At 38.6% G+C, this 144179-nt stretch overlaps 1 protein-coding gene, 1 non-coding gene and 3 pseudogenes across 3 annotated transcripts; 3 read left to right on the top strand and 2 right to left on the bottom strand.

Annotated features, from left to right (window-relative positions):
• Positions 1-33895: 33895 nt before the first annotated feature.
• ARIH1 (ariadne RBR E3 ubiquitin protein ligase 1) lies at positions 33896-135833 on the top strand. Of its 2 annotated transcripts, none has more exons than XM_075535413.1 (14): positions 33896-34560; positions 75317-75384; positions 87010-87154; positions 95047-95139; positions 95564-95619; positions 105307-105373; positions 106654-106760; positions 108914-108956; positions 109415-109486; positions 111991-112121; positions 115355-115413; positions 124366-124631; positions 131291-131403; positions 132423-135833. In XM_075535413.1, exons 1-14 carry the CDS (start codon positions 34204-34206, stop codon positions 132505-132507), a joined length of 1662 nt encoding a protein of 553 aa, XP_075391528.1. In that variant the 5' UTR covers positions 33896-34203; the 3' UTR covers positions 132508-135833. The 2 variants fall into 2 exon arrangements, with proteins under 2 accessions (XP_075391528.1, XP_075391529.1); XM_075535414.1 differs by having other exon boundaries at positions 33898-34560; positions 115355-115412; positions 124371-124631.
• Positions 89746-89899, bottom strand: LOC142431113 (U4 spliceosomal RNA; annotated as a pseudogene).
• On the top strand, positions 124644-131284 carry LOC142430350 (general transcription factor IIF subunit 2-like; annotated as a pseudogene).
• Positions 127968-129275, bottom strand: LOC142430349 (alpha-enolase pseudogene; annotated as a pseudogene).
• Positions 135834-136136: 303 nt separating the features above from the next.
• On the top strand, positions 136137-136300 carry LOC142431258 (U1 spliceosomal RNA). Its single transcript, XR_012780791.1, has one exon. It is a non-coding gene; the product is annotated as a U1 spliceosomal RNA (small nuclear RNA).
• The last annotated feature ends 7879 nt before the right edge of the window (positions 136301-144179 follow it).

The raw sequence follows: 144179 nt of genomic DNA, 5'->3' as shown, positions 1-144179 counted from the left end.
AAATCCTATCATTGTATGCTCATCTCTATGATACGATCCCTGAAGACAAATGGGTGCATAGCAAATGTGGCAAAGAAAGCTGATTGCGCCCGGCTATCAAAAGATATAGCGTCTGGGCTCTTAAAGGCTTGAAGGTAAACAAGCGGCCATCTAGCTCAAAAGCAACAAAGCCCACATGAAAGAAGCACACCACCCCTGTGATCACGAGGTGTTGAAGGGATCAGGTATCGGGCATCAAAGAAACAAAAACCTTACCATAGTGAATGAGGGGGGTGGAGTATGGAGTGGAGACCCAAAGCCCATTTGTAGGCCACTAGACATCCCTTTACAGAAGAGTCTCAGGGAGGAGACGAGCCAATCAGGGTACAATGTAGTAATGAAAAGTACAACTTTTCTCTAGTTCCTAAATGCTTCCTCCCGCACTACCCCCCTCACTGTCATGATCCGAATTCTATCTTGCAAGTCTGGCTAGAGCAGAGGATGTACACTGGTACAGATAGGAACTGGAAACACAGGGAATCCAGGGCAGATGATTCCCTTCAGGACCAGTGGTGTGAGTGGCGATACTGGGAGGGTAGAGGGAGGGTAGGTTGGAAAGGGGGAGCCAATTACAAGGATCTACATGTGACCTCCTCCCTGGGGGATGGATAACAGAAAAGTGGTTGAAGGGAGACATTGGACAGGTCAAGATATGACAAAATAATAATTTATAAATTATCAAGTGTACATGAGGGAGGGGTGAGCAATGAACGTATAAATGTGCTTTACACAATTGATGTATGTATGGATTGTGATAAGAGTTGTATGAGCCTCTAATAAAACGATTAAAACAAAACAAAAAGATTTCAGGTACGATTCTTTCTGATGGCTGGGCACCATCTGCTTTCTTCACCACACTTTACTGTAACACTCATGTCCTTCCGCGATCTCTTCATGAAGGCGAGTATTGAGTAGGGCTATGGCATAAGACTAATTGTTCTTGTGGTGCTAGAATTAAGTGGGAGCCCCAAATCTATTCATATACCACCTATGGCTTATCTATGTCTCTGGTTCACTTTAAAGGCATTTTTTAAGAGACATTATTATTTTATGATAGAAAACATTATATATCACCCCTTGGATCTTAAGATGATTCTATTGATAATATTGTTAGTTTAGCTGATGGTATAAAATTTTTTTGGTTTAGCATTTAAGACACAGTTGAAAAACAGAAATTATTCACGTAGAGACCATCTTTTCAAACTGAAATACACTAATTATTGACTTGTACAGAGTAAATGCTTACTGTTTACATAAACAATGATAGTTAGTGATAGGCAACTTTCAATAACACTCATAGAGGCAGAACCCTGCCTACTAGATCAATATATGTCATAAAAAAGCAAGGAGACCATTTGAAAAGTAAATATATGATATTCCTGGGTCACCATTCATTGGGCATCCTCAAAGCAAGTGATCTGAACCAATGTCTAATGACTACCAATTCCATATACTTTGATAAGCAGTCACCAGCTAATCATATTATGGTATTTCAGCTTTAAGTTAAAGGGATTGCATCAGTTCCTTAAATCTGCTACAGGTGAGTTTGATGTAAAGTCCAGTTCAGTTAGCTGATGATTGTTCAAGGAACAGAAGGTTTAATTGGAGTGCAGAGAAAGAAGGTGGTTGGGGTTGAAGATGGAAGATGCTAGAGACTAAGAAGGTAACAATAAATGTATCGTTGGTTCCTTATCATCTACTACTATCACTTGAGATGGTTTAATGTTGACCACTTATTTTTTGGCACGGTGACTGTGTATTCCTTCCATTGTCTTTTGATGCTTCTTGAATCATTTAATATTCTGTTCATAGAATCTTTTAATATTATAGATATAGGCTTGAGTTTTTTCTTCAATTCTTTTAGCTTGAGATTTGACTAAGGCATTCAATTTTAACTTTCCAACGCTAGGTATTTGCACACTTCACTGTAATACTTACATTCTGTGTTCTTGAGTTGTTCTCTGAAATGTCCCATTTAGCTCTTCTACTTGATCATTTTGCTCCTGATGGAAGTGAAGTTGAACAGTAGGGAGATCTTGAAATCCCATTTCCTATTAATCTATCACCTCAATGGGTGGGGTAGTATCTTCTTCATGACAGCTTGTGTGTGTGCTGCTTTTACATAGCAAAGACACAGAGAAAGCATTTGTATATAGTGGAAATTCTCTCCCTCCCAACTTTCCTTCCTTCCTTCCTTCATTTACTTTGTTTGGTATAGATGAGTCTCACAGTTTTGAAGGTCTCTATCAAGAGTCACTTCCATGTCAAAATATTCCTTTTTATTCCTTATTCTTATAATTTGTTCTATAATATTATACCCAATCATCCACAGATAGGACTAAGATTCAGAAAGTAGTGGAGGAAGGCACAATTATTACGTAATAATTCCTCAATCCTTCCAGAAGACAATTCCTAAAGTCTTTTCTCTTTTTCCATATCAAAGTCTTTCTATTTTCATGAGAACAATTTGCCTACGCCCCCAAATCAACTTCTAAAATAAAGATTTAACATATATTCTTCTGTAATATTATTGCTATGACACGGAGCAAAGGAGTAGAAATTTTGCCTCATGTAGTACTTCTTTTTGATTCTCTTAAGTATATACTTATCTTATTCATATATTCACTGTGACATTGGTCTCCAAATATATTTTAAAAAATCATTTAGACTTTTCATCAAAACTTTAGGTGATTAAAAAAATCACTTAAATAAAAAAAAAACTTTAGGTGATGTTACTTTTTAAAAAAAACCTTTTTTTCCCAAGAAATGAAAATGAAATAAAAAGACAAAGATCAAAGGACTCCTCTCCCCCCCCCCCACCCCACCCCCCCAACACACATACACTCTGAGTCAGAATGTGCCCTCTAGACTCAGGGAACTACAGTGAGACTTTATCTGTTTTGTAAAAAGGGATTGTGACCTTAGAAACAGGATGTTTAGGGAGATTTTTGGATTGAAATATTAAGGTGGGGTTAAAAATGCAGCCCTACCGTAGTGTAGATAATGTAAATCAATCGAACAACCACATAGCTAAAATACTACCAAGCAGATGCTTTGATAACAGATGCAAGGAAAGAAGGACCAGCCTCTGTAAAGGGAACCTCTGAGGAGGGGGAGAGGGGCTAGAGAGCCTTGAAACAGGATGCAGGGGAAGGACACTGGAAAAGAAGTGTGAATGTGGCAGAGAAAGACGCGGTATGTCTTCACGGGGGTAGAAAGCCTCATCTTTCTCCTGTGGACTCTAGCCTCTTGTCAAATGTTTGCCTTACCTTTTGACTTAGAACTAGCTCAGGTGACCAGACATCCCGCTTCTGGCTGGACAGTCCCGATTTTCAACAATTAGTCCCGTGTCCAGCGGAGTTTTAAAAAAGTCCCGATTTTTGGAAAGAATGCAGGACAAGCTAGGGAGCAGCGGGAGGACAGGAAGGGAATATATGGTTTTCGGCCGCCATGTGGCTATGTCGCTAGGATATGAGTTTTATATTATTTTTGTTCATTTTATTATGTTAAATTTTAACAAATAATTGTTGAGAACTGATTATTGAGAACTGCTTATCAAAGTTCACATTGTTGATCAGTTGTTAGCTTTTTTTAAATTAGGGGCTCATACAACTCTTATCACAATCCATACATATACATACATCAATTGTATAAAGCACATCCGTACATTCTTTGTCCTAATCATTTTCAAAGCATTTGCTCTCCACTTAAGCCCTCTGCATCAGGTCCTCTTCCCCCCCCCCTTCCTCCCCGCTGCCCCCTCCCTCATGAGCCCTTGATAATCCACAGATTGTTATTTTGTCATATCTTGCCCTATCCGGAGTCTCCCTTCCCCCGACCTTTTCTGCCGTCCATCTCCCAGGGAGGAGGTCACATGTGGATCCTTGTAATCAGTTCCCCCTTTCCAACCCACTCTCCCTCCACTCTCCCAGCATCGCCCCTCAAAGCCTACATGGAAGAAGCACACCAGCCTATGTGATCACAAGGTGTTGTATCAGCATCAAATAATAAAGTCATATATCATTGTGAATGAGGGGGAGTGAGGAGTGGCGACTCAATGCCCATCCGTGGACAATTGGACATACCTTCACAGAAGGGTCACAGGCAATAGATGAGCCAGTCAGGGTACTGTACAGCACCGATGAAGCACACAACTTTCTTCTACCTCTTTGATGCTTCCTTTACCCCATTATCATGATCTCAATTCTACTTTACAAATTGGATTAGACCAGAGCATGCACAGTACTACATATAAAATCCCGAAGCACAGGGAATCTAGGATAGATATACCCCTTAGGGCCCACAATGTGAGTAGAGATACCAGGAGGATTAAGGGGGAGAAAAAGGGGATTGATCACAAGGATCCACTATAACCCCCTTCTAGGGGAACAAATAACGGAAAAGTGGGTGAGGGGTGACAGAGGATGATATAAGATATTGAAAAAATAATCTATAACTTATCAAGGGTACATGAGGAAGGGCAGGGTAAGAAATGGGGAGCTGATATCAGGGGCTCAAGTGGGAAGAGAATACTTCGTACATTTGCCACCATCATTTGCAAATATGCTTGACACGCTGAATGAATGTATGGATTGTGCTAAGACATGTCAGAGCCCCCAATAAAAGTATTTTAGAAAAGGAAAGCATATACTAACTATGTGAAATATACATAGGCATATTACAAATATAAATGTATATATGTATATATAAGAGTAAATATAAAATGTATTAATATATCATAGACACATTCATTGAACAAAATATCAAATCATGAAGCCATTGTTTCTTGATACATTCTTTATCTAGGTCTATATACTTCTGAAGGTGGTGTTTCCATCTCTATAACCCTTCTTTGAATAATTCTGAACTTTTAAGATTTATACCATGTCAAAACATAATAGAAAAAAATTGGAAATCTGAAGGGACAGAATCAGGACTATAAGGAGACCCAGCAGACTGTGCGGTTTCCCAACAAAAATTTCCCAGGACTGCCCTTGCTACCCTCAAAGAATGAGCAGATAGGTGCTTTGTCATCATTGGAAATAAAATTGCTCAGCACAAATATAAATAAAATTCCTGGGCCTTTTAATGACCAACACAGTTTCCCATTTTCTTAAAACTTTTTCCTCAGAAAGCTCCATGATCATCCTATATCCTCCAAGAAAGTTGAATAGGATGCTGCCTTTGGAACCTCACATAACAGTTACCACGATCTCCTGAGCTGGCCTCTCTGCCTTGAATCTAACGGACCTGACAGATCCCCTTGGGATTGCTCTCAGTAGAACCTTTAGTGAAGGCACCCTAAGGTGTATTGCAAATAAGACAAGTGTATTCCTAAGCGTTTAAAAACAATGGGATTGCAGTAAATGGGTGCGTGCTGCAGCTGGGACCCTGGCAGCATGACTTCTTTACCTAACCTGCGTGTTTGTAGTTGCTGCTGTTATTGGGGGACGACCCTGTGTACACACAAAACATCGCCCAGTCCTGTGCCAGCTTCATAAGGATTGTGATGTTTGAACCATTGTTGCAGCCACTGTGTCAATCCATCAATCCATCTCGTTGAGGGTCTTTTTCTAACCATGAGAGGGATGATATCTTTTTCTAGAGAGTACTTTTCTTGATAACGTGTTCAAGGTATGTCATGAAGTGGAGAGCCTATTCCTTTTTTGTAGTCTGTCCTCAGTCTGGAAGCTCTGCTGAAACCTGTTCACCTTGAGTGACCTTGCTGGCTTTTGAAAGACCAGTGACAGCTTCCCACATCAGAATAATGAGTAAGTGGTGGCTGTGTATAAATACTCCCAGGTATCTATCTATACTCCCCTATGGAGTTCTGGAGGTACTGTTGGGTACGTATTGGATTGCCAAGTCAGCTGTTCAAATCTCCCCCGACCCCCAGCGACTGCGAGGGAACAAGATGAGGTCAACTATTTTCATAAAGATTTACAACCTCCGAAACCTTTTAAAGCAGTGGTTCTCAACCTGTGGGTCGTGACCCCCTTGGGGGTCAAACAACCCTTTCACAGGGGTTGCCAGATTCATACAGTAGCAGAATTACAGTTATGAAATAGCAGCAAAAATAATTTTTTGGTTGGGATGGTCACCACAACATGAGGCACTGTATGAAAAGGTCATGGGTTAGGAAGGTTGAGAACCACTGTTCTAAAGGGTCACGATGAGTTGGAATTGACCTGATGATGGAGAGGTTTCTGGTGGATATACATATAGACCTTTTTTTATTTATAAACTATTCATTATGGTTGTAAGGTTTATAAACATATATATCCATAAACTTATGAGCACTTAGTTACATACATCAATTAATGCTGATATTTTATATTGACTAACAAAATAAGTATTTCAGATCACAAAGCAAAATCTCTCTGGGTGCTATAAACAAAAGATATACAACCAAACAAAGTGATTCGGAGAGATTTCAGAAGAATGCACTACCGAGGACAGCCCTGAAAACACAGCCGTGGGGAGAGTGGCAGGTCTGCCCAGACCACACTGAGGGACAGGGAGGACAGGGAGAGGGACAGGGAGAGAGAAAGAACAGCATCTTGGCCTAGTAAGCTTCATAAGTAGGTCCCCATAAGTACAGCGCTACAGTGGACAGCACTGAAGACACAGTGCAGGAATTGTGCCCAGTTTGACCCCCACTCCCTGCCCCTTCCCACAGACACACACACCAGGGTATGACATGAAGGGAGTGCAACAGAGCAGCAAGGGGAGCAAGGCAACCAAGTCCCCAAGGAATTCTGAAAATAGACATCGGACTCAGGAGGCAGGGCTTGGCACTCCATCAGACCCAATTGGAGAACATTCATACAGATTGGCAGACAGACCTGGAACTATCCATTTTTTTTCATGTCTATCAATATAAAATAGGCAGGCGGGACAGGGGAGAGGAGGAGGTGGGGAAAATGAGGGGGGAGGGAGCCAACAGACCAGGGACAAGGGAAAAACAAGAGATCTAAAATCGATGGCAAGGAGAACATAGGATACCTGGTGGGGTTTGATCAAGTGCAATGCAGCCGTGAGGAAGTACAGAGAGCCGAATGAAGGGTGAACATGATAATGGGACAGGAGGAAAGTAGAAGGAAATAGGAGAAAGAATTGGGAGGCCAAAGACATTTTTAGAGGTATAAACATAGGTATGTACATATGTAAATATATTAATATATAATGACAGGGTTATAGGTCTGTGTACATATACTTATAGGTTAAGTATTAAGGTAGCAGTTGAACATTGGGGTGCTACTCAAATCCTCCCTCAGTGCAAGAACACTTCTTTTCTAATAACCTGGCATTCTGTGATGCTCACCGTTCTGACACCATTGCTGAAGACAAAATGGGTATATAGGCTAATGTGGTGAAGAAAGCTGATGGTCCCTGGGTATTAAAAGATATAGCATCTGAGGTCTTACAGGCTTGAAGTTAAACAAGCTGCCATCTAGCTGGGAAGCAACAAAGCTCACATGGGAGAAGCACACCAACTTGTGGGATCACGAGTTGTTGACGGGATTAGGCATCAGAAGACCCAAAACAAACAACTATTTCAGTGGGAACAAGAGGGGTCAGGATGGAGACCCAAAGTTCATCTGTAGACAACTGCCCATCCTCTCACAGAAGGATCACAAGAAAGAGATGAGCCAGCCAGGGTGCAGTATAGCTCTGACAAAACACACAACATTCCTCTAGTTCTTTAATGCTTCCTCCCCACCACTACCATGACCCCAGTTCTACCTTAAAAATTTGACAAGAAGAGCATGTACACTGCTACAGATAAGAGCTCTCAACACACAGAATCCAGGACAGATAACCACCTCAGGACCAATAATGAAAGTAGCAATTACATGAGGGTAGGGGGAAGGTAGGTGTTAAGGGGGAGAAAGGGGAAACTGATAGCAATAATTGACGTACAACCCCCACCCCGCCAGGGTGATGAAAAACAGACACATGGGTGAAGGGAGACAGTAAACAGTGTAAAATTAAAATTAAAATAGTTTATAAATTATCAAGGGTTCACAAAGGTGGAAGGGTGGGGGAGTGAGGGGAAAAAGAGGAGCTGATACCAAGGGTTCAAGTAGAAAGAACATATTTTGGAAATGGTGATGGCAACCTATGTACAAATGTGCTCAATACAATTTATGTACGGATTGTTATAAGAGTTGTAAAAGCCCCCAATAAAATGATTAAGATTTTTTTAAAAGAAAGGATAAACAAGAAACACATGGAACCTGAAATACAGGCATGTGGTCAGTGAAAATAGATCTCAAAAACAAAAGCAAATATTAAAAATGAGTGGTATATGGTTGACTGATATCATAAATGTTATTGTTGCCATCAAATCATACATTTTAACATGACTTAAATGCTATTTTTGTTATATATGCTTTACCAAAATCAAAACAAAGGTATATTAAGACGTTTTACACAAAAGAGACTTCATTGCCAGTTGAGTCCCACTAGAGTAAATGTTAAAGTTCTTCGAGCAGAAGAATCTGGATCTACATCAAGGAATGAAGAGCACCAGAACTGATGAAAAGGTAAGTAGAGACATACAATTTTTAAAGCTTTAATCGCTTTGAAATATAATTGATCATTGAAGTTCAGACACGGAGCCCTACCTCCGTGTTGGTTATGCACTGGGCTGCAATCCACAAGGTCCACAGTTCTAAACGACCAGGTGCTTCATGAGGAAGCCAATCCTTTCTGCTCCCATGAAGAGTTAGTTTTGGAAACCTACAGGCACCCCATCCTGTAGGCTTGCCATGAATTTTAATTGACTTGATGGAAGTGAATTTTGAGTTAACTTAAAACCAGGGACAATGTATTGTGAGATTTACAACATGTGAAAGTAAAATAGCCAAAGGATGGGAGAAAGAGGTGGAAGTATGTGGACGGAGGCCCGAGCCAATGGCCCGTGTGAACCAAATAGAGTGTGGACCAAATACACTGCAAATTGGTCTTATGAATTTAATATTATTGCAGGTGCACATAAAAAAGCACATATTTAACATGACTCAAATGCTAACATTAGCCTGGAATTCTATATCCAGTAAAAATTTATTTCAAAAAAGACAAAAGAAAAAAACACACTAAAGAAACCGTGCAAAAATAAGCACAAATTAGATTCATGAAGTGAAAGATGAAAATCATGCAGACCTAAATTCTCACTAAAATCATCTCTAGCTTTATTGTGACACTAAGGAAAATATAATCAAGTAGCCTGATTCTCAAGTTTGTGTGAAAAAAAAATCACTAGAAATTTTCTAAAAAAGAAGAGTGATGGAAGTTGGAGATTTGCTCCACTAATTAATAAAATCTATGGATAGATCAGAATTGAAGAACTTCTATTTCCCTGCCTGAGCTTGAGTAGACTTTTTGAACATTTAAAACAGAATCTAAACTCCATCTTCATACTCTTTTGTTTAGAAGTCATGCTATCAAGCACCTGTTTTATATTCAAAGTCTTTACCCCCAAGCTGTAAAGGATTTTGCTTATGAGATTGGTTCATCTGATCAGAAAATATTTCCTCAGACTGATGGATTAAGATAATTAGGCAATTTTAAAAAACAATATAACTTCTATATACTGACCATGCTGTCTCAGATCTTCAGAGATGGAGCCCCCCCCCCAAAATATATATATATCACTAAGAAATACCCCTCGTGCCTGAAGATAAACAAGCGGCCACCTAGCTGAGACACAACAAAACCCACATGGAAGAAGCACACCAGCCTGTCCCGACTCACTCGCTGAGGACAAAGCGGGTGCATAAGCAAATGTGGTGAACAAATCTGATGGTGCCTGGCTATCAAAAGATATAGAATCTGGGAGACACGAGAAATGGAGACAAGAGCAGTCTGATCAAGTCTCATTTATTGAGTAAACGGCTACAGCTTATATAGGCCAGGGAAAGGGAAACAAGCTGCAGGTGTTTCCCTGAGAACAATAAATAGGGGAAGCAAGTCTGCAGGTGTTTCCCTGAGAACAATGACCGCAGAAAAAACAGTTCCTGTGGAAAGTTACAGAGCTCAGGCAATAAAGATCAAGACAATGGCTGGGCCTCAGCGGACAGGCAAGGTTATGGCCGGGCCTCATGGCTCCCAACAGGTCCCCCTTTTTTATTTTGTAAAGCCAAGAGAGATCCCTTCGGGAACTGCGTCTGTCTTAGGTTGTCAGGCATCAAGAGTCATCCTTACCCGTCATTGATCAATGGAATGCTTTCATAAAATAAGAGCAAACCAATGTCTGTCTTAGGTTGGAATGTCTTGTGCCGATCTTACCCGTCATTGACTGTCCAGTTCAGCACACAAGGGCAGGGGGTCTTATCATAACTACTCGTATGAGCCACCCTGTTCGCACATCTCAAGGCGGTGGTAATGGACCTGTATAGGCTTTGCCTGGATGGCCTCAATCTGTTGCTTGATAAATGCCATGAGCTTGGTAAACACCACAGGTCCCAGTGAGAGCAAGAGTAATAGGCTAACCAAGGGGCCCAAAAGTGGTAAGAGATAGGGTAAAAGCCCGCTCAGCCAAAGAATCCAAAAGGACTAAGCTGTATGGAGAGGTAGTCCCATATTGAGAAACAGCCTTTTTAAATTCCTTTATGAGGGCGAATTTGAGCCCAACATAATTTTGGACAGGCTCCCCCTGCTCATCTATGGTCTCGGTAACTGGAAGAGCAGGAACAGGAGAGAAATCCCCCTCCTCTCTTTCTGCAGGCATTTTCTTTGTAGGGAGATGTTGCCTAGGCTGTTGAAACAGGCGGGCCATTTCCGTCCCTTTTTCTGGTTCTGACACCCTTTGACTCCCTGATCTCAATGTCTGCAGCCTGGTAATCAAAGACTGATGTAACTCTTCTAGTTTTATCTGTTCTTTAAGCTGGCTAATTTTTTCTTTAAGTTCCTCTATTATAGGAGGACCCTTGGCCCCCTCTTCATCACTTTCTAGGGAAATAATGTCAATCTCCTTCTCTGGTGGAGACTCTCTGAGATCTGTTTTAGAACTGACTTTAGTATTTCTTCCGTCTGGGCGATGGCTGCCGTTATTTGCAGACAACTCTCCTTTCTATCTATCTTTCATTAAATTCCAACAAGAAAAAGCTGTAACAGGAATTCTTTCCAGTCCAAAGATCTCATAATAATGCTCCAAAGCACTGCCAACCCTTTTCCATCTTTTTATATCAATCATCCCTTCCTGCGGAAACCAAGGACAAGTATCTTTTATAAAGTCAAAAAATGTAAATAAATCACAACTTTTAACCTTTACTCTTTGTGTCTTCAAAGCCTCTTTCAACTGTTTAACATAAATCTGATGCTGGCTTAATTCTTGTCCCATTTTCAGGCGCTTTTACTCACCTTCAGTCTCGGCGTGGCAGGCTCCCTCGGGGCCGAAGGATTTTTCTTTCACTTTTACTCAGCTGGCCTCCTTTGGTGCCTTCTTCCTCACGGTATCCCTCGTATCCGGGTCCCACGTTGAACACCAGATGTCCCGACCCGCGGGAACTTCAACGCGGACCCTGGAGGAGGGAGTGGGAACTGGGGGGACAAGAGACACGAGAAAAGGAGACAAGACAGCAGTCTGATCAAGTCTCGTTTATTGAGTAAACAGCTACAGCTTATATAGGCCAGGGAAAGGGAAACAAGCCGCAGGTGTTTCCCTGAGAACAATAAATGGGGGAAGCAAGTCTGCAGGTGTTTCCCTGAGAACAATGACCGCAGAAAAAACAGTTCCTGTGGAAAGTTACAGAGCTCAGGCAATAAAGATCAAGACAATGATCGGGCCTCATGGCTCGCAACAGGCAAGGTTATGGCTGGGCCTCATGGCTCCCGACAACATCCCCTTGCAGAAGGGCCACGGGGAGGAGATGAGCCAGTCAGGGTGCAGTGTAGCAATGATGAAACATACAGTTTTCCTCTAGTTCTTGAATGCGTCCTCCCCCTACTATCATGATCCCAATTCTACCTTACAAATCCAGCTGGACCGGAGGATGTACACTGGTACAGATAGGAAATGGAAACATGGGGAATCCAGGACAGATGAACCCCTCAGGACCATTGGTGAGAGTGGCGATACTGGGAGGGTAGAGGGAAGGTGAGGGGAAAGGGGAAACAAATTACAAGGAACTACATATAACTTCTCCCTTGGGGGACGGGACAGTGGAGAAGTGGGTGAAGGGAGACGTCAGATGGTGTAAGATATGAAAAAATATATAAATTATCAAGGGTTCATGGGGGAGCAGGGAGCAGGGAGGGAGGAGAAAAATGAGGAGCTAATACCAAGGGCTCAAGTAGAAAAAAAATGTTTTGGGAATGACAAGGGAAACAAATGTACAAAAGTGCTTGACACAATGTATGTATGCATGCATTGTGATGAGTTGTAGGAGCCCTCAATAAAATGATTTTAAAAATAAGAAAGAAGCATCCCTCTTAAATTTTAATAGCCTCCCAGATCCAGCGTTTTAAAAGCTTTGTTCAAATATAAATTTTTAATAGCACATAACAATGTTTGAGCCCTGGTCCCACACTGGGCTAAGTGTGAAGTTGTTCCGTGCCTTGCACTAGAAGTTAGATGACTGCAGATCTAGCACCAACCGTGCTCTTGTAAAGGGCAGTTTATTCCACGCAGCCTCAGTTTCTCCTTCTGAAAAAAGAAATGAAGGACTTGTAAAGTTCCTTCAAGAGTTAACTCAGCCTTTTCTACTTGTCTGGTCCTTCTGAGGAATTGAGGGTACGTTGTAAGGATTTCCATTTCCAACACTTTCCCATGGTTAAGAGAGATTATGCACTGTTTCCACAGAACAAAGTTTCACTCGAAGGGCCCTAGAGCTGTGTACTCATTGTTAAGGTAACTGAACAAATCTCTCTGAAAATACTGGTGCCAAAATGCTATAGCCACTTGCTTATACAAATGCCTCTTTGTAATGTTGCTGTTAGCTGCCTGTTGACTCATAGTGACCCTTCTGTGAAACAGAACAAAACACCGATCAGTAATGTACCATCCTCGTTATCAATCCATTGGCAAGCATACCTGCAGCTACCACCTAAAACTGATTTGTCTCTGGCTTTGGGACCAAACATTATGCCCTTTAACCAGGTGACAGAGTGTTAGGAACCACATCATACTTAGGCTAGTTTTATAAAAGCATAAGGTATTAGTGACTGTCCTAATTTCTTAGCTCTCCTATAGCAGAAATAGCACACATCAGGGGCTTTAATAGAAATTGATTTCCTCTACCTGTCCAAATGCAGAGCACCTGCTCTAGGGGAAGACTTTTTTTTTTTTTTTGAAGGCTGTGGGGGAAGTCCTGTCTCTTCTCAGTTTTTGTTCTTCTGTTTTTTGGTGATCTCCACCTATCTTCCCTGCTGGTGCTTCATTGTTTCTGTGCTGAATATGCTCTTTTGAGATTGGTTTGAGAAATGCATACACTGATTATGAACTTAACAAAGACAACTCTTCCCAAATAGGATTATTGTCACATATATAGGAGTTATCATTCCAGGGCATAATATCGGGGGACATTGTTTAATCTTTAAAAGACTTAAAAAAATAACCATTGGCTATTGCAGGAATGCTGGTGGTGCAGTGAGTTAAGCGTTGGGCTGCGAATGGAAAGTTTGGCAGTTCAAACCCACTAGCTATTCTTTAGAGAGAAAAAAAGTGGCAGCTTGTTTCTGTCAAGATTCCATTCTGTCCTGGAGGGTCGCTTGGAGTTAAAATGCCTTGATGGCAATTGCTTCCATAGCTAGAAGGACGACATTCCTTAGGGCGTTTCCTGGCTTCCACACTCGATGGCCAGTGCCTTGGCCTCCTGCTTTTCCTGCACCTGCCAACCTCTCTTTTGCCCATGCTTCCCAAAAAGAAGCCTGATACATCTTCTTAATCTCTTGCTATTTCTATCCCCACTTCAGATTTCAGCTCTTTTCTTCAGCTGCCATGGGCAGACACGAATATAAATCTCTCTCTTTCTTCCTACTTTCTCTCTAGTTTTAACTCAGGGACCATAGTTCTTGAAGCCTGTTTCTACCAATACTCTTAGGTGCAACATCGCACCATATCCCTTAGCCCAGATGCTTTAGTCTTCCATTTCTTTGCAGTTCGCCTATGGTGTGGTTTCCTAATAAGCTTCTTCCTGACTCAAGCATTCCTTCTTCATGCCATGGCCTTTCCATAAACAAATTCAACATCTTTGATCCCTTCCACATTATTTCCTTTTCAATTTATTTCTTTTCTTTTTTTTTTCTTTTCAATTTTATTTTGGTGTTGCCATCAAGAAAATATCTGGGAGGGGTGGTGTACAGACTTGGTGGGTGTGGGGGTTAAAAGGGAAATGAAGTCAAGTTGTCAAGGAAGGAAAAGAACATTTGGAAACAGATCGTGGTAGCAAGTGAACATTACTTCTTGGTGTGACGGAAGTATGGAATGAAATATGTATTAACTTCCAATTAAATGAAATAACTATCTAGCAAAACAGACACAAATGCAACATTTTCTAAACATTCACTTTACTGACATTGATGTAATTCTTCCAGTCATGGGGCCAGTCTCACCTTCTTTTTTTATGAGTTGCTTTTCCCCCAGGAACATAAACTCGTTGCTAACTATGGTTCCTAATTAATCTTTCCAGTTGTTGTTGTCACTTTGATCCCATGCAAAGTGTTTAGGAAAGAACATAATGCTTAAGGCAGACCCATATTAGTTCAACTAAACCTGTTGGTCATACTGTAGTGGCTTGGGTGTTGCTGTCACACTGGAAATGATGGCACCAGTATTTCAAGTATTAGGGGAGTTCCAGGGGACAGGTATCATCAGAGCTTCTAGTCTAAGACAGACTAGAAATAAGGACCTGGGGAAAAAAACTTTTAATGATCCAGTGAAGAACATGTCACTTTGAGTACCAAGGTGTGCCTGATCCAAGCCATGGTATTGTCCATGTCCTCGTATGCATGGCAAGTGGAATAATGCATAAGGCAGACTCAACAAGAATTGAGGCCTATCTCATAGGGCAAGGACCTACTGTTGTAGAAAAAATGAAGAAGAAAACAAATTAAGTAAGCTCTTTACCTTATTTATTGTATGCTAAAAAAACCTGTGTAATATACATACAACAGCAATAAACAGGAACCATAGTAGTGCAGTAGTCAGGTACACTTGTCCACTAACTGAAAAACTGGCGGTTTGGACCTACTGGTCACCCTGTGGGAGAAAGCTGTGACAGTCTGCTTCCTTAAGGATATATAGCCATGGAATTCCCCCGGGGAAGTTCTACTCTGTGCAACAGGGCCATTGAGAGTTGGAATTCACTTGATGACAATTAATTTGATTTAGATTACAATAAACAGGATAGGAATGGTCCCAATCCTTATATGAACCACCAACTCACAGACAGGACAGACATGAAAAGTTCTACAGTACTGTATACTACATGGACCCTAAGAAATGATTGTGGACCTACTGATTAGCTGAACACTAGAAAGCAGACATTTTGTTATTATGAAGAATAATTCAGTTTTATCCTGAGGTGAGTAGTTAAGCTTTGAATAATTAATTTATAAAGAATGCACACAGACCCTTCCAACTAGCATGATCTCAATTCTACCTTGCAAACCTGGTTAGACCAGAGGATGCACACTAGTACAGTTGGGATCTGGAAACACAGAGAATCCAGGACAGATGAACCCCTCAGGACCAACGGTGAGAGTGGCGATACCGGGAGGGAAGGAGGTGTAGAAAGGGGGAACCGATCTTCAGGATCTACATATAACCTCCTCTATGGGGGATGGGCAACAGGAAAGTGGGTGAAGGGAGACGCCGGGCAGTATAAGATAAGGTAAAATAATAATTTATAAATTATTAAGGGCTCATGAGTGAGGGGAGAACAGGGAGGGAGTGGGAGGAAAAAAAAGGAAAATGAACTGATTCCAAGAACCCAAGTCGAAGGCAAATTTTGAGAATGATGAGGGCAACGAATGTATAAGGGTGCTTTACTTAATTGATGTATGTATGGATTGTGATAAGAGTTGTATGAGCCCCAATAAAATGATTTATTAAAAAAACAAAGAAAAAAAGAATGCACACAGAGTAAAAATTAGCCTAGCTTTCATATTAAGGCTAGATTTAAGAATAAAAATTAATGTGTGAAAAGCAGTTTTCTTATTGGTACATAGTGTAGCCTATATATAAATTAATATGTAAGTAAACTTAACATTAATATGTAAGTAAAGTAATTACATATGTCAAAGGACAAATACATAACTATGTATAGAGAATGTAAGGAGAAGTTTATAGATGTAAATTATTTTTTATTCCTTCCTCCCTTCCTATCACACAGACTGTATTTTTAAAAAATCATTTTATTGGGGGTTCTTAGAGCTCTTATAACAATTCATACAGCAATTATATCAAACATATTTATACATATGTTACCATCATTATTTTGTAGATATTTACTTTCTATTGAGCCCTTAGTATCAGCTCCTCTTTTTCCCTCCCCCCATACTCTCTTGACCCCTTGATAAATTATAAATTATTATTATTTTCATATCTTACACCAACTGTTGTCTCCCTTCCCCAACAGTTTGTTCATCCCCCTGGGCGGGGGGATGCTGGTGGTCATGTGTGAATCATTGCAATAGGTTCCCTCTTCCTACCCTCTTCTTTCCTTCTTCCCCCTACCCCCCTGGTATCACTACTCCCATTCCTGTGCCAGGAGGGACCGTGTGTCGTGAACTCTTATCCCTTATCTGTACCTGTGCACATACTTTGGTCTAGCCCACAGTGAAAGGCAGGACTAGAGTCATGATAGTGGCAGGTGAGGAAGGCTCAAGGAACCAGAGGAATATTGTGTGTTTCATCGGTGCTATATTGAGCCTTGGTTGACTCATCCCTTTCTTGTGACCCTTCTATGAGGGGATGTCCCATTGTCTACAGATAGGTTTCGAGTCTTTCCTCTGAACCCTCTTGCGCTCAACAGTGTTTCTGTTGATGTTTTGTTTGTTGTGGGTCTTCTGATGCCTGTTACCCAGTCCTGGCAATACCTCATGATAACACAGGCTGGTGTTCTTCTTCCATGTGGGATTGTTGCTTCTCTGCTAGATGGCTGCTTGTTTAACTTCAAGCCTTTAGGCTCCCAGATGCTATATCTTTTGTTAGCCGGGCACCATTCGCTTTCTTTACCATATTTGCTTATGCACCCATTTTGTCTTCAGTAATTGTGCTGGGAGGGTGAGCATCACAGAATGCCAGGTTGTTAGAACAATGTGTTCTTGCATTGAGTGAGGGCATGTGCAGAGGCCCAAAGTCTGTCTACTACCTCAGTGTATTGCCTTATGAATATATGTACATAGGCTCATATCTCTATTTTTATGAATTAATGTATTTACATATGTACACACCTATACTTATACCTCTATCCATAGCTTTGCTTCCTAGATTTTTCCTCTGTTTCCTTTTACCTTCCTCCTGCCTCACCATCATGCTTGCTCATCTTCCGTCTCTTAGTAATTCCTCTCAACTAGATTGCTGTTTCTCCAACACACCCAGGATCTCTACATCCTCCTCACTGTTGATTTTAATTCCCTACTTGTTCACCTGTCTATGGTGCTGTTTGCTCACCTTTCCCTTTCCCCTCCTCCTCCTCCTCCCAAGTCCCTCTGGAACCATTGGTCCTGTTGTTGCTTTCTCCTCCAGCTTGCTTCCCATGTCTACCTTATATAAGTAGGCAAACCAACAAACAAAAACAAAAGATTGAATAAAGAGAGAAAAAAGATAATAACTAGTAAACAAATAAAGCATACATAATTCCAGGTCTGTCCACTGACCTTTGTGACTATCTCCCCACTGGTCCTGGGGGAATTCTGGGAGCTGCCCCTCCAGGCCTGAAGTCTATTTTGGGGTTCCTCAGGGGCTTTGTGGCTTTGCTTTACTCCCATTGCTGATCTGTTATATTCCCTTCTTGGTTTGCCCCACTACCAGGCTAACTCCCCGCTGTGTGTCCCCAGGACTGTCCTCTGTCTCGGTGTGCTCCAGTGAGGGGACATCATGACACACAGACTGTATTGTGAATATATTCCTCAAAGCTGCACAACTTGGCCACTCTAAGCTCAGCTACACAAGTATGTGTATACACATCTTTTTTCTTTTATGATGCTGACAATATTTTGAGTTTTATTTGTAACTCGGGAAATTTAATTTTTATTTCTTGTTGTTTATAGGTGTTATTGTTAGTTCTGATTCACAGCTACCCTATGTAAAGCAGAAGGAAATACTACCCAGTCTTTTGCTATTCTCACAATTGCTCCGATGTTTGAGTCCATTGTTACAGCTATGGTGTCAACCCAACTCTGTGAGGGTCTTCCTCTTTTTTTAAGCAGGATGTCTTTCTCCAGGAACAGGTCCCTTCTGATAGCATAGCCAATGTATGTGAGATAAAGTCTCACCATCCTTGCTTCTTTGTTCATTCTTCTGAAATCCAAGACACATTCAGTATTTTTTAAAAACATTTTATTAGGGGCTCATACAACTCTTATCACAATCCATACATATACATACATGAATTGTATAAAGCACATCTGCACATTCCCTGTCCCAATCATTCTCAAAGCATTTGCTCTCCACTTACACCCTTTGCATCGGGTCCTCTTTTTTTTTCCCCCCTCCCTCCCCGCTCCCCCCTCCCTCATGTGCCCTTGGTAATTTATACATTGTTATTTTGTCATATCTTGCCCTATCCGGAGTCAAGGATCCACATGTGACCTCCTCCCGGGGAGATGGACGGCAGAGAAGGGGGGAAAGGGAGACTCAGTATTTTTCTTTGCCAACAACATAATTCAAAGGCATCCATCCTTCATGCTTCTAGACTTATTTGCAAGCATACAGGTTATTGAAAATACCATTGTCAGGGACACCTTCATCTTCAAAGTGACATCTTTGCTTTTTAACACTTTTAAGGGATCTTCCACGGCAGGTATTCTGAAAGCAACACATTGTTTGACTTCCTAAAAGCTGTTTGCATGGACATTGTGTATCCAAGTAAAACGAAATCCCGAAATCCGTGACAACTTCAATCTTTTCTCCCTTTAAAGTGTCGTTTATTGGTTGAGTTGTGGGGTTTTATGTTGAGGTGGAATCCATATTGAAGCCTGTGGTCTTTGATCTTCATCAATAAGGATGTACCAGAGGTGTTAACTTTTAAATTAGTTAAGTCGTTTTTAAAAAGTATTTTATTTCGGTCCAATGAGACTGTAAGTTTTTACAGGAGTAGAAAGCCTCGTCTTTCTTTTAAAGAGCAACTGGTGGTTTCAAACTGCTGATCTTGAGGTGAACAGCCCAATAAGTAACCAATGACACTACCAGGGCTCCTCAATTACTTAACTAATTTTTATTTGTAATAAGCTACAGGATAGAGTAGGACTGTCCCACAGGATTGCTAATTATGGAATCAAATGGTCAGTTTTCTCCCACAGAATGGCTGGTGGGTTTGAACTGCTGACCTCCTGGTTACCAGCCAAGCACTTTAATTACTGTGCATCCAAGTCTCCTTAGGAAATTGAATTTGTAAATGATACCTCATGTTTGGTAGATAGTTCCTCAATTTTTGAAACTATAATTTGAATACCAATCTTAGATTTTGAAGGGTACAGTCCTATATCCTAGGGCATACATTCTCAATGTGGGTAATATTGACCTCAAGTGTGTAAAAAATTGGTCCTTGCGGAGTGAAATCATTTCACTTGCTTTATCTAAAAAACATAGATATATTAATATTTCATGAGGGGGTGATCAGGAAAAAATGGTCTGAAAAGGGTCTCTTAGGGGGCTGATAATGTGAAAAGAAAATTAAACACTACCCTAATGGTAAGCACAACAGCCAGCGTCTTTCATTAGACTTGTTCTTGTATCATTTTCTGTATTATAGCTTCAGAAGGACAGGAAATATAGCCTGTTTCATATTTTCAATAAAGCCTTACACAATGGTCTCTGTTCAATTGCATTCAGTAAAAGTATATTGAATTGAATATGGAACACATCTTCCCATCTTAAACACATCCTATTGTTCCATATAACTTAAATGCAACAAACAAACTTATTTCAGTAAAGCAAGCAACTTTTTATAGTCTCCCTCATAAAAAATCCCAGCAAAAACATGAACTTTTGCTTCCTTTTCTTTGATGGGCGGGTGGGGGGGAATTCTTACAAAAAGTGGGAAAATCTTTGAAGTGGCATAGCAGATGCAGCATAGGTTTTGGAGAGGAAGATGAATCAGGATTTTGATTCTAGCTCTACCACTTTACCACTTCCATGCTGTGAACTCTTTAGTTGAGTTACCTAATTAGGAAGGGGAAGAGCAGTTTAACTTAAAAAGCAAAAGTAAAAACAGGGGTAGGGGTGGGGAGGGGAAGGAATATGATAAGGGTACAGAGGACAAGGCTATAGTCTTTGATCTCATTCTGTATACACCCTGTATTTCAGACATGTTGAATCACTGGCAATGGCCCAAATCATAGGTCATGGCCCAAATAGGCCATATTCTTTCATACTTATATGTACATACGACTTCCTCCCAGATCATCATTTTTTCCCCTTCAATATTCAGCTCTGGCTCCACTTCCCCAGAAAGCTGTCTCATCCCTTTGTCTGACTCCCACACTGAATTAGTTGCCTATCTTCTTGCCCTCTTTGCATCCAGTCCAGACTTCCATTCTAGCACTTCCATTTGTTAGATGCCATCTCATCAGTTCCAACTCACAGAGACCCTACGTTCATCAGAAACAGCCATCAATTGCTGTTTGAGCCCACTGTTGAATCTATGTCACAACAAAGTACTTGGTCGGCATGTGTTTTCCTCTTGGGCACTGCAATGGTTTCCCTTATCTCTTAGATTTTGAAGGGTACAGTCCTATATCCTAGGGCATACATTCTCAATGTGGGCAATATTGACCTCAAGTGTGTACAAAATTGGTCCTTGCGGAGTGTAATCATTTCACTTGCTTTATCTAAAAAACATAGATATATTGGTCCTAAAGCTATTGACCCTTTGTAAAGCAGAAAGCATTGTCAAGTTGTTGGAAAATGCTCACCATCTAGTACCAAAACTAACGGCAAGGATTCTGACTTATCACGGCCCTCAAGGACAGGGTAGAAATTGTCCCATATAGGTTCCCAAGGCTTTAACTTGTTTGTGACTATAATTCTTTTTTTTTTAAACTTCTTCTGGCCTTGTTCCCTCCAATTTTTTATTTTGCTACCAAGTCATTCACCTAACCATAAGGAAAAATAATTTTTCAGTCAATGAAAATCTAGGTATTCCAGTATTGAATATCAAAACAAAATAATTACCCCCAAAACTGCTGTTGGTAGAGGAACAAAGAGGGGTGGTGAAGCAAAATTCCTTACCTTATGAAGATAACAGCTTAAAGAAAATGAGTCCCAAACTATAGTAGTCTGGGCAGGAATATTCAGTTTCTTTACTTTGAGGATTATATTGGTCTTTCTCTTATTCTAGCAGAGAAAATCAAAACAGAAGCTGCTGCTGGAATTAAGATGAAATTGGTTTCACCAGCAGGTGGTGGGTGGAGGTAAAGGGCAGAAAGTGCAACAAAAGGTAGCAAGGACAAAGCCTTTGGGATCCCAGTTCTCTTGTCTGGGTAATTGAAAAGGACTGAGATTCTTCTAGATTTGGCTCACCAGTGTCAGGTGCCCCACCCTATCCCACACCTCCATGAGACTATAATTCTTTACGGGGGTAGAAATCCTCAGTTTTCTTTTGGGGAGCATCTGTAGTTTTGAACTGCTGACCTTGCAGTTAGCAGCCCAACATCTGGTACAGAGATGCCTGACATTGCTGGTGAACAATTAATTTTGTCATGTTAATAAAAATATAAGCACAAAAGCATACAACAGCATTTCCCAACAACTTGACAATGCTTTCTGCTTTACAAAGGGTCATAGCTTTGGAAACAATGGACTATCCTTTGCATAGTCTAATGTTGAAAAACTGTCTGCTTTCTGTGTTCACTAATGAGCCTAACAATGGGAGTGTTTACATTAACCCAATTAAGCCTTCCAGCAAGCAGTGGATCACTGCTGGGTGTGAGGAGGTGAAAACACTAGTATTATGGTGGGGAGGGGCAATACCAAAGTGACTATAAAGTTCCTGGCTGGTGTTTTGGTAGAAACGTATTGTTTTTTTAAGTGAAATACCCTGTAGTTAGTTATAACAACAAACTTTATTTTAGTCCAGCTTACATGTATCAATATAAACTCACGACTCAAACTCTATGCTAATTTGCTTTTAAAGCTTCTAATGTATTCTAGCCAAAGCTATCATGTACTCCGCGCCAATGCTGTCTCATGTGGTTTCATCAGCATGTGCTGCAACATGTTGTTATTTCCATTGCTTCCAGTTTATTTCTAGTCATGGATTTTGTCAGCTTTTTCTGGTGTTTTAGCTCCACCATTGTCCTAGGTACTATTTGTGAATCTATATCAATACATTTTTGAGAATGAAGTTGTAATAAATGGATACAAATTTTTAAAAGGTACTTGTTCACTTACTCAATATGCAGCAACTAATAATGTAATTCAATGTAAAAGGATTTTACAGGGAAATTTTGTTGTATTTCATTTACTCTAAGAAATAATACATTATGCAATGTATAACTCTATCACATATTATTCCACCAGAAGTTATAATACTAGTTCACACCAACCCTACTGATTCCACGGACAACATGCCAGGGAGGAAAATCTTATTATTATATGCTTTAGATGAGAAACAGGCTGATGAGAGATCAAGTAACTTACCTAAGGCCACGTACTTATTTTTTTTTCTTTTCAACTTTTTATTGTGAATTAGGTGAAAGTTTGCAGAGTATATCATCAGTGTTGTTTTTTACATTTTATTAGGGGCTCATACAACTCTTATCACAATCCATACATATACATACATCAATTGTATAAAGCACATCCATACATTCCTTGCCCTAATCATTTTCAAAGCATTTGCTCTCCACTTAAGCACTTTGCATCAGGTCCTCTTTTTTTTTCTTTTTTCTGCTTCCTCCCCGCTGCCCCCTCCCTCATGAGCCCTTGATAATTTATAAATTGTTATTTTGTCATATCTTGCCCTATCTGGAGTCTCCCTTCCCCCCCTTCTCTGCAGTCCGTCTCCCAGGGAGGAGGTCACATGTGGATCCTTGTAATCAGTTCCCCCTTTCCAACCCACTCACCCTCCACTCTCCTAGTATCACCCCTCACACCCTTGGTCCTGAAGGTATCATCCACCCTGGATTCCCTGTGCCTCCAGCTCCCATATACACCAGTGTACAACCTCTGCCCTATCCAGTCCTGCAAGGTAGAATTTGGATCATGGTAGTTAGGGGGAGGAAGCATCCAGGATGTGGGCTTTATTGCTTCGGAGCTAGATGGCCGCTTGTTCACCTTCAAGCCTTTAAGACCCCAGACACTATATCTTTTGATAGCCGGGCACCATCAGCTTTCTTCACCACATTTGCTTATGCACCCGTTTGTCTTCGGCGATCGTATCTTGGAGGTGTGCAGCCAATGATATGATTTTTTGTTCTTTGATGCCTGATAACTGATCCCTTCAGGACCACATGATCACACAGGCTGGTGTGTTCTTCCATGTGGGCTTTGTTGCTTCTGAGCTAGATGGCCACTTGTTTATCTTCAAGCCTTTAAGACCCCAGTCACTATTTCTTTTGATAGCCGGGCACCATCAGCTTTCTTCACATTTACTTGTTCACCCTCTTTGGCTTCAGCAGTTGTGTCGGGAGGGTGAGCATCATAAAGTGCCAATTTAATAAAAGAAAGTATTCATGCATTGAGGGAGTGCTTGAGTAGAGGCCCAAGTTCCTTCCTCCACTTTAATACTAAACCTATAAATATAGACACATAGATCTATTTCCCCATCCTCATATATATATTTGTATGTACATGTCTTTGTCTAGACCTCTATAAATGCCCTTTGACTCCTAGCTCTTTCCTCCATCTCCCTTGACTTTCCTCCTGCCCTACTACCATGCTCCATCCCCACCTGGGTTACAGCTATACCTCTTCTTTACATAACCTTACCCTTGATCATTCCCTACCAGGCCTGCCACTCCCCCCTCACTACCATTTTGGGTCCCATGTTTTTCCCTTGTCCCTGTGTTTGTTAACACCACTTCCTTACCCCCCTTGCCTCCCCCTACCCCAAGCCCCCCCAAAACTGTAGGTCCCATTGTTTTCCTCCAGATATTTCATCCAGCCTGTCCTATTCAGACAGACCTGTGGAGGCACTAACATGCACAAAAACAAGACAGAGGAAAACAAAGCAACAGTATACAACCAGACAACAAAACAACAACAACAAACCACTGACGGAACAAAACACATCAAGAAAGAAAAAGCTTGTAGTTAGTTCAAGGATCATTTGTTGGCCCTTAGGAGTATTTTCCAGTCCAGTCTGTTGGGGCACCACGCCCTGGCCCCAAAGTCCACTTTCAGCATTCCCTGGGGACCTTGCCACTCCATTCCCTTGCTGTTCCGCTGCACTCCCCCAGTGCTTTGCCTCGGTGTGGTGGGATCAGGTCAGGTGCAATTCCCACACTGTGTCTCCGGTGCTGTCCCCTGTATCGCCCTTGGTCACTGAGGGGCATCATGTCTCATAGTGGGGCCAGCCATGTAAATTTCCATCAACTGACGATTGGATTAAAAAACTGTGGTATATACATACAATGGAGTACTACGCATCACTAAAAAGCAGTGATGAACGTATGAGGCACATAGCGGCATGGGAAGAACTGGAGGAAATCATGCTAAGCGAGGTAAGTCAGGCACAAAAGGACAAGTACGACCTGAGCCCGCTTAGGTAAGTATTAAAAAAATATATATATATGCAAAAGTAGCATAGGTGAAAAAGCTACTGTATACAAACATTTTTGGGGTGAAGACTGTGTAGTATGGCAGAGACCAGATCAAAACCAGGGATGCACATGGTAGATAATGGTGGAGGAGGTAGGGAAAGGAAAATAAATGGATGAATATAAGGAAGAAAAGGGGAGTGGGGGCATGGGGCACTAACCCACCCATGGGGAGGGTATTGTTTATATCTCCACAGGGAAAGTGGGACCAGACTTCAACCCAGTGAAGCAAGGTGTGAATGCAACATCCCGGCGTGGAGTAGGGAACTAGTGGAGAGGTCTAGGAGGCTGGCCCCAGCACCCAAAATTAAGTATATTCCTGCCCCTCCCCTGAGAAGAATTTGTTTCAAAGGACGACACTGATTCTGCAGCTCTGGGAGCTGGCCATATCTGATCAGGCCACGTACTTATTACATGGAGTTTTAGCTCTGGAGACCCAGTGCTAAGTAACATTTATGCAAGCAATTTTCCCAGTCAGCTGAAGAGCAATACTTACTCCTGCACAGCATCGCTCCCCTGGCCACCTTCACCCGCATACTCCCACTTATATTCACTCAGAAGAATCCAAGTACTCATAACTCACACCGTTTATTACGGTTTACAAACAATGTGTCTGCATACACTAGCTTTGCTTTAAACAAATATGTCAATCATTAATCATAGTATAAATCTTTGGGACTATTCCACTTTAGAAAGAGTGTAATGATTTACTTTCAAACTCTTTAAAATGGGCCACTCCATGTTTCAGCATTCGATGAGGTCAAACTTTGTGTCGACTATGTTATACTCTCTTTTCATGAAAATAAACTAAGAATAATCTTCCACAAGAAGCCACGTCTTATAAGCCTTCCATTCTGGCTTTACTGATGACAGACGTACTATATGTCCACAAGGATAAGGCCAGAAAGACAGAATTGAAAAACCGGTTCTCACCATGTTGCCAAACAACTATGAGGAGTGGCATCTGGTTCTTGGAGCTGGAAGTGGTAACTCTGCGTTTCAAATCATGGTATTGTTTCAAACAACAGGAACCAAAAAATCCAAAGCACCAAGAGAGACATAATAAAAAGAAAAAGAAATAAAAGTAAAAGAGTTTTCATTTCTAAAAGCTTTGAGGGTAGGTGGGCCTGACAGGGACGCCTTTAACTTTTTCACTCTCCAGACCCTGAAGGTAGTTTTCTGTCCGCTGCTGCAGCCTTTTACTCATTCATAACCAGGCTGTGTTATGTCACTTGTGTTCAGCCTGGCTGAATTCGACATCATGCCCATTTTGCTGTGACGTATTCGAAGCTGGGGATGGAGGGAGGTGAGCTGTACACCTGCCCTACAGAAACCCTAGGAGGAGCAGGTGGAATTCTGTGGAGGACGTGAACATCAGGCACGTTTGGACTCAATCGTCAAGGTGCTCTTGGAGACCTAGGAATAATTAACAGGTTAAAAAAAGACCAATGTTGATAGAATGTTGCCAAGATTCAACATATTTTGAAGTAAGAAGACAGAAAGTCAGCTTCAGGTTTATATTTCAGGTTTAAATGTTTAGAACTTTGTTAAGGAATGGGCAATACAGAGATGACTAAGGTTCTAGGCATGAAGGGACAAGTTTGAAATGGCTTGAAATAAAAATCCTCTTGTTGGGATTAAAGAGTGGGTGGAAAGGCTGTCCGGCGGAGGGAAGAGCAGGTACAAAGGCACAGAGGCATGAGAAAGTAGGGCACGTTACGCTTTCTCACAACATTCCAGCCAAGAGACCTCTGCCTCCTTTGAATTCCTTTAGCACATACCCCATTCCCTCGGTACATTCTTCTCGGATTGTGCTCATGGTGGTCCATTGTGTGCCAGAGAGAAAGTGGGCTCTACAGAGTTTTCAAGAGCTCATTTTTTCAGAACTAGATTGCTAAGCCTTTCTTTTAAGGCACCCTAGCCAGCCTCAAACCTCTAATCTTTTGGTTAACAGTGGAGTGAGTTAAGCATTTACATCACTCATGGACTCACTGACTGGTTGCTGCTGTGCACACTGAGTTGACTCTGACTCAGTGACCCTACAGGACAAGCTCGAACTCCCCATATGGTTTCCAAAGCTGTGATATTTACGAAAACAGACTGGCATACCTTTCTTACAGAGAAGCCGGTGGGTTCGAACAAATTACCTTAAGATTAGTAGTAAGTGCTTAACCACTGTGCGTGTTTCTTTTATGGAAAAGACACTAATAAATAAGGATCGATTGACCAAATCCATCAACTTAGGTAGTTAAGCTTCCATTGAAAGTGCTAAGATGATATTTATCAAAATAAAGTGGAACTGTATGAGTAAGAGTAACATCTGTTTATTCTCTAGTCTACTTTTAAAAATTATCTGTTTCTAAGGAGGAACAAATGTTACATACAAATCAATGTTTAAGATGCCAGTAGGGGCAGCAGTGGGCTTGACAGCAATGACTCTAGTGTAACAGATACAAAGGAAGATCTTATAACCATTACTGAGACTCGCATGTAGAGAAAATTGGACATGAACCACGGAAATTTGCATTTAAACAAGAATCTGTTACTGTTGTGAATTTTTGCAAATTACCTTTCATCTCTGAGGTTTTTTCCTTTTCTATAAAATGAAGTTAAGAATTTTAGCTTCTGGAAATAATGACTAAATTAGATAACAAATATATATTTATTGCAGAAAATAGTAGAAATTCAATTATGCTTGTTTTTAAAATTTACCTTTTTACCTATTTAGTCAAATGTATCCATAAAGTAACATAGTAAATTAAAGATATTATGAGCCAAAGACTTTCATGAATTTTCAAAATTAACAATATTTTCTTCAAAGGGTTAAGTTATTAAGACAATTTATACTCATTTTTTTTAGGAATAAAAATTGTGCTTTTTGTTGTTGTTGCATTTTGGCCAAATGCCACACATAACAATTTGTCTTGAGATTAAAGCATGAAGAACTGACACTGGTTGTATACTCGGAGCAGTGGAGGTCAATGCTACATTATGAGTAAGTACATAAAGCTTTCGTTTTCAAGTTCAAGATCAGAAATCTAACTTTTTCTCCAATGGGAGTACCTGAGTGTGTGCTACAACTATTATTTATGTCATTTGTTGAGGAGTTTAGATGGGAAACGTCTTTAATTGTAGGTATTGTGTGGCACTACCACCAAAGTGGTTTAAGGGTTTTTCTTAGAATATCTTTAGAAATGGGAAGATAACCAAAATTCCAGGATGGCTTAAGTAGACCCTACCTTCAGGTAACAGACAAACTATATTTTTGTCAGTAGGTTACTACTCCAGGGTATTTGTCTGATCTAATTGCATGATTCCTGGACTCCAGTTCTAGTTCAGCATTGTCTTAGAAAAAGAGCTATCAGTCAGGAATATGACTGGGATTCTATTTTGGTTACTAACTATCAGACCTCAAATTTTTCTATGCCTTATTATATTATTTACCACTTAGAACTGGTATAGTAAGATCTGCCTCTCAATAATGGTGCAACACTTAATTGGTGTTTGTAACAAAATTTGAGGAACGTGTTTTTAAAGAAATGCAAACTATTCATTAACATAATTTGCTTATTGCTCTTTTGGGTGCTTTTGCTAAAATATGACTTTAAATTAAACTTACATTAAAATTTAATTTTAATTTTCTTACCTCTTGCCTGGCAATACAAGGGGGCACCTAAAACGTTAAGAGAGAGAAAGAAAGAAAGAAAGCTGCATTAAAACAGTTTTTATTATTTTTTTAATTATAAAAAGCAGTTTCTTTTCATTTGTTTTTGGAGGCAATACTTTAATTTCATACATACCAAGAGTCCTGGCTGTTAACCAGAAGGTTAGCAGTTGGAACCTACCAAGTACTTGTGAAAAAAAGATGAGGCTGTTGTCCCTTATAAAGATTGACAGCCTAGGAAATGCGAGGGGCCAGTTCATCACTGTGGTACAGGTTTGCTTTGCGTCAGAATTGACTCAGTGGCAGTTGTGTTTTGGGCTCTGTAGGGCAACCAATTGTCCTACTTTTCCTGGGACCTCCTATTTGTAACACTGAAAAGTCCATGTCCCAAGAAATCCCTCAGTTATGGGCCGATTAGGATGGTGGGTCATTCTACAGCTGTCCTTACTAAAGCCTTTTCCATAGCTTACAGTTCTACTAGCTGGCAGTGTTATTTTAATGTCTTTTCACCTGAAAAGCACTTGCAATATTCTTCCTGTTGATATTTAGTTCTTAACCATGTGTCAAGATAATATTTATGAAGTTTTGCTCATGAAACACATGTATATCCATTTTAACCTTACCAGAATATGGAGATAATAAATCAAAACCAAAAAGCCAAACTCACAGCACTTGCGTCCATTCTGACTTACAATGACCCTATAGGACAAAAGAGAGCTGCCTTCTCCAGTTTCCAAAGCCGTCAGGCATCCTCAAACATGCGGCCCACTGAGGACATTTATCCCGCCCGCCAGGTGTTTTTGCTCCGTTTGTTTTTTTACTTCAAAATAAGACATGTGAAGTGTGCATAGGAATTTGTTCATAGGTTTGTTTTTTTTTTAACTACAGTCCAGCCCTTCAACGGGTGTGAGGGACAGTGAACTGGCCCCACTGAAAAAGTTTGAGGACCCCTGCTTAGATGTTCACAGAGGTAAACAGCCTCATCTTTCTCTGTGGAGCAGCTGATAGGTTTGAACAGCTGACCTTGTTGTTAGCAGTTCGATTCATAACACACTATGCCACTAGGGAACCTTTAATGAAGATAAAGGGTCCTTAACTACTGGCAGTGATTAATTTGGCACCAAGAAAGTATAACTAACTTGTCTATTCTTTTATAAGGACCTTTTCTTGTTTACAAACTTACTACTGAACTCACACCCAGCAATCATCATAACTAAGACAGCAGTAACAAGCAATTCCTTTGAGCACAAGTCATTAAAACAAAACAAAATAAACAACAACAATGTATTGCTTCATCCCTTGGCCAATTTGGGGTCAGAGAGAAGTTGTTATACTGGTTTACTTTAAACAACATCATAAACTAACCTGGATCTAACATAGCTGATAAAATATGAATGAAATAAATGGTGCTGAGAATCTAGTTATGAAAATTTATTGATGAATAAGAATTCCAGAGTGATAATTCAGAAGCACACATGACATTATTCATGATATTAATCACAAAGGAGGTCATGAAACCATGGGAAGAGTTCCTAGAAAAAGCAGATCAATTTTTCTTCCCAAGAAAATGAAGGTGACACAGACAGTGTATATGTTGGCACAATTACAATAAATCCAAATCCAATTGGCCATACATTTTCCACAAGGTTTGAGGTGACTTATTACACTTTTTAAAAATAGTTATAATTTTGTAAACACCACCGTGTTCTCGGCACTGTGTGAAGTGCTTTAAATACATGATTTCATTTGATCCTTGCAAATAGTACTACGAGAATAGGAATTATAGTTTTCTAAATTGAAGCACAGGGAGGTTGTTATTTGCTTGACTTTACAGAAACCAACTGGAGGGGCTGAGGCAAACTTAGGTATGTCCTCCCCCAAACCAAAATTCTTAACATTTATCCTATATTACTTCTCCACACTGTCACATATACCCTGGTGTAATTTTACCTCTAGCCTTAACTTTTCCCAATCTTCCAGCTTGTACAGGAGCACACGAGACTGCCTACTCAACATCTCCACATGGTTGTGGAACATACAACTCAAGTTTAATGTGCTTCAGGAAATGGCAATCATTTACCCAGCGACTCAAGCCCTAACCCTGGGAGGTCTCCTCGATCCCTCTTTCTATAGACCCTAGACACAAGACATCTGCACACCAACCTGTTGGCTCTGCATTCATATTAAATCTGAATCTGACTGCTTCTAAACATGTTCATTGCTCTAACCTCATTCAAAGGCCGTTGTCATTATTCACGTGGACTGCTCATAAGTGGTCTCTGCTTTCATAGTCCATTTCCCACAAAGGTGCCATAATTAACTTTTGAAAAACACAGATCAGATCACGGCTCTTCTGCTTAAAATCTTCGAATATTTCCCATTTCAATCATGTGAACTTACAAGAGGGTATATATACATGACCTTCCTGGAAGGCTGCTTTTTAAAAATCTGCCTTCTCTGACTTTGTACCATTACACTCTCCTTTGCTCAGCTTGCTTTGGTCATGTTAATCCTGATGGTTTCAGATTTCTGTATACAAGGGTAAGTAAAAAGTATTGTCACAAAATCACTGAAGCCCTTATTGAACAAAAGTATCAAAAATGTGAAGCAATTGTTTCTTAACATATACTCCATCTAGGTCTGGACACGTCTCTAACTTGGATTTCCCTCTCTCTAACCCTTGTCCAAATAATTCTGTGCTCAATTTATATAATTCAGTTTTGACATCTGTGAGGGATTCAAATCATGTTCCTTTTAAATGTTCTTTTGAGTTTCAGAAACAAAAAGAAGTCTGAAGGGGCAAGATCAGGCCTATAGGGTAAATGGAGTAAGGTTTCTCAAGGAAATTCTCCTAGGATAGTCCTTTCAACTCTAGAACAGGATAAAATTATTCAGTGCAATTTTTCTGATCTTTTCCATCAATGCATTTATCAAGTTCCTTTAATATCTTCTTAATAAAGCCCCTATGATTGTCCTATGTATTTAGGGGGAAAAATCTTATCAAGATGACCCCTTGGGAATTTCATATAAGTCCCCATAAAGAGAGCTGACCTCTCTGTCTTGAATTTAACTAACCCAGGACAGTAAATCCCCTCAGATGGCACTTTTGATCGAATCTTTTTAAAGGCACTTTAATGAGAGTAAGACTTAGTTGTACATGTACTCAAGAATTTTTAGGCAGCCATCCACTGATGGTTGAGACATGTTCAAACATGTTTTGTTTGGAATAAACTCTTAAAAGAAATACTTTTTACTTAGCTATGTGTAAGCTGTCTTCTTAGAGAGGACTGAAAAACCCCCTTTAGTTGGGCATTTGAGGAAACTGGTGAAAATTCTAGAGTTGCTTGGAGTAGGAGAGCAATTCGGAAAGAGTTACAATATTGCTGGGCAGCATTGAGGGCTCAGTTGTACTTAGTGATTGGGATTTTTGAAATAGAATGAGGGTGGCCATGTAAATTTCCCCAAAAGTGCTCTAGTACCAAAGGTAGGATATGGGGGCGTTGAGTTCATTCAAGAGTCTAGGGTTTTGACAAATGTAACAGAACTTTTTAGTAAAGAGAATAGGTTGGAGAAAAGGGTTGCTAGTTTCCAGTTTGCCCTGATTGTAGCAACAAGCAACAACTGCTAACTAGAAACAGAAAAGGGCCAATACCTACAAACCTGATGTTAATGGTTTAAACTGGCAAATCCTGGATTATGTATTCTATTCTAAGACAATTCTGATTATTTAAAATTTACAACATAGACAAGTTAGTAGAGGCTTCTTACATTATGAAGGATTTTTTTTCACCTTTCAAAATTATCTTCCAAATGGAACCATATAGGTTGAACGGGAAGATTTCTCAGTAAATTAGGCATCTAGATTTGAAAAGATTATCAATCTGGCCACTACTTCAAGTTATTTCAAGAGGGAGCTTTTTAATACTTTGTCTCAGTTCAGAACATTTCCCTGGCTCCCTTTTTCCTTTAAGGAGATAATAATCTATTTTTAGGATGCTTTCAAATGCTCTTACTGACATGGCCCCTATAACCTCTTCCATATTTTGCTATTTAACTCCTTGCACTCCCCCAACAATTAGCTACTTTATATCTTCTGTGCTTTTGCTTCTGTTGTCTTGTCCAGGTGGATACAATTTCCTACATTTTGTCAGACAACTCCAGATCGCCCATCAACATTCAAAAAGCACACAAACTCCACAGCCATGGAGTCCATTCCAACCCATAAAACCAAGCTCCACTGCCATCAAGTCGATTCCCACTCAAAACGACCCTAAAAGTCAGAGTAGAACTGCCTCTGAGTTCCCATGGCTGTGAATTTCGAAGGGAGCTTAAAAGCCTCATCTTTCCACCTAAGTGTGGGTTTGATCCCAAGATTTTGCAGTTAACTGCTCAACGCCTGACCCACGGAGCTACCACAGCAACCTCCACTAAAAGCAAGCACTTCGGCTGTTCCATTTGGCCTTACTAGATATTTCGGTTATTGCTCCTATTGTCTTGTATTAGAATGCATTATGTACTATGTAGTATACAATGCATATCATGAAATAACCATTTTAAAAAATGCTTTAGGTTAGCGACTAAAACAGGGCAAGTGTTTTGTGGTCTTGGTCAAGTCTCTCGGGCATAAAATGGGAACGCTGGCTCAGTCTTTTGATAAGTAAGGCCCTTTTAATTACTTTGCTCACTAATGAAAGCGCCGAGCTCAATTCAGGAAGCGACTCTTTAACATGACGTCACTCGAGGAGACTTGAACACCACCGCGGTCTGTACAAGTGTGCAAAACCAGAGAACCAAAATGAGGTTCGCTTGCCCACACTTTTGAAGCGCCGCGTCCAGGAAATGCCCATTTAGTAGCCCGGGCAACAGGAATTTTAGCTACAGAGCGGAATGCTTCCTGGAATTACCCTAGGGCAGGCGGGAAGTGCCTGGACGTCCCGGTGGGGAGGCCGCCTTCCCTACAGGATTGCGTGAGGGGGCTGGACGCTCTGGCACGCGGCACAAACAAGCACGTGGGCAGTCCAGGGGCCTCTCTCAGTGAGAGGGGCACAGCCGCTTCAACGCAGCGTGTCCCGCTCGCAGACGCGCCAGCGACCGTCCGCGAGCAGAACCGAAAAGGCGACTCCTCCGCTGGCTGACACGCTCCCCAACCCAGCAGGGCCGGCCGTGGGGTCTCCTCGGGCTCCACGCAGGGGCGGCGGGGCGGAGCGCGGTGACGTGCGGGGAGTGACGCGAGGACGCAGCGCGTACGTGGTGACGCACGCCCCTTTGTTGGCTCAGTAGCGGTAGCAGCGGCCGTGGAGGTGGCGCTGGGGACTGTTTTCTCTCGGAGGCCGGAGCGGAGCCGCGTCTGACTGAGGCGGGCAGCGAGAAGGCCCCCTCGCCCCCTCCCTCCTTCGCGCCCTCCCCGCCACCAACCGCCGCACCCGGGGAGGAGCCGCGGCCCGCGGGGCCGGAGCCAGGCCTGCGTTCGGGCAGCATCCGAAGCCGGAGCGAGAGCCGGGGCCTCGGCGTCCCCGCCCTCTCCCCTCTTCAGGACCAGCGCGAGCCGGGCCCCCGCGCGTCGCGCCATGGACTCGGACGAGGGCTACAACTACGAGTTCGACGAGGACGAGGAGTGCAGCGAGGAGGACAGCGGCGCCGAGGAGGAGGAGGACGAGGACGAGGACGAGCCAGACGATGATAACCTGGACCTGGGCGAGGTGGAGCTGGTGGAGCCCGGCCTGGGCGTCGGCGGGGAGCGGGACGGACTGCTGTGCGGGGAGACGGGCGGCGGCGGCGGCAGCGCGCTGGGGCCGGGCGGCGGCGGCGGCGGCGGCGGGCCGGGGCACGAGCAGGAGGAAGACTACCGCTACGAGGTGCTCACGGCCGAGCAGATTCTGCAACACATGGTGGAATGTATCCGGGAGGTCAACGAGGTCATCCAGGTGAGGGGGGCCGCCGCGCCGGCTGGACCAGGCCGACGCAGGGAGCGGACTCGGGCGGCCCGCGCGCCCCCCAGGGCCAGGCCTGGGCCTGGTGCGCAACCCAGCCCGTCGCCTTGCCGGCCCGGCCTCCGCCGCTGTCTCTGCGGGGAGAGTGGGTGTCGGAGGCGGCGGTTCGCGGGGGAGCCCAGAGCCGGGTGTAGGGAGGTGCTCGGGGGCGGTGCTTCCCCGCTCCTGCCATGGCGGAGGCCTCCGGCCGCCCGAGCTTTCGCTAGCGGGCTGGGATGGCCCGACCCTGGACGGGGTGCCCTTCCACTGGTCGGAGCAACGCCTGGGGCGGGGCAGAGGTGGTGGTTGGGGGGGCGGGGTGGGGTGGGGGTGGGGGACGGCGGTGGTGGAAGAAGGGACAGGAAGACTGGAGCCTCCCAGAGGGGTTACCCTAGGCTTCTGGAATGGGTTAGGGCAGGCCTAAGAGCAGCTTGGGGTACGGTCGCCCCAAGTGGGCACCGGTTAATAAAGATTGCCCCTGGAACGCCTTGGCGATCTTAAGTGCCCACTAAGAGGTGGGGGGAGGTAACGGCTTCTCGGAAGCGGTGCTGATGGGCTTTCTATTCCGACGGTGAGGCATCTGCTTACAGCTTTTTACGCGTCTGCCGTTGGTTCGGCACCTAGCGAACTGCTCCGTTCCGCAGTTGTAGCATTTGACTCGCTTGAAACTGTTGGGAGTAGGTTGCTGCAGATTGAATACTCAGCTGTGCAGTTAAAAAGAAAAAGGGGGGAAAAAGGCAAACCACAGTGTTATTTTAAAATACCGGACAAGACCCTATTGTGTGAGTTAGATGCAGTGGCTAATACTGTTTCTGGTCTCGCGTTCTGTTTCGTGCGTGGTTAAAGCTGATAACCACATTTAATCTAGCCTTTTTATGGGAGAGATTTTTTTTTTTACGCTGTAAGATATCAAACTTTGAATTTTGGGAAAAACAGTTGTGGTGAGGGATGTAGCTATAAGGTTGAAAAATAAAAGAATATTATGATTGATGCAACTTTTAAAACGCACTAGTTACATGGAACGAAACTACATGCATGGGGCACACCAAGTTACTGACTTCTCGCGTGTCACTTTTTTTAAACTTGGCCAGATTCACTCACATTAGCAGTATGTTACTGCTTGTTGAGCTTCCGTAATGAACAGATTTTACAGTGTGTTAAGGAGCAAAGTTTTCTTTTGAAAATGGAACCATTATTTGAAGATAGTGTTTCGATTAAGCGCAAATCTGACCTAGTGCTATTAGTAAACAGTGGACAATTTAAGTTTTCATATAATTAAGTACAGTTCAAGAAAGAGACTGAAGGGTTGTAGAAGGTAGTTTCATCGCGCTCTTTCTGAACCTAAAAATAGGACAGTTGTGCTTACGCCCCTAATTTGTTTTCTTTTTGTTCGAGGGAACGTCATTAAAAATCTGTAGTAAATCTTATACCTTTGAACTTGTTACCTAACTTACTGTCATTTTAGTTAACTTTTATAAACTGTAGCGGTTAAATGAGAATAATTGTGTTTGTTTTCATATAGCTAAATCTCATCCAGCTTTAAAATGTGTTGTTGTAATGACAGAAGCCAAACTTTACAAGTTCTTAATGTTAGCTTCTGGAACAAAAATGGAGCTACTGCATGTGACATCATTCTTTCTTTAGTTTTGGGAGAGCATAATTGGTGATGAAAGGAAGAACTAGAAACAATGGAAAACCTGGGAAATTTTGTTTTTCTAGTTACCTCATTTTCAAGATGCTCTGAAATAAAATTATTGAGGACATAAGTATTCTTTGTTAAAGGCTTATCATTTAGAATTTTCCTTAAAATAAGAATCGAACATATCTGGACTATCTTTTCTCCAAGTAGCATACTAATTTTATACCAGTCATTGGTTATGTTTTAGATTATTTATGCTTGAAAGTTTTAGAATTAAAAAGTTAACACACATTGGAAGAACAGATTAAGCAAGAATAAAAAATAAAGACAACTTGCTTGCCACCTGCAGATAGAAAATAGAACAGTAGTTATCTTTCTAGGCCTTTGAATAAGCTGTACATATATTTTTTAATAACAATGGAATAATACTTTATGTTTCACTAGGAAAAGGAAGGCTACAAAAATAGTTTCAAAATCAGAGGAATCCCAGAGCAACTTACTTGTGTCACTAAGTAGCAGTTTTTCAAATGCATACTGTGATTATAGCTTTAAGCTATTTTAATCTTTCTCTTATTATTGATCTTTTAATTTTCTAGTGTCCTGTTTTTATAGAAATTACTGGAAATATTCTTATAGATAAATAATTTGTTTTATTTCCTTAGGATAAATTGAATTGTTGAGTCAAAAGCAAACTCATTGCCATCAATTTGATTCTAACCCTTCAGAACAGAATAGGGGGAGATACCAAGCCTGTAAATCCTTTTTCCTTTTTAAAACAAAAATTTTATTGGCATATTATTAAAATATACAATTCATTAGTTAAATCATATTCAAAGTTGCACAATCATCACCACAATCAATTTTAGAAGGGGATTTAAACATAGAAGCAGACTGCTGCTACATTTTCCTTCTGCAGAGTAGAAGGTGGGGTTTGAATAGCTATCTTTCTGCTCTTAACAAATTGAGCCCCCAGGATTCCTGTATACATACTAGTTTCAATGATTGATCGGTCTAAAATAGTCATTTTAAAAACTGCCTTTCCTCTTTTTCCTTTTTTTTTTGGAAACTGGTGAGGTCAAACTTAACATGTTGATTGGACATTCGTATTTTTTTAAAATTTTTTTATTTTAACAATTTATTGGGGCTGATACAATTCTTTTCACAGTTCATACATATACATACATCAATTGTATAAAGCACATCTGTACAGTCTTTGCCTTAATCATTTTTTTCTCTTTTCTTCTTTTACATTTTATTAGGGACTCAAACAACTCTTACCACAATCCATACATATACATACCTCAATTGTATAAAGCACATCCATACATTCCCTGCCCCAATCATTCTCAAGGCATTTGCTCTCCACTTAAGCCCCTTGCATCAGGTCCTCTTTTCCCCCCCCCCCCTCCCCATTCCCCCCTCCCTCATATGCCCTTGGTAATTTATACATCGTTGTTTTGTCATATCTTGCCCTATCCGGAGTCTCCCTTCCCCCCTTCTCTGCTGTCCCTCTCCCAGGGAAGAGGTCACATGTGGATCTTTGTAATCAGTTCCCCCTTTCCAACCCACTCACCCTCCACTCTCCCAGCATCGTCCCTCACACCCTTGGTCCTGAAGGTATCATCCACCCTGGATTCCCTGTACCTCCAACCCTCATATGTACCAGTGTACAGCCTCTGTCCTATCCAGCCCTGCAAGGTAGAATTCGGATCATGGTAGTTGGGGGGAGGAAGCATCCAGGATCTGGGGGAAAGCTGTGTTCTTCATCGATACTACCTCACACCCTAATTAACCCATCTCCTCTCCTAAACCCCTCTATGATGGGATCTCCATTGGCCGACACTTGGGCCTTGGGTCGCCACTCTGCACTTCCTCCTTTATTTAATATGATATATATATATATATACATATATACACATACATATATACATATACACATATATACACATACATACACACACTTATATCTTTTTTTTTTTTGCATGATGCCTTATATCTGGTCCCTTGGGCACCTCGTGATCGCACTGGCCGGTGTGCTTCTTCCATGTGGGCTTATTTGCTTCTGAGCTAGATGGCCGCTTGTTCACCTTCAAGCCTTTAAGACCCCAGACACTATCTCTTTTGATAGCCGGGCACCATCAGCTTTCTTCACCACATTTGCTTATGCACCCATTTGTCTTCAGCGATCCTATCAAGGAGGTGTGCAGTCAATGATATGATTTTTTGTTCTTTGATGCCTGGTAACTGATCCCTTTGGGACCACTCGATCACACAGGCTGGTGTGTTCTTCCATGTGGACTTTGTTGCTTCTGAGCTAGATGGCCGCTTGTTTATCTTCAAGCCTTTAAGACCCCAGTCACTATCTCTTTTGATAGCCGGGCACCATCAGCTTTCTTCACCACATTTACTTGTTCACCTGGACATTCGTATTTCTCTTGTGGAATTTCATTTACTTTTTGCTCATTTTTCTACTTTATGGAATATAAGTTGATTTAAATTCAAAACACTGGCATCAAGCCGATTCTTATGTATAGAGTATAATTGTTCCATAGGGTTTTGCTGTAAAACTTTATAGAAGCAAAGCAAAACTTCATCTTTTTCCCACTGAGTGACGATGGGTTTGCACTTGAACAGTGCAGTGCTTAACCTAACACTGCTCTTATCAGTGTTCGGTAATGTTTTTTAAAATCTATTTATTATACGTACTCATAGAGGCTTTAAGGTTAGATATATTTTACTTAGTTCACTTTAGAGAATTTAAACATTAAAAAAAATTCTTCCTGATTCTTCTCAATATGCACCAGATAGATTATTTGTTACTTGGAAATACAGTTTTAGAAGAAAAAGTTCAAAATGTTAAAAGATTGCTCTGAGTCACTGGGCTTGAGATCATGGTTTTTGGGACATCGAGGTCAATTGGCATATCATATACACACAGTGTTCTAAATCCTAATGAGTAGTAACTGTGGGCTTAAAAAGCTTGTGAATATTACTCTTAAGATACAACAACTGGGCTACTGAATAGACTCTATTCCCCTCTGGAGCAAAAAAGATGAAAGGAAATTCAAGATTCAAGGAAACTACTATTCCAAAAAATTATGGTACCACATGAACTATACCCTCTGTAACTGTGAGAGCAGAAGAACTAGAGGGAACCCAGCTACCCTTCTCAACCACTCTGATCAGGACCACAGACACCCTGTAAACCTGGAACGGAAATTACTTCCCCAAATCTCCTTACAACCTAACAATAGGCATGTGAACAGCGATACCTGTGAGGAACATTTTACTCAGAACAACTAACCATACAAGACCCAAAGGGCAACATGTGCGCAAAAAAAAATTTGAGCATGCAAGAAATCTGGGGGAATGCATACAGGGAATCCAGGGAGGAAGTGGGAAGAGTTCTGTTACATTGTAAGTCCCAGCCATTAAGACATGACCTTTTCTTTTAGAATGTTTTTCAGACTTTCTTAACTCCATTTTTATAACTTGTTAAATTTAGTTGTGCTTTATTAAAATTCTTTGTGGTTACCCATTTTAACCTTTTAGGAGCCCTGTTGTCGTCATGGTTACACGGGCTGAGATCCACAAGGTCAACAGTTTGAAAACACCTACAGCTCCTCTGGAGAACAATTAAGGCTTTTTATTCTTGTAAAGAGTTATCGTCACTGGAGCAGTTCTAAATCTGTACTGTAGGGTTGTTAAGAGTCGTCGGCATCTGCTCGATGTGTAGTGAGTTTGGTTTTCTGGTTTTTATATTAACCTTTCTTTAGGCTTTTAAGATATTTGGGGATTTAAAAATACTATTAATAGAAAAGTGTTTAAAGCCCTTAACTTGTCAAAGTATATTTACTCAACTAGTATTATTGATTAAAGAAATTGATCTCTAATAGATGATCCTAAATTGATAGGCAATTCATTAAACTAACATTACACAGTTGTATAGTAGGCTATTTTGTATTTCTACATCAATGGTCAGGAAATGTTTATTGTGCATTCTTTGTGTGCCCAACACTGTGTGTGTTGAGTTTGTTCGTGCTTGAAGGTACATATTGTGATGGGGGAACAAAGGAGGAGGGTGTTCCAGAAACCCAGAATTTTCTTTTTCAAAGCTATGTATTTAATTTTTTTTTTTACAAAACAACTTTATCATCTTCAGAGTACTTTCCATTACATTTCATACATTTGTCAAATCTGCGATTCCAATCGTTTCAAATTCATCTGTTTGTGTGACTGACAGCACTTCCCTTTTAAAAAAAACAAAACACCTTTTCCAAGGAGTCAAATAGCTGTCCTTTATTGTCTCTCTTCATTCATGGAAACAAAAGAAAAGTGAGGAGGAGTAAGGTAAGGTGAGTAAGGTGCCTGGGACAAAGAGAAAGACAGTTTTTTGCCCCAAACTGACAGACTGAGATGGCTATGTGAGCAGGTGCATTGCTGTGGTGGCAAAATTAGTCCCTGTCTGCCACAATTCAACCCTTTTTCCTCGCACATTGTTGTGCAATCTTTTCAGAATCTAAATAGAAAGCTTGATTAACAGTATGACATGGTGGAACAAACTCGAAATGCGCTACTATCCCCTCTCAAAAAAAAAAAGAGCCTAGTCTTGATCTTTGATTTCACTTTATTTTGGGTGAGGTGATGAGGTGATAATGGGTTGAGCAAGGTTTGGCTTTGGGGGTCTTGAGAATAGCACTTTGTCTGGTCACCAGTCATGACCTTGGGGGGGGAAAAAGTCTGGGTTGCTTCGGAGTAGTTCTTTTCAAAGCATGTTTCTGCTCAACGCTCTTTTTCTGGTCAGTCAACCTGAGGCACAAATTTCACAGCAGCCCTTCTCAATTCCAAATCTTCCATTACAATTCACTGTACCCTGCTTCCAAGGTAGTCCAGATAATTTCCCTATCTCTTCAATGGTCCGCCCTTGGTCTTAGAGCACAAGTGCACGGAACTTGTCAATGTTTTGATTTGTTCGGGAAATTGACAGATGTCCAGAACAAGGTTTGTCATCAACTGACATTTCGCTTTTTTTTTTTTAAACAAGAAAGCCACACGTACACTTGAGTTTTTCCTATAGCGCTGTCCTTGTAAACTGTGTCCAACATCACACGGTTTCTGTAGCATTTTTTCCCCCGAGTAGGAAACAAAATTTTACAGCTGCGTGCTGTTCTCTTAAATCGGCTATCACAAAAACCGAGGTTTGAGAGAAACTGCTTTTATAAAAAATTTCTCTGTCAACAGAGAATCTTCCCAGATAACACCAGTGGGTACACTAACTCAGAGCCAGTTGCTATCTAGCATCGGCTTGCCTAGTGGAAAAATATGAAAGCCTACTCAGTGGAGCTAGTTTTTTGGGGTAACCCCTTGTAGACACGCTTGGAATCTGCTTTTACGGATTCTTAGCTTATTAAGTAAATTTGAGGTAGAGACCGAGCATCTATATATTTTTAATTGCTCCATTAATTGTTTAGTCACTCATATAGTGATAGGAGAACAGTGAGGATGGCAATAACCCTTAGGAACACCACATTTACAGTGTGTGCTATGCAAGGGCAATACGAGTATGCAAGAGGTATGTGTCTTCCGATTTTTGTCGCATTTGTTATAAAAGTGGTTGGTGAGGAGCAACCCCTAATGCCAATGGTGAAGAAATTGAAGATTTGGAGCAACTTCTGCAGTCTGGAATTAATCAGAAATACAACCAACATGCATTGATAGCTACCAGAATCCAAAATCTGAACCCAAAGAAGGATTAGTAATTGGAAAGTGGCCTCAGTGGTAGAAACGTTGTGGCAGATAATGTGATAGAATTTTGCAGTCCCAATGACCTATTCATTGGAAATACATTTTTAAAGAACGTAAATGGTGACTGTACACCTGGACCTCACCAGCTAGAATGTTCACGAATCAAATTGATTATTACATTGGTGGAAAAAGACAATGGAGAAACTCAGTATCAGGACAAGGCCCAAGGGCCAGCTGCAGAGGTGACTCACCATCAGTTGCTCTTGGGTAAATTCAAATTGAAACTGGAGAACATTAACAGCCCATCAATCTTAAGTGTATTCCTTCTGACTTAGAGATCTCATCAAAAATACTTTTGACACATTGAGCCCTAATGAAGACTAGATGAGTTGTGGGGTGATATCAAAGACATACATGAAGAAAGTATTAGGTTATTAAACAAAACAGGAAAGAGAAAAGACCACATTGAATGTCAAGAGACTCAAACTTAATTCTTGAATGTAGAAAAGGTAAAGAGAATGGAAGAAATGAGTAAGTGCAAGAACTGAACAGAAGATTTTATGGGACAGCTAAAGAAGACTATTAAAAAAAAAGTAGTATGAAATGCACAAAAACCTGAAGGTAGGAAGCCAAAAGGGGAGGATATGCTTGTCATTTCACAAGCTGAAAAACTGAAGAGAAAATTCAAGCCTGAAAATTGCAGATATTTGAAAAATTCTGTGGGCAAAATATTGAGTGATGCAGGATGCATCAAAAGAATACTATACCACAAAGAAGTGGTTCGGGCTTCCCATTTCAGGAGGTAGCGTGTGATCCGAAGTGAGCGTATTGAGGGAGGGAGTCCAAGCTGCACTGAAGGCTTTGGTGAACACACAAGGCTCAAGGAATTGACAGAATTACAGTTGAGATGTCTCAACAAACATGTAATACTGAGAGTGTTGGCCCTTGTCTGTGTCAAGAAATTTGAAAGACAGCTATTCAGTCAACCAGCTGGAAGAGACACATACTTGTGCCCATTCCAAAGAGGTGGTCTGACAGAAGGGGTGGGGGGTGCTACTGAACAGTATCATTAATGTCACCTGCAAGTAAAATTCTGGCAAAAAGTATTTTAGCAGTACATCATAGGAAACTGCCGGAAATTAAAGCTGGATTCAGAAGAGGATATGGGATAATAATATTGCTGACATCAGATGGGTTTTGTCTGAAAGTAGACAATACCGGAAAATAGCTTACCTGTGTTGTATTGGCTACAAAAGGAATTCAACTGTGGATTGTTACAAATTATGGTTGACTTTGTGGTGATTGAGAATTCTAGAACATGGGTTCATGTGGAGCTTTTACAGAGATCAAGAGGCAGAATATAGCATGGCTTAAAATCAGGAAGGGAGTGAGTCAATGTTGCATCCTCTCACCACTTTTATTCAGTCTGTATCCTGAGCAAATAATTTGAGAAACCAGACTAAAAGAAAAAGAACAAGGCTTCAGGAGGTAAAGAAAGTTCATTATCCTGCAATATGGAGATGATACAATCTTGATTTCTGTAAAAGCTAAGAAGACTTAAAGGACTTAGTGATGAAGGTCAACCACTATAGCCTTTAGTGTAGATTATACTTCAACATAAAGAAAATGGACACCCTCATAATATCAGCATGGAAGCCATAGTAGAACTCAGATGACAAATCCTGTGAGATTTACTCAGTGTATAAGACCTATTAAAAGTGTTGAAGAGTAAAGATGTCATTTGACCCCGATGCACATGACCCCACTGATGCTATTAGCAAGCAGTTGCTTCAAATGTGCGAAGTTGACACTGACTGCAACAGTGGGCTCATACATAACAATTTATAGGATGGCACGGGATTGGGCAGTGTTTTGTTCTGCTGTATAGAGTTGCTATAAATTAAAAATGACTCTACAGTACCTAGTGAAAACAGTAGTATATGAAAGCAATCCCCCCCCCCCCAAACATTTTATTGGGGGCTCTTACAGATATAACAATTCATAAATTAGTTATATCAAGTGAACTTGTACATATGTTGCCATCATAATTTTCAAAACATTGTCTTTCTACTTGAGCCCTTTGATATCAGCTCCTTTTCCTTACCCCCTTCTCTTGTGAACCCATAATAAATTATAATTTTTTTCATATCTTACATGGTCCATTCTGTGCCTTTACCCACATTTCTGTTATTCATGCCCCTGCGGGGGGTGTTACACATTCATCATTGCTATCAGTTCCCCCTTCTCTCTTTCCCCCCAAACCCTCATGGTATTGCTACTCCTGTTACTGTTTGTGAGGGGTTTATCTGTTCTGGATTCTATGTGTCGAAAGCTCTTATCTGTACCAATGGACATACTCCAGTCTAGCCAGATTTGTGAGGTAGAACTTGGGTCATGATAGTGGGAGGAATAAGCATCAAATAATTAGAGGAGTGTTGTGTGTTTTATTGGTGTTACACTGTACCATGGTGAATCATCCCTTCTGTGTGACTTGTCTATGAGAGAATGTCCCAGTTGTCTACAGATGGGCTTTGGGTCTCCATTCTGACCCTTCTCCACATTGATGTAATTGTTTTTGATCTTTGATCCCTGATCCTATTGACACCTTGTGATCACCCAGGCTGGTATTCTTCTTCCTTGTGGGTTTGGTTGCTTTCCTGCTAGATGACTGCTTATTTAACGTCAAACCTTTAAGACCCCAGATGTTATATCTTGTAATAGCTAGGTACTATCAGCTTTCTTCACCACATTTGTTTATGCACCCATTTTGTCTTCAGCTATCTTAATGCGGTTTTGTTAGGTGCCATTATGTTGGTTCTGACTCACAGGACCCTATGTACAATAGAATGAAACATTGTTTGATCCTGTGCCAACCTCAAAGTCGTTTTATGTTCGAGTCCACTATTGTAGCTACTTTGTCAGTCTTTCTTGCCAAGGTTCTTCCTCTTTACTACGTCTGTACTCTACTAAGTATGATGTCCTCCAGGGATAGCTCTCTAATGCTAACATGTCCAGAATATATGAGGGGGAAGTCTTACCTTATTGCTTCTAAGGAGCAATCTGCTTACGGTTCTTCCAAGGCTTATTTGTGTGTTCTTTTATTAGGCTGTGCTACTTAACTATACTTTTTCACCAGCATCATAATTCACAGGCATCAGTTCTTGTTCACTGTCTGGACTTTGACATGCTCCTGAGGCAATTGAAAATTCCATGGCTTGGACTGGTGCATCTTAGTCCTCAAAGTACCATCCTTTCTTTTCAACACTTTAAAGAACAGATTTATTCACTGCAGTATGTCCTTTGCTCTTTTGACTGTTGCTTCCATGAGCATTGATTGTGGATCTATGCAAGATGATACCCTTGAAAACTTCACCCTTTCTCATGTTTATCATGAGAAAGTTCATCATGATGCTGCCTATTGGTCCAATTGTGAGAATTTTGTTTTTCTCTACATTTAGTTATAATCCCTACTGAAAGCAACCCTCCTTGATGTTCACCAGCAAGTGCTTCATGTCCTCCTCATTTTCAGCAAGCAAGTTGTGTCATCTGCACATCACAAGACTCAAAATCAGTTCTAACCCTGACAATCGAATTTATGTATTAGAATCATCTCTATTTTTAAAATTTTATTAAAGTATTAAAGGTTTTTTTATTTCACTCTAGATGTTTTATTTGCTGTCTAAAATGTTTTAAAAGCCTTGTTTGCAATAAATTGAATTTTAGTGCACATGTCAGGATAGGATTGATTTAACAATAGGATATATGTGTGTTAAATTTACTCCTCTTAAACTTTTATACCAGCCTATCTCCTTGAACCATGTTTTAAATTAAGACTTGAATCGCTTGAATTAGAAACTTTGTGGATTGGGTCCAGTAGTCTGTTTTCACAAGGTTTATAGGAGATGCTGATGTGTGTCAAAGTTTTCAGACCACTGATGCAGTTGAAATTTAACAACATTCCTTATGCTTAGAGAAAGGCCACCTTATCTTCAGGATACAAGTAGCAATGACAAACTTTCCAACCAAACTAGTGATAGCTCTAGGTTAGAGTACTTAGGATTTCTCATACCACTCCCTTGCCCCCACTGGAGGTTATAAATAAAACAAGAGTGTAAAACAAGAGTTTTCTGATTAATGTTAGGAAACATACAGTCTTGGGTACTGTTAAGTGCACAAGCTTAGGACCGTATTAAATGTTAAATGGAATGCGAAAAGACTTTTCTCAAGAAGTTTATGATCTCTTTGAATTAAGATATTCAAAGCTATTAGGCCAGTAAGTAGTTCAATCAAGTGCTAAGTGCATAAACTATCCATGGAAGAGTGGTGTATGTGTGCTGTCTGGAAGATGGCTAGAATTTCAATGGCTAGCAAAGAGGAAGGCGAAGCTATTCTGAAAATTGAAGCAAAGTACAGTAAGGATGTCTGTAATAATGGTGAGAAGTTGGATATGAAGAAAGTTTGATATGTCACTAAATTCCTTTGAGTTTGACCTGTGGTAAGTATATACATCGGTGGACTTTTACCCAGTATTACCCCAAAACGTAATGACTTAAAATAAAACCTCATTTATTATCTCTCAATAATATCTGTGGGTCGTGGTCTAAATGCAACTTGGTTGTATGCATCTGACTGAGGCTCTCTCATAAGTGTGCAATTAAGATTTCAGTTAGGGCTACAGTCTCAAGGCTCACTGTTGGCAGACCTTAGATTTTCACTTGCTGGTTATTGACCGGAGGTTTTCTTGCCATTTGGGTCTTTCACTTATCCTCAAGAGGGAAGCTATCATCCTTTTATAACTTAATCTCATGGCTGATATTCTACCAGTTTTCTATATTCTCTTTGTTAAAAGTGAGTCATTAAATCTAATCTACAAGAGTGAACATCAGGATCATAAGGGTATGAAGATCAGGAAGTACTGGCCCATCGATGCTACGTACAACATTCTATGTGTCTGACTCAACAGGTGAATGACAACTATTACATACTACTTCAGTATTTATTTATCAGTGTCATGGTATTGGGAGAGTCTAAATTAGAATCTCCCAATTTGATTCTCTCAATCACAATTGTGTAGTTTTTAAAAAACTAGAAACAAGTGTTTTCTAAGTTTTGGGCAGATACAAATTATAAAAACTCTGTGGTAGACATGTCTTAGGATTTGTAAGAATTGGGCATTCATTTCTCTGGAACTTCTTTCAACTATCTTGTAAGACTCTTCCCTTTTCGAAGGAGACCATTCTTAGAACTTGCGGGTCATTCTGGACTCTTAGTTTTTTGCATTTCCTATATCCAGTTAGCCATGCCTCAAATAGTTTCATGTTGTTTCTTATACCTTCTGTTTTAGTTGTAGTCTAGGGCCTCTTTTTAGCTTCCTTTCTCTAAGCTTCCATTCTATCTGTCATACTGCTATCAAATAGAAATATAATAGTTACTGTGCTCCTAAAATATGCTCTGTTGTCCCCACATTTCCTATAAAATAATTTATTCTGGATTCCTTAACACAGATTCATGGCTTCCACATCTTTAAAAAATTCATTTTATTGGGGGTTCATACAATTCTTATCACAATCCATACATACATCCATTGTGTCAAGCACACTTGTACACTTGTTGCCATCATCACTCTCAAAACATTTTCTTTCTACTTGAGCCCTTGATAACAGCTCTTCACTTTTCCCCCCTCCCTCCTGGCTTCTGCATCTTGATGCTAGCTAATATATTTCAATTTTATTTGAAATTTTTTCCCTGATATCTCTCAGCTCTAGTTGTTCTTTAATGTGTAATGAACATTTGCTTTATTACTTTTTGCTCATGTTCATTTCTCCTATCTCCCCCCACACACCCACACACACTTAAATGTGTGTTATAACCTGACGCTGACTCTTGTTAAAATGTTGATGTTAGGAGGCATCAGATCAGCCCCAAACTAATGTCTCAACAACAAAAAGTGCTGCCGAGTCTTGGGCCATCTCGATGATTAGCTGTAAAATAGACCCTTGTGCTTCAAAGAATTTTTTTTTTTTAAGTAGATCACCAGGCCTTCCTAGTCCATTTTAGTGCGGATGCTCCTTTGAAATCTGCTCAATATTATAGCAACATGCAAGCCTTCACCTATAGAGGTGTCTGTACATCAGGTACTTTACCCCAAAATCAAACCCAAGCCTCCAGCATGGAAGGCAAGAATTCTACCATTGAATCACCATTACCTCAGGTTAAAATATTATTCTTTTCGCAAGTCTTTTCCTCATCCTTTCCCACTACATTTCCAACAAATGTTTGTATGTGTATTTTCATTAGTAAAATTGTTTTCTTAAAGAGTTATATATAATCATCACAATCAGTTCTAATGCTCCCCCCTCCACAAATATGTCTTTATCTGTGTTTTCATAGCATTTCACGTGAATATTGGTAGCCTCAGAAGGTTATAATATAGTCCCATCTTTGGTGGCATTGTTTTGTAAGTGTTGGACTGCTAACTTCAAGGTTGACAGTTCAAACCTATAGTTGCTTTTTGGGAGTCTGATGAGGCTGTCTGTTCCAGTAAAGATTTACAATCTAATAAGAACTCAATACAGTCTTTATAAGTTGGAATTGAGTACATGAGCGTGAGTTTATAGAAACCCAAACCAGACCATTGCTATTGAGTCAATTCCAACTCATAGTGCCCTTGTAAGAGTAAAACTGCTTATAAGGTTTCCAAGATTGTAAATCTTTGTGGAAGTGGATTGTCACTTGATTCTTCTTACTTGGAGCAGCTGTTGGGTTTGAACCAGTGACCTATCAGTCAGCAATGGAGCACTTAATCACTGCGACACTAGTGCCCCTTTAAAATGAGATTAGTAGTCTACAAAGCCCATCCTCCTTTGTAGAGAAACAGCAAAGGACTTCTGGAAGAATTTTAAAAATTCTAAACTCACTGCCATTGAGTCATTCTGACTCACCCCAGTTGAACAGAATAAATCTTTACAGGAGCAGAAAGCCTCATCTTCTTTGGAGCCTCCGGTGAGTTTGAATAACTCCCTCTACAGCTAGGAGCCTGCCTTGTAACCCACTGCACTATCAGGGCGTCTCTGAAAGAATCTCTCTCACTGTGATCTATAGTCAATTCCGACTTATAATAGACCCTATACAACAGGCTAGAACTGCCCCTGTGGGTTCTGAGACGGCAATTCTTTATGGAAGCAGAAAGCCTCATCTTTACCGTGGAGTGACTGTTGCCCACTGAGCCACCAGGGCTCATTCTCTGTAAGGATAGTTTTGTTAAATTGTTATGGATGCACTTTAGATAACAGTGCTTATTTAGCTAACTTTATTTATTTTTATTAAGTAGTGAGAAAATAGTCCTTAGTGAAGTTTTTAGATGAACTTAGTACTCATTTACCATTTAAATGCAAATATGAGGAAAATCTTTTAATATACTTTATCACTTCATTTCTTTTAAAGGAGGAAACAAATGGCGTAGATCTCATGACTTAAGTTATTTAATAAAAATGTATTTCTTGGGGGGGTATGTATATACATTATTTGCCAATTTGTTACTGGACTCTTAAAATGTTTCCATTTTATTGGCCCTAGAAATTTAATCATCTAGTTGTATATTATGTGTTGCATTAATATAGTCATATGTAAATCCTCAGAATATAAAACAGTATTTGAGATTTGATTTAATATTGCATTCTACTCACCTGAAAAAAACAAGAAGAAATTAAAAAACACAAGAAATGTTTTCTTAATTTACATGTAAAGCTATAAGCAAAGATCCTCTAATCTCCTTGGTAGTGAAAGCACAACATTTAAGTGGTACTGAAGAATTAAGGGTGAGAGTAAACTTCTCAAGTTTTAACGCTAGAGTTAGTATGTTTTTTTAATTTACATGGAATCATATCCACAAGAAGGGACTTTGTTTTAATCACCAAATCTTACCTGCCTGTTAAGTGGTTTCTGAACTAATTTTTCTTTTAAAAATAATACTTTATTGGGCTTTTGGTGAAGTTTGCACAGTAGGGTAGGTTAGGTTTGGTTACTTGTATTTACATTTATAGCAATGTGTTAATTTTATGTTGTATTCTGTCTGTTCCATGTGCAGAATTCTAGTTCATTGCCTTCTCTTAACTTTGCTTTTGAGTAATTGTCAAACTTTTGCTCTCATAATGAGTGTAAACAACTAAAAAGGTTTTTTGAGTACAGCATCGCTCTTTGAGGTAATCTTCATTTTGTGTGACACTGCTATTTTGTTACAAGTGATCATTGTTGGGGGTGGGAGGAGATAGGTTCAGATTTAGGTGTCTTGGGGTAGTAGTCTGAGGAGTGTCTGTTTGCTTTTCCAGTTGTTTTTTTTAAATAGTTAAAAAATCATTTTATTGAGGGCTCATACAAATCTTACCACAATCCATCCATTGTGTCAAACACGTTTGTATACTTGTTGCCACCATCATTCTCAAAACATTTGCTTTCTGCTTGAGCCCTTGGTTTCAGCTCCTCATTTTTTCCTCTCCCTCATGAATTTTTAATAGTCTTTAATAGTTCAATAGTTTGAGTTCTCCAGAGATTATTCTTAAACCTTTAAAGTAAACTAAAAGCCTGCCACTAATTCCAGAAGCCTAACATTCCATATTGAACAGCACTCAGATCTTCCCCCTTGAATTTACCTAATTCTTAGACTTCTTCTAGAAGCTTTTCTGTAAGAGACTACTAATCATGCGGAAACATTGTTATACAGAATCTAGAATAAAGAAAGCTGCTTTACTTTTCATGGATTGTTAATTAGGAAGATGATTTTGCACTGGTATTTTGGAGTTGAGACCAATACATGTCTGTTCAGGAAAGTTACATAAGGTTTAATACTACAGCTGCTCGTGTGCACCCGTACTGCTCAGTTAATGCCAGACAAGGCTAAGACTAACTTGTTCATCCCCTCATTACAGACATTGGCAAGCGTTTGCAGGAACAAGTTAATTTATATTGATGTGGCTGTATTTTTAAATGTTTTTTTAAAGTCCTAGTGGTCTAAGACTTGATAAACTTTTTTTTTTGATAAACTTTTTAATATAAACTTTTAAATATCTTTTTAGGTTTAGAACTTTTTTGGACTGTGCATATACTTGCTAGCTCAGAATTTTTAAAGTATGAAAGATAAGTAAAACTTCTTTTCCACTTGTACTTCAACTACCTATTTGCTTTCCTTGGGGTCAACTGCTATTAATGTTTTGCCGTTTAATACATGTGATTGCAGAATTTCCACCTATCTCCTAGTTTTACCCTTATGAAACCCTAAATAATGGTTACAATTTTGTTTTATGAGTTTCTGCTATTACTGGACCTTTGAAAATAATACTCATTTAATTGGAAGCAGTATGTGAGTGAGTACATGACTGCTTTTACCAATCAGTATTTCATTACCTGCTACACTATTAGAGGAATACAGATAGTGTACAGCTCTTTAGGAAGGCAGGTAATAGTTGGGGGAAGGGGGATTGTGTTAGGCTGGGTGGTCTAGAGTAACAAATCTAGTGACACTCATCTGGGTATAAGAAAAGTATAATAAGAAGTAGTTTTTTGCCAAAAAGGCATCCCAGTCCAGTCCAGTCCAACCCAAATCCTTATGTCCGATGTTGCTCCTTAAATTCTTTTTCAGACTTAGGTAGCCACATCCATTGATGAAGAATGCAAGAAGATCATAGGCTGATGGGTACAGTCATGTAGATCCAAGGTCAGTGGAAACATGACAGGGCACTGGCAGCTCTCAGGGTCAAGTGCCAAAGGCCCTGTAAGGAGGAAGGCAAAGGGATAGAGAGTGGGAGGTCTCCGGCCCCCTCTCCCAACAAGGCTACACCCACCGGGAGGCATCATCAGGCTGGATTCCACTCCTGTACTTTCATACATTGACTGAAAATCATCTACCTCTCAGGGATGGAGAGTGCTTCCCAGGCTTAATAGCTTGGGAGATTGGGAGGAGAGGGTTTGGGTAAAACGATGAGCTTTGTTAGGATATGTTGTATGGAAGGTGACAATGGGACTTTCAAGTCAAGATATCCAACTACTAATAGTCTAGTATAGTCAATGGATGGTCAATAATTGAATATTTGGGGGAAGTTGGGTGATAAGAGCTGAGGCTAGATGTAGGCGGTACGATCAGCTTATCAAAGACTTTACCTGAGATAAGTTTATCTTGTTGAGATAAGTTTATCCCCTAGACCCAAGTGAAACAGTCTATATTAAAGTAATACAATTAGGCTAGTGTTTAGAATGATTACTCCATTGGCAGTATTGGGAATAAATGGAAACAGGATTGATTGAAAATAGGGATTGTAATGAGCATTACAGCAACCTAGGTAAGAAACATGGTAGGGTTTAGCAAGACTGGGATAGAGTGGTGGTGGGGAAGCTTTTTGACTATGGGGGACTTCAGAATGTTTGTGTTAAATTTCTATTTTTAATTCCATTTTCCCACAAGTTCTTTCAAACCCCTTCATATTAGGAGGTTGAATCTGTGAGAGTTGGTGAATTCCTTTAGTAGGAGGTAAAATAACATAATGGGCGAGTTTTGTGGCATCATAATCCAATTTAGTTCCAGCTTTGCCATCTACCAGCTGTGTGACTATATTAGTAACGTAACTTGAATGAGTTCAGTTTCCTTATCTGTCAAATGAGTGCTAACAGTAGTTGAAGCTTTAAGCAGCTCTTATTTAACTAGTGGGCTTAGTAGCTGCTTTTCAAGTTGTTGTTTTGGCTTGCCTGTATAATTAAAATTAAATGATGAAATTAGCCAGCTCCTGTGGCGTAGTGGGTTATACGGTGGGCTGAGATGTGCTAGGTTAAGCAGTTTGAAACCACAAGCAGCTCTATGGGATAAAGATGAGACTTATTTTTTTTACATTTAAATTCTTTTATTGGGGCTGTTACATCTCTTAACACAATCCATAAATTCATCCATTGTGTCAAGGACATTTGTACATATGTTGCCATCATTTCAAAGCATTTTCTTTCTACATGAGCCCTTTGTATTAGCTCATTTTCCTCCCTCCCTACCCCACCGTGATTCCCTCATGAACCCTTGATAAGTGAAAGATGAGACTTCTAGTCTCATGAAGAGTTAACAGTCTCAGAAACCCACAGGGTAAGTTGTGCCCTCTCCTGTAGCCCTGCCCTCTATGAGTTGGAATTGACTTTATGGCAATGATTTTTTAAATCATTTTATTGGGTGCTCATACAACTCTTATCACATCCATGCATACATCAATGTGTAAAGCACATTTGTACATTCGTTACCTTCATCATTCTCAAAACATTTGCTCTCCACTTAAGCCTCTGGCATCAGCTCCTCATTGTTCCCCCTCCTTCCCTGCTCCCCTCTCCCTCATGAACCCTTGATAATTTATAAATTGTTATTTTGTCATATCTTACACTCTCCGTTGTCTCCCTTCATTTCACCCACTTTTCTGTTGTCCGTCCCCCAGGGAGGAGGTTATATGTAGATCACTGTAATCAGTTCACCCTTTCCATCCCACCCTCCCTCCACAGTTACCTTTTTTACAGGCCTCATATTACATGATAACCATTTATGTGAAATGACCAAAAGGGGAAAGTTCATAGATACAGAAAGTCAGTTAAGTGGTTGCCAAAGGCTGGGGGGTGGTGGGTGGTGGTGGTGGGAGAGTAGGGAATGCGCAGAGACTCCTAATGGGTACAGGTTTCTTTTTAGAGTAATGACGATGTTCTAAAGTTAGATAATAAACTGAAGATATATGTGTGTGTGTGTGTGTGTGTGTGTGTGTGTGTGTATACGCTAAAGCAAAATGTGTAGAAATCAGATGGTGCTTGGCTAGCAAAAGAAATAGCATCTGAGGTCTTAAAACAAGCAGTCATTTAAGTGAGGTGTCAGCTAAATCTACACAGCAGCACACTAGCCTGTGCCTTTCAAAGGTTGTAAATAAGTCCAAGAACAGAGGAAATTGTATTAGAGACTAAATTTTGAGAACTCAATTTGCAGAAGGCTATGGATGAGAGTGAAAGCCCAAATTCCATTCGCAGAATCTCCTCATGGATTAAGCTTCCAGTAAGTCCACACTGACCTTTGACCAGGGATGTGAATAGACTTGCCTTCAGACAGAGTACACTGGAAAGCAGATTAAAGCAGAATATACCAAAAACCAAACTCACTGCTATCAAGTAAATGCTGACTCATAGTGAACCTGTAGAAATGGTGGACTGCTCCTGTATACTTTGCAGTTAGCAGCTCAGTGGGGAAGCACCACAGCACCAGGTCTTCAGATGCTGATGTGGTTAGGTTACAATTTAACACCTCATTATTTGTTTTCCCTTTTGACCCAGATTTTTATTATTTCTGCTTTCTTTTTGATTGATGTTTTTCTTGGTGTTTTTTTTGGTATGGTTTTGCTTATATAAAGGTAGGATTAAAATAAAGGTAGGATAGGCACGTCTATAGTAACTAGATTAATAGTTTCTTAGGGTTTCTTGAGAGGTAATGGGGAACAAAAAATAAAGTACAAGAATACAAGAGTACAAGAATAAAGAAAATGCTCTGAAATTTATTTATGGACATAAAACTTAAAAAATTAGATAGTAGCTGGTGAGTATATAGCTCTGAATATAGTCAAAATAATTGAACTATATACACTTTAAAGGGGGTTGATTATGTGGTTGTATGAATTAATTTATAGAAATAAATAATAGACTAATTTCAGATTTGCCCATTGCTCAGTAGTATCATTTATAAGTTACTCTTCTTTTCATCTAGGATTCAGTAAAGGATTGTGAATAATTATGTCTTTTATCTGCTCATAGTTTTGAGGAATATATGGGAAGTTTCTTTCTCAAGCTTGCTTAAACATGTATCTGATTCAGCTCGATTTTCAATAGATACAAGCTTTTAGGAAAGACAGAAAATTTGGTATTTGGGGAAGACATACATTTAGAATAATGTTTCATAAAGAAGTTTATCAAAGTACAGAATATATGTTGGAGAGCATTTTGAGACAATCAGGTTTTTTGGGAAAACTTTATGAAACGTCTTGAAGTATGAATACTTGTTGGAATGGACTTGCAGTTTGGAAAACCTAGCTTTAAAAAATGCTCTTAGATGGTTTTCTTTTAAGCCCCCAAAAGGCACTGCCACTGAGTTGCTTCTGAGACACTAGCTCTGCTGCAGCAGAAAGCCTCCTCTTCCTCCCATGGAGGGGTTTGCATCTCTAACAGTGCTGTGAGCAGCCCACTGTCTACCACATAGTACCTCCAGGTCGCCTTTCAGGATCGACAAATTGCCTTACCTTAGATGGAGCGGCAAATGTTAAAATGTTGAAAATGATTTTTATTTAGTGATTCCAACTATTATTACACAGACCTTGACATTACAGGAGAAAATTTTGGGATATAGTAATTGTCATTTTAATTTTGATGGAGAAAGCCTCTGATTCATATTCTTGTATACTAAAGAGCAGCCTGTATTTGTTGTAACTGGTATGGTTACCAATGTAAATGTCTGTTGAATTAGTAACTTTTTGTTGCTTTTAAAAATACTGGTTTATTTTTTCTGTTGAAATAGTACTGTTTTCTCAAAACAAAGAAAAATATGAATAAAAACCATTTTATTTAGGGGGTGGGAAATGAGCTGATACCAAGGGCTCAAGTAGAAGGAAAATGATCATGACAACATGTACAAATGTGCTTGACACAGTGGATGGATGGATGGATTGTGATAAGACTTGTAAGAGCCTCCAATAAAATAATTAAAAACAAAACCAAAACTACCCAGTTTATTTGGAGAATGCGTGGGAGGACTGCAGACATCAAGCTTAGGTATTTTACTACAAAATAGAGGTAGACTTATTTTCTTTTGGTTCCCTTCCCCTTTATATATCTTGATTTGAATTTTTATCAAGTCTGTCTATCTGGCCTTTGCCGCTGTGGCCCATTGATCTGTCCATCTGTCTGTTACAGTGCATATTGGGTACCAGAAGTATGAATTCAGTGATGCAAAGGACAGGCGGGCTGCAGCAGCAAAGGTAGGACAGAATCATTCCAAAGACAAGTCATTAAAGGACCATGAAACACACAGCGTGTACACACATTGGCAGCAAGTACTTCTTTATCAAAGGGTACACTGTTTACCTGGTAAAGCTTAATAGACTCTTGAGACAAGACAAATTTGACGTATTCATTTGTAAAGGGCAGCTTCAATAGTACTTTTAAAACCAGAAACCTATTTGGCACTTAAGCAGTGAAGTAAATTGGCATTTGTTGTCACTATCTGTGTAAAATACTGAATTAGCAAGATTAAACGATGGCATTAATAGATGGCATTCATGGTATTGTGTTATTCATTGACTTGGTTGATTTTAGAAACGGATGAAAGCCAGGAGATGCAGAAAAGATAGATTGATTTGTCCATTTGTGTATCTTACTATGTACTTATAGTCTAAATTTTGGAATGTTTTGATGAGAATAGTCAAAACCTTCCAAATTGTTCTCTAGCTAATTTCATAAGGAAGCTTAAATAGTTCTATTTAATTATTTGTACCATTTATTGTATTGTATCCATTTACTACTTATTAAGTGATAGCAGTTATAAATAGTAATTAATTACTTCAAAAAATAAAACGATTATAATTTAAGTACTTTTATATTTGAATTTTAAGACAAATCTCAAAACAAGATTTAGGAACTTAAGAAATACAGTGCAAACATTAGAAGGAAAAGTTCATGGAAAAATGGAATTTGAAGCTCCCTCATCTCTTAAGGTAAAGTGTAGGGCTGCTTTTTAAAATTTTTATTTTATAGCAGTTGTGTTGACTGTAAAGTGAGGTGACAACTCTCACGACAACTAAATGATGTAGATATTTGCATTAGATTCTTTGATGTTATGCTTGTGAAAGAAAGGGAGGGGATTTGTTTGTCTAAATAAGTTAATACTCATACAGTGCTTTTCAAGGCTTCCCAAATGAAAAGACAAATATGTGGTGGTAAGACTTACAGTATCGTAAATGTTACTGCTTAAACTCTGTAAGGAGTTAATATTTTAATGAATTAAACTATCTTAAGCACTGTACTGTGTTGTCTCCAGTGTGGAAGCATGTATTGATGTGATGTTTCATGATACACAATAGTAGCGTATTTTGAATCTGTAGTATTAAATGAGATGTTTTGGTATGTTCTGGGTTTGCCTTTTTGTTTTAATCTTAGAATATTTTTTGGTTGTTAACTTTATACTTTCCTATTGTTTTTTAGGACTTTGCCTCAAGTGTATTTTAATTATTTCATGCTCTGTAAAATAGAGCTTAGTCTCTTACCTTTTATGGTGTGGGAATATTAAAATGAGTATTAGTCATGGAAGTCTAATTTCCTGAAAATGATCCACGCAGCACAGCATAAACCAAACTAATTCTGAATTTTGGAGACGGTGCACCTCATTCTGACTTTGGCACTGTTGGCAATTTTAAAGTCCTTCTGTTTTGTTACTTTAAAAAATGTGTTTGGGGGTGCTTGTTTAAAAAATTGGCGAGTCGATGTCTTTTGAAAAGGGATTCTTAGTAAGGAGGTACAGGTGGAGATTTTAAAATAAAATCGCAGTCATTGTTCAGAAAGATTAGTTTATGGCGATGAAGCATGGTAGTAGGGCAGGAGGAAAGTCAAGGGACATGGAGGAAAGAGCTAGGAGTCAAAGGGCATTCATGGAGGTCTAGACAAAGACATGTACATGCAAATATATATAGGAGGATGGGGAAATAGATCTATGTGTCTATATTTATAGGTCAAGTATTAAGGTGGCGGAAGGACCTTGGGCCTCTACTCAAACACTCCCTCTATGCATGAATACCTTCTTTTATTAAATTGGAACTCTATGATGCTCATTCTCCCGACACAATGGCTGGAGCCAAAGTGTGTGAACAAGTAAATGTGGTGAAGAAAGCTGATGGCGCCCGGCTATCAAAAGAGATAGTGACTGGGGTCTTAAAGGTTTGAAGATAAACAAGCGGCCATCTAGCTCAGAAGCAACAAAGTCCACATGGAAGAACACACCAGCCTGAGTGAGCGAGTGGTCCCAAAGGGATCAGTTACCAGGCATCAAAGAACAAAAAATCATATCATTGACTGCACACCTCCATGATAGGATCGCTGAAGACAAATGGGTGCATAAGCAAATGTGGTGAAGAAAGCTGATGGTGCCCGGCTATCAAAAGAGATAGTGTCTGGGGTCTTAAAGGCTTGAAGGTGAACAAGCGGCCATCTAGCTCAGAAGCAAATAAGCCCACATGGAAGAAGCACACCGGCCAGTGCGATCACGAGGTGCCCAAGGGACCAGGTATAAGGCATCATGCAAAAAAAAAAAAAGATATAAGTGTGTGTATGTATGTGTATATATGTGTATATGTATATATGTATGTATATATATGTATATATATCATATTAAATGAAGGGGGAAGTGCAGAGTGGAGACCCAAGGCCCAAGTGTCGACCAATGGAGATCCCCTCATAGAGGGGTTTAGGAGAGGAGATGGGTTAATTAGGGTGTGAGGTAGTATCGATGAAGAACACAGCTTTCCCCCGGATCCTGGATGCTTCCTCCCCCCAACTACCATGATCCGAATTCTACCTTGCAGGGCTGGATAGGACAGAGGCTGTACACTGGTGCATATGAGGGTTGGAGGTACAGGGAATCCAGGGTGGATGATACCTTCAGGACCAAGGGTGTGAGGGACGATGCTGGGAGAGTGGAGGGTGAGTGGGTTGGAAAGGGGGAACTGATTACAAGGATCCACATGTGACCTCTTCCCTGGGAGAGGGACAACAGAGAAGGGGGGAAGGGAGACTCCGGATAGGGCAAGATATGACAAAACAACGATGTATAAATTACCAAGGGCATATGAGGGAGGGGGGAAGGGGGAGGGAGGAGGGGAAAAAAAAGAGGACCTGATGCAAGGGGCTTAAGTGGAGAGCAAATGCCTTGAGAATGATTGGGGCAGGGAATGTATGGATGAGCCTTATACAATTGATGTATGTATATGTATGGATTGTGGTATGAGTTGTATGAGTCCCTAATAAAATGTAAAAGAAGAAAAGAGAAAAAAATGATTAGGGCAAAGACTGTACAGATGTGCTTTATACAATTGATGTATGTATATATATGAACTGTGAAAAGAATTGTATGAGCCCCAATAAATTGTTAAAATTAAAAAAAAAAAGATTAGTTTAGAAAGTAGTTCTTAGTCAATAAACTTTAATGTACAACTGAAATAAATTACATTTTGAAGAAAAAATGTAAGCCCTTTCCCACTTCCTGCTCCAGCTCTACTTTATTCGGGAATTTGCTAGTTTTTCCTTCAGTGTACAGTGGATTTGACAAATTTGTAGTGTTCATTTCAAGTTATCGGCTTTTTTGTTGATTCGTGTTCTGTGCCATTCGTTTCTTTTTCCTTTCTTAATGTACAGTCTAACTTAGAAGCGGGCTCGTTTCCTTTTAGAGGGATTTCCTGGATTAGAGCATGGGCTTTCACAGTAATAGCAACAGCACAGAACCATCATGTCCTGTCCTGTAAGTCTCGCGATAGCGCTTAAAACTGTAATGTGCTTCACTCTTTTCTAGCCATCATTTTGTTTCTAAATGAGTAAGCACCTCTAATACATAGATAAGAAGACGATTTATGTGCTTTTCTGGGCCTCAGTTTTCCTCTGATAGAGCTGCAGCTCCTTGTGCTAGAGCACCTAGTCATCTGCTCAGCTACAAAATAGTTTACAAGTTTAAGAAGCTTGCCCTGCTGCCACAGTGCTCCAGGATATCCTGATCTGGGCATTCTTTCACCTTTCATCTATCTTTTTCCCAGAACTTTCTTCAGTTGCTGTTTGTTGAAAATCTCTTGATTCTCGGTAAAGATTTTTATCTCCTCCCTGCAGTTTAAGAGTCAAAGCCAAACTTAACTCACTGTCATAGAGTCCATTTTGACTCATGACAATCCTATAGGGCAGGGTAGAACTGCCTGGTATATTTCCGAAACTCTTCACTAGAATAGCAAGCCTCGTCTTTAGACTTTAGGTATAGTCAGTCCATTATCCGGAATCAAAGGAAAAAAAATCATATTATTGTGTGCTCACCTCCCTGCTGTGATCACTGAAGACAAATGGGTACATAAGCAAATGTGAAGAAAGCTGATGGTGCCCGGCTATCATAAGATACAGCGCCTGGGGTCTTAAAGGCTTGAAGGTAAACAAGCGGCCATCTAGCTCAGAAGCAACAAAGCTCACATGGACGAAGCACACTAGCCTGTGCGATCACGAGGTGTCGAAGGGATCAGGTATCAGGAATTATCAGAACAAAAAAATCACATTGTGAATGTTGGTCTGTGCACTGTTATGAGCAGGATTCGGTTCCTCACCAAGAGCTTTGGTGTAGTCCAGCTTTTTACTAGACACATTGCACACTCATTAACTAAAGCTCAAGGAGTGCTTACCATCCAGCATTAGGACATAGTATTACTTGCTGCCTCATCTCATGTAAACTATATATAGTACTGAGGGTGCCATTCTTAGAGTTGACAACAAGGTGTCCCAGTTCATACACCCATTTTTGTTGTTGTAGGGCTTTCTTTTGCCCATGGTATTGTGGCAAATAGTATGTCAATTGTCCTGGGAGCTATCCATTGCTTGGTATTGACTGGAAAAAGTTCCCATTAATTTTTTAAATAATTTTTTCTTTTTTTAAAACTCATTTTATTGGTGGCTCTTACAACTCTTAAAATAAACAGTCTATACATCCATTATATCAAGTACCTTTGTACACCTTTTCACCGTTGCCATAATCATTTCCAAAACATTTTTCTTTCTAGTTGAGCCCTTGGTATCAGCTCCTCTCTTTTTTTCTTCCCTCCCTCCAACCCTGATGAACTCTTGTTAAATTATATTAATCATAATAGTCTTACACTGTCCATTGTCTCCCTTCACCCATGTTAAATGTGGATCATTGTAATCGGTTCCCCGCTGTCCCCTGACCTTCCCACTACCCTCATGGTATTGCTACTCCCATTACTGTTCCAGAGGGGTTTATTTGTCTTGGATTCTATGTGTCAGGAGCTCTTATCTACCAATGTACATACTCTGGTCTGGGTAGATTTGTAAGGTAGAACTGGGGTCATGATAGTGAGGGGAGGAAGCGTTAAAGAACTAGAGGAATGTTTCTTTGGTGCTATACTGCATCCTGGTTGGCGCATCTCTTCCTTGTGATTTTGTGAAGGGATGTCCAGTTGTCTAAAAATGGCTTTGGGTCTTCATCCTGGCTTCTCATTCCCATTGAAATGGTTGTTTTGGGTCTTCTGATGCCTGATACCCGATCCTGTCAACACTTCATCGTCACACACGCTGGTATGCTTCTTCTATGTGGGCTTTGTTGCTTCCCAGGTAGATGGCCACTTATTTAACTTCAAGCGTTTAAGATCCCAGAGGTTGTATCTTTTGATAGCCAGGCACCATCAGCTCTCTTCATCACATTTGCCTTAATACTTAAACATATAAATATATGTGCATTGACCTATATCCCTATCATTATATAAAAATATGTTTACGTATATGAGCCTGTATTTATACCTCTGTAAATGTCTTTTACCTCCTAGTTGTTCTATCTCTTTTTACTTTACTCTTGGTCTACTATCATGTTCTACATTGCACTTGATCAAGCTCCCCAGGCAATCTACATTCTCCTCACTATTGGTTTTAGGTCCCTGGTTGTTCCTTTGTCCCTGGGTTTGTTGGCGCCTCCGTACCTTTCCTCCACCTTCCCCTCTCTCATGCCCCCAACCCCAAACTGTTGGTCCCATTGTTTTCACCTCAGGATTTCCCCTGCCTATCTTATATAGACAGACGGGGTGGGGGTGTGGGAAGGAAAAGAACAGGAAACCTATCAATAGTTCCAGGTCTGTGTGTTGGCCCGTATGAATGCTTTCCTATTGAATCTGATGAGGTTCTAATCCTGGGCCCTAAGTATTTGGGGGATTCCTTACGGACGTCATTGCTTTGCTCCCTATGCTGCCCTGTTGGTGCTCCCTTTGTGTTTCGATCTGGGGGTAGGAGGGTGTGGGAGGGCTGGGACTGGAGTGTTAGGGCACAATTCCTGTACTGTGTCTCCAGTGCTGTCCCCTGTAGCACTATGGGTCAGTGTAGGGATGCTATGTCTTGTGTTGGGGCTGGCCCTATGGTCTTAACATTGGCTACTCCCAGCAGGAATGTCGTCCTGGAAGTGATCCACTCTCTCCCTTTTAATTTGCTCCTGTGTGGTTTGAACAAGCCCGTCTGTATCTTCAGTGCTGTCTTCTAGTGCATTTTTCTGAGGTGGGGTTGCACATAGCTAGGATTGTTGCCGGTGCTCCCTTTTCACTTTCTTTTTCACCTCATCTTTGAATATCACATCATATACCATCTATAGCTTTTATGTATCAGAATTCTTTTTTTGTAGTCATAGCAAGATAGCTTGATGATGAAAAGTCACAGCCATCAGAATAGAAAGTTTGCATTTCTATAGCTTATAAATATAATTTAGTGGCAGTCCCAAGTAGCAAGCTACCGCTTTATTTATTTATTTATTGTGGCTTTCACAAGCAAAATTATTTTCTCACAGTTTGTTGGTGTTGAGTTGGTTCTGACTCATGGTGACCCTAAGTGCAACAGAACAAAATACGGCCCAGTCCGGCACTATTCTTACAATTGATATGTTTGAGCCCATTGTTGCAGCCACTATGCCAATCCATCTCATTTGAGGATCTTCTTTTTCTACTGACCCTCTATTTTACTGAGCTGCTTTGTCTTTTTCTGGGGAGTGTCCTCCTGATAACATGTCCAAAGTATATGCGATTAATTCTTTCCATCCATTATTCTTAGAAACATTCTTGCTCTACTTCTGAGACAGATTTTGTTTTTCTGAAAGTTGACAGTATATTTAGTACTCTTCACCAACACCAAAATAACGTTTCAAGTCTTCTGTTGTTTTTCTTATTTATTGTCCAACTCGCACATGCATGAGATGATTGAAAATACCATGACTTTGGTCAGGCACACTTTGAGTCTTCAAAGTGACCTCCTTGTTCGTCAACACTTGAAAAGGAGGTCTTCCCTAAGTAGCAGATTTACTCAGTGCAGTATGTTTGATTTTTTTCAAGGTTTAGAAGGCCAGGAGTCCACATCTAGATTCCAGGAGAACTCTTGTTCTATTGGCTTTGGCGGAAGGTCTCTGTACTTTGGTTCCATGGTGATCTGCCATATCCATTTTACTTTTTAGCAATAAGCTAATTTGTAAGGCTAACACTTTTAGTTTCAAGGTCATTTGAAATGTATTTATACATTGGAACTGTCCAACCTGCCCATCTAATCAGAAGCCTTTTCTTAGTCTCAGTCATGGGCTCTGACTGTTACTGTTCTTGGTCTGACCCACTCTTTCTTAGATCAGACCTTTTATTTACTTTCACTTTCCTGGACCAGATCCCTAATTTTAACTCCTACGTAGCTTTTCTTAAGATTTCAGTCACCGTGGCCCTGATAATGTTCAAATTTGATTGATAGATTTGAAAGGTGGGAAATCCTACATTGGAATCTTAGTCTTATGCTAGTCTGGTTCTTATTGTGACCTTTGTGTGTATATTTCAGCTTTTTCTGTTATCCTTGGTGTGTTGAAGAGATGTGTACAAGTGTGAATCTTCTGTACATTGTCCTGGACCCTTTCAACTGCAAGACTTGTGTCCTTTTAAAGATTTGGAAATTAACTTATAATGCTTGCATAATTTTCTTACCCCTTCTCTCTCTGAAACTCTTAGTAGTTATTAAAATTGTATATAGATAACACTTAAATTTTGAAAAAAATAACAGCATAATCTTAGTATTTAAAAAAATAATAAATATAATAGCTAAGACAATTTAAAGTGCTTGATATGGAGAATTAGAAATTATTAGTGCCTAAAGCAGTGGTTCTCAACCTGTGGGTCGCGACTTTTTTGGGGGTCAAATGATCCTTTCACAGGGGTAGCCCAATTCATAACAGTAGCAAAATTACAGTTATGAAGTAGCAACAAAAATAATTTTATGGTGGGGACCACAACATGAGAAACTGTATTAAAAGTTGAGAACCACTGGTCTAACGTGTGGGAAAGAAGGCTTCTACTTTGCAATATTTACTTCTAAATATTAACATGTCAAATATAACTTTATTTTAAAGCAGTAATCTAGTCTAATTCTTCATTAAAGATACACATTTAATGATATCTTTATTCTTTCATATCCCCTTAACAAGTATATGTCGATGTATTTTTACTCCAAATAGTCATTATAAACCTTTATGAATGGGGTAAGATTTCAGTTGTCCATACTATGACTTTTCATGATTCCTAACAATTTTGAGAATAATTGGCAAAATAATATGCTGGGAATGCTTATGGCCTGTTATGGTTTTGTTATAAAACTTTATTGGAGTAATTTATGAGACTACATTTTAAACTTCAAAGAAGTCTGTGATCGCTTATTTACAGAATTTTTTTAAGTTATGAGAGACAAATTTTCCTAAGTAAAACCCTGATAACCTTTTAAATTTGGTAAGTACTTGTTTTTCAAATCTCATATGTATGTTGTATAAAGTTTATGTACCATGACTTCATAAGTAAGAAATAATCAGTGAATTTTTCCAGATTCCTACAGTAGCCCTACTTTATCTTAAACTGCTATGAGGAAAGGAAGGATATTAGTAAAAAGAGGTAGCTTGAGATAATACTCATTGGATCTGCTCATTATTAAAAAGTAGGGAAATCTTTTTCTAAGTTGCCTCCATAAGAATTGGCAACTATATATAGAATGCTGTAATAGTGGTTGTATTAGGGGAAGAAGTGGGATGTACATTAAAAGTCACTCAATTTAATTTTTTTCCAAGTCAAATGGCTAAATATTTCCAGAGTGTGCCCGGATAATTCTGTGTAGTGCTAATACCTTGAGCTTGAGAGCTGGAACCAGTATGAAACTGTGATTAGATAACTGAAAAGGTTATTTGTTGTCCTTTGTTGCCATCAAGTTGATTGTGATTCTTTTGGGGTACAACTGTGTGCTGCTTAGGGCTTGTAAGGCTATGGCCCCTCAACAGACCCTTATGCCTCTTTCCCGTGGGACTTTTGGTGGGTTCTAACTGCTAATCTTTTAGTAGTCAAGTGCATAACCATTAATATCATCCAGGGACTCCTGATAAAGTTTACAAGCTAACCATAATAATCTTTCAATTCTGAACCATCACAAAAATAGTAAGGCATCATGAGATGGTATAATATGACAGAATCCTCATTGGTAGTTTTGATTAGCTCTTTTGCATCTAGACAGCTTAGAATTAGACTTAACTACTTCTTTGGCTTTATCTTTCCTTCTTAACCTTTATACATGTAGGATTCAACCCCTTCCCCCAAAAAGGCAGGATGGGAAGACTAGCCAATTTTGGACACCACAAGCCAAGAAAATCTGGTCTTAATAGAGCTTCCTGTAATGATAAACATTTACTATGGTCATATTTGTTTCGAGATGGTTTGTCTCTTGATCAACCAGTTTCAAAATGTTAATAAACCCAGAACCAAAGTAACCCAAAACCAAACCCGTTGTCATTGAACTACTTGAATTCATAGTGAAGCTTACAGAAGATTATAGTTTCCCTTGTTGAGTTCAGAGGCTGTAAATCATTATAGGAGTAGAAAGCTTCATCCTTCTCTCAGAGTGACTGGTGGTTTTGAACCATAACAAAACAACAAAAACAAAAACAAAAAACCCTTACTGGCATCAAGTCAATTCTGACTCTTTTCTGACTTTATGGACACACTAGAACTGCCTTTGTAGGTTTCTGAATTTGTAGATAGTTATGGGAGTAGATATGTAGCCCACCCCCTCAGGGGACGGATAACAGAAATGTGGGTGAAGGGAGACAAGGGACCATGTAACACATGAAATAACAATAATATATAATTGATAAGGATTCACGAGGGTGGGAGTATGGGGGAGGGAGGGGTAAAAAGGAGCTGATATCAAGGGCTCAAGTACAAAGAAATGTTTTGGAAATATAGTGGCAATGTTTGTACAAGTGTGCTTTTTACAATTCAATGATGGATTACCATACGATTTGTAAGAGCCCCTAATAAAATATTTATGGGAGCTGGAAATGCCAGCTCTTCCAATAGAACATTTGGTGGGTACCTTGTGGTTTGTAACCAACTCATAACTCGCAATACCACCAAGACTCTACCTTAAAACTCAAAACTCTGTCTTTGAGTCGATTTATAGCACCCCTATAGGACAGAATGGAACTTCCCCTGTGGTCCTCTGAGACTATAACTCTTTATGGGTGCAGAAACCCTATCTGTCTCCCTTAGAACTAATACCCTTGAGGTTTGCAGCCCAGTGCATAAACCCGCTATGTCAACCAGGGCTCCTTCCCATCTCAGAACCGTTAGTAGTAAATACCCCAAATTGGGAATTTAGCGATTAGTAGTGTGTTACAGTGATTAGGGTTGTATAGTTAGGAGTTCTTGAAAGGAGTTGATATTTTTTTCTCATTTCTGGAGCAGGAGCAGCTGGACAATAAATAAAAATGTGATGTTCTTCAGCTTCTTGCATATTCCGAGCGGCAGTTGTGAGAAAGATTAACATCTGGATTCTGTTCAAGTGAGAGTTCTGTGTGATTCCATTTTGCTAGTGATTCCTGCCTGGAACCTCAGAGCCACATTTTTCTAGCTATTTCAACAATTAAGCCCCTAAACCTTCCTATCTTTACCTCCTTTTGGCTCATATTTAGTGGTCTGACTGATCAGCAATTTCCCTTTTATAAAAAAAAATTAATTTTTAAGAATCATTTTATTGGGGGCTCATACAACTCTTATCACAATCCATACATACATCATTGTGTCAAGCACACTTATACATTCTTTGCCCTCATCATCCTCAAAATATTTGTTCTTCACTTAAACCCTTGTTATCAGCTCTTCATTTTCCCCTTCCCTCTCACTCCCCCTTCCTCATGAACCCTTGATAATTTACAAATTATTATTTTGTGATTTCCTTTTTTATACAATAATATGAAATTTAGATGCATAAAGAATTTATTATGTCATTAACTTTTGCAGAATTTTTGGCTCTTATTTTAAAGCACTTAATATTTACCTTTAATGGGAAGAAAAAGTATGCTTGAATTACAATTCAGTTAAATTTAGAAATTTGTTATTTATCGTTGCAGATAGTGTGATGAACTCTGAAAATGTTACTTTCCTGTAGTTAATTTTAGTGCTTTTCAAACTTTAATATGTATATAAATCACCTTTGGATTTTGATGATCTAGTTGCAATGAAGATTCAATCTACAAAGGTTAGAGTCATAATTCTGCATTCCCATAACTCCCAGATGATGTGATTTTTGTGGACCATATTTTGAGTAGCTAGGGCTCTACTGTCTTATAGACGATTATGATAAAAATGGGGAGCTCTGGTGATTTAGTGGTTATGTGTTGGGTTGTGATCCGCATGATGAACAGTTTGAAACCACCAGCAGCTCCGCGGGAGAAAGGCCGGATGTACTCCCATAAACTGTTACAGTCTTGGAAACCCACAGGGTTAGCAGTAACTTGACAGCAGTGAGCTTACTTGATTATTAAAGTAATATTTAAAATTTGTATTTATGTCTATAGAGTATGAAAAGCTCTATCTCTTTTTACTCCTTTCCTAAACCAACTCCCAAGGATGATAAGAATAGTTTTACTATACAAGGCCACTTCAAAGAGTTGATGGAAAATTTGAATGAAAAGATAATGGAATTTTCCCCACAAACATTTTTAAATTTCCTTCTTAACTTTTTCCATTGTAGATTCAGTACAAGGTCATAAATCTGTCAACAGCAACACAGGCTACCACTGTACTGAGAAGTAGTAGAAATCTATATAAAATTATTTTTATCATTTCACACTTATATTTTTTCTAATGGGTATATTTTTAGAAGTGAACTCTATATTTAAAATGTTTCATGTCCAGGTCTGTCTGAATAGGACAGGCTGGATGAACTATCTGGAGGAAAAACAACGGGACTGACAGTTCCAGGGGACTTGGGGTGGGGGGGGGTAAGGAAGTGGTGTTAACAAACCCAGGGACAAGGGAAAAACATGGGACTCCAAATGGTAGAGAAGGGGGAGTGGCAGGCATGGTGGGAAATGAACAAGGGTAAGGTTGCTTAGAGAAGAGGTATACTCTAGCCCAGGTGGCGACGAAGCATGGTAGTAGGGCAGGAGGAAAGTCAAGGGAGATGGAGGAAAGAGCTAGGAGTCAAAGGGCATTCATGGAGGTCTAGACAAAGACATGTACATGCAAATATACATAGGAGGATGGGGAAATAGATCTATATCTCTATTTATAGGTCAAGTATTAAGGTGGCGGAAGGACCTTGGGCCTCTACTCAAACACTCCCTCAATGCATGAATACCTTCTTTTATTAAATTGGAACTCTATGATACTCACTCTCCCAACACAACGGCTGGAGCCAAAGTGGGTGAACAGTAAATGTGGTGAAGAAAGCTGATGGTGCCCGGCTATCAAAAGAGATAGTGACTGGGGTCTTAAAGGTTTGAAGATAAACAAGTGGCCATCTAGCTCAGAAGCAACAAAGCCCACATGGAAGAACACACCAGCCTGTGTGATTGAGTGGTCCCGAAGGGATCAGTTATCAGGCATCAAAGAACAAAAAATCTTATAATTGACTGCACACCTCCATGACAGGATCGCTGAAGTCAAATGGGTGCATAAGCAAATGTGGCGAAGAAAGCTGATGGTGCCCGGCTATCAAAAGAGATAGTGTCTGAGGTCTTGAGGGCTTGAAGGTGAACAAGCGGCCATCTAGCTCAGAAGCAAAAAAGCCCACATGGAAGAAGCACACCGGCCAGTGCGATCACGAGGTGCCAAGGTACCAGGTATAAGGCATCATGTATATGTATATATGTATATGTATATATATACCATATTAAATGAAGGGGGAAGTGCAGAGTGGAGACCCAAGGCCCAAGTGTCGGCCAATGGAGATCCCCTCATAGAGGGGTTTAGGAGAGGAGATGGGTTAATTAGGGTGCGAGGTAGTACTGATGAAGAACACAGCTTTCCCCCAGATCCTGGATGCTTCCTCCCCCCAACTGCCATGATCCGAATTCTACCTTGCAGGGCTGGATAGGACAGAGGCTGTACACTGGTACATATGAGGGCTGGCAGTACAGGGAATCCAGGGTGGATGATACCTTCAGGACCAAGGGTGTGAAGGGTGATGCTGGGAGAGTGGAGGGTGAGTGGGTTGGAAAGGGAACTGATTACAAGGATCCACATGTGACCTCTTCCCTGGGAGAGGGACAGCAGAGAAGGGGGGAAGGGAGACTCCAGATAGGGCAAGATAAGACAAAATAACAATGTATAAATTACCAAGGGCACATGAGGGAGGGGGGAAAGAGGAGGGAGGGGAAAAAAAAAGAGGACCTGATGCAAGGGGCTTAAGTGGAGAGCAAATACTTTGAGAATGATTGGGGCAGGGAATGTATGGATGTGCTTTATACAATTGATGTATGTATATGTATGGATTGTGATAAGAGTTTTATGAGTCCCTAATAAAATGTAAAAAAGGAAAGAGAAAAAAATGATTAGGGCAAAGAATGTACAGATGTGCTTTATACAATTGATGTATGTATATGTATGAACTGTGAAAGAATTGTATGAGCCCCAATAAATTGTTAAAATTAAAAAAAATAAAATGTAAAAAAAGAAAAGGAAAAAAAAAATTTAAAAAAATGTTTCATGTCTACCAAATGACCCTCACCTACTACTAACTATGGAGTGACACCAGTGTTATAGCTCGTCCCCACACCTTTGCTATGAAATTACATTAGATTTTTAAACACTTAGATTATATTAAGTAGGTGTGCAAATACATTTTATTGGTTTTTGTTGTTTATGGCTTTGGAGTTTCTAATTTTGGGGTCTTTTGTTTTGTCTTTTCAAATTGTAATTGTGAATTAGATGGGCTTACATTTCAGGTCATCTTTGCATTCAACAATGTCAATTTATCAGACCTCCCTATAGCTTGCTTTATCCCTCCTCCAGCACCACCCTGGTTTTTTCTTTCTCTCTTCTCTTCACCCAAGATACCCCCTGGCCTATTGCTTCCTCTTCCTTCCCGGTCCCTCTTATCCCTGGTCAACATCAAAGTCTGTTTCTTTTGGTGTGAAAATCTTTATCTTAATTGGACATCCCCGCTCCTCTCCCCCCACAAGGGATGAGCCAGCCAGGGTGTACTACAGCTACGACACAACATACAACAATCCTCTGGTTCTTTAATATGCCTCCCCCACTATCATGGCACCAGTTCTACCTCACAAATCCTGCAGGACCAGTACATGGACACTGGTACAGATAAGAGCTTTTGACTCATAGAATCCAGGATACATAAACACCTTTGGAAACAGAAATGGAGTAACAATTCCATGAGGGAGGTTAGGGGAACTGGGTACTGATAGCAATGAATAACAGATGTGGGTGAAGGGATACATCTGATTGTGTATTTATGGAAAAATAATGATCTATAATTTATTAAGGGTTCATGAAGGTGGTAGGGGTGGGGGAGGGAGGGAATAAAGCAGAGCTAATATCAAAGGGCTCAATTAGAAGGAAAATGTTTTGAAAATGATGAAGACAATACCTGTATGAGTTCACTTGATATAATGGATTTTGGGGTTAATATCTGTAAAAGCTCCCAAAAATGATTTTAAAAAGAAAAAGATGACTTTGCAGAAAACTACATGAATGGAAAACCGTTTTGTTTGAAACAAGTAATATTAAAGCATTTTAAGTTGTGAAAGTAATCCTCTTTATGGTTGATAATTTAGGTCACAATCTTTATCTTGACTTTTTTCTTTTATAACTGTTTAATGTAATAGTTCTCCTTTTGTGACCATAAAAATAATAAAATCCAAGCTTATTGTCATCGAGTCAGTTGCAATTCATTGTAACCCTGTAAGACAGAGTAGAACTGCTTTTGTGGTTTTCTGAGATTAACTCCGGAAATAGAAGGCCTCAGCTTTCTTCCAGGGAGCAGCTGGTGGTTTGGAACCGCTTTCATTCATCTCAGTTGAGAAAAATTGTAGAAATTGACATTTTAGGTCATATTAAGAGAGAGCGTTTGTGTGCATGCGCGCACATGCACGCACGGGTGAATAAAAAGAAATAGGCCACCTTTTTTGTATTGGTTGTATCATTTTCTATTTCCACCAGCAATTTATGAAACATTTCAATTCACTCCATACTAAACAGCACTTGGTATTGTTAGGTTGGTCCCTGCACACATTTCCTCCTCCCCCAGCCCCCAGTTCTAATAGGTATGTTGTGGTAATGTCAGGCCTTTAGTTTGTGCTTGCCCAACCATCTTTTATATGCTTTTCATTGTTTATATTGCTATTGATTATCTGGGAAATAGATGTGTTACCAGCTTTTTGTTTTGTTTTTGGAGAAGGCATAGATAAAGTTGTTTTTTTTTTATGTAGGGGGGTTTTCTTAGTTAAGTTTTAAGAGAATAATAATATATTCTTGATACAAATTCCTATCAGATATGTAATGCCATTGTTTTCATTCTCTTAACAGTACCTTTTTACTTTTGATGACTTCAGTGTACCTTTTTTCTGACTAATGTTTTTGGCATTATAGCTAAGAATTGCTTGTTGAAGTCGATCATAAAGATTTTAAGTTACATAGTGTTTTGTCTAATTCATGTCTAATTTAAGTTTTTTGTAAGATACTTTTATGTATAGGTTAATGCTGAATTTTGCTTTATATGGATGTCTAATTGTTCCAGTGCCATCTGTTGAGGATTGTTTTCCCCTCAGTGAATCGGGGTTTGTTTTTTGAATAAAAAAATAATTTTATTGGGGGCTTGTACAACTCTTATCACAATCCATACATCCATCCATTGTGTCAAGCACATTGGTACATTTGTTAGCCTCATCCTCAAAACATTTGCTTTCTACTTGAGCCCTTGGTATCAGCTCCTCATTTTTTCTTCTCCATCCCCGCCCCCTTCCTCATGAACCCTTGATAATATATCAATTATTTTTATTTTGTCATGTCTTACACTGTCTGACATCTCCCTTTCCCCACTTTTCTGTTGTCCGTAACCTAGGGAAGGGGTTATATGTAGATCCTTGTAATCTGTTTCCCCCTTTACCCCACCTTCCCTCCACCCTCCCCTCCACCCTCCCAGTATCGCCACTGGTCCTGAAGAGTTCATCCGTCCTGGATTCCCTGTGTTTCCATTTCCTATCTTTACCAGTGTACATGCTCAGGTCTAGTTGGATTTGTAAGGTAGCATTGGAATCATGATAGTGGGGGGGGGGGTAATTTAAGAACTAGAGGAAAGTTGTATGTTTCATGCTTGCTATCCTGCACCCTGACCAGCTCGTCTCCTTTCCTACACCCTTCTGGAAGGGGATGTCCAGTTGTCTACAGATGGGCTTTGGGCGCCCACTCTGCACTTCCCCTTATGATTTTTTTCTTTGATGCCCGATACCTGATTCGTGAATTCTTTTAATGACAATAAAAAATATAAGTCATATTTGCTGGGTCTATTTCTGTTCATTTCATCCATCTGTCCTTTCACCAATACTGTTAACTTAAAATATGTCTGTTTTCAGATGATGGCTTTTCAAAATTTATTTTGCTAATCTAATTTTATTTCAATTCTGTATAGCTTTTAGGATCACTTTGTTGATAACAGCTCCTTCAAATTCCAAATCGACTGGAATTTTCATTGGAATTAAGTTGAATCTGTAGATGAATTTGGGGGAAATTAGCATTTTAATTATGTTGACTCCTCTAATCCATAAAGGAAATAGTTTATCTTGATCTTCTTGTATATCCTTTCTATATATTACTTCAGGAGCTCTGATGTGTAATGGTTAAGCATTGGACTGCGATCCGTATAGTTGGCAGTTTGAAACTACTGTCAACTCCACCTGAGAAAGACTGAGCTTTCTACTCCCATAATCAGTTATAGTTTCAGAAACCCACAGGGGACTGCTATGCATCACCATTGATTCTGTGGCAGTGTGTTTGTTTTTTTCCATATATATATATATATATATATATATATATATATATATATATATTAGTTCACTTGGTTTCATAACTTGTTGAGAATTTTTGCACCTTTGTATGATAATTTCCTTACAATGCTGGTTTTTAATTCTTTGAATCAATGTGATTCTAACCTTAAAATGGAAGGTAGGAAGTGTTCATTATACGTTCTTTTTCTTTCTTGGAAGATACTTGTTGAAAAGGTATTTTTTTCCCTTAAATTATAAGTAGACTTCTCCAGTGAAACTACCCTATGACCTTGAATGTTCTTTTTAAGGTTATAGCTAATATTTTTATTTGATTGAGATATGTGAGGATTTTCACATCTTCTTGAGTGTGTTTTCACAGATTTTCCCTTTGAAGAATTTGGTCCATTTCATCTAATTTGTTGAAGCAGTGGACAGGTTTCTCACTGTTGATTCTGACTTTTGGGGCTACAGGGAGAGTTCTCACAGCATCCTTTTAATGCCTATAAGATCTGTAGTGATATTCCATCCTTCATTTCTGCTATGAGTAATTTGTATTTCTCTGATTTTTTTATCATTGTCAATGTTACAGTTTTACCTGTCTCATTGCTCTTCAGAACCAGCTTCAATAATTTTCTCTTCAATTTTATTAATTCTACTCTTTATTTTCTTCCTTCTGCTTACTTTGGATGTAGTTTATTCTTTTTCTAGCCCTTTAGGACTTTATTTTCTCACAGAATTTTTGATGATATAAATTTCCCTTTACATATTTGCTCCTGTAAACATTTATGGCTTTGGAAGCCTAAATAAAATCCACTTGGTGGTGGTGGAGGCTATGGACTTGCTTGGTTTCATGCACTATTACTGTTCCTCAGATTTTGATGTTATTGTAGTTTTATTTTTGTTCTCTTCAAGATTCTACCTAAATTTTCACGAAACATTTTTATTTATTCATTTAGAAGTATGTTTAAGTTATTTAGAAGAAGGTTGTTTCATTTTCATTTTTTTAATTCATGACTTCTGTTGAGGTGTCAGTGTAATTTGCCTGCTTTTAAAAAAAAGTTATTTTGAAGTGGTTTTTTTGGGAAGTTTTGTTAGGATTTACATTTGTCTTATTAAGTCTTGGTGAATTATGTGAAGTATTTCTCTCTGGTGGGAACCCTGGTGGGTTATTCGTAGGGCTACTAGCTACAAGGTCAGCAGTTCAAATGCATTTGTCCCTGTGAGGGGAGAAAATGAAGGCTTTCTGTTCCCTTAACGAATTAGCAGTCTGAAATCCTCAGGGGCATTTCTGCCCTAGAGGGGCACCATGAGTTGGAATCAACTTGATGGCAATGAGTTTGTTTGTTTGTTTGTATTTTTCAATATGTATTTTTAGAGTATTTAGTAGGAGAGCAAAATTATGTGCCTTTATTCCATTTGGCTTGTAACTACAAGTCAGATGATGTATTGTTTGGATTTATTTTTAAGCAAATCAGTAGTCATGTAATTGTTAATATATAGAGATGTTTTGAAATGTTATTTGATGATGAAATTATGCATGAAACAAATCAGGCCCACATTTCAGTTTCCATATCTGCACCGTAACTACCTCAGAGTTTTTTTGAATGGGTTCAGCTTTGTTTGTTTATTTATTTTAGGTCCAATTGAGTTAAAATTTTATACCTGTATGAGTAAGCCATTGTATTATCAGACATCATCCTAGAGGGCCCATACATAATACAAATGCCTTGCACGATCCAAACAATAAGCTAACTAGTTTCATGGGAAATGGGGAAGCGAATGTTAGCATTAAATTTTTGGCTTTATTTCACAGTCCAGTTGTACATGTCTTCTAGAAATGAAATAACAACTAAAGATTACACACTCTAAAGTATTACATGGTACAGATATTTTTGGTTAAATATTTTTGAAGTACCTTCTGATTTAAAAATTGTTTGAACTGTTCAATCCATAAAGTGATAGAAATTTTATGGATTAAATCTGATATTATACTTATTAATGTGTTAAGTTTTATTACAAACAACTTTAGTTAATGATTTAATACACCAATATACTTGAGCATATGTCTTTTTGGTTATTATATTTTCTTATAGGAATATAGAAATATCTTAAAGGAGATTTTAATTGAGTATTTAACATTTTAAATTCAGACTTTAAGTTCACTAAATGTCTATGAAGTTCTATTAATTTGACTTTTCTCCCTCCTTTAGAATCCAGCAACTATCACAAGAATACTCCTTAGCCACTTCAATTGGGATAAAGAGAAGTTGATGGAAAGGTAAGGAACTATATTATCTGTTTCGTATTTAGGTAATACTGAAAGTGTTGAATTGAATTTTTAAGATGCATACAAAATAAAGTAAGTATTGATATATCTACCTGTATGTGAACAAAGGATCCTTGGTGGCATTGTTGGGTAAGCATTGACCTGTAGCTGCAAGGTCAGCGGTTCAAACCCACCAGCCAGTCTGTGGGAGAAAGATGAGACTTTCTGGTTCCCATAAAGACTTATAGCCTCAGAAGCCCAATATAGGTCATTGGCAGTACGTGGACTTTTTAGGTGAACAAACCATTGTGCAGTGGTATCTAGTTTTATTGCCTGCTTTTCCCACCTTAATTTTTGTAGCAAATTCAGGCTTAAATGTTTTTCTTTTGGGAACTAAAATTAGATTTTTTAAAAAGTGAGCATGATACATTTGGAGCATATGAATAATACCTTTTTATCATTTGCTCATAGACCTATGTTGAATATATAAATGACAGTTACTTGGTAAGAAACAAAGTAATTCAAGGAAGTGTTTCTCAGGGTCACCCTGACCACCGAAAAGCTGCACTGGCGCTGATTGAAGGGCAAGCTTTTACTCATTTCAGGGAGTTTACATATTTTCTCGATTAAATCTTTGTACTTCTAAAAGGGAATACATAACTGGATCTGGAGACGGACAATATTAATGTCGGTCTTAATATTTTTTCTGTTCCTAAGATTGGAAATCTGGGGTACTTGTTAAAATGGTGACAACCTATATATAATTACTTTATTCTATTAGCCTTGGCAATTCTTCTATCCATTGGCAATTCTACTTTTAGACTAAAATTATCCCTAGTTATTGGTGGAAATTGACGGTCCAAATGTTGTAAGAAATTAATGGAAAATATTTCCCCTTTGTTTTTAAGATTCTGATAGCACTTTTAAAAATAGTGTATAATGCCGAGACTATTACCAAGTTTTACATACTTACTCCCAAACTACAATGTGAATACAGTAAAACTGAAAACCAGAACCTGAGTAAGGTAGAGACCTGTCAGAGAAGGAAGCTCAAATATTTAACAGTAACAGAATGACGCACCCTGTCAAGGCAGAAAACTTCCGAGACCAGGAAAACAAAGCAGTTCATCCTGTCAGGTCTGACTTTCCCAGATTTCTCTGTAGTAGCGATAATAGCTGTCATTTTTTTAAAGTCTTATTCTGTGTTAGTACTCCTTTTCCTACTCTTATTATCCTGATAGTTTTATTGAGATTAAAGACTACTTTCATCTTCACTTATTAAAAACTACGACTTTGAGTTTAAATTATTTATCTAAGCTTGTTGAAACAGGAATTTAGCACTCAAACTCAGGTTTGTTGGACTTCACTGCTCATGTTCTTAATAAATAACAGTACATAAAGTTTCGCAAAATTCATGAAAGTTATAATGCCCTTAACCAGCTTGGTTGGTTGGTTTGAATCTTCATGAATCTGGCAATCTTATTTGAAGTCTGTGATACTTTAAAATTATTCTTAGCAGCACATTCTTTCAGGTTATTTCTTTTACATAGCTCTGCAATGAGCCCTGGTAGCTCAGTGATGAGCTGCTTAGCTGTTTACTAAGAGCTTGGGGATTCAAAACCCTGTGGGGCAGGTCTACTCTCCTATCGTGTAACGATGAAAGAGAATTTACTCATTCACTATGAGTTAGAAGGAAGAGACATTTTCATTATCTGACATTTTTTTAGTAAATTAGGCTTAGAGTTTATTTCTTATTTCTTCCAAGAGATTTGAATTTTGGCCTATAGCATTGAATACTGCTAGAAGTATTTTTCAATTAAATATTGTACTTAAGTATAGTAAATATGAATAGAAAATAAGACATTGGGAGCCTTCTGTGAATATGTATACTAATCAATTTCTCCATGTAATTTCAGTTTTTATTCGAAATATTCTTGAGGATATGCTATTAGGCACTGCAGAATTTATACTCCTTTAAATGGCATTTTCAGATACTTTCTGCAATAGTTGTTAGTCACATATTGAAAATTCTGTATCTTGAGTTATTTATTTCAACAATATTCCACTGATTTTTAAAAATAACTTAATATTTTATTGAGGACTCTTAATGCTCATTACAATCCATACATCATTTGTAATGGGCATATTTGTACATACGTTGCCTTCATTCTTTCCTAGACTGTTACTTTTTTTTTTTCCCATTTTAAATATTATTTTTTAATCATTTTATTAGGGTCTCATACAACTCTTATCAAAATACATACATAATCAATTGTATAAAGCACATTTGTACATTCATTGCCCTCACTATTCTCAAAACATCTGATCTCCATTTAAGCTCCTGGCATCAGCTCCTCATTTTTTCCCCCTCCCTCCCCGCTTCGACATCCCTCATGAACCCTTGATAATTTATAAATTATTATTTTGTCATATCTTGCCCTGTCCGATGTCTTCCTTCGCCCACTTTTCTGTTTAGACCGTTACTTTCTATTGAGCCCTTGTATCAGGTCTTCTCTCCCCATCCCTGTGACCCTTTGATAGATTATAAATTACTATTTTCTTTTTTTAAAATCATTTTATTAGGGGCTCATACAAATTTTATCACAATCCATACTTATATCAAGTGTGTAAATCACATTTGTACTTTCATTGCCCTCATTATTCTCAAAACATTTGCTCTCCATAAATTACTATTTTCATATCTCACATGGACCACTGTCTCCTTTCCCCCATGGTTTTCATTGTTCTTTCCCCTGGAGGGGGGTTGTGGGTGCATGTCGATCGTTGTAGTCAGTTCTCCCTTCATCTCCTCCTGCACCCCCCTTCTCTCTTCCCATTCCTGCATTTGGGTTGCATGTGTTGTGAGCTCTTATCTCTATCTACACCTATGTACATACTCTGGTCTAGTCCAATGTGAGAGGCATCATGGGGGTCATGGTAGGTGTGGGGTGGGGTGAGGAAACCTCAGGGAACCAGAGGAATATTGTGGTTCATCGGTGTTTTACTGCACCCTGGTTGACTCATCCCTTCCCTGTGAGCTCTGTGGGAGATGTTCCATTATCTACAGATGGGCTTTGGGTCTCTGCTCTGATCCCCTTTGTTCTAAACCATATGGTATTGTTTGTTTGATTTTTAAGGGTGTATTTGGTTGTTAAGGGTGTTACCTGGTCCCGATGACACCTTATGATCGCACAGGCTGGTGTGCTTCTTCCATGTGGGTGTTGTTTCTCTATTGCATGACCACTTGTTTCACTTCAAGCCTTTAAGACCACAGATGTTATATCTTTTCATAGCTAGGCACCATCTCCCTTCTTACCACATACGCTCTCATTTTTATCTTCAGCTATTGTGTTGGGAGGATCTGAGACTGCCAATTTAAAATAATATTTTTTCTTGTTTTGTGAATTAATACTCACCTTTACCTCTTGGTGTATTAACTATCCTTACTTACATGAAAATTCTCTTTCAGATTATACATCAGTAACTAGATTTAGAAGATAATTTAAAACAAGTATTTCATACCCTGCAAAAGTATGTTATTTTCAAATTGACTACATTGTAAACTGTTTCTCCTTTACATTGATATTGGAAAATTAAGTGATAAAGTAAAACAAAAAACCACCCACACAACAAAAAGCTGGTTTTAGAAATTGATTTCTTAAATGAGCATAAGTAATTGGACAATATGATGATGCTGGGGGAGATTGGTCAATGCGGACTCATAATCCTATGGAGCAGCAGAACAGCCCCTGTGAGTTTCTTGAGACTGCAAGGGAGTTGAAAATCCTGTCTCTCCCCCAATGATGGGGTTAATGAAGGCATGAAAAGCAGTGAGGGACAATAGCTATTAGTAATATTAATAAATACTGAAACTAGTGTTTTAATAGGATTTCTCCTAGGAATACAGAAGTGAGTTATGAATGGAATAAACAGAAGTAAGCAATCTAATGAAAAGATGTGCAGGAGATTGGAATAGATAGCTCACTGAAGAAAATACATGAGGTGCTTCAGAAATTTTGTGGAAAAATGTAATTTTTAAAAGATGGAATTTTTGCGTGGTTATTTTGTAATACAGCACATAGAGGTCAGAGTTATTAGAGTCTTCCTATAAAGCTTCGTACCATAGTTTCTCAGAATATCTCAGGTAATATAGCACAAATACAAAGTCTTCCATGCTAATTTGGTGAGCAGCATCTTGTATCTTAAAAGCTTGCAGGTGGCATCTGAGATGAAAACTATAGGTCAAAAGAGAAGCCAAAAACTCAAGGAAGAAACCAGTCCACAGGACTGGTATCCTACATGGAATGTGGCCTCTTTTTTTTAAAAATCATTTTATTGGGGGCTTGTACAATTCTTATCACAATCCATACATCCGTCCATTGTGGCAAGCACATTGGTACTTTTGTTGCCATCATAATTCTCAAAACATTTGCTTTCTACTTGAGCCTTTGCTATCAGCTCCTCATTGTTTCCCCTGCTCCCCGCTCCCCTCTTACAGTGTTGACATCTCCCTCCACCCATTTTTCTGTTGTTCATCCTCCAGGGAGGAGGCTATGTATAGATCCTTGTAATCGGTTCCCCCTTTCCAACCCACGCTCCCAATATCAACAATCTCAGCACTCATCCTAAAGGGATCATCTGTCCTGGAATCCCTGTGTTTCCAGTTCCTATCTGTATCAGTGTACATCCTCTGGTCTAGCCAGGTTTGTAAGGTAGAATTGGGATCATGATACTGGGGGAGGAGGAAGCATTTAGGAACTAGTGGAAAGTTGTATGTTTCATCATTGCTACATCACACCTTGACTGGCTCGTCTCCTCCCCGAGACCCCTCTGTAAGGTGATGTCCAGTAGCCTACAAATGGGCTTTGAGTCTCCACTCGCACTCTCCCCTCATTTACTGTGGTAAGATTTTTTGTTCTTTGATGTCTGATAACTGTGGTCATACAGGCTGGTTTGCTTCTTCCATGTGGGCTTTGATGCTTCTCAGCTAGATGGCCACTTGTTTACCTTCAAGTCTTTAAGACCTCAGATGCTATATCTTTTGATAGCCGGGCACCATCAGCTTTCTTTACTACATTTGCTTATTCACCCGCTTTGTCTTCAGCAGTTGTGTCGGGATGGTGAGTATCATAGAATGCCAATTTAATAGAAGAAAGTATTCTTGCATTGAGGGAGTACTTGCGTGGAGGCCCACTGTCTTCTGCTACCTTAATACTAAACGTAGAAATATATGCACATAGATCTATTCCCCCATCGTCATATATAAATATATTTGCATATGCACATGTCTTTATCTAGACCTCTATAAGTGCCCTTTGCCACCCAGCTCTTTCCTCTATTTCCTTTTGCTTTCCTCCTGTCTCACTATCATGCTAAGTCCCCACCCGGGTTTCAGCAATTTCTCTTGGTCACATTACCCTTGATCATGCCCTACCAGGCCTTCCACACCCTCCTCACCACCAATTTGGATCTCTTGTTTTCTTGTCCCTGGGTTTGTTAACACCACTACCTTTCCTCCCACCTCTCCCTCTCCCATGTCCCCCAGAACTGTCGGTCCTGTTTTTTTTGTCCTCCAGATTGTTCATCCAACATATCTTATTTAGACCGACCTGCGGAGATAATCACATGCACAAAAACAAGACAGCAAAACAAAGCAATAATATACAACAAACCAATGACAACAAAAACAAAACACAACAAGAAAGAAAAGTTTGTAGTTCAAGGACTGTTTGTTGGCCTTTAGGAGTGTTTTTTTCAGTCCAGTCTGTTGGGGCACCAAGCCCTGGCCCCACAGTCTACCTTCGGCATTCCCTGGGGACCTCATCACTCCATTCCCTTACTGTTCTGTTGCACCCCCTTAGTGTTTTGCCTCAAGAAATGGCAACAGAGGCAGCACAACGAAGAGACTAGCAAGAGATAACACAGTCAACCTACAGAGGCTACAGAGTGAGCTAGGTAAGCTCTCTCGGTCTGGAGTCTTGCTGGCAGAGTGGGATCCCAAACAGGCACTTGGCCTCAACAGAATGTAAAAAAAAGCTGTCCTGATTAAGAACTATATTCTGAGTTGTATATTGTTACTTCTCTAATAAGCCTTATCACCATGAATATGGCCTTTGAGTTCTGTATGGCCACTGCAATGAATGACTGCATCCATTAGAGAAGTAGAGTTGTGGGAGGGGAGGGGTGGTTGGTGTCAGAATTGGTAAAAAGGTTGATATCTGACTTATAAGAATCATCCTTAGGCAATTGATGCAGATGATTCTTCCCCCTTGTGAAGGTAAAAAAAAATCAGACACCTACTGCCACACCATTTTAATACTTTCTGGAAGAGATTGTAAATGTTTGAAGAGGTTCTGTGAAACCATGTGGACCTGTTGCTTTCTATTTTGGGCATTTAGTTTTTAAAAGAGATTTCTTGTTAGCTTTCCATGCAGTTGTTACCGTTCATGGGCCCACCATGATGAGGAGTCTGACAAGTACCTATTTCTTATCTGTGCATTTTAGGAGAGTATGTCTTTTAAGGAATTGGTCTGTTTGTTTTTTAAGCTGTCAAATTTGTGGACATGGAAATTTCCATAATACTTCTATGATTCATTGATTTACATGAAGAATTTGGGGGAATTGGTTTGAACTATTTAGTAGGGAGCCCAATGTGATAGACCTTGGGTTCTACATAAATGAATTTGCACTTTTACCTATATAGGAGGAATCCTTCCTGGTTCTTATGAAGGAATGTAATGTGATAGAATTACTTGAGGGAGAAGAAAATAATCCTAATAGGCTCAGCTGATTGAAGGATGAGCAATAGTGAGCAGAACTATTGCCGCAGCATAACAAAAGAAGTGTGATCAAAACAAATAATTAATTAGGAATTATAAGGTCATGGCATGAGAGAATCTGAAAATTAGAGAAGGGAGCGAAACAATCTCTTGCTTTATCCTAGAAATCTACTGATCATAAGGATATAGCTAGGAGGCTGAACTGTGATTTTTTATTTTCATTTCATTTTATGAGCTGTGATCTTTGTAGAGAGAAAAAGTTATGGAATTCCTGATCCTAGCAAGAGTGGCAGTTGAGTTAACCATCTTGTCAAAATTGAAGATGATCTTCATGTTATCTGTATATCCACTTGGATTAATTATTGTAGTCCCAGACTGTTAATGTTTCCAGACACTTGACAGAAGCAAATGTAACTCTCTGAGGAAAGAACATAGTCTAAGACTGCAAACTATTTCCTCATACTATTTTTCTAGTTAAAACATACTAATCCGGGATCTTTGCTATTAGAATTGTCTCACCTAGATTTAAATGGGTATGTTTTTAACAAGGAACTGTGAAATATTAGGTGTCATGCAGATAATAGAAAGAACCATTGGAAGTTGTACAACTAAACAAATAAGAAAATAATTTGGTAAATGAGCTTAACAGCAGATTGGAGAAAGCTAAAGAAGATTACTGAATTATAAGGTCCAAAAGAGCCAGAATTTAGTATGCATACTAAAGATTTAAAATGTGAAAAGATTAAGAAATAGGGGAAATTGTCAAAGGGGACCCTGATTTGCTAAGTAAACTTATACCTACAACAGTTGTAAAAAAGAAATGTTTTAAGTACTGAGGTAGTTATATGGATACTAATCTATTCCAAATTACCATGGTCTTGTCAAGATGGGCAGACTATTTAATAAATGAATATTAAAACAAGAAAAAATTTTCTTCTAAAAAGAACTTAAATTTGCTTTCTATAAAAAAAGCAGTTAATGGTTTCCAGTCCCATAGCTCAAATATGAATGGATTCTTAAGTTGTCCCACTGTTTACCTTAGCACAGTTTGAAAGTTTGTTTGGCAACTTCTATAGTGGATCAAAAGCTATGAATACCAATATGTCCTAGCTTTAAGAAACTTGTGCAGGAACAATTTGGAGCCAAATGAGAAATGGGAATTAAGTAAATTGAAACAAGTACTTTGCCCCCATGTAAGGCAGAAACCTGTCAAAAGGAAAACACAAATGTTCCACATATAGCAAACAGAATGAAAAGTGGGTGGGAAAAGAAGGCAACCCCCATCGAGCACTGATGTTTTACTGTATAATAAAGAGGTAACTCTCTCTCCCATCAATACATTCTCAATGTAATTATAATACATGTTCAAATAGGATTTCTTTTACTCCGTCAAAATGATTTTGGATTAATATGTAAAACTGAACATGGAATAATAGCCAAGATGAGATAAGAACAATAAGAGTCCTTAACAAACATTTAAAATGATTGAAAGCTACAAAAGCAGAGTACATAAACTTATGTGAAAAATTGATACATGGTAATTATACTGTTTAAGAGCAATTAAAAGTTATATAAGTCACTCTTTAATAAGAAATTTGGATACTTATAGTAAGATACTTTTGAATAATAAGGCAATAAAACAATCCTCATGGAACTTATATTCCAGCAGCAAAGATCAAATAAACAGTGATTGCAGTTGGTAACGTGATAATTGAAGTTTAACATCTACCCAGAGACACCTCACAAGAAAGGCCAGGTAGTCTACTTCTGAATAATTAACCACTGGGGCAAAATCTTAAGACCCTGCTCTGCTGTGATACCACGAAGTTTCCATGACTCAGAGTTAACACTAGAGCACAACTAATTTTGGTTGTAATGTGAAAAATATCATCAAAGAGTACTGAACCCGTAGGGCATGATCAAAGGTAATATAACTAAGAAGAATCGCTGAAACCCAGTTGGGAGGCAAAGGGCATTTATACAGGTCTAGATAAAGACATGTACATATGCAAATATATTTATATATGAGGGTGGGGGAATAGATCTATGTGCCTATATATTTATAGGTTTAGTATTAAGGTAGCAGAAGACAGTGGGCCTCCACTCAAGTACTCCCTCAATGCAAGAATACTTTCTTCTATTAAATTGGCATTCTATGATGCTCACTTTCCCAACACTACTGCTGAAGACAAAGCGATGAATAAGCAAATGTGGTGTAGAAAGCTGTTGGTGCCTTGCTATCAAAAGGTTTGAGGTTTTAAAGGCTTGAAGGTAAACAAATGGCCATCTAGCTCAGAAGCAGCACAGCCCACATGGAAAAGCACACCAGCCTGTGCAATCACGAGGTGTCAAACGGGATCAGGTATAAGTCTTCTTCAGAACAAAATATCTTACCATATTGAATGGGTGGGGAGAGTGCAGAGTGGAGACCCAAATCCCATTTGTCAGCCACTGGAGATCCTCTTGCAGAGGGGTCTCGGGGAGGAGACGAGCCAGACAGGGTGAGATGCTTAGCAACAATGAAAAATACCACTTTCCTCTAGTTCCTAAATGCGTCTCTCCCCCCCCACTATCATGATCCAAATTCTACTTTGCAAGTCTGGCTAGACCAGAGGATGTACACTGGTACAGATAGGAACTGGAAACACAGGGAATCCAGGGGGATGATCCCTTCTGGACCAGTGGTGTGAGTGGCAATACTGGGAGGGTAGAGGGAGAGTGGGTTGGAAAGAGGGAACCGATTATATAGATCCACATGTGACCTCCTCCTTGGGGAATGAACAACAGAAAAGTGGGTGAAGGGAGACGTTGGACAGGGCATGATATGACAAAATAATAATTTATAAATTATCAAGGGCTCATGAGAGAGGTGGGAGCAGCGAGGGAGGGGAACAAATGAGGACCTGATACCAGGGGCTTAAGTGGAGAGCAAATGTTTTGAGAATGATGAGGGTAATCAATGTACAGATGTGAGTTACACAATTGATGTGTGTATGGATTGTGATAAGAGTTGTATGAGCCCCTAAGAAAACGATTTAAAAAAAGGAGTACTGAACCCCTTACCAAACCCATTATTGTTAAATCGATTCAGACTCATAGCAACTCTGAAGGACACAGAACTGCCCCCATAGGGTTTGCAAAACTATAATTCTTTATGAAAGCAGACTGTCATATCTTTTCTGGAGTGGTTGATGGGTGTTAACATGGTTAAAGGCTATGATGTTAGAGGAGGAGGCTTATTTGCAGAAGTAAAGTTTACTGAGACCTCAAGGCACCAAAATGTTCCATAATTTAAAGTAGACCAATAATTTTTAATATTTTCAAATCATTTGGCGGAGGAGAATCCCAAACTCAGCATATGTGGTAATGATGTGAATCAGTATTTTGGGGGTTATTTGCGGTGTTTGGGTATATCAAAGAATAGGTTGTTTATGCTTTTTTGTATTTCCAGTTCTAGGTGTTTCTTCAAAGAAGATAATCCCAGATATATTTATAGATGTATTGAACGCATATGCATATTTTAATCTAGAGTTGATTTATTATAGATCATGTGACTCTGTTTTAGTTTACATTGGTTAAGTGTATCATATACCTACAATGAAATCCTAGGTTCCTCTTCTCCCAAAGTAGTTCATTGCCAAAGATGCCTGTTACATAGTTTGTAGTGAAAAATAGGTTATAAAGTTGGAGTATGGTGGTGTTTAGAACAAGTTCTATACATCCATGTGGTTGTGCATTCATAGAATACTGTCTTAATATGCTTGCCCAAGTATTAATGGAGTTGTTGGTTCCTTATAGTCAAATTTTGCATAGTAAAGGAATTGTTCCTATTTTTATTATTTTCTTATGCTTTTTGTTTGACGATAAATCTTGATATCTTATGTTTCTTCCCCAGTTATAATCCGTGGAAAAGCATGTTTTTCTGTTTTAAATATACTCTCAATTTTAAATATTACAAGAGGCCAGGGGCTGTGTCACATCTAGATTAATGAAAAGCGTTGTGCTAGAATTCTGTAGATAGCATTTTGTATACTCAAGATACTTTAGTATCTTAGATCTTGACCTAACTATATTTGGATCATAATTCTCTGTAAAGTATATTTTATAAGATGCCTTGGTGGTTTGTTGGGATAAGCGTTGTACTGCTAGCAAAAAGGCTGCTGGTTGAGCCCAGCAGCCATTTTGTGGGAGAAAGGTTAAGTAAGCCGCTTCTATACAGATAGCTTAAGAATCCATATGGGACGGCTCTTCTGGTTTTTAAGATCACCGTGAGTCAGAATTGACTCAGTAACTAACAGTGGATTTAAGTTACAGATTTTATGTAGATACATTACAAAATGTTTTAAGGTATATTTTTATTTCTTCCCCCTCCTTATCCCAGTAATTAAAAAGTATTTTATTTCCAAAGAATACTTTGAAAGTATGTCTATTATGTAGAATGAAATGAAGTAATTTCATATTTTACACGATTTGTGACTAAAGTCACGCTTTTTATCGATAAACTTTCTTTACTAATTGATACTGAGTGGTTTAGATAAAGCCATTGATAAAGTTAATTCACTTATAAAATACAGCCTACCCTTTTAAAGACTACTACTCTTCATAAGGTACCACTAGTACTGTTATAATACTAATAGTTTAATTTCCCAAGAGTCTTATTAATAACAAATTTCACCCTCCCCCAAAAAGAAAAGAAGCAACGAAGATCCAATATAATTTTTCCTCTGAGCCAAAGAAGTTATGAACTTGGTTTACTTTAATTCCGTTTGCTGCTGTCCCCTTTAGAAAATCAGGTTTTTTGAGAGCTCTAACAGTGTGCTATTGCTGGGCTCTCATCCTTTCTGTTTAAATAATGCAGGTACTTTGATGGAAACCTGGAGAAGCTCTTTGCTGAGTGTCATGTAATTAATCCAAGTAAAAAGTCTCGAACACGCCAGATGAATACAAGGTCATCGGCACAGGATATGCCTTGTCAGATCTGCTACTTGAACTACCCTAACTCGGTGAGTATCTGGTAGTTTAAGGCTAGCACTGACTGTTGTAGATGGCCAATCAACTTTCATTATTTAGAACTAAGGAAAATTTGGAGGGCTTGGAATTGTAGAAAAGCAATAACCTATTAGGGCACTAGAGGTTAAGGAAGGGAAGAGAAAGAATTAAAAACTTGTATTCCCCGTATTGTTTGCTTGTTGATACAGCAGCTTGTCCAATGTCTCCATAAACACCTAAATATTTCCCGTTTCTTTTACCATAATTGGAAGAATTAAATAATTTAGGCAGTGAGTGGAGTTGTGTTTTACACAAATAAAGATAAACATCTTTAATATTATTTCACAAAGGGGACTTTTGAATTCTTCATAAAGAAAATATTTTCACTTATAAAAATCCCTTCTACTGGACATTTTTTAATATGTGAGGAGAGAGACTTGAAGCAGAAAACGGGGCCAATCAAATGATTGGTGCTAATCTTTAGGAAGTGAGATGTGATTATGAGATGGATTGACAGCAGTGGATGCACCAGTGGTCTCTAACATTGTGAAGATAGTGTAGGGCTGGACGTTGTGAAAGTTGTGTTGTACATGGATTTGCTATGCATCAGAACCAACTTGGCAGCACATGCTAGCAACAACAAAAGTATATTTCAAATGGACATTTTTAGAGCATCTAATAAGAGAAACTTAAGATGTAACTAAATATAATTTCCGTATAATGTCTTCTCTATTGTTAGCCATAGGAAAATGTTATTTGTGGCATAAAGGGGTTTAGTTACTTGTGATTAATCCTTATGATGTTTCATGAACCGTAAAAAGTAATTTAGTTCTGTTGCCATTATATAACTATCATGTTTATATTCTCTGCTTTAATAGTTAAGTAGGTTTTTCTTGTAATTATTGTGTGCCGGTCTCAGGTACCAATATTATATATTTAAATACATTGAAGGTTTTTTTTAGAGTTTTATATGTATAGCATTTTCCATCCCATTTCTCTTTGATTCAAATCTGAACTATAATTTGACTGCGAAGGTAGCTGCCTACATATAGCCCTTTAATTTTGAGTGCTTAAAGATTTAGAGTGAAAGTTGAGGCCAGAGATGTGGAGTATAAATTTTCCCTTGCACTTGTATTCGGGATGAAGAATCCACTATTAATTCATTCAATATGCTGGCCACTAGTCAGGCATTAGGAACATAATGGAGAATGCATACACATAGCCTTCAAATAATTTACTGATAAACTGACTGAAGACGCAAAAGAGATATAAAGAGAAAAATGGTAAGTGCTTTGATAGGGCAAACACAAGGTGTAATACTTGGGGAACATGTTGGAGGAATGCCTAATCCAGTTTGGGATCAGGTAGGACTTCCCACACAATTGACATTTGAATTGATCTCTGAAGTAGGTTAGTTAGGTGAACCAGGAAAATGTAGGAACTCAAGCCAAAGCAAGAGAATGTTGAGACTGATGGTGAGCACTATTAAAAAGTTTGAGTGGAAAGTGAGTTTGGAATTAACCATTTACTGGTGACGTTGGTATGTTACTTTAAGTAAAGTACTTTTTAAAAGGAAAGTTGACTGTGTACCTGACAGGACAACATAGTGTGAGGTAAGGAGTTATGGAAAACTTACCAAAAATATATAAATGATGAAATTAGAACTTTGAATTTTTAGATTAATACAGGGCAATTTTAACCCCTTTAGTTTCAGAAGTAAATGTACCTGAACTCCTTCATTAAACTTTTATTTGTTGGCTGGATAATGTCTTCATATGTTATGTAACTCTAATATTTCAACTTTCATTGTTCTTCAGACATTTACACTACCCCCTCTTTCAGTACTTTACTTTTTATAGAAAGCTGTTTAAACTTTTTAAAAATGTGCTGCTTGTGGTGGGTTAGTTTGTAATAAAAATTCTGGGTAGATTCTACCTTCAAAGCAATTTCCTGATACTTGGAGCTCTTTGGAATTACGTCGGTCCTCTCTCCCATTGTCCGAGTTGTGATTAATTCAAGCGATTCCTTAACCAGTGAGCTACAAACCCCAGTGTTTATGGGTTTGTGGTTTTCAAAACTAGTAAGAATTTTAAAGAACAACCAATAAGAATGATGTTTTGAGTCAAACTGACTTCTAAGTCCAGTTGTTCTAAACTTTCTGCTTAATAGTCAATGCTGCATGGGCTACAAGAGCTCGTTTGTTAATCTATAGCGGTGCGGTGATTAAATGCTTTACTGTTAACTGAAGAGGTTGGCCGTCTGAGGTCACCAGCCTGTAGGGAAAAGCTGGAACAGTTTGGTTCTGTAATGATTTACAACCTGGAAACACTAAAGAGAAGGTCTCTATCCTATACACTCACTGTGGGTAGGAATTGACTACAGTAATGGGTAAGCTTAAGTTATTTGGCTACTCTGGGAGGTACCCCAAGCCCACTGCTGTCAATTATGACTCAAAGTTACCCTGTAGGACAAAGTAGGACTTCTCTCTAGAGTTTCCGAGATTTTAAATCTTTGCAGGAATAGTCTCATCTTTCTCCTTTGGAACAGCTGGTGAGTCTGAGCCACCAACCTACTTAACAGCCCAATGTGTAACCTACTTTCCTACTATAAAAATACTCTCAAACCTTACAACATCAGCCCTTAAAATTACAAAAGGTTATCTAGTCATTTGGTTTTCAGATTTTTCTTTTTTTTTCAATTAGCAATAATCGCGCCTCGGATAAACCTCACTGGCTACGATATTGCCACTGCGCAAAGCTTGGTTTTCAGATTTTCATCCAAAATTATTTTTCAGTAAATCAAAGTATAAATGAGATAAAGACAGAATTGATGATAATGAAGGTCCCTTAACCCATGAAATCAGAGTGTTTCTAGGACCACAGCTTTAAAACCTCTGATGTATCTGCATTATGTATCTTTTTTTTTGAATTATATATCTTAATATTCTCCTTATTCCATTTTATAAGTGATAACGGAAATTAAGGGCTTCCAAATCAGCCCAAAGCATCACTGGAACATAGTGGGACTTTTAAAATGTGAGTCAACCAGAACTGGAAAAATTACAGTTTGAAGATTCGCGAGAAATACATCTTTCCATTATAAAATAAGGGCACCAAATGCATTACACGGCAACTAAATTTTGACTACTTGAGCTGAAAACGATAGCAGACTCAAAGATTGGTGACCACTGGTACCAATTTGGATGTGTGTCACTTTTTTCAGCCCTTGTAACGGAAAGGCACCTGAAAGGGCCCATTCTAGGACTTCAACCTGTAATTTTTCCAGTTTATTTGTATTTAAAAAAAATTCTAGTCTGTTCTGGTCTTGTATCCTTGACTCTGACTAAACCAGTTCAAAGCCCTGGAGAGCACTGATTTCTAGTTTATTTGTTGTTTCCATAAACAAAATGACTTCAGTGTAAGAGAAGAGAGGACAACTTCTGGTAGAGGAAAGATAATTTTAAACATTCTTTCTCCTGTTGGATATTAGCTGTGGTATTTTGAGGTGGCTGAGATAAAGGAAACCTTTAAAAATATCTTATTGTTTGTTCTTTTTCTTCAGATCATTGTATGTATATTTCATAAATTTTAAATATATTGGTTGAATGTGTTTCTAATATAAATAGTAATGAACAGATAATCTGATCCCCCGAGTCAGAGAAAGGCCTAGGGAGCCAAGTTGGTGAGCACAAGGTAGCATACACATGCCAAGAGAAGAATACTATGAGAAGATACCCAGATTTCACTGCAATAATGCAATGAAAATAGGCATCACTAGATTATCAGCTGGTGTTTATCTTTATATATGCTTATGTAATTTATTTCATTTAATTTTGTTAACTAATTAGAATATTGAAAAGGAACCTTGAAACAATTTTTATCTACTGTATATACTCGAATGTAAGCCGACCCGAGTATAAGCCGAGGCACCTAATTTTTACCTGGGAAACCAGAAAAACTGATTGACTTGAGTCAAGCGTGGGAAATGCAGGATGTGAATTAACACAGACCAGAGGGGAGAGACGGAGCGCAGCCACAGACACATCCTTACCAGTTCAGCTGCTGGCGTAAGTCAATCACTACAGGTGCTTCTGCGAATTGGAGCCGTCCAGGTCATAGTGTCAGCAGGGCTTTGAATGAATAGCGGAGGATTGGCAATCACCCGCGAGATGTTACACCTCGCTGGGATACCACTGACCCGTGCATAAGCCGAACCTGTTTTCCAGCACATTTTCTGTGCTGAAAAACTCGGCTTACACACGAGTATATACTACCGTAATGTTATTTTATTTACTTGCTTATTTATAATATTATATTAATTTTATCTGCTAGTGTAACAGACCCTGAATTGCAAGTCCTAGAGATCAAGGTTTTACTCAGAGTGATCATTTAGAGTCGGAGTTATGATCTTCAACAACTTAATTCCTGTGTGAAAAAAGAATAAGACCCACGAGGATATCTTTGGTTTTAACTTTGGAGTCATGCATTTATCTTAGATAATCCTTTCCTGTTTGCACCTTTAGCTTGCAAGTCAACAACTTAATGCCAGCATGCTGTCATTCATGGGGGATGATAGAATAGATTCTTTTGTTTCCCAGAGGACTCTTACTACCCACCCCCTTCTATGTTCAAGAATACGGATTTTACAAATACTTTCATACTTGTTCTGTGAATGTTAGAGTCACTGTTACTCTGTGAATAGCATTGCATTTATAATCTTGCTAGAGATTACATGTCGTTTTATATCACAACTCTTCTTTTTTTGGTGCCAGCTCCCACATATTTTTATATGGTGAGATGCTATATATAAAATTTTATATCATAACTACCTGCATGGTCAAAGTAAGAAATTTCATTAAACATATTTCATATAATAGCTGGCTAGAATTTATAATTGAGTTTTTAAAAAATGTCAATTGTAAGAGCTACCCCCCAAAAAAGAGTGAATGAACTTGGTGAGAAATGAGAAAGATATAGAGGAAAGATACTTCTGAAGCACACCTCAAATACTAAGTGATATAGAAGGATGAATGGAGTGTTTAAACAGAATGATGAAGAACCTGAAAATACTGAAAAAGAAAAGTGTTTGGAAACTAGAACTACCAGATAGGTTGAATGAGTGGAACAGAGTCAAATATGCATGAAAGTTTAGAGTGTGATATAGGAGGCATTACAAATCAGATAGGTTGTTCAATAAATTATATAGGAACAATTGGGTAGTCATCTGGGATGTAAAGTTAGGTTTCTTTGTAATGTATAATATTAAAGCTAATTTCAGAATGAATATATATGTAAAATTTTAAAACCTAAGGGAAAAAAATCAAGTAAAAGAAAACATTACAGATGCCTTTGTAAGCATGACTTAAACTCAAAAACCATAAATTACAGTGATAAAGATGGAGAGCTGCTCTTGAGTTGACTTGGACTAATGATGACCTTGATTGCAACATAATATGTTTGCCCGCTCCTTTGTCATTCTCACAATCAAGTCCAAAGCCAGACAGCCAAATAGTATTCTGTTGTGTCCATGAATAAGGCTTTGATTGGCCAATTTTCAGGGTAAATTGCCAGGGAATTCTTCCTAATATTACAGTTCTGGAAACTACTGAGACTTGTGTACCATGCATGATCTTGCTTGTATTTGAAATACTGGTGTTATCACTTGCAGCATTATTGCAACATGCAAGCCACTCCAGCATGACAGATTGACATACAGTTGATAGAATGTTTTAAAAAGCCCTCCTAAGTCACTCGATGGAAAATGAGCAAGCCATGTGAGGAAAAGCATACAGAAAAGAAATATGCTAACCATAAATCTTTTTAGAAATGTTTAAATTTCCCTTGTAATAAGAGAAATTCAAATGCTAACAAAGTATTCATTTGATTGGGAAAGATTAAGAAGTTGAGGGTAATAATGCTATGTGTTGCTTCTGGGTGTGAGATGAAAACAAGCACTCATTTGCACAATAGAAAATACTGGTAGTCTGTATCAAATTATAAGTGGATACTTGGTCTGAAGCTTGGAATTTTCCCCCTAAATCTATTCATATGATCACAATGAGATAATGCAGTGTATAATAGGAAAAAGTCTAAATAAGGGTGTTTTCAAAAAATATTTTCATACACACAAAGGCTATTTAAATAAATTGTGGTACATTCATAATAATCTTTAAAAATAAATAGGTCACTGGAAAATGTGGGACCACACGAGAATCCATTAAATTTATAAAAGCAAGATGTAAAACAGGATGTTCACACACTAGAAAGATAGAAGTATTCTTAAATGGTTTGTTGTACATGAGAAAACTTTGAAGGGATATTTTTAGGAATTGGGAAATTACACTTTCTGGGGCAGGACAGAAATGAGGATGAGGGGCACTTTTTTTTCTATATTAACTCAACCATATGAATATTGTTTCTTTAATTAAATGATGGTATATATTATGAAGTATGTTGTGAAAAATAGAAACATTTGTATTTTAAATATTTTATAGATAATTTATCAGACTCTAGTATTTATTTTAATAGTTATATCCCTTTATAGAATATTAATTCAGCCAATCCTCAAGTTAATAGTGTATCAGCACAAAGCAATGTCTGAACATAATCTATGTTTAGGATAAAAATGCTATTCTGAGTAAATCTTTGTTTGCTGTAAGTTTTGCTTTGTTTTTCCTTCTATACAGTTCCTGGATTTTTTTGTGGTATTTTTATAATAGCCTTTATTGAGATATTATTCACATAACGTACATTTCTCTACAGTGAAGTAGATTTTGTTATTTTCAGAGTTGTACTTCCAATGTCCACAATTAATTTTAGAACATTTTAATGACCCTGAAAGGAACTAGATAAGTCATTAAAGTTACTCCCCATTTTCCAAGCATCCAATCCTTAACAACTACCAGTCTATTTTCCGTTCTTATAGATGTTCCTTTTCTGAACCTTTCCTATAAATAGAATCATATTGATAATGTAGTTATTTGTGATTTATTTCTTTCACTTAACACAGTGTTTTCAAAGTTCATCCATGTTGTATATATCAGTACTTGATGTTTTTACCACTAAATAATACCCATTTATTGTTTACCCACATTTTATAGATTGTGCTTTTGTGTTTTGTTTGAATACCTATTTTCTTTTAGGTCTATTCCTAGGTGTAAAATTGCTGAATCATATAGTAAATCTACATTTATTCTTTTGAAGAGAACTGCCAGAATATTTCCAAAGAGGCTTCCTTTTACATTTTCATTAGCATTATGTAAAAGTTCACATTTCTCCACATCCTCATCAATACTTATTGTCTGTCTTTTTATTATACCTTCTTATTCTGTACGAAAGAGTTAGCATATAGAGTTTATGTTTTACTGCTAACTCAAATGTCGTGGCTCCAGCCCACGCAAAGAAAGGTTTGGCAATCTGTGGCTATAAAGTACAGCCACAAAAACCCTGTGGTGTAGTTCTGTCCTGTAATCACGGGGCCATCAAGAGTCAGATCAACCATGGATCTGGGCCTGTTTGTTTAGGTTAGTGGGTGTGAAGTGGGACCTCATCATTTTGACTTAACATTTCTTTGAGGACTAAAAATATTGAATATCTTGTTCATGGATACAAGACATGTGTAATATACCACAAGTGTAAATATTGTTCCCTGCCTTTTCTAAAAATTATAAAGCTCTACTGTAGGTGCATTTCTCATTAATGGCGTGTTTGGTGTTCATTTATTTCCATGTTTGGATTTCATTATCTAAAGGTTCATTTTAAGAGCCCATGTTCTTGGCACATTGATTAGTTAGCTACTCAGAACTGTGGGCCTAGTTAGGCCACTGTATGAAAACTAACACATGGGTGTTGAGTGAATTTTTAGATTTAATTATTAAAAGTCCATGGTTTGTTTATTTATTTTGCAGTATTTCACTGGCCTTGAATGTGGACATAAGTTTTGCATGCAGTGCTGGAGCGAATATTTAACTACCAAAATTATGGAGGAAGGCATGGGACAGGTAAAGAAACAAATTTATTTCTCAGACTTAGTAAATTTCCTATACTATTTAGACCTATGTACACATATAATCAGGTCCTCTTTTCCGGTTCTTTAGTGTTCTCTAGTAGTTGTCTTGGGGACTACTCTTCAAATACAAACTAAAAGATAACTGCAGCCCTTTTCTTCTTACAGTGTGCCGTTCCAGGCATGATTGAGTCTAGGTACAGTTTCCTCAGTACACATCACATTTGTGCGTATCAGGCTAAACTTTTAGTTGAGCAGTTCTGCCAAGTATCTTGTTTGTTCTCTTTAACTAGAAAGAGAGGGACTTAGGCCCTATAAATGTTAAGAAATCTTCAGAAACAAAGCGCTGGCAGTGATAGGCATTTGGTAGATATTTGTTGAATGAAGGCATCGTTCTAATTTTCATCAATCTTTTTCAGACAATTTCGTGTCCTGCTCATGGTTGTGATATCTTAGTGGATGACAACACAGTTATGTAAGTATTTATGTAAGTATTTTACATGTTGAATATTGGTTATTCGTTTGTTAGCTGGTTAAACCAAAAAATGTAGTCTTTAAAATGTTTTATTGTTTTAGGTAAAAGTTTATACAGCCCATTAGATTCCCATAAAAACATTTTTAATACAAATTGTTTCATGATTCTGATACATTGGCCACAATTTCATAATATGTCAACATTCTCATTACTTCCATTCTTTTGTTCTGTCTTCCTTAATCTAGCTTCACTGCCACTCTTTACTGGGAATACTCATGTTGACTGTATGATCACATGTTGTTGATTATTTAAGGGAAAGGAAGTGAAGCTTTTTAATTAGCTTTGAAAAGACACTCTTTAAAAAAAAAAAAGAAAAGACACTCTTGTAGTAGTAAAGCTTATTTGTAACTTGCTTAAATGTCTAGTCTGATAAAATGGTAGTATATAATACTAGGTTTTAGTAAATTGTGGAATTAAATAATAGAATATGTCAGAATATTACTTGAGGTCCTTTGGTAAGCACATGCCATGCTTGAGTTAGAAATGTAAGAGATTTTTTTGTGGGATAGCATCAGTACAGAATAAAGGCCAGGAGCCAGAGTAGGTAATCATGTTGAGGGTCTGGCACCTGTAAAAGGTGGGAGGAATTTATAAAAAGCAACTTAGACTGTGGCAGCACTGGCAGAACCTTTGGCAGTCCAAATAGGAACACTAGTACATAGATTGCCTGTAGAGGTGTGTGATACTAAGCAAAAATTACCTGGTACTGGGATTCTTGTTCATGCAGTGAGCATTATCCAGGTCTGGACTGTAAACCCTGCTGTAGATCTTACAGACACTGTCACTGAAAGACTGTCGGCACCTGCTCTCCTTCTGGAAGGTTCTCCCTATTTGGACCTCTGTAGGACAGAATAAAACTGCCCCCATAGGTTTCCAAGACTATAAATCTTTGAAAGTCCCATCTTTCTCCTGGGACGTGGCAATGGGCTGTCAAACCATTTTATTGAGGACTCTGGGGAATGAAAGGATGAAGGCAATGAAATACTGGCCTTTTCTGCACACCTTTCCCCACCCTCTCACCCACCCACACATACACACACAACGTGGAGGTTTCTCTTGGAGCAGGGAAAAATCTGGAGAAATCAACTTGAGATAAAATCTCAGATGGTTTAATTCCCTGGCCAATACCATTTTCATACTCAGGCTACCCAAATGATCTCACTCAGGTGGATAAACAAAGGCATAAATTCTCAATCAAATTGTATAATCAACCCTGAATACTTACCGTGCAGAAAGGTATATTTGTGTTGAGGACTGGAATTTTTTCTTCCTTAACAGTTTTATTGGCACATAATTTATGTATCATACAATTCAATAGTTGAATCGTTCAATCATATCAAGGGTCATTGAACAGTCACCAGCACATCTATCTTAGAGGATATTTCCCGCACCCCCGACCCCAGTTGGATAAATTGACTTTAACATGAGTTTTTGCAATCAAAGTCAGTTCTGGTACCCCCTCCTCACCCTCATTGTTTAGTCCTGAAAAGGAATTTGAAAGTAATAAAAGTAAAGCAGCCATGAGTTTTAGTGAGAAAATTTCTTAATAAAGCGATTAACTAACTTGATCTGAATAGTTTTTCTAAAACCCACTGGTGCCATATTATTAGCCTCAAGCCACTTTGTTTCATTTGAAATATACTCACCATTTTTGTCAGCTCAGTGTTAATCTTAGTTTTATCTTTCAGTAAATCACTTTTTCATTATTGTTCTAAACTTGCAACAATAAACCATGTAGTTATGTTGTTTACTACTTTCATTCTGTTTTTATTTTTTTAATCTTGACATTGATGCTTCCATTTTTTATGGACTTCTGTCCCTATATTGTTTTTATCCATTTAACAATTAGTGGTGCCCTACTTACTAGCATATATGCACAGTGGGACAAAGAATAAAAGTATATTGTCTTTCCTCAAGAGGCTTAATAATAAACACTGTAGGATTTAAGTTTCATATATAAAGATGTGCATGAGGTACTTCAGATAATAAGAAGCAAAATATGTCACCTGAAGAGTTGAGACTTTATAGACAGAGTAAAAAGGAGACATGATAAAGGGGTGTGTGTGAGGGGGTGGTATTGAAGGATGAAAGGTAATATATTGTGAAGGGAGATATCAGACAGGACAAGACAAAAAATAATAAATTATGAAGGGTTCATGACAGAGGGGGAAAACAATGAGGAGCTGATGCCAGGGGCTTAGGTAGAAAGCAGATGTTTTGAGAATGATGAGGGCAATGAATGTACAAATGTGCTTGACACAATTGATGTATATATGGATTGTGATAAGAGTTGTATGAGCCACTAATAAAATGATTTAAAAAATTTTTTTAATGATTCTTTGTTAACAATTAAAAAAATGAAGTCATGGTTCTGATAAAAAATTAGAAATACAGCTTTGGTGATGTGTAGTGGAGGGTGCTTTATAGTGGTCAGTAAGACTGATTAGAATGCTATTGAAATCCAAATTGTAGATGATGGTGTGGTAGTTGGGGTTCCAATGGTGAAACCTGAAGTCGGCAGAATTTAGGGTCAGGTTGTTTGTAGGATATGAGAAAAGGCTCTAGTGTGATGTTCCAGTTTTCAATTTGACACATTTGGTATAGGTAATAAATATCCTTCCTGTTTGACACCAGTGGTGGATAAGCTGCAGTTAAAATAGTGGATAAGAAAGCCATCCAACTTAAAATAAAGATAAACTGAGAAAGAGAAAGTAGAGGAAGGTGAGGCACTATTGCTGGACATAATGAGAATTTTAGAACCAAAAGAATGATGTTACAGGAACTGAGAAAGTAGAGGATGGCAGCAAAAGTGATCATTGGTGTTATTTCTTGCATAGTTAACCAGGAAAACAACATAAGAATGTGATGATTTACCCATTCTATAGGCAATTTTACCTGGAGTCAGTCTGAAGCAAGTAAGGAAAAATACAATAGTTTGAGGGAGAGCGAAATTCTGGATTATACTCCATTGGCTTGAATATTTTTTTATCTGTGAACATCTTTGGCTAATTCTGCTTATTTATAAATCATGTACGTTTGTAAGTTAGACTTAGTGCATGACTGGTATGCATATATTGGTTAGCTTCAACTTTTACTAATATACATTCTTTTTGTTATGTCTAATGTAAGAAGAGAAGATAGATAAAAACTGTTAAAACTTTGAAAAAATCATTTTATTGGGGGCTCCTATAACTCTTAATCACAATCCATATATACATGCATTATGTCAAGCACATTTGTATATTTGTTGCTATCATCCTTCTCAAAACATTTTCTTTCTACTTGAACCTTTGGTATAAGCTCATTTTTTTCCCCTTCCCTTTCTCTCCTTTACAAAACCTTGATGATTATAAAATTTTTTTCATGTCCAACGTCTCCCTTCACCCTCATTTTTGTTGTCCATCTGCCACGGAGGAGGTTATATGTAGATCCTTATAATTGGTTCCCCCTTTTTATCCCCACCTTTCCCTTACCCTCCTGTTACCGCTACTCTCATTATTGGTCCTGAGGGTTTTATCTGTCCTGGATTGCCTATCTTTTCAGCTCTTATCTGTACCAGTGTCCATCCTCTGATCTAGCCGGATTTGTAAAGTAGACTTGGGATCATGATAGTGGGTGGGGAGGAAGCATTAAAGAACTAGAGGAAATTTGTATGTTTCATTGTTGCTACACTGCACCCTGACTGGCTCGCCTCCTTGCTGTGACCCTTCTGTCAGGGGATGTCTAGTTGCCTACAGATAGGCTTTGGGTCTCCACTCCGTACTCCCCCTCATTCACAATGATACGATTTTTTCTTCTGATGATGCCTGATACCTGATCCCTTTGACACCTTATGATCATACAGGCTGGTGTGTTTCTCCCATGTGGGCTTTGTTGCTTCTCAGCTAGTTGGCAGCTTGTTTATCTTCAAGCCTTTAACTCCCCAGACGCTATATCTTTTGATAGTCGGGCACCATCAGCTTTCTTCACCACATTTGCTTATGTACACTTTTGTCTTCAGCGATAGCGTCTTTAAAGTGAGCATCATGGAATGCCAGTTTAATAAAACAAAATATTCTTGACTTGAGCGAGTACTTAAGTAGATGCCTAATGGCCATCTCCTACCTTAATACTAAACCTATTAAGATCTATTTCCCCATCATCATCTATGAATATATTTACATATGTCCATGCCTGTATTTAGACTTCTACAAATGCCCTTTGCCTCCTAGTTCTTTCCTTTATTTTTTTTTACTTACCTCTTGTCCCGCTATCATGATCAGCCTTCATTTGGGTTTCAGTAATTCCTCTTAGTGACATTGCCCTTGATCAAGCCTACCAGGCCTCCTACACCCTCCTTGCCATCAATTTGGGATCACTTGTTCCCTTGTCCCTTGGGTTGTTAACACTCACTTCCTTTCCCCCACCTCCCCCTCTCTCATGTCCCCCCTGGAACAGTTGGTCCCTTTGTTTTCTCCTCTACATCGTTTATCCTTCCTATCTTATCTAGATAGACCTGCAAAGATAATAATTTGCACAGAAAACAAAAGTTAAAGTAACAAAAGAAAACAACAAAGAAAAAAAAAACAACAAAATAAAAAGAAAAGCTTGTAGATAGTTGAAGGTCTGTTTGTTGACCTTTAGGAGTGTTTACCATTCAAGTTTGATAGGGTGCTATATCCTGGCCCCAAAGTTTATTTTTGGTATTCCTTGGGGACTTCATTGCTCTGCTCCCCTTGCTGTTCTTTTGCATGTCCTTAGTGTTTGGCCTCGGTGTAGTATGGTCAGATCGGGCACAATTCCCACACTGTGTCTCCAGTGTTGTTCCCCATAGTGTTATGGGTCAGTGAAGGGGTTTGTCCAGTAGTTGGGTTGACCGTATGATCCTTTCTCTGCATTGGCTGCTTTGACCAGGAATATAGTCGTCTGGGCTTGGTGGCCCAGGATGTGCCCCATTCATTCTCTCTTTCCCTTCAGTTGCTCCTTTGTGCTCTGATCAGGCATGTCCTCTTCCTGTGCTGTAGCTTCAGTGCTGCCCTCTGAAGTGAATTCTTCTACGTGAACAGGGTACTGTTCATGTAGCTGGGATTGGGGCCAACCGCCCAGACCTCTCTGTTGGTTCCCTGCTTTATACTCGCATGTCACATTCACATCTTGGAGCACGAGGATGGATGACTGTTTAAAATTTTTTTATAAAGCAGTATGGCAGTCAAATACATCTATTTGTTCTTTGCCATCCTTAGTGGCTTCAGCACTCTGAATGTCATTCCACTGTTTCTTTGTCTCGTCTTTTCTCAGATTCTGCTTTCTAGCTACTCAAAATTTGGTTTCATGAAAGTACTGTCTCTTTTATTCTCCTTTGTTTTGTTTCCATTTCCTAAAGTTGTCATGACAAAATACCACAAAGTAGGTAACTTTAAAGAAAAGTGATTTTTTTTCTCTCACAGTTTTGGAGAATTTCAGTCTAATCAAGGTATCTGCTGTGTTGATTTCTGAAGGCTATGGAAGAGGAACTGTTCAGTGTCTCTCAGTTTCGGTGGCTGCTAGCAATCTTTGGTGTTCCCTTGTTGCTTACAGATGCACCTGTCTCCATCACAAGGCATCTGCCCTCTCTGTGGGTGTCTCCATTTCCCTGCCAATTCTTTTTATAAGATATTACTCAGAAGATTGGGATGACAACCCATCATGAATGACTTAATTTAATTTAATTGGTAACAAGAACCTAAATTGTTACAAGGGTTAGAGTTTAAATATTTCATTGGAATCATTATTTAATCTATAACAGCTTGGTTTTATTTTTTTCTCTATTGCATCATGATTTTATTACATGTATAATTCTTCCCATTTTAGTCTTTACACTTCTTAACCTATCCTGTTTTTTCTTCAGGACTTGGCTTAGATTTTAATTTTGGTGTCAGCAGATTTGGCTATATTGGCATATGCTTTTAGGCCATAAACTGTATGATGAAGTACCTGATTTTTTGTTGAGTGAATGAATACTTTATAAGAATGGAAATTCAGGATGTGTGAAGTTCTTTCCTTGGAAATAATTACACTGAAGATGTTTGTTTGTTCCTCAATGCTTCTTAGTCTTATTTTCCTGCTAGTTGTGATATTCGACAGAGTCATCTTTTTATTCTATTGCATCTGGCATGTCATAAACATCCATCTTTGGCTAAGTAACCAGAAATTCTTGTTTTTCTTCATAAACATGTATCTCCATTGATAGATTTGCCCTATGCCACCAAGGATTTTAGGGTTAACTAGGACACAATGGCTTCATACATAACTGTTCTTTCTAATTCAAAATGTCATAATCTATTTTAAGAACTTTTATTTTCTCCCAAGATTTATCTTTGATTCATTCATGACAGTAATTAAAACTATTTCTCGAAATTATGTATCACTTTAAAGTAAGTAAATATCTGTTGTTGTTTTCTTTATGTCGTTATTTAGGATCTAAGTTTCTTGTACTAGTGTATCTAGTAAGCAGTATATTCTGTCTCATCTTGATCATTTAGTAATTAACACAAATCTGGAACTATTGTGCTCTAATTCAGCATCCTCCCCACTTTCTGTCTGTCTGTTGTATAATAGTGGCTCTTGTATTGGTAAGATGCTGGAAACCGTGTCACTGGTATTTCACATACCAGTAGGGTCACCCAAACTGAACAAGTTTCAGCAGAGCTTCCAGACGAAATAGGCTGTCCGCTGCTGAGAAACTAGCCACTGAAAACCTTATGAAAAACAGCAGAACATGGTCAGATACAGGGCCAGACAATGAACCCTTAGGCTTGAAGGTTCAAGTCACAGTGTGACTGAGGAAGAGCTACCTTAAATCTAAGAAAATTGGAAGTCATCAAAAATGAAACGGAACACACAAAGATTGATGTCGTAGACATTAGTCAGCTGAAATAGACTGGCTTAAGCCATTTTGAATTTGATAATCATGTTGTTTATTATGCTGAAAAATGACAACGATCAAGAGGACCGGTTTCGCATTTATCTTCAAAAAAGACTTTCCAAGATCTGCCCTGAAGTTCAATACTGTTTGTGATAGTATCTATCCTCACTCAAGGAAATCAGGTCAATACAATTATTCAAATGTATACACCAGCCACTAAAGGGAGCTAGTGCCTCAGTGTTACCTCTCAACTTAATTTTTTCCCACCTAATGTCTTGTTCGCTATGGAATGTTGCTGGCTGCTGTGTAAGGCATAGTTTAACACTCAGGTAGTAAAACATCCTTATGTTTCGTGTCACTTGATTTCAAATTTTAACTTTTCAGTTATCTCATTTTGAAAATGGAGTGTAATGCCCACTCGAGTGTTTAATGCATCTGACTCTGTGTCTAGCTTGTGAAAGTTATTTTGTTTACCTAGCCTCCTCCTACTATGAGAGTTGTTATTATCTAAGTCATGTATGAGGGTATGTCAAGAAGTATTTCTGAAAAATCACTGAGACCTTTATTCAGCAAAAATATACACATGTGAAGCTATTGTTTTTCTGTCATCTGTATATCATTTCTATCTTTCAGCCCTTTCTCCCAAGGAATCCACATAATCCTTTTCAGTGTTCTTTGAATTTGGGGAACAAAAAACTCAAAAGGCAAAATCAGGGCTACAGGGTTGATCAAGTATAATTTCACAATTACATTTTTGTTACCCTTGAAGAATGAGCAAGTGCATTGTCTAGATGTGAACATCCTTCATCTCGACTTTCCTGACCCTTTCTCTCACAAACACAGTTTTCAGTTTTCTTTAAACAACTACTTAATAAACCTCATGATACAAGTCTTCTGGAAAATCTTTTGAGATGGCTGTTTTGAAATCCCTTAAAACTTTTGCCATAATTTTCTGAACTGACCTCGGTTAGGTACCTGTACCTGAACTGACTTTTGTACTCTGAACTGACCTTTTACCTGGCCCAGCAGAAGCTACTGCTTTGATTGGACTTATTATTTTACTATAGAGACAGCACACTAAGGAGAGTAAACCAGTGTGTGTGTGAGTGGGAGAACTTGTTTGTAGCCATTTGCTGACCATAGAGATTTTGTTTGAAATAAACCCATTCCTATTTGTTAGTAGCACTGTCGGCGTTAGCAAGCCCTTGTCAAGAGAATGAGCTAGTTAGTGATGCCACTTTCTTGAGAGGACTTTCTCAAGAAGAGTAGTTCACTTTTTTTCCTGCCTCTTTTACCAGATAAACTGGAAATAACTGTTCTGTAGAGCAAATAACTGTAGAACTTTTGTTCTACTCTGTCTTATAAGGTCAACAAGCATCAAAAATGAATAAATGGCAGAAGGTTTTGAGGTTGTGTATCTTCTAAAGCTAGGATAATATCCATTGCTGCCAAGTTGATTCCAGCTCATATTACAGAACTATCTCATAGGATTTCCAACGCTGTACTCTTAATGGGAGCAGACTGCCTAGTGGGGTCAAGCTGCTAATTTTGTCTGGCTTGCTTCACTTAGCATTCCTCAAGGTTTTTCCATACTGTAGTGTATAGCCTTACTAGAGTGACCCTCTCGGACAAAGAACGGCCCAAGTGAGTTTCTGAGACTGTAGCTCTTTATGCAGGTAGAATGCCCTATCGTTCTCCCACAGAGCAACTTGTGGCTTAGAACTACTGACCTTGTGATCAGCAACCCAACATATAACCACTATGCCACCAGGACTTCTGGTTTGAATTTTACAGCTCTTTGATTTTGTTACCCATTTTTCAGAGAGCAAACTGAGGTCAGAGGTCAAATGAGTTGTGAAGCCAGTATTCAGACACAAGCTATCTTGCCTCAGAGTCCCACCATGTTGTTAAATTTCTCTTCCGTTTCCATGGGTACAGCCCTATGCAAAACTTCTGAAAAAAGATATTTCCTGTTTTGCAAGAAATATAGATGTATACAGAAATTTGGGTTCTATGGGAAAAAACGGAGACTAGTGGGCTATATGGAGACCAGTGGGCTATATGGCTATAGGAGCTAGGTGTGACCACATTATACAGTGCTTTCTTGGGCATATTAAAGGTTTTAATGTTTTAAGGGATTTCTGTGAATGACACCCACACCCCTCAGTTTGATGCTATTATAAGACACAGGGGTGTTTACCAGAAAACTAATGAAATGTAGGCTTCTGGGCTCCTCGCTTTCGTAGGCCCTGTGAGGTATAGAAATTGTTGCGAATTTACAGTGGTTCTTGGTGGGTAAGGGAAGCCAGTTTGCAGCCACCCAACCTGTCTTGTAAATTATTAAACAAAAAGATCCTTAAAACAAGAGTCCATTCCTTTGAACATCTCTGATTTCATACAGTTAACTTGGGAATTGGGTCCCTGGGGAGGATGACTGAGAATTGTTAGCTTAAGGCAAGTTGTCAGAGTCAGAAGACTCTGGAAAGAACTTACACCTCATAGAAGCTGGTAAATCATACTGGGTAATAATAGATTGGTTAGAGAATAGGAAACACTTGAGGGCAGAGGCTAAAATTATGGAAACATGAGATTGCGGTTTTGATTAATAAAAGATTATTGATAAAAGTTCATTGTTTTTTAAGGCCATTTATATAGCCATAGCATGCATAAATTTTGAAATTGTATTATATAAATATGGAAACTAGCTGAAAACCTAATAAACAAATTTTATTCTTTGTTTCTAGGCGCCTGATCACAGATTCAAAAGTTAAATTAAAGTATCAGCATTTAATAACCAATAGCTTTGTAGAGGTATGTATATTCTGGTAATTTTCTCCTTTTAATATAAAGTTTTGCTTGTTGATCCAAATATTACTGTTATTGTACAATACACTCTTGACCATAGGGAACACCTTTACCGTACACTTAGGTTATAGGTTTTATTTCTGAAATATAATCAAACATGTTTATTTTCAAAGGAATATGGCAAACCAACAAATAACCTATCTTTTCAGATATCTGGCTAATAAAATTATTTTTATATATTCTTTATTCCTAGTGGAGAATTATAGCAGTCGTGTCATTTTCAATTGGGGGGGGGGCTGTTACTACTACCTTGCATGTTTTAAGGTTTTATGGTCAGTAAAGAGCATTGTAAACTTTTATTCAATTCACCATTAAAAGTTTTTTTATATAAAATGCAGCACTGTATTTACTAGTTTTTTGTGAGGTTACATTATATCAGAGCAGATTGGCCAACCCCTGCCTATCCGATTTTGCATGCCCATGCCCATTCCTTCTGTGTTTGTTTTGCATAGTTGAGGAATTGCTACAGAGACAGGACAACATATTTTAGAACCTGTGGTTATTTTAGGTAGATAATGGATGTTTGAGCTCTGGGGCAGAGTGTTAGCTAAAGTTATGCTAGATTCTGTAATAAAAATAATGAACAGATTTGTATCTCCCTTTGTGATGCTAAATAATTTTAAAAGTAACTGCTTGATTAAAATTACGGTAAATTCTGTGAAGGAAATATATGGAGTTCTGTGAGAATGCTGTTAGGACGCCTTATCTAACCTGTTGTGGTCAGTTGTCAGGCAAGGCCACTTTGAGTATTGTTAACACTTTGACAGTATATTTAAACTGAGAAAAATAATTTAAAATGCAATTTGGACCTATGATGTAGGAAATGACTTTTATTCTTAGTATATTTGCTTTCTTGCATCTCATAAATAGAACCGCATACAAATTAATGGTTACTTAATGGTTAATTAACTTATTTAATTTCTTAGTGTCATTCTGAAGATAAAACCAGATATATCATATTTTTATTTCTTATGCAAACATGTTCTTAAGATATCTCTACTCTTGGTAAAATAATGCATCCAAAGTCTTTCCTGTAAAAGACTTTTTTTAAGTTTTGTTGGCAAGTTTTGATGCTTATGACATCATCATCTCCTTACCTCTCAAGAAATTCCTCTGCTTTGCATTAGAGTAGCAGTATAAATTATTGCTTGATATCCTAGAGGTAAAAATTAACCTGCAGCATGATTTAATTTGCTGTCATTTTTATTTTCTAACTTGTGTTTCAGTGCAATCGACTGTTAAAGTGGTGCCCTGCCCCAGATTGCCACCATGTTGTTAAAGTCCAATATCCTGATGCTAAACCTGTTCGCTGCAAATGTGGGCGCCAGTTTTGGTAAGCAATTGATTTCTTCAGTTGGGATTGGGTACACTTAGTATTTCTATTGCTGCTAGTTATTCACAATAGTAAAATAGTAGGGAAAAATGCTTACTTCAGACAGAGAAACATGAGTAATGTTGGTTTAAAATAGTGTGCATATCTTTTCATTAAGAATTGAATGACAGTCCACATCACTGAATTGTACCCATAGAAATTGTTAAATTGTGCATATGCTAAAACTATAAAATGTTTTATACACAATCTCAACTATAAAAATAGCTAAATTATTTTTAAATTGGTGAAAAGTCTATTTTTATTCTTGCTTCTTTGACTTGGGAATGTATTTTCTTATGGGGAGGAAAAATGCAGATAGCATACAAACAACTCCTCTGTAAGCAACTTTCCTATCTGGGACACGAACACGGTCCTTCACGTTTGGTTCTCATAGCTTTTGATCTCCTTCCAAATTATCTTAGAAAAGTAAAATTATATTTTATAATATATTTGTGTTTATATTTATATTATAAAAGTACTTTGGTTGTTGTTTAGCTTGTTTTTTAAAAATTTCTTGCTCTTGACAATCTCTCCAAACATCTACAGAATTAGAAGCAAACATTTAGGATTGTGATAAGAGTTGTATGAGCCCCTAATAAAATGATTTTTTTTAAAAAGATACATATTCCATCAAGAGACAGATAACCTTACTGACATTAAGTATTGTGATGAATTAGTGTTTCAGAAGTAGTAGACAGTAGAGTCTGATTGTTTCCATACCTACTTCTAAATATATTTTTAGTATGAAGCTTTTCAGAGACACAAAGAATAACATAACAGTGAGGAAAACTTAGGAATTTACAACCAGCTTAAAATTGTTTTTATTAAGAAAAAAATTATGGCATACATTTGAAATCCATTGGTTCTTTGCTCCATCCCATCCACTACCTATCTTTCCAGAATATTCATTATTAGGACATTATTTAAATCATTAGTTGCTCTTTTGTCCAAAGAATCTGTGACATTCCCAAATTACTTCCAGAATCTCCGAATGACTAGTCAAAATGTTTGCAGTTAAAACCCAGCCCAAGGTTCTAAATAAGACAGGGCTTGTGACCTGCTTCTAGAAGGTCAAATTCTTCAAAACCGGGCGAAGACATTGTACTCTCTGCACAGTATTGTCCTGAGTCAGAGTCAACTTAAGGCAGCTGGTTTGGTGTAGGTTGAGAGAACATTTAGGCCTAGTCCTTTTTGTTTTTTAAACCATGACTGGTACCACTTTATTTATGTAGCTTTTACAAAAATGACCTTATTTGCTTTCTATATAGTTTATGTTTATATTAAGTTTACCCTTCAAAGTCAGACTCTTCATTTGAGTATTAAATAAAAGGTTTTATATACACTGGTGAAGCGTTGGTTGAAATTTAAGTTGTGAATATCATTGGGACACCTTAGTAACAATTATTACTGAGAATGGCTTTTCACTTTGGTTTTCAATTACGGTGATTACAGCAAGGAACTATGCGTGTAAAAACTATCAGCAATAAGTGTCTATATAAATGGATGTAATTTGTTGTTTTCACTGTTTAGTAGTTGTTTAGATATTTATTATAAAATCATTGTTAAATTATCTTTGTCTTCATATTTTTATAGTGATTTGTTGCATGTATATTAATTAGCCACTGCTTACTTGGCAAAATGCTAAATACTAGGTACTTCAAGAATCAAGCAGAAATTATTCCTGTCCTTGTATTTGCCTATCACTAGAAATTGGAGGAGTTTGGTGGTAAAAATCTTACTTTCGATTCTGAAGACCCAAGCTTTGATTCCTGGCTAGTACAACTCTAGCACATGCATCACTGAAAATTTACATGTTATCTCTGAAGCTGAACAACATTTTGGCACCTCTTGGCTAAGGCAGACTAGGAAGAAATCTGGCAATCTTGTAAAATCAGACAAAACCCTTCGGATCACAAAGATGCTATTCCAGTGTGTGTGGGTGGAGTCACAATGAGTCAGGATAAACTTAACTCAGAATTTGGCGGGAAAACTGGAAATATAAATTATGAAAATAGTTTGTTTCTTTATTCACTTAATATAGGTAGAACACTTACTCCCTTTAATTCTTTGTGTCATTTAACAATTTAACAGCTTTTTTTTTTTTAACTTAACAGCTTTAACTGTGGAGAAAACTGGCATGATCCTGTAAAATGCAAGGTGAGTTTGTCTGACATTTTTCATCGTGATTAAAAAGTACAACCCATGATTTTATTTATCCATTAGGAAATGAGGTGTGTGTGTGTGTGTGTGTTTGTGTACGTGTACGTATGCATGTGCCCTTTTTATTTCAGGTGACTAAAGAGTTTGAGAGAGCATTACTTAGGAGAAGAAGAAAATATTAAGTCCAGCTCCAGACTATCAGGAAGACTAGGATGAAAAGCACCTTCCTTCGCAGGTTTTATTATTTGGTGAACTGAGAAGCAGACCTCTAGGTTCCCCATTTTTGCTTTGGTTAATTTTACTTACTGATACACTGTATGTGAGAAGTGCCTCCTTTCCCTGGTTTGAGAGAAGGTGATAATCTTGGTCTTTGACTTGTACATTTAAATTAGTAGTTATGTGCTGAAGTAATTGGTCTTCCTTTCCGTAAGCCTCTGGATGTTGTTTTCAAACAGTGGTTAAAGAAGTGGATTAAAAAGTGTGATGACGACAGTGAAACCTCCAATTGGATTGCAGCCAATACAAAGGTCGGTATTTTCCTTCAACAAGTCTTGCTAAGGATAGATGCACCTGCGTTGGCAAAAGCTGTAATTTGACCTAATTAAAGACCTTATTTTTACCTTTCTGTCCTTTAAGCTTTTAAAAACTTATTATCAAATTATTATTATTATTATAACATTTTTAAACTATGGGATTTGATAATGCCTTCATAATGCTGTTTTGGGCTTCCTTGTATTATACCAATGTACTCTTGAGTTTGCTCCCCTAGCTTGATTCTAAGGAGCCTTGCTGGTGCAGTGTGTTAAGTATTCAACTGTTAACCACACTCTGGGTGATAATAGCTCACTAGGCATTCTGTGAGAGAGTGAAAGGGACGTTTTCTTTGTAAAGATGAATGACACCCTTGGAAACTCCACCTGGCCATTCTCTTCTGTCTTTACAGCTGTCACTGTGATTTAGAATCCCTGATGGCATTGGGCTGTTAGCTGGGTACTATCAGGCTAATTTACATTTCTGCCTTGAAAATTCCCCAGGCTTTTACCTTTTTAGGAGTCATTCATTGCTTTAGGGATTTGGTTTCTCTAGAGAAGAGCAACTGAAGTACAGGTAAGTTTTTATTATGATACAGTATGATAAGTAACACTTTTACATTTCAACACTTAAAATACAATCTATTAAGAAACTTGACTCCTAAGAAATAGAGGTTTTAGGGCAGTGTAAATACGTGTGAGAGAGAGAGAGAGAGAGAGAGAGAAATAGAGGTTTTAGGGCAGTGTAAGTACGTGTGTGTTGAACTACATCACTTTTGATGCCAGTTTCAAAATGTAAACTCTTTATGACTTTGAACTGCTGCTTCCTTAACCATAGGTGGAGGTTAAGAAAGATCTCTTTAACGTGCTACTTTTCTATCACTAATGATAAAGAAGCATTTGAATCCCAGCTTCATGGTCCTCAGCCCGTCTCTTGATACAAAGTAATATAAACTAACCTTTTTAATGAGTAGTTCAATTTTACATCTTATTTACACAGGAAGTAACTGTTGGTAAATGATAGACTCGGTTCACAGACTATTTTAAATAACATAGAAATTGCTGTTCATACCATTTTGCTTTTTAAAATCTATCATGATTAGCATAACTCATGCCATTCAGATAAATAAATAAAACCCCAAATTTTGCTAGACAAAATGGCCGTCAGGAAAACAGATTCTTTTTTTATTGCTATTTTATATTGTGCATTAAAGTGCCTTAAATAGCCTCTGCAAAGCTTGGGTATTTTTTATTTCATGTGGAAAGTTAATGACCCAGGAAGAATATCTATTTATAAGAGCAAATTGAGCTATTTGAAAGTTTCAGGATGACACCAAATATTTTGAGAGGTTTTACAACTTGTATTTATCACTATTAGCTCCTTTAACAGATTTCTAGATATTAATAGTTTGTGGTCAAGACAGTAGTGTTCCATAAAGAGTACCAAATTTTGTAAATAGCAATAAATCGATTATGCTACCCACCCCTGTTGAGATTATAAACATGTAAATACGGCAAAAAAAATACAAGCGGTATGTGTTATATATGCTTTTAAAGAAAACAGTGAATGGTTTTAATTTTATATAGATTTCAACAAGAATAAAGTATATACCTAATGGGCAATAACTTTGACCTGTCAGCCTTCTAGAAACTGATGAGACTTGGAAATAACACAATGTAATTCAATCCCGGTAGCACAGTTGTAAACAGGCTACAAAGAAATTTAAAATATTAGACATGGTGACATTTGAGAAATTAGTAGACATAAGGAGAATTTACCAATCAAGGCCTGATCTGCTTGCCGGTTCTTACCTAGAGTATTTAGCTAGGAATGTTTATTCTCATCTACTTGCTGTGTGACTTTGAACTGAGTTCTTATCTCTTTCTACCTTAGTTTACTTATCTGATATATGGTAACAGAAATAGCACTACTATGTGGATTATGAGTTGATGCATATAAAACATTGAGAACAGTACACAGAATGTAGTAAATGCTCAGTTACTGCCTAGCTTACACAACAGAAAGTATATTTACATGAACTATTAGTATGCCAAAGAAAGGTGAGGCTGTCTGCTTCTATCCTTATAGTCTTAGAACCTTTGGATAGGTTTACTGTGAGTCAGAATTGACTTGATGCCAGGGGGTTTGGATATTAATAATAGAAAAGGGCTTCAAAAAGTTCATAATTCAAACACTTGAATTAAAAGAGAATGGGATTTTTCCATGGACTTTTTGAAGCCCCCTCATGTCTGATAAAAAGTACTTGCAGACTAAAAAGCCCTTATAAGTTGTACACTTACAAAGCCAGTGATAATAACAATGATGACAGCTCATTTTTAATACTGTTGTATTAAGTGTTAAGACACTGTTCTAAGGGGTTTACATGTATTCCAATAAGTATGATAAACGAGAGTTAATTGAATCTAGCACTGGCTTCTCCTCAGTGGTGTGGTACAACCTAGTGTAGCATTGACACCAACTTTATAGTTTCTCTTCATAGGAATGTCCCAAATGCCATGTCACAATTGAGAAGGATGGCGGTTGTAATCACATGGTCTGTCGTAACCAGAACTGTAAAGCAGAGTTTTGCTGGGTGTGTCTTGGCCCTTGGGAACCACATGGATCTGCCTGGTAGGTTGGGGAAATAAAGGGAAGAATATGTTCACCTAAGTCTGCTGGGTGCTGAGTAATATAAATAAGCCTTCTGCCTCATACAGACCACCATCTAACTTGAGAAAGATGGCAAATAAATATGATGGGGCTTCTAAAAGTTCATGGAGAAATGAAAATTTTCTAAATTTTTTAAAGCCTCCTTGTATAGTGTGTGATCATTGTGATCAGAGAAGTATGCAGAAAGAAGGGTAAACTAGGTTGGCTTCATAGAAGATGTTAGCAGTTGCAAAACAAGGAGCAATTGTTCAGTTGAAAAAGTGGTGAGAAATGAATTCGGGGGAAAAACAGCATGAACAAGAAGTACAGTGATGTGGAAGTATGTTTTCTGTTCTAAGGTTTATGCTCTAGGCAAAAGTGGAAAACTAACAGTCTTTGGACAGAACCTCACCTACAGATGTGTTTTATTTACTTGGCACATCACTCAAGACAAAAATTTTATCCTAAAATTTGGGAATTTTCCTTTCAGATTCGGATTTTTTTCCCCTTTGAATGGGTCCTGCATTCCTGTTTGGCAGTCACCAACTGAGTGGCAGCCCTTTAGGTGGGGCTTTATTTTCCAATTTGATACGTTTCCCTAGAACTGAAGCTTCATGTCATTTGTATTTATCATTAATGTGCTTAGATAAGGAACTTCGAGAAAGCTCTGTATTATATGCTTTATATACCGTATCTTAGAGTATTGGCTGGTCTACAGAGGATAGGAAGGGAAGTGATTGCAGAATCTAAGATAAGATCAAAGTCTGAATTTAAGATAATGATAAATCTTCCCTTTATGTTTTACTGGATATATGATAGAGAAAGAGGGATTACTTTTATTGAATTAAGGCATTGCTTCATGAATTATTTCTGAATGGGTTAGAATTGACTAGGTGAATGTAAACAAAGTGAATGTACACTAGTAGAGTCAAGATTGAGATTTAGCTGGACAGGTAACCTAGATTTTAAGATGTCCAATTGGAGGAGTAGAGTATTCCTAAATACTAAATTCACCATATAAACAAATTTCATGGGGAGGGATGAGATTAAGAAAATGTTATTTAAAGGAAGATGTTGTTGAGTAAGGGTATCTCTGAGAACATCTCAGATTTTAAATACTGTACATTGCATTAGAATCATAGAATCGTATTAGAATCATAGTTTGCTTTTCTTTAAACTCAAAATAAGCATTTTAAGTAGCATCAGTCATCTGAGTTGGAAGCATAGATAAATCCTATTTACTTTTCTTCGTTTAAGATTTCATATTAATGGGGCTCAAGTGGAAAGCAGATGTTTTGAGAATTATGATAGTTTGAGAATGAAACGATGTATGTATGGATTGTGATAAGCGTTATATGAGCCCCCAATAAAATGATTTTTTTTTAAATTGTTGCTGGGGAAAGCCTGGAATGAGTTCAGGTTTATTTATAAAAGATATTATCTTCAAAAATATTTATGAAATAACTTCAAAAATCAAAAGGAAAGTTATTAAAGCTGTATGAGATAGAAAGAAGAGCTTGAGAAAGAAATGTTAATAGTGGACCAGTAGGTGGTAATTTCTATTTGTGTCAATGAGAATGGTTATTTAATTGCACTAGGTTGAGGAGAGTAATTATTGGCACAAAAGAACTATGAACTCAGTCTGGGTGAAAATTAATAATCTGATAGTTGAAATGTGGTATGGCGTACTTTAAACATGTAACATTAAATGTTGGTTGCCCAACATGGCTAATGTAATTGGTGTTACTGAGTTATAGAAAGCATTGAAATAAGATGAGATCACTGAGCCCATATTGGTTGAGTAATAAGTGCAATAGGTACCAAAAGCCTAGAGACAGATAAAATGTAATTCAAAGGTTCTATTCTACTAACTAGATGTGGGCCACAGAACTTAATCCTTCTCTCTTGGTTAATCCCAAAATTAAATTATCATGAGGATGGTGGATCAAGGAATATGCTTTAATTTCAGCAAGGTTTTTCAACATGAACTGAAAAGTTTATGACCTAGGCTTTGAATACAAGCAGGGGTGTTTGGAATTAATTGATTGACCAAATGGAAAACTAAGCGAATTCTTAACTAACTTATGGAAAAACTTTAAAGGTCTGTTAAAATTCTGTGTCCTAGTTAAAAAAAATTATTCATGCATTAGGTACTGTTTTCTTGTTCTATTTTGTTGATAACTTGAACTAATTTAAGAATCTTTTGTATGTTTTGGGTAACATCAAAAGGTGATGTTGAGTATTTTGACCATTAAAATCCTGAAGAATTTGACAAGCTAGAAAAATGGTTTAATTTAACAAGCTTCAAATGTTTTCCTTTAGATCCCAAAAGATTACTGTTAAAAGACTTCAAAATTATGACTTAATGGCCTACACATACTGTACTTATTGATTTAAAAAGGTGTCCTTAATTTGAAGGCATTTAAAATAAATCCCATTTCTGAGGCTACTCCTATGACTCTTAAGAATATAATTTAATTGAATAAAATGATCTTTATTAATCTAATGCTTCATCTTATCATTGAGAATACCAGCTGTTTGGCGATTGAAGATACCGCGACATTACATGCCAAGTATATAGTAAGCATGTAATAAAGCTAGGCCCCCATTTAAGAAAAAGTAAAAATCTCCAAGCCAGGAAACTGCCAGTTGTACCCATATCTACTTTGAGGTTGCTTCTTTGTGTACTTTCTATTCCCAATACTAAAAATATTTTTGTCATTCAAAATGACTTTTAAGAACTTTAATAAATAACATTAAAGTAGATATCAGGGTGTCTATGGGTTCTCTATCATTTACAAAGAAATAGATAAGAATGTGGGTAACTTCAGAAATGGAGAATATTTGGACTTATTAAAACAAAGCCTATAAGATAAGATGTTCTCTAATTTTCAAGGTTGATTGAGAAGTTCAAGCTATAGCCAGTAAATGAAAGGTCTAGAAGAACAGTATTTCCTAATGATTGTAGGTGAGCTGATTTGGAATATGCATCCTCAGCAGGTAGAGAATTCCCTAATACTGAACATAAAACCTATCCACTAATAAAACTATTTGGACATTAGATATAGATTAGATTTGGCAACTCTTTCCTTTTGATTTTAATATATCAATTCATCTCTGTAAAGAAATGTTGGTTCGAGGTGATTTCTAAATCTAGGTTAAAATTGTGATTTATTCTTTCTCTCGTTTATGGCATCCTCTTACTTTATTTTCAGGTACAACTGTAACCGCTATAACGAGGATGATGCAAAGGCAGCAAGAGACGCACAGGAGGTAAGTATATCCATTTTCTAGGAGCACTTTGTACATTAGCAGAAGTTTTTGATTCTGAATGATTTGAGAAAAGATACTTAATAAATACTGGCTGTTTACATTTAGAAAGGGAATTCATCCTAAATACTAGCTTTCCATTAGTCAAGTCATTTTGTACAACTTCAGGTTTCAGGAGTGTCTTGCTGTCAGGTATTGGGATTTTTCCCCCACACTAAGAAAATGTTGTTTGTTTAAAATCCCTGTTGCTTTTAAATTTTTATGCTATATTTTTCATCAAGAACTTTCTTCAAGTGTTTTTCTAATCTGTGCTGTGCAACATGCTGTGCGATGTTTTTGATTGTTTAACTTTAAAAAATATTTGTATTGACATAAAACAAGACTGCATAAATTCTGTGGTTTAAATGTCTTTTTAAAGTTGTGCAGTCATCAATTTAGAACCTTTTCTACTTTCTTGTAGTCATTAGCTCCATTTCCCCCAACCTCGCCTACAACAGCCCTAAGAAACTATTAATAATACCTTTCCTACCCCACCCCAAAAGATAGTTAAATAAAACTAAGAAGCTTAAATCCAAAAGAAAGCAGAAATAATAAAAAATGAAGAAAAATGTAAATGGGTCAAAAGGCAGAACCAATTCTAAGGCGTTAAATTTTAACTTAACTGCATCTGCACTAAGGTGCTTTTCCATGCACTCTGTGTGATAACCACGGCTATACACATTCCTAGTCAGTGGTCAGGGGATTCGCGGGAGGCGTAATCCACGTAGGGACTCTGCAAATGGATTTTGTGCTTCCACTGTTAGCCATAATTTTCTGCAAACCATGTGCTCAGAACTTAAACTCTAATGCAGTTCCCTCTGTCTTAGAATTTATTATTTACAGTTCTTAGGTCACACACACTGGTGTTAGTATTCCACGTGGACTTAGCTGGCACCTCACTTAGATAACTGCTTGTCTAAGTCAAGCCTTTAAGACCCCAGACACTATTCTTGCTGCTTCTCCATATTTGACTATAGAACCCATATCTTCAGTGATCTTCTCATGAGGGCAAGTATTGAGCAGGGCCACAACCTAAGAGCTAATTAATCTTAAATTAGGACTTACAGTTAAGTACAAACTCAAGATTCATTCCTATACCTATGGTTTATATATGTGCCTGATCTAATTTAGAGATCTCATTACCCTTTTATTGAGGAGTATTTAAAATAATCCTCATGTGGCATTGTAATTACTTGTATCATTAACTTAGCCCAGTAATGTAGAGTTTAAATTACAATTGAGAAAAGTATACATGTATAGGACAACTTTTTTAAAAGCTAATATACATGGATTATTGGTTTGTACAGATTAAAAACTTAAGTTACTGAATATTACACAAATCATGGAGGTTGAAGATAGTGCAAAACCTTCAGTATTGTTCTTTCACTAAGGCAGAGGTATACCTGCTGGAATAAGACATGCCATAAAAAAATCAGTATGAAAATAACAAATATGTTGTAATTTTAAGTTGCCAATTATTTCGCATCCTCAAAGCAAGAGATTTAAGTGCTAAAATCCAATGGTTTTCAACTCCATATGGGGAGTTTTCAACCTTAAGTGTTTCACTTCAATTTGCTACAGACACATTTAAAGTTAAGTCCAATTTGCTTAAGTTTCCAAATTGGATCCTTCTTGTGTGGCACATCTCAAAATAGTACACAGCCTGGGTCCTAAGGTCTAGATAAAAACTCATTCAAAAGTGCCCGATTAGGAACCTTATACAGGGCATAGTCTCCCATTGGAAGTCTATATAAGTAATGTAAAGCATTTTTACCAATAGCAGGTTGTCCTTCCTGGTTTACCCACCAACAGACGTGTAATAACCTTCTCTCGAGACAGGCATGCGACACACACCACCACCATCACCTCTGGACTTGAGTTTCCATCAAGGTTCACTGTACTTTGGGTCTCTATGAGTTGGAATCAACTCAATGGCAGTGAGGCTTGTTTTGTTTTGTTGCTCCTTTGTGGGTGTCTTCTTGATTTGAGGTGATTAAGGAGTAATGTTACATGGCAGAAACAGATTGGTTTTCTCCCTGTCCCCCCAACTTGAGAATCTGAGCTAGGGTGAGGTGAGGTGTCGCCTCTGAAATGGAAGTGTGGCAGTGGCAAGTGGATCATGAGCATTAGGTGGGCAACACCCCCTCATTGCTTGGATGGATTATAAGTTTACATGACGTGACAACAGATGCTTGCCTTTGTCTTGGTGTTTATTCTTTTAGTAGTGGTCCTATACAATATTTAATATTTATCTTTTTGTCATTGACTTCTTTCTCTCAGCATAATGGTTTCTAGGTCCATCCATGTTATGAGGTGCTTTGTGGTTTTATAACTATTTTTTTAGGGGGTACATAGAATTCCATTATATGTATATACCAGAGTGTCTTTATCCATTCTTCTACTTATGGACTGTTGCCAGCTTCTTGCTATAGTGAACTGCTTTGATGAACATGGGAAAGCATATGTCTGCTCATGTTGTCTCTCTTCTTTGAGGTCTATGCCTAGCCAGAGGTATTGCTGCTTCGTACAGGATTTCTTTGTTTGTGTTTTTTTAATAATTGAATCATTTTATTGGGGGCTTGTACAACTCTTATCACAATCCACACATACATTCATTGTGTCAAGCACTTTTGTACATTTGTTTCCCCTCATCATTCTCAAAACATTTGTTTTCTACTTGAGCCCTTTATCAGCTCCTCATTTTTCTTCTCCCTCCTTGCTCCCCCCTCCCTCATGAACCCTTGATCATTTATAAATTATTATTATTTTGTAATATCTTACACTGTCCAACATCTCCCTTTACCCGCTTTTCTGTTGCTCATCTCAGGGAGGAGGTTATATGTAGATAATTGTTATCTGTTCCCCCTTTCTATCCCACCTACCTACCACCCTTCCGGTATTGCCACTCTCACCACTGGTTCTGAGGGGTTCATCTGTCCTGGATTCCCTGTGTTTCCAGTTCCCTTCTGTAGCAGTGTCTTACAGGATTTCTATTCTGCTGTTTTAGATAGCACCATATTGCATTACACAGTGGATGTGCAGTGTTTCACTTTTTAATGTTTCTTTATTTAAAATTTTATTTTCTAATAAAAATGCCATTCCCTGGGAGAGGGAGGGCAGAGAAGGGGGAGAAGGGAGACTCCAGATAGGACAAGATATGACAAAATAACGATGTATAAATTACCAAGGGCACATGAGGGAGCGGGGATTGGGGAGGGAGGGGGAAAAAAAGAGGACCTGATACAAAGGGCTTAAGTGGAGAGCAAATGCTTTGAGAATGATTGGGGCAGGGAATGTATGGATTTGCTTTTTACAATTGATGTATGTATATGTATGGATTGTGATAAGAGTTGTATGAGTCCCTAATAAAATGTAAAAAAAGAAAATGATTAGGGAAAAGAATGTACAGATGTGCTTTATACAATTGATGTATGGACTGTTATAAGAGTTGTATGAGCCCCTAATAAATTGTTTTAAAAATAAAAATGCCCATTTCCTGCATGGCACCAACAGTTAAGTGCTTGGCCACTAGCTGGAAGGTTGGCAGTTCAAGCCCACTCAGATGTTTGGAGAACAGTTCTGGTGCTCTGCCTCCAAAAGGCCATATCCTAAAAAGCCATGGGGAACAGTTGAATTTATCAAAATGAAGGACTTCCAGGTAGCTTGACACGAAAAAAACAGAAACAAAAAAAATTCATTAAAAAAAATAAAAATAAAAATGCCATTAATACAAAAGAATGTCTATAACCTGGTCTATCATATTATTAGAAAGTTCTGTTCCCTTTTCAAAAGACTGAATAGTGTATCTATAAACAATATTCACCATCCTATTAAAAAAGGTAATTTCCTATGTATTTAAGTGTTAATATATATCCTACTAGTTGAAGGAAAAGAAATTCCATCTAGTCAATTCCAACTTGTGAAGATGTTACATATGTCAAAGTAGAACTGTGCTCATAAAAACACAAAAACTGTGCTCCATAAGGTTTGCAAAGGCTAATTTCTCATAAGTGCATTGCCTCCTTTTTTCTTGTAACACACCACTGGGTGAATTCAAAGCTCCAAACTTTGGGTTAGTACCCAGTAACTCTATAAATAAAGAGAACTACACAGCCAGTAAAATTCAATATTAATTTTATTTAACAAATGTGTTGTTTGTGGAACTATTTTTAAAATTACTGCTAATAGAATGTTATATGGCTGGGTTATTTTGAGTTTAATATACTATAGTGCTAAGTAGAGGGCAGTAGAGTATGATCTTAATTCAGAAATAAGCCAATAAAATCAATGTTATCAATCATTAAAGATTCTCTCTCATGAGTGGGTAGTTGGTATCAGTTAAGAGACAGCTCAAAACAGTAGACTTAAAAGTGCCATTGTGATGATTCCTTCTCTCTCCAGTTTTCTACTCTGTTGTGGCACCTTCATGCCTATAGTGCAGTGGTTCGCAACCTTCCTAATGCCATGACCCTTTCATACAGTTACCCATGTGGTGACCCCAACCATAACATCATTTATATTACTTTATAACTTAATTTTGCCACTGTTATGAATCTGGCAATGATGAAAGGGTCATTGGACGACCTCCCCTTAAGGGGTCACGAGCCACAGGTTGAGACCCGTTGCTTTGGTTTATTATGACTTGATTTGATGTCTTCCCCTACCAAAGAGTCCAGGTAGAGCAACAGTTAAGTGCTTGGCCGCTGACTGAAAGGTTGGTGGTTCAAACCCATCTAGTGACTGTATGTTAGAAAAGACCTGGCAGTTGTTCCCATAAAGATTATAAACTAAATCTTTTGGGGCAGTTTTACTCTGTCACATGGGGTTACTATGAATCAAATTTGACTCAAGGGTACCTAACATCACATTCTCACCATTCATTTTTCTCATTCGTCTACTACAGCTGCTTGATGCCAAATTTGTTCATTTCACACATGTAAGCTCTCAAATTAAATTTTGGTTCTCAGTTGTTACGGATTCATTCAGGTGATAATTGAATGCTGGGTGTTTTTTTCCCCTTTGTTGTCATGGACATCATTTCCCACTCGTAGCGACCCTATATGCATAACAGAACCAAACATGGCCTGGCGCTGCATCATCCTTACAAGTATGCTTATGTTTGAGCCCATTTGTGGCAGCTAATGTATCCATCCTCCTTGTTGAGGGCCTCCCCACTGCCCTGCCTCTCTACCAAGAGTGACATCCTTCTCCAGAGACTGGGGTCAAAAGTCCATGAGACCAAGTCAGGAGCATTCTGCCTGTACTTCATCTAAAACAGGTTTGTTTGTTCTTTAGGCAGTCCATGATACTTTCGGTATTCTTCACCAGCATCGTGATTCAAATGCACCCGTTCTTTTTCACGCTTTCTATTCAATGTCCAACTTTCATGTGCATATGAGACAATTGAATGTACTGTGACTTAGATCAGACCCACCTTAGTCCTCAAAGTAAATGCCTGTATTTCAACACCTTAAAGGTGTCGTGTGTGGCAGATTTACCCAATGCAATTCATTATTTGATTTCTTGAGTATTGATTGTGGATCAAAGCACAAGAAAATCTTTAACAACTTTTCTGTTTATCATGATATGTTCTATTGGTCCAGTTTGGGTTTTGTTTTGTTTTTTTTCTTTAGGTCTTAACACATTTTAAAATTCCACTAACTACTTAAGCCAGTTCAGTTGGCATTCCTAACAGGTGTTTCTACACCACCTCACCTCATGTAATTTTGATAGGAAAGTTCTGTACTAGCAGTGATACTTTTTCCAGCCTCCTGTGTAGACAAATTTCTGCTACTACATTTTTTACTTACCCCATCTTATCATTGCATCTCCTTCTGTTTTTGTCTTTTTTTGTTTGTTTTTAAATTTTATCTCTTCCTCTTTAAGGCTTTCTACGTTAGGCAGTTATGATTGCCTTGCACTCTACTGAAGAGGGCCATACACTGTCTCAAATTTTCTACTCACTTTGGTGATGGCCTTTGTTTTTTGGCTACAGAGAAATCTTCCATTTATTTTAAGCTGTTTTACAGTTTTTGTCATCACTTTGGTGGGCGTTTAGCTTTTATTTTCTATGGATGGGAAGCACTGTAGCCATATAGGGTATTACGGTTCTGTTTGGCCTCACCTGGTCTTCATTTGGGTGCTGGCAGTGTCTCTCATTAAGACCTTTAGGCTGGGTGAGTACTGTGCATTCTAAGCTGGTTCCTAATATCTAGATTTTAGATGATTTTTTTTTAATTCACATCTGTTAGATGAGCTAGAATCTTTTATCCCATGTGAATATGGGGGGAAATTTTATCAGTGCCTTTGTTTCTTTTTTTGTTTTTGAAAGCCACTCCTTCCAGAATGGAGAACATAATCAAATGTCTTTCTGTTCTTAACTTCTCTTCCCACCCCACTCCGTATTCTGGCATAATGTTTACTGGAATTACTGATTGAAAATGAAAGTGCTAGATGGTGTGTTTGGAGCTTTGTCCATGATCTTTAACAAGCCTAGTTATACTCTCAGTGCCTCAGAAAGCTATACTTACATTGCTGGCGTGATGTACTGTGGCACAGTACAAACAGTAGTGGACTTTTGAATTTTTTATGTTTTCTGAACTAAGAGTCAGCACACCTTTTCTGTCATTCTCTCAGCATCACTAACCTGCTTGTACCTCTTGTGAATCTAATAGCAGACTTTTGACAGTGTTCTAAGTAGCATTTATTTACAAAAGCAGGCAGCAACTGACTTTGACTTGGAAGTTTGTAACAGGTTTTTTCAAGTCTAACTCTGCTAAACTATAAATAAGGTCAACAGTTTGAAACCATCAGTTGTTCCTTGGGAAAATGAAAAGGCTTCCATTCCCATGAATGTTTACAGTTTTGAAACCCACAGGGGCAGTTCTGTGTCCTATGGGGTCCCTGTTAATTTCAATCAACTCAGTAGCAATGAGTTGATTGAAATTAATTTCTCTCTCAATTTCTCTCTTTTTTTCTCCCATTCACTGCTTTTCTCAGTCTAGATTCGCAGACAATTGATTAGAATGGTAGTCCTTATGCAGTGATGGTATGGGTTTCCTTTTTGCCATGCTGAATTTTACAGATATATTCGTGAGAAACTTCTCTCTTGCTCTCTTTTTTTTTTTTTGAAATTTGTTGGTCTGATTAAGTAAAAATCCCTCTATGATCTAACATTAATTTAGATTTTTCTATTTAATTTGAGAATTTGACAGATTTAGAAATATTAGTACTTTACAAGAATATATATATTTGAATTAGCATAATTTTCCTATTCGTAATGGGACTTTCTACTCCTATAAAGTTACCATTTAGAAGTTCAATGGGCACTTCTACCTTGTCCACTTGACATGAGTTGCTGTGAGTTGACATCCACTCGATGGCAGTGACCTTTTTATCAGAAGTCTTGGAAATAGCATGACTTGTATTGTTTGGGTTTTGTTTGTTTATTTAAGGAGATTTCAGTGTTGTGTGATGATTAAAGAATTATAAATTATACCTGTCCCTCACTTAACAACTACCTCATTATCTGGATTTGCACATTTATGACAATTTTTAAAAATATCTAAAATAATTGTGTTGTTCAGTAATGATGTACACAAACACCCAACTGTGAGATGTGAGTAATGCTGGCTGTGATGAGCCCAGGCCTTGATTTCAGTGGTTTTCCAGTTGGGAATGATACTATTATCCATTATTTGATCTGATGTGGTCAGTCCTCCCAATTTTACATAATAGCCTTGTCTTTAGAAGCTAACCATGTCGACAAGAGAGGAGTGGGTGTGTTTCAGGTTTAATATTTATAAGTAATAGATGAAAAATAAAACAAGCCAGGTAATATAGAGGAGGGAGATAAGAGTAAAGTCAAGAAAATATGTATAAATAGTAAGGTATCTCAGAAATTATTTCATTTAGTAAACACTTGTTAATTATTTTGTGTATCAGGTAGTAAAGATAATCTCTTTAACAGATTCTTCAATAATATATATACATATATTTACATTTTTAAAAGCTGTTGCTTTGATTTTAACAATTATCTAATTTTCTAATGTCCCCAATTGGCTCATAAATTTTCTTAAATAGTTTGGCTCAACTCAGGATCCACAAATTACATTTGATTAACATATCTCAACTCTATGTATAGGTTTTTGCTTCCATTTGTTACCCATGTCATTTATTTGGTGAAGACATTTGATGATTTTTTCTTATAAAATATTTCCTATTGTAGATTTTGCTGATTGCCACTCCATGATATTGTTTAAATTAGTTTTTATTCTTATATTTCTTGAAACTGGTGGTTAATTCTAGAAATTGGATCAAATTTAGATTCAACTTCAGGGATGGGGCCACAGAAAATTTACCTTTAGTACTGTTTGCTCATGGTGTACTTTATATCATATGCATGTTTAAAACAGTGCTATATCCAATGCCTTGGAGCCCTGGTAGTGTAGCAGTTACACATTGGGCTGCCGTCCTCATAGTGGGCAATTCAAAACCTCCAGCAGCTCTATAGAAGAAAGACTGGGCTTTCTATTCCCATAAACAATTAGTGTCTCAGAAACCCACAGGGGCCTTGCTCCCTATGAGTCAACATTGACTCAATGGCAGTGAATTTGTTTGTTTTTACATCCATTGCCACAATGGAAATGTTCTAACCATGGTCCTTGTTTTGGTAGCTACTGAAGAAATGAATTTTCTATTTTAATCAAAAGTAAATGGCCCATGTGCTGAGTGTCTACTGTTTGGAAAGCACATGTACAGAACAGTTAACACAGTATTGAGTAACAAACAGCAATAGTTTGTTCTAAAATTACATTTTAGATTAAGTTCTTACAACCTTTCATTTCTCTTGTACTTTTTCATCATTAAATATAATAACAGCTTTTGTGTATAATGTTTTTATTTTTTTTCTTAATGGAACAGCGATCTAGGGCAGCTCTTCAGAGGTACCTGTTCTACTGTAATCGCTATATGAACCACATGCAGAGTCTACGCTTTGAGCACAAACTGTATGCCCAGGTGAAGCAGAAAATGGAGGAGATGCAACAGCACAACATGTCCTGGATTGAGGTGCAGTTCCTGAAGAAAGCAGTTGATGTCCTCTGCCAGTGTCGTGCCACACTCATGTACACTTATGTCTTCGCCTTCTACCTCAAAAAGAATAACCAGTCTATTATCTTTGAGGTAGGTAAAGGTCTGGTGGAAGTTGGGCAGCAGGTAAAAGCTCAACCTGTCTCATAGAATCTACTTGGTCTTTCATTGGAAAATATACAGTTGAACCTTGAACTTGTTCAAGGATTCCAGTCTCTTACATAGTTAAAAAAAAAATCTGCTTATAATTTAGTTGACCTTTGAACAGCACAGTTTGAATTCCACACGCGTACTTATCTGTGGATTCTCTCCCGCCCCCCATTTTTACTATTGGTAAACTCAATGATGTCAGGTGTCCATGTAAGACTCTGTGTGGCACGAATTATCTCCATGTGAACAATAGACCAAAAAAAGATGCATGCATAAGTAGGCCCCAGGAGTTCAAACTATATATTGTTCAAGGATCAACTGTGAGATTTTAAAGTTTTCTTTGCCTACTTGGAATACATAAGTAGACACAATATTTTCTCAAAGCGTACAGGAAGGAAGTTTAAATTTTCTATCTAAAATTTCATTTAAATTGATAAGGCTTAGCTAGCTAGCAATTAAGTGCTCTGCATTTGAATCTTGACTTCATCACTTTTATACACTCGACCTGGAGCAAATTATTTTAACATATACTTTTGCTTTTTTTTAAAAAAACAATTTATTAGGGGCTCATACAACTCTTATCTCAGTTCGTACATATACATACATCAATTGTATAAAGCACATCTGTACATTCTTTGCCCTAATCATTTTTTTTCTCCTCTTTTCTTTTTTTACATTTTATTAGGGACTCATACAACTCTTATCACAATCCATACATATACATACATCAATTGTAAAAAGCACATCCATACATTCCCTGCCCCAATCATTCTCAAAGCATTTGCCCTCCACTTAAGCCCTTTGCATCAGGTCCTCTTTTTTTTCCCCCTCCCTCCTCTCTCCCCCTTCCCTCATGTGCCCTTGGTAATTTATACATTGTTATTTTGTCATGTCTTGCCCTATCCGGAGTCTCCCTTCCCCCACTTCTCTGCTGTCCCTCTCCCAGGGAAGAGGTCACATGTGGATCCTTGTAATCAGTTCCCCCTTTCCAACCCACTCACCCTCTACTCTCCCAGCATCACTCCTCACACCCTTGGTCGTGAAGGTATCATCCACCCTGGATTCCCTGTGCCTCCCGCCCTAATATGTACCTGTGTACAGCCTCTGCCCTATCCAGCCCTGCAAGGTAGAATTCGGATCATGGTAGTTGGGGAGAGGAAGCATCCAGGATCTGGGGGAAAGCTGTGTTCTTCATCGGTACTACCTTGCACCCTAATTAACCCATCTCCTCTCCTAAGCCCCTCTATGAGGGGATCTCCATTGGCCGACACTTGGGCCTTGGGTCTCCACTCTGCACTTCCCCTTCATTTAATATGGTTTATATATACATATACATACATATCTTTTTTTTTTGCCTTATACCTGGTCCCTTGGCACCTCGTGATCGCACTGGCCAGTGTGCTTCTTCCATGTGGGCTTTTCTGCTTCTGAGCTAGATGGCCGCTTGTTCCCCTTCAAGCCTTTAAGACCCCAGACACTATCTCTTTTGATAGCTGGGCACCATCACCTTTCTTCACCACATTTGCTTATGCACCCATTTGTCTTCAGCGATCCTATCATGGAGGTGTGCAGTCAATGATATGATTTTTTGTTCTTTGATGCCTGGTAACTGATCCCTTCGGGACCACTCGATCACACAGGCTGGTTTGTTCTTCCATGTGGACTTTGTTGCTTCTGAGCTAGATGGCCGCTTGTTTATCTTCAAGCCTTTAAGACCCCAGTCACTATCTCTTTTGATAGCCGAGCACCATCAGTTTTCTTCACCACATTTACTTGTTCACCCACTTTGGCTCCAGAAGTTGTGTCGGGAGAGTGAGCATCATAGAGTTCCAATTTAATAAAAGAAAGTATTCATGCATTGAGGGAGTGTTTGAGTAGAGGCCCAAGGTCCTTCTGCCACCTTAATACTTAGCCTATAAATATAGACACATAGATCTATTTCCCCATCCTCCTATATATATTTGCTTGTACATGTCTTTGTCTAGACCTCCATAAATGCCCTTTGACTCCTAGCTCTTTCCTCATACTTTTGCTTTTAAAAAATAAAATCCCATTTCTCAAACCATTGCAATCTATTAATTCAACTCAGCTGCATGTGTGGTACATCTTCCTCTAATACTAATCATCTGGAGCTAGGTCATATCTCAAAGGACAAAGGACACAATCGTCCAGACTCCCAAGTCTGCACAATATTTCAAGTGCCATCCTTATGCTTGAGGTTGCTATAGAATCCTTACTTCTGACCTAAGGGCTTCCAATACTCCTTGGAGTTTAGTCATTTCCTAAAACAACTCAGAACTCAAGAAAGTTCTGCAAGGGGGCTTTAAAATGTTTGTGAGAAAATGGAATTTTTCGACGCCCCTTGTATATTTTGATTGTAGGTTTACTAATGTAAAATACTGGAGCCCCGATGGTGTTATCAGGTAAGCTTTAAACTTTAAGCTCTGTGGTTCAGGTTTCTCTGAAATTCCTGCATCATGGTGGGTGAGCTATGCTGGCTTCTAACTCCTTTATACTTGCGTTTTGACCTTGGGTCAGCACACCAGTCCCACAGACTCTTCACAAGCTCTCGGGGCCATTGCTCTGCCCTGAAGACCCACACTGGCAACAGAGCTGAGCTTGGCAAACTCCATCTGACTGGCTTCAAACAGAACACGAAAATGTGACTGACCAAGGTTCCTAAGTACTTGTCTCAGCAATGAGCAACAGCCCCTGGAAGAGGCGAAGTTGGAAAGCTGCCGATTGCCAAGAATCAAGGAAGAACTGAGATGTCATTTACCTTGAATGAGGTTCTTATAGATATGATATTGGTGAAAAACCAGCTCTGTCAGCACCCCTAGAAAATACCCATTTGTCTTGCAAAGTGTTAGAGGACAAACTTTTAACAGTATTTACTAAGAGCTCATCAAATAAACTTAACTCTACATAATGAGGACAAAGGAGTCTAGTACAGCTCTTACCACAAACCATCCATCCAATCCATTGTGCCAGCACATTTGAACATTTGTTGCCCTCATCATAGAATACATCTTTTTTTTTCCCTAGGGGTCACTGATGTTTATTTTGCAAACAAAACCACTTGGGATGTTGCCTGTTGACACCTCGGGATGACACTGGGACACTTGGTGGGAAGCTCTCAAGAAGGGCAAGGAGTTGAGTCACAGGGTCACAAAGCTGCGGTTCCAACAGGTGTCAGCTGCTCTGGCTTGGCTGCAGGGCAGCTCTAGTGAAGCTGAGAGAACGCGGACAAGCTCAGGGAGGGGCTAACAGAGGTCTGCCTGCCCAGCTTATTTGGCGAGGGGATTTCTGAACTTCTGGCTAGCAAACTTGGCCTTGCTGCCCAGCTCCTCTTCAATTCTGAGGATCTGGTTGTACTTGGCCAGGCGCTCAGGTCGGCACGGCGCACCAGTCTTGCTCTGTCCAGTGCAGAGTCCCACCACCAGGTCAGCAATGAAAGTATCCTTGGTCTCTCCAGAACGATGAGACACCATGACGCCCCACCCATTGGACTGGGCCAGCTTGCACGCCTACAGCGACTCGGTCACAGAGCCGATCTGGTTCACTTTGTGCAGGAGGCAGTTGCACGACTTCTCATCCATGGCCTTGGTGATTTGCTTCGGGTTGGTCACTGTGAGATCGTCCACCTGGATCCCTGAACTGGCAGTGAACTTTGCCCAAGCATCCCAGTCATCCTGGTCGAAGGGGTCTTTGATAGACACCACTGGGTAGTTTGTGATGAAGGACTTGTACAGGTCTGCCAGTTGGTCAGGTGAGATATACCTGCTGGGGTCATCAGGAGACTTGAAATCTAGGTTGTATTTCCCAGACCTGAAGAACTCGGAGGCAGCAACGTCCATGCCAAACACCACCTTGTCGGTGTAACCAGCTTTCCCAATAGCGTTCTTCAGCAGCTCCAGGGTTTCTTTGTTCTCCAAGATGTTAGGGGCAAATCCGCCCTCATCGCCGACATTGGTGGCATCCTTGCCGTACTTTTCCTTGATGATGTTCTTCAGGTTGTAGTACACCTCGGCCCCGATGCGCATGGCCTCCTTGAAGTTGGCTGCTCCAACCGGGGAGGATCATGAACTCCTGCATGGCCAGCTTGTTGCCGGCGTGGGAGCCCCCGTTGATCACATTAAAAGCAGGAATGGGCAGGATAACTTCGGAATTGCCAGCCAAGTCAGCAATGTGATGGTATAGGGGGATTCCCTTCTCAACAGCTCCAGCCTTGCACACAGCGAGGGACACGCTCAGAATGGCATTTGTACCAAATTTTGATTTATTTTCAGTTCCATCCATCTCAATCATCCGCTTGTCGGTCTTTTCCTGTTCCGTAACGTTCAGCTTCTTGCTAACCAGGGCAGGCGCAATTGTTTCATTGGTGTGCTCAACAGCCTCTGACACACCTTCGCCCAGATACCGGGTCCTATCATTGTCCCGGGGCTCCAGGGCCCCATAGATCCCAGTCGAGGCACCACTGGGCACCGCAGCTCTGAAGAGCCCTTTGGCATTGTAAAGATCGACTTCAACGGTGGGATTTCCACGGGAGTCGAAGATCTCTCTGGCGTGAACCTTGAGGATAGACATGATGAATTTCTGACCGCTGGTTCTCATCGCCCAGGAAGGAAGTGGAGAAGGCGGCAGACACCGAGACGGGTGTTGGGTCAGCAGAGGGCGGATGCTTCGACCAATACATTTCTTTTTCTCAAGCACATTTATTGTCCTCATCATCCTCAAAACATTTGCTTTCTATTTGAGCCCTTGGTATCAGCTCCTCATTTTCCCCTCCCTCCCCACCCATGAAGGAATAGTGTTAAAGAGCGCTGAATGCCAGCCTGCTACGTGAGACTAAAGAGATAACAAATAGAAGGATCTTCCAAGCCTGATCCTAAGCATCAGCAACATTGAGGATGGAAGCAAAAAGAAGATGGAAAGTGCGTTCCAGCGGAGTAGCAGGATGTTCTGGACGTACTGTTTTCTGCCTTTGAGAAGCATCAATATCATAATCTGAGGGACTAGGTGGACACACAAAACAGCCTGTGATCCACCTGAAGGAAATCTTAAACTGAAATGTAAAAGGAATCTACAAAAGTATGTGGGAGCTGAAGCCAGAATACAGACATTATCAAGTCAAAGATAAGAGTGATTCAGAAGCCTTCCCAGAACAGTGAAGAAACAATTAAGGCCTTGGGGCACAGACACTTGAGCTCCATCTGTTAATAGGGGTTAGATGACTTGTTCCTTACCTTGTCTGGCCAGATGTTTTTAAGCCAATACTTAAAAAGTTTCCGAAGGGTTTTTTGAGAAGAAAAAATTTACTTATAGACTTGTATTAAATCAGATTATTTGTGATGCTGATAGAAGTTGGAGGGTTAAGAGCAGGTTTCTTTTGAAGTATTAACTCTTCAGTTTAAAAATTAGCAACTGTCTTCTAAGTGGAAACTCCCTGTCCTCACTGTATCTCTGAGGGTCTGAGAGAATACAGATCTGGAAGAAAGGCATCTGAGAGCAAAATGGCCAGCTCAAAAGGAATAAAGAATCAATCTTCCTAGTTCTGAACTTAAATCAGTCAGCCACTCCATGGGAGGAAAATGAAGTTATCAACTCCTGTAAAGATCAATCGCCTTGAAAGCCCTGTATAGAATCAGCTCCAGGGCAGGGAGATCTGGTTTTGACTTTGGTTTAGCTTAAATGACCACAAAGAAATCATTGGGCAATCTATGAAGGTTCCCAATGTGAAACTTCCATTTCCTAAAATAGGTGTTACCATCCTATGTGTATCAATGTCTTTTACCAACCAGGAAGCTAGCTGTGTTTTATAGCCTTCTTTGTCCTCATTATGTAAAGTTAACTCTAATTCTATGTTGAATTGAGACAGTTCACACAGCACTAATAAATCCTCAATAAAAGCTGTCATTAGTCAAAACAAATCTATGGCATTTCAAAGTGAATGTGGTTACCCTTGATGGAGAAATAGTGACCAAAGAGAGGTGGCATGCTGACAATTCTCTTTGTTGATCGGAGTGAGCAGTATGGGGATAAATTGTTTGACTTGTGTATTTTCTATTTGTATACATTTGGGTATGTATCTCACACTTCAGTGAAAGGTTAACTGTTGCTAATAAAGGATTTTCAAATAAAGTTCTTTAAAATTAATGCATGACATTGATACAGATAATGAACAACAAAAACTGACTAGCAGGTAGGAGTAGAATTTTTTTTAATGTTTCATTTTTCTCGTATATGTGGGTAGAAGTAAGCAAAAATAAGGAGACTTTTTCCCCCTTCAAGTTATTCTTTTCAGTTTTAACACAAACAGCTTTTCAGAAATGGAAGTTTCCAAGAGATTTTCTTAAATGCTTAACAATTTTTAAAAATATTCATCCCAGAATAGTGGGTGAATCAATAATTCTTTTAACATTTGAAAATTTGTTTCCGAGAACAGAAAATAAGTTTTTAAAAGTTTAAAACGAGCTTTAGCAGATGCAGTTAAGTCATCTTTGAAAATTAAGGAGTCAGAGCAGTAGTATAGCTTAGAACTAAAAGTTTTCTTTTAGCTTTCTCTCAACGCAAAACATTGCAGTGTCTTTTTCCTCCTACAGAATAACCAAGCAGATCTAGAGAATGCCACAGAGGTGCTTTCGGGCTACCTGGAGCGAGATATTTCCCAAGATTCTCTGCAGGATATAAAGCAAAAGGTTCAAGATAAGTACAGGTGAGTTTGGTTAATTTGCTTTTAATAGCTTTTTAGCAAAAGTTTGTGCAGTGATACTCTATGTGTTGGTGGTGACGTTAGGTGTAGTGAGGCTGGGCTGAGCATATTCAACAAATGAGCTGCTGCCATGTTTCTTGCAGATTTATTCTGTCCATTGGGCAGAGAATTGCAGCTAGTAGTGCTGATCAAGCATAAAAGAAATCTGCCTTTTACCCCACCAGGAATATGATTCTGCTGCATCTGTTCAGCTGTATGTACATAGTTACTGCCCTGAAAGGAAGAAAGATCCTAAATGGGCAAGTAGCTATTAGGATGAGGGATGAGACTAGGATGCTGCTCCAAACATGGGGATCCTGTAGGTCAGAGCTCTTGACAAGTGATTTACCCAAGCTCACTCTAGAATCTTTATTGGATTTATTATTTCTAAGGAGAGAATTACTTTGCTGAGGTGTTGCTAAGCCACTTCTTAAGCTAAAGCTTGATTTTAGCAAATGTTTGATTTCTCAGCATAAAGTTTATTCCCCCCAAAGTTTTTTCTTTTTAATCATTAAATAAAGTAACAGACGGAAACCTGAGGAAATTGGAAGACTTGGAGATTTAGGCCCTAACTAATATTATCACTTCCTTAGTAAACTGTAGCTAATTACCTTATGTTTATGGTGCTTTATAGAGTTCAAAGATTTTTCGGATGCAAATAAGTAACCTTGAAATTACTTCTTTCTGGGGTGATTTACCCAGTAAACTATCTATAGAATGGTAGGGTTGAATTGTGGATGGTTTTGAAGTTCTTTTCAGACTTTTAACACTTGTTGCTATAAAATTAGTAACCCAGGGCTAGGTATCATGGCTGTACAGAAAATACTGTTTTAATATTAGAAACAATTTATGTGCCTATATACGTAGACCTACAAATGGAACTTTTAAAAACCAGATGCATAGTTCTATAAACAGTGCCTTAAAAATAAGTAAATACTCTTATTCGTGGAGACTGACTAATTTGTTTGTGTCTTTAATTGCAGATACTGTGAGAGTCGACGGCGGGTGTTGTTACAGCATGTGCATGAAGGCTATGAGAAAGATCTGTGGGAGTACATTGAGGACTGAGAATGGCCCTGCATAAAATGAACTATGAAAACTTTACCATCTAGAGTGCTCATGCAATTAAAACAAACAAAACAAACACAAACAAGGAGGCAGTAAGCCTCTTCTGACACCGATGGTCTGTAGTACCGGAATTCTGTTTTGTTAACAGGAAGTTTAAGTAAATTATATTGTAATAAAAAAAAGGTAGATATAAACCATTGTACAACAGTATTCTAGGCCGCCAACAAGTGTGACAGACACACTTAAAAGCCCTCCTACTTTAACTTGTAACGTAGCTTCATTCTCAAAGCTGACTCCTTTTTCTTTCCTGAGTGTAGTACAGTTAAAATTCAAAAACAGCTCTTTGACACTGCTTTTCACGTCCAAACCATTCATTTTGTTGTACTTTGGTAAAGAATTTCCTTCCTCTCTTTCCTCCCTGACACACACAGATACACCCACCCACAGACTGACTCTGTCATACCCCAAGGTCCTAAGTGAACGATGAGTAGCTCCTTGTAAAGAAAAATTCTTGGGGGTGCAGGGAAGGGTAGGTAGCAGGAGGATTAAACAAAAACACACAAAAAAACTTTGTATATGACTTTTAAAACTAGAGGACAACACAGTATTTTTCAAAATTGTATATAGCGCATATGCATGGACAAAGCAAGCGTGGCACGTGTTTGCATAATGTTTAATTACAAAAATATTTATTCTTTAAAAATCTTCAAGATTATGTCTATTTGCTGTGCTTTTTCTTTCAGTTTGCTTTCTATTTCTAGGGTGGGGGTAACAAGTATGTTGGTTTAGCACCTCTGGAAGACCTAACCCGGACTCTCTGATTCCCTTTTCTGCTCCTGAGGCTACTGTGCCCTTTCTGGTTTGGTTATGTCTGTCACTAGTCAGGGGCCTCATGCCTGGCTTTCTCAGCTCCTGATTGGGTACAAAACAAACTTATTAGAGGCTGAAGCCTGACTAAATGCCATTGCCTGAAAAGAGCTGCAGTGGGGAGCTTCGTTGCTGTCGTTGAGGAAGACCCCAGCCCCACTCACCTCCCTCACCATGACCTCGTCCATCTCCCTAAGCCTTTGTGTGCGCGTGACAGACGTACAGCTAAAGGCGCTCTAACCAACCCATTGCATCCAGAGGAAGCATTTGACATTTTTCCTTTCAGTTTTTTTTTTTAAATTGCTGCTTTGAGCCTTTTAAGATTTTAGTTTTGGCTCTTCTTTTACCCTTTATCCACGGTAGGGTGTCAAATAGAATGTTTTTGCTTTAAATATAAATAAATAGCCATTCACCTAGATTGTGAATTTAAAATGGCGAATACTGAAATTGCCTGTGTGTGTGTGTGTGTGTGTGTGTGTGTGTGTGTGTGTGTTGCTGTGGGTTCAGTTTGAAGGCAAAACACCCCTAGAACATGATATTCCCATCTAGTGCATTTAAATAGAAATCACCGAGTTTGCTTCTTTTCTATTGTCAGCAGGTAGGAGAATAATGCATTTTAGTTGTGATGTCCATTTTTAAGAAGTTTCTACTAAGCTATGTTAAAAGTAAAGGATGGTGGTGGTTTTATTAACTATATGCCTGTGTATGCCATTCTGGGTTATGGTATTTTTCAACAGGTCAGCATCTCTAAATCTTGTCAGTTTTATATTGGGAGTGCAGAGTGAACTAGGCAATTAGATTAAGAGGTTTTAATATTAAATACCAATTTTGACTGAGGACCTCTTTGTCTTCCTTGAAATGTCTTGCGCCCAGGGGAGTGTTTACCATTTGTGAGGCAGCTGTGTCTGCTCTTGCACTGTACATCTTATTACTCCATTGGGAAGTAGGTACACTTTCCTCTGGCCTTTTGCCTAAGTTAGGCTTTGCTGAATCAACCCTACTTTTCCTTTTAGAAAAGGTTGTTAACATGAGACGTACTTGCAACTGTTCTTTTCCCATCCAGAATCAGTGAATGTTTGCGGAATGTATTATGCTGCTTCCTTAAACCACTTGTCGCTGTAGGATCAACTTGACCTGTGCCGTCTCCTCCTCTCCCTTGCCACCTCAGGTGTAAATCTGAACTCAGCGTTTGCTTCCTCCATATTCTCTTCTCCCTTTCCCCATCATCCAGCTGACTCTACTTTACTTTAAATGACTGCATCAATCTTAAATACATTTATCAAAACAGATTTTTTTTAATTATTAGAAAGCTTGAATAAGTTCCTTTCCCTGGTAACTTTGAAAAGCAGCCAGACTTGCTATAGAGATGTATGTGGCTCCTTTAAAATACTTTGTGTATGTGTTGTGTTTTTTTTTTTTAATAATCTTACCAGTTAAACTTTGCAGTATCTAGGTTTGAGTCATAAATCCTCTTTCCATGCTCCCCTTGCACCAACTATCCACAGTAGTTTGTGCAGTTCGGGATGCCAGCCCCCATGGAGGGACAGTGCTTTTAGAGATAATTTCTAGTTTCAGTGTTGGCTTACCACCTGAGTATATTGTAATTGTGGGTGCATTCTCTAATTGGGATCAGGGTGAACTGGCCTTTTCTACTTCAAGGCTTTTAATAGCTATTTCCATATTTGAAAAAAATTCCCCACATTAACTGCTTTCATTGTAAGTAGCTCTGATGCCCCAAACTGGGATAGGCAAGCCATATTATATTGACAGCTTCCCTATTTCACTTCACCTACCTAAGTCTTGCTATCAGAGGGCTCTTCACAATAAGCATCAGGGGTTCCCTGTGTTCTTGAGCGCAGTGACGTTGTCTTTCGAAAAGTGCATGCTTTATTTATTTGGACAATTCATGAAGCAGAGATGGACTTTCAACAGTCTACAGTAAAATTTTGATTAGAAGCTCAGGACACAAACCACAGTGATAAAGTGGATTAGCATAGAGTATCATCAGGCTCTAAATTCTGTGTAATTTCTGAGACCCAGATTGTATGTGTTTTTATGTGTGTTTAAATAAAAATAATTAAATACACATGTGTATACATACATAAGTATACAACAGATCCAAGACTGATTGACTTGATTTGAATGCAGTGTAAAATGTGGTTTAGCCATGGTTAGGAACTGAAATTTAGTACCAAGAGGGTAATGGACTTGATGTAACAGATTCTGTTAGTTGGAAATCCTGGTATAGAGCACTTGGGGGATGGGAGGGGGCGGGTTGGTGAGACAATCAGATTGGTAAATTGATTAAATGCTCCTAACCCTGTAATTTTGTGCATAGAGCACCCTGTGCTGTGGAAATAACTGTTCTTAGATTTTCATTGTAACTGGACTGTTCAGGTTGCCCAGAGGGAAAGAACATTCCTAATTCTAATAAAATAAACTTTTATTTTGTTACTCCATTAGTTACTTATGTTTATTTTTATAGTTAAAAAGGAGGGGAAAAAGACGGTGGCCTGGCAACCACCTTGTATTACGTGCCTTATTCACCGTCCCTACTTAATATATAAAATGTCGAGATTTGGTTCCATTTCTTTGCAGGGAATTGTGAAATGAGAACATCCCCTACATTTAACTCAGTTACGATAACCTCTCAATTTCTGCCTGGAACATTGATTAAGATAGCATCATATTATTGTAAGGGCAATGGCATATGAGGTACATGCTCAGTTGATCTTTGAATACCAATATTTTCCCCTCCGATAAAAATAATGTCAGGGGAGATACCATGATCACGAAGGTGGTTTTCCCAGGGTGAGGCTTATCCGTTGCACTCCGGATGTGCTGACCCCTGCGATTTCCCCAAATGTGGGAAACTCGACTGCATAATTTGTGGTAGTAGGGGACTGCGTTTTCGCGCTCTCCCCTGAAGAAAAATTTCAAAAATTAAAATTAAAAGAATACTGTCAGTTAACTGCGGAACTCCTTCCAGTAACTTGTACTGTGCTCATCCTTACAAGTGGATGAAGAGATGGAGAGTTGTCTTCTTAAAGAAGCCACCAGAGTTGGGGATAGTTGGTGACATTCTCTCCCAGGTTAGATTTTAGTACAGTATACTTTGGTATTATTTAGATCTGTAATTATGGGTGTTTATCACTTTTCATCTTCGATGCACTTTAACTTACACTACCCTTTAACTAGATGGAGTAAAATTTACTCTGCTTTACATAAGAGGAAAATAGGCTCGATTTAATATATCCAACATAACACACTGCTTGATGCGTCCATGTTTCCTCATAACCTTGGATTTGATACCAGAAAAGGTCCTTGACTATGGTGCAGTGCTTTTAAAATGCTTCAAAGATTATATGCTTTTCCTTGTTTTAAAGGAGCGCTATATACTTTCTCCATTCTTCAACTTGTTTTAGAGTCTGCTATGTGGCTCTGTGTTTGTCTAATTGTTAGGACCCAGAGGTGATTAGAAAAGTGGCCATGTAAAGGATTTTGGGTAGTATGCAGGAATCTGTTAAGGGTCTTGTTTGTAACTGAAAATGTGGGTGAACAGCCCATACTCTGTCTCCCATTTAAAACAAAAACCAGTTTATTGGGGACTCTTAATTAGAGGTCTTATAACAATCCAAACATACATCCATTGTGTCAAGCACATTTGTACATAGGTTGCCATCATCATTTTTTAAAAAACATTTTCTATTTGAGCCTTGCTATCAGCTCCTTGTTGTTTTTTTCTCAGCCTCCCCCATGTCTGTGTTTTTGAAACTGATGACCAACCTCTGTAAATTAAAATTTTGCTTTCTGTGTGGTTAAATTCAGCTTTTATGGCAATTGTTGTTGATTTTTCTCTAGACAATATTTGGATAAGCAAAATTAACATGGAATTCTTTAGAAAATTTGAACAGAAGTGTTCATTTAGGGCCATTTTTAGAATAGGAGTCAGTAAATGAATTAATCATACATTGATAGTGGGTCTCGGTACCAAAATTGTTGAATCCATTCTAATTCTTGCTGACCCGATGCCCATGTGTGCCAGAATAGACTTATATCCCATAGGGTTTTCAGTTCAAAAATATATAAAGCCTTTCTTTCAAGGCACCTCTTGACTCTAGACTCAAGACTCTCTAAGATAGGGTAGAACTGCCCCCTGTGGGTGTCATAGACAAACGGAGTAGAAAGCCCTCATTTTTCTCTGGGCGTTTTGAACTCCCTATCTTTTGGTTACCAGCCCAACGCATAACTACGCAGTGTTACACTGACAGTAATCTAATAGCCTGTCGTCGTGTCTGTAAGAGTCAGCTTTAAAAAAGAGAAAAAGTCAGCTTTAGCAATGTTGTAAATTGTGTGTTCTGAGAGAAGCCTGTGGAATTGTGAATTCTCTCAGTCTTGAAAGGTTGGCTATTTCTTGAATATGTTCAAAAAACCACTTCCTACTTTCTTTAAGAAGGCTTCAGGAAATTTGTGGGAAAGATAATAGAATTTCAAAGTAATATTTTCCCAGTACTGTTATTAACCTTGGCAGAGGGTCTCATGGGTAGGCCCTAATCTCTGTCTGAGACAGTAGCTATGAGTCAGAATCAGCAAGTTTGAGTTTCAGACTCAAGAGCCCACCTCGGAGCAAATAATACACTAAGCCAAAATCTGGTTTCTGGGAGATGGAACTGAAAAGCAGAGGAAAATATTCATGTCAACTGGCAATGCATCTCTTTCTAAAAGGGAGAAATTATCAGAATGCAAATGAGTGGAGCCAGAAAGAAGTTGAATGCTTATAATGTGCATTCAAACGAATACATGCTTCCACTTAATCATGGTGAGTTGAATTTATAACAAGACTCAACCATTTTCTTTTAATTTCATTCTTTGGTAATGTAACAACTTTCCTATTTTTATCCCTAAAAATGTATAGTGGAAAGAAGATCGATATTTCCCAGCCACACTATTATTATCTACATCGTCTCTGTATCGTCTAAGCAGCCCTAACAGAAAGGTGCATATTGTCCTGTTTTGTAACAGGCACATGGATTGTTGCTCAAAAGTTACAGTGAGTTTATGGCAGGGTTATGTTTGTCTGGATTTGTGTGTTCATTCTATTAGATTATCTATTTTGTCTATTATAGAAATCTAAGGATTAAAAAATGAACATTTTCCCAAATCTGCGTACCAAGTAATAGTGCTAATTTGGCAGCAGGGGGGAACCCACAAAAATCCTACAGCTTGTCTTGTAGGTTCCCAAGGATTGGACCCTAGAGCATTTAGGCTGGCAGGGTCTATGCCATCTGCATATCCACATTATTCTCCATGAAGTAGCCTGTTTTTTTCCTGACAGCTACTCGGTAGCTTCCAAGTTTTACATCATATCAATGGTTTCAGACGGACAATGCAGATAAAACGAGGGCCAAGGGGTAAGGTAATTAGTATAAATTTGACTTTTGGTTGCTTACTCTAGTGAATTGGACAAAGGATGGGGAATGAGCCACAAATGTAGGAAATCCTGTTTAGCTGGACATACATTATAGAAGGTACAGTAAAACTAAAGTACCTTGCAAGTTGTTTCTTTTTAGGAAATAGGGAATTCATATAGAAGAGGATAATTTTGACTATTGTGTGCTAAGCAGTTCATGTGCATTATCACAAACTCAAGAATCTTCTTAATTGGTTACTACTGCCCTCTAACAATTGGAGCTCACAGAAAGTGAATAACTTTCGTGAGGTCACCCATCAGCAAGTCTTGGAATGAAGATTCAAACCTAGATTCAGTCAGCTTCAGTGGTGCCCGGCAGAATTCCAGGCACTAGCCAATGAACAAAGGATCTGTTGGTTGATCGCAAACTCTTGGCTGCAGTTCTCCGTGGGTACTGGATGGATGGATTGCCCCGTCACCCAGGCAGTGATTGGCAGAGCAGGAGCCACAGCTTGACCTTGAGTACTGTATGTTCAACCACCCCGTTGTTGCTTCTCAGACAGCTTTGCCAACAGCACCTGCTGCAGTTATGTAGATTGGGGAACTTCCAGCCTTAGATTGCCCTGGAGACTTGATGAATAATATTTTTGTCTCTGTTCAAAACAGGTGCCTCTCATTAACCTCACTTGACTACGGAGAAGGACCTAGAGTGTCTTCCTCTCTTACTCATGCAAAAGCCACTGTAGGTTTCGCAAACCTCGAGAAGGCCTGTCTGATTCTGTGACGATCGTGGTGACTTCATGTGCATAAAGCAACATTTTCTGATAGTAATGCCTTACTTGGCATCTCCTTTGCTGAATACCCCTGTATAAAACAGTTCGTGCGATACTTCAAGTGGCCTGTTTTCTACCATGGAGTTTCCAAGCTTTCAGAGTAGGAACTTGGAAGGTGATTATAGATAGCGTGACACTGCAGTTCCTTATCCAACTGCTAATTGCCATCGATCTTAGCCAACTCATTGCAACCCTGCAGGACGGTAGAACTCCCTTTGGGTTTCTGAGACAATCTTTAGAGGAGCTTAAAGCCTCTTTCTCCCACGTGGAGGTTTGTGGGTTCAAACTGCTGGCCTTTCTGAACTATACAGTACCCCCAGGGCTCCTGTAGTTCCCTATAGTAGTTGCCTGTTAATTCTCCAGAGAGTTCCTGAAGCTGAAAACTTGTTTCTATAGATTTTATTTCCTTCTGGTGGCCTCCCTCCCCCCTCCCCTTTCTCTCCTGTTTGCTTGATGACAAAGCAGTGTCCTAGAAACCACTTTAGTCCACATGAAACAGCTATTCTTAGAATTATAAATCTGGAGCTTACGCCAGGAAGAGCTGTTCTCTGAAACCCATTGGCCCAGGGAGAGATTTGAGGAGTGAGCAAACATGCACAGGCGTTTAGTTTTAGAGACTGTTCAAGAACACACTCGTTGAATTTTCCAGTCTTACTCTTGCAGAGAGCATTCCTGTGTGTACTATGTGTGTACACATAGGACCAGCATTTATGGAGCACCTCATGTGGGCCAAAGTTGGCCAACAGTTATTCTAATGGACCATCCCTAAATGATAAAAGTTCTTGCACCTGCTCCCAATCCATTTATTAACTAATGGTGGCCTTCTGTCTTCCTGTTATGAATACGAAGTTGCTTGTTAATAAATTTCTACCACATGAACTTGACTTGTTGTTCATTTCTACATAAAATCACTTGCTATGGCCACCCATATGTATCAGAGGGTTTATGAGAGTCCGGGTGGTCTCCTGTGACTGATTTCTTGCTTTTCTTCTGGGTGGACACAAACTTGCAGTCTGAGTGAGCAGCCAAGTGTTTCAACTGTTTGCACTCCACAAGGATCCCTCATGTATACAAAACCAGGGCATATTCTAAACAGTTTTCTAGTAAGGGAGGTAGCATAACTTGACTGTCTACAGGCTCTGGATAGGAAATAATTTTGTATGCAAATACCCTGAGACTAATTCTGAACGTTGTAAAAGCCGCGGCAGCACATGGGTAGGCTTAACGCAGGCTATGATTCTTCCTTTGAACAATACATTTTCACCCCATGATTTTGACTGACTTGCAGTAGAGTGGGCTAAATACTTTGTAAAGAACTCTCCCTCCCCCCATGTCTTCAGATTAAAATAATTTAGCACAGATCAGTCCCTTTCCATGGCCAAATGGTTGCTCATTAACCAATGGATGTAGAAGACTTAGTTCTACAGAATTACTCAACAGATTCTAAAGGCTATTTCTTTGGACATTAGACTGAGACCGGTAAGAAACGCTTTAGAGCCCCAAGATCACAGTGAGAACAGTAGATAGCTTAGTAAAAAGTTGGGACTAGATGACCCTGGAATAGCTTACTCATGTCCTCCATGCCCCACTCCCAACCAAAAACCAAATTCACTGCCATCAGTTCTGTGGATAGATGCCTCTGTGGGCTTTCAGGACTAACTTTACGGGAGTAGAAAGACTCAGTGGAGCCGATGGTGGTTTCCTGATACACACCTTTCTTGATTTTGAACCCTGCAGTATTCTCTTGTTCTGTTTGCATAACTTCTTGATCCATGTACAGGTTTCGAAGGAGTACAATGAAATCTTCTGATATACCCATTCTTCTCAAGACCCACACAGTTGCATGCCTTCACCTAAGGCATTGTCAGATATGTGTATGATATTATTATTTACTTTGTGAAATCTTAAACATTTTAAATTCATTTAAACAATCCCTTGTGGCTAGTGGTTACTGCATTATGCAGTGCAGCTCTAGAAATTCTATGTGGTATTCTCTTATTTGGTATTTTACATGGATAATATGCTGTAAACTCCATAGTGGATTTTTATCATTGCTTTTCCTACTTCCCACAAAATCTAAGACTCCATCTGGTAACATTAACATTCAATTTAACTCCTTCTGGCATCTATTTGCTTTCAATTTTTTTATAATTCTCCAAGCTTTTATCTTTCAGAGAATTTTTTTTAATTTTTAAAAATTTTGCTCTTTTGAGAGGTATTTTAATTGAATATAGAATTTTTCATTGACTACTTCATTTATTTCTTATTCCAGTACTGTAAAATCCTTTATCACTTGTTTCTGGTGAGTGTTTTCTATTACTTTTATTATCGATCCTCTGTCTATGTCAGACACACACACACACACACACACACTATGGTGGCTTTAATATCTACTTCTTGGTTTTCATCAGGTTGGCTTTGATAAATTTAAATATTTGTGTCTGCTTTATTGAACTTCTTGGGTCTGTTTTGGTGTCTTCCATTAATATTAGATAATTCGTGGTTATTATCTCTTCAAGCATTCTTTTTGTCCCATACTCTTTTGACTCTTTCTGATAATCCATTTACACATATATTAGATGAGTTGATACTATCCTACATATCTCAGATGATATATTTGTTTATTACTGTTCTTGCTTTAACATTTAGCTGTCTTCAAGTTCTGGTCCTCTACTAATGCTGAGCTGCTATCCACTTCTAATGAATTCTTCATTTTTATTTTTCATTTCTAGCACTTCACATCCATATAATTAACGGTTTTGCTAAAATTTCCCATTTTACACGTTTTTCACCTTTTCCACTAGATCTTTTAATATTTTAATCATAGGTATTTTAAAGACTCTCTCTTGAGTCTAACATGCTAAACTCCAACTAGATCGAGAGTTTTTTGTTTTATTGTTTAGCATGTTAATCAGTTTTAAATTTCTGATGATTTAATATCTGGGTGTTTCTTAAGCTTGTATCGATCGCTTCATCTCATTATTTTTTCTGATTTTTGCATATATCATGTGGATATGATTGTGTCCTGTACATTTTGTACAAAAGAACAGAAGTGACTGAAGTAAATATTATTCACCTCAAAAACAAGGCATTCCCTTCTTTCTTTCAAGCTACTTAAGTAGAGATTCAGTCGATCTAAATCATATTTCCTCTAGATCTGGGTTTTACTGCAGCTTTGAGGCATTCTAGGAGCCCTGGTGGCATAGCAATTATAGCTGGGCTGCTAGCCATAGGTAAGTAGTTCAAAACCACCAGCCACTCTGTAGGGAAAAGATGAGGCTTTCTACTCCCGTAAAGAGTTACAATCTTACAGGGGAAGTTCTATCCTGTTCTATAGGGTCACTGTGAGTCATAATTGTCTTGGGGGCCTTGAGTTTAGTTTGGGGTTTGTGTTGACTCTGTCTGTAAATGGCTTGAAGGTCCATTCAGAACTTTCCCTGCAGCCAAGCTTAGTTTTGGGACACTGGTAAAATTCTGGAGCTCAGACTTTTCTTCAGCCACCCTGCTTCACAGTCAAGCTGCCAGGTGTTTCTATTATTGGGGGCAAGTGTGTGGGGCATGTTTCTCTCATACTTTTGCCTGCGGTGCTTCTAAGATTTTGTAGAGAAATTTCAAAAATGTCAGAGGGATAGGTTGCTCACCTTGGGAACCCTATGGGTTGAGACTATGGGTTGATGGCTATGGGTACTTGGGTCCCAACTGTTAAAAAGTTGGATAAATTTCACCTGATGTTTCTCTACTCCTGTGGTGCATCATTGCTCCTAATTCCAGGCAGGAGAGTGAGTGCTCATTGGTTTCTTTTCTCCTGTGAAGGCAATTTCTGATGCTCCACTCAGTAGGTGTCTTTGTGTCTTCAAATTTTGGACTCATTAAAAATATCTATTTTCTAACGAATCTGGATTTATTATTATTTCTTGCTGTGTTCTCTATGCAGCTCCTTGGGAGAAAGACTGAGCCTTCTACCCTCGTAAACAGTTAGTCTCGGAAATCCACTGGGGGGTTGCTCTGAGGCAGCATTGACTCGATAACAGAGTTTTGAGATGTTCTCTGTGACTTCTATACCCAAATGAAAAGCAAATTCCAGTATTGGGGACTTTAAAATGGTTTTAGTTACTCAACAATGACTAAATAAAAATTTTTTTAAGGGAAAACAAGTATTAACTACATATTTTAGTAACTCGTTTTTTTAAATGAAAAAACATGGGTATTACAAAATCTAAATTTTATCGAATAGTACACAATAAAGAGCAGATTGCCTCCCTCTTGAGCCCAAATCCCACAGACCCCTTCCACAGAGACAAGCATCATTGCTACTTTTGATTTATTCTAAAAATTGTGTTGACAAAAAATGTACTTAAATATTTTCTCTTATTTTACAGTTTGTATAATATACCCTAGTATGAATATACTTTTAAAAAACAGTCCTTCATAATGGACGTTTGCATTGTTCCCAGTATTTTCTAATAAATGCAGTCTATGCCACAGTCACCATTATGCATAACTGTAGTATCACAAATGGGTATTGTGTTATGCCGGGTTGACGATTAAAGAAACAAATTGAG

The sequence above is a fragment of the Tenrec ecaudatus genome, chromosome 17, assembly GCF_050624435.1.
Source record: "Tenrec ecaudatus isolate mTenEca1 chromosome 17, mTenEca1.hap1, whole genome shotgun sequence".
Taxonomy (NCBI): domain Eukaryota; kingdom Metazoa; phylum Chordata; class Mammalia; order Afrosoricida; family Tenrecidae; genus Tenrec; species Tenrec ecaudatus.
Note: the sequence above shows the minus strand (reverse complement) of the source record. Positions and strands in the feature narration are given on the sequence as shown.

What these genes read in the sequence shown, in the direction of transcription:
- ARIH1 (XM_075535413.1), top strand. Translation starts at nt 34,204, where the DNA reads ATGGACTCGGACGAGGGCTACAACTACGAGTTCGACGAGGACGAGGAG. An exon ending in TGGAGGAAGGCATGGGACAG is followed by an intron (nt 95,140 to 95,563) that starts GTAAAGAAACAA and finishes AATCTTTTTCAG; the next exon opens with ACAATTTCGTGTCCTGCTCA. An exon ending in AAATGTGGGCGCCAGTTTTG is followed by an intron (nt 106,761 to 108,913) that starts GTAAGCAATTGA and finishes TTAACTTAACAG; the next exon opens with CTTTAACTGTGGAGAAAACT.